This window comes from Hermetia illucens, chromosome 2 (assembly GCF_905115235.1).
Source record: "Hermetia illucens chromosome 2, iHerIll2.2.curated.20191125, whole genome shotgun sequence".
In the NCBI taxonomy this organism is placed as follows: Eukaryota; Metazoa; Arthropoda; class Insecta; order Diptera; family Stratiomyidae; genus Hermetia; species Hermetia illucens.
In genome coordinates, this window is record NC_051850.1 from 140,890,024 (window position 1) to 140,996,061 (window position 106,038).

General features: G+C 41.6%; 1 protein-coding gene across 1 annotated transcript; it reads right to left on the reverse strand.

Moving 5' to 3' along the window:
* Positions 1-9,756: 9,756 nt before the first annotated feature.
* LOC119648757 lies at positions 9,757-104,815 on the reverse strand. The gene is made up of 7 exons (XM_038050583.1): positions 103,796-104,815; positions 20,298-20,538; positions 11,731-11,838; positions 11,504-11,668; positions 11,340-11,440; positions 11,112-11,274; positions 9,757-11,025 (listed from the first exon to the last, which is right to left on the reverse strand). The coding sequence occupies exons 2-7, from the start codon at positions 20,416-20,418 to the stop codon at positions 10,748-10,750; spliced, it is 936 nt and encodes a 311-aa protein (XP_037906511.1). The 5' UTR covers positions 20,419-20,538; positions 103,796-104,815; the 3' UTR covers positions 9,757-10,747.
* Between the last annotated feature and the right edge of the window lie 1,223 nt (positions 104,816-106,038).

A 106,038-nucleotide genomic window follows, 5' to 3' on the forward strand; every position in this document is an offset into this window, starting at 1 on the left:
AAAATCTTAGAAAGACAGCTCTGCTCCAGCTCCATCGCATCAATGCCGGAGGTAGACCGGGCGCGTACAGTATTTGCACCCACTAAAAACACCCCCGGTTTTTCCAGCCCCAGCTCCGCAAGAACACCATGTAGGTATTACTTCGAGGCGTGGGCTTGTCTTTAGGCACTTGTCCTCCTCTTTTCAGCTTTTCTTCTTCTTTCCTCCTTAAGCAACTCCTCCTGTATTCTCACGATTGGGGAGGCCAGTTCTCCTTCGACCTCAGCATCTCCGCAACTAAGTTCTCCGGACTCACGCTTCTACCCAACGCGTAGTTCAGGTTCCTACTCTTCATTGCGAACCTTGGGCAGTGAAACGTAACATGCTCTGGAACCTCCGGTATGCCACCGTATCTAGGATAATTTGGTGAATCATCCCATCCAAAGCGGTGCAGATACCTGTAGCAACCACAGTATTCCGTAAAGAACTGGGCGATGTAGTAGTTCGTCTCACCATGTTTCCGCTCAAGCCACACGCTAATGTTGGGAATAAGCTTGTGCGTCCACCGACCCTCCGAAGACTCGTCCCATCTGCGTTTCCAGAGATCATTCGATTCCGACGTTCTCGCATTCCTACGTTCTAAGTCTTGCATGGTACAGCACGCTCATTTCTTTCGCCAGAATGTCGTGTCGTGCCAGAATGTGTGTGTTAAGCAGAATGGATCGTACTACTCCGGCTAGAAGCGACCTCCGACAGTGTTTTGGCTCCCCAATATTTGGCAACATTTTTTCAAGTGCCGCGGTGGCCCTGGCTGCCTTTTGGCATGCAACTGTTCCTAAAAAATTATCAGAGAGTCCTCTCTGAAAGCTAATTTTCCACCATATTCGTTAAATACCATGCCTGACATACCTATGTCAGTTTCAGTTGGCCGAGTTGAATGCGTTTTAGATATCCAGTGCTAACACGGCACAGCCGATGCCAGGAACCAGTGCGCCTTTTGCCAGATTCACTATCACGATTATTACCGGAAATCAAACAGGCGCTCCGACGTTTCCGGTGATGGGAACGAGTTTGTTTTAGATGACTCTCTCCATTGTATTCAGCAGGCAGATAGGACGATATGGTGCTGGGCCTCCAGGTGTCTTGTTGGGTTTGGGAAGCAACACCAACTTTTACTTTTTCCACTGGACAGGGAATATTCCTTTCTCCTCGAAGGTTTGTTGGGGAAGGTGTGGTAGGGAATGCCATCTAAATCGCCCACCCTACAACATATTTCCCGTAGCTTCTCCACAGTTGCTGGAGGTATTATGCCCTCATTGAGCTGGACAAACGTTTGCCTTCTGCCATTTTCGTGGCAGAAGGCAAAGGATCTCTTTCAGGGGGCACGAACGGGTCACCTGATCACCTTATGACCTCGCCCTAAGGGTTTATGCTGACATGGTCACACAGTTGTTTGAAAGTTCTTTTACTCCATCGAATGGCTTCTTTCAAGCAGCCACGCAGTTACGAGTGTGTCTCTTCTGGCAACCACGCTTTGCCCTGAGCCTCTGGTAAAGCCTCCTTGGTCGGAAACATGCAGCTCGTAAACTTCTGATTTCGTTGTTTCACCAGTAAATGCGCTGCCTACCGGGGGGCTATCGCCTTCTGGGCGAAGTAGCATCGTATGTTTCTATCACCCACTGAGTGATTCCGATGGCTTCTTCTCTAACCGTACCATCCAGGGATATGATGCGTTTGAGCGTCGAGGAAAACGTGTCCCACTCAAAAGCTTTCGCCGTCCAGTCGAGCAAACCACCCGGCATTCTTTGAAAACTCTTTTTCGACCTCGATTCGCATTTGATTTCCATGCAGATTGCCTGATGGTCGGTATAGTCCTAACTTACATGCCAAGCGACACTCACGTAGCTCAGATCCACTATAGACCCTAAAAATGTACGAGGCCCCAGTATTCGCGAGTACCAGGTCTGCTTTCGATATGACTCATTAATTATGGCTACATCGATGTTTCTCGCGGTTGTGATTGGGGTTGACTTGTATCAACCTGGTCTGCAATTTGTTTTAAGAGCCCTTCTGTATTCCGGGCTGCTGCTGCCTGCAATGTGCCGATGTTCCACTCCCTTCCTTCCTTTGCACGGTGAGTAATTTGTGTCAGCTCCGCTTTCCAGTCCACATATCCTGTATTGCTTTGACCTGCCTTTTGGACTGATGCATGCCTTCGCAATGTGACCAAAGCCAAGGCATTTAGAGCATCACTTCAGTGCCACCTGCTCCTACCCCGACACATAACCCAGCCTATTCCTACTCTCCCTGCAGCTAACATATTGTGTTCCCCCGTAGGCTTCCCTCAGCGTTTTCATCGTTGACTTCTGCAGTCTGATAAGATCGAACTCCCTCTCCAATGCATCGTAAACCTCCTCCTTTCTGATCTCAGCTATATCTGCAAAATATAGTGATCTCCGCCTTGCTAGCCCTTATGTCGGCTTCCTTTCCTAACGACTTTCTGATTTGACTAAAAGATTTGTTCGCGGTTATATCTTTGTATTTCTTGATTGGTTCAACCTTTCGCGCAGTACCTTCCGCAGTTTCTCCTCTCTCGCTCACTTTTTCGTTCAACGTCTGTCCCCCTCTTTCTTCCCGCTTCCCACTTCCCACTGAGGATAGTGATCGCGGACTTCCGGTTAATCAGCTTCACTTCTTTCGTGTTGAGGACCCAAGGGCGTGCCCTAAAAATCCACTTGAGGACGATCTCTTCAAATCTCAGCACATTCCACCTTAAAAACTCTCAAAGACCGCTCTTCTCAGAGTAATTCGTACAGTTAAGTGGTCGTTACATTACAACTTACATACCTAGCTGCCTTTCTAGATTTAGTGGAGCATTCGACTATTTAGATACCAAAACCAAGGAAGATCAATCCATGCTAAGAACCTGGATAATTCAACCTGTTTCGAGAGGTAGCCACTTAACCAGACACTTCAGTATGGCATAAGGATGGATGAAATATTAGGGATACCGGACAGGAGCGGAATAAAGTTGGCATTTGTGTTAGAGATATTTCCCTTCGTTGTCAGCGAGATTATGAGAGGTGCGTTGGGAAAAACGTACCTGTACAAGATACGGAATCGGCATAAATCCAATCAAAACGGAGCTCATGCTATTCCACCTTCAGCGTCCAACCAGACGAAGATTTTTACTTTTCTTTAATTTAAAGTATATGGGAATAGTCCTGAATCCTAAATTAAATTGGAGAGTAAGCATACTACTGATGGCTGAGAACACCTATATAGCCTTCTACATCTCCTAGGCGGCCAGAGGTGATCATCATCTTCAAATGAGGCAAAGGTTTATACATCGGAATTCTTAGAAAACTGAAAGCGAACCAGAACCTACCAGCTTGGGGGAAAGTAGGAGGGCCATCGCGGGGAGAACACGTGGAGCAGAGTGGCACGTTACACACAAGGCAAAAATGAGGGAGATGGATGGAGAGAGGGTAGATGAGGCCCCCTGAACCACGGGGTGTGACTCCGGGTTAGTGTCCTAGACGCAATGGGGGGTGTTTTAGCCGGTAGTCTGAGATAGGAGTCGGGCATTTTCTGTTTAAATATATTTTAAAAAAAGGACTATCATCAAATCTTTATCGCTGGTGACGATTTTTGATAAATGCTCACACGGAAAAATATTTCAAATCCTCTGCTCAAGGCCTTCCTCGTGAAGAGTTAAACTATTGATGTTGTAACCTCCCGGTTAATGGATGGTGCTTTCAGTTCAACTGGTGGCCGGGTACATTGTGGGCTCTTTTGGCGTAACTGACAAGCCGAACTGTACGTAGATGGCGAGCTGAAGAGTCACCTCAGATCTGCGATGCGTATAGGTGGTAGGTATATACTGAAGGAAGCAGCTGTTCGCCAGTTTGTGCTTTTTTTCCATTTATAATCTAATCCTTTTCTGTCAAGGAGGGGATCCCTAAAAATTTGAAAAATTCACCGAATTTTAAACCCGTAAGTTAAGGCTCAAGAATATACTGAAAATATTGCTTGTCACAAGAGGTGACTAAAAGGGATAGAAATTTGTGGGCTAGAAACCTGCAAATTTTGAAACTTTATTGCTATGAAACGTCAACAACGCCTTGGATACGGACTCATCACACGTCAACGAACTTTGGCTATCGACAACGGGAGTGAGGGTCCCCAGAATACTCGCTTTTTCCAACTTGAGCGGAAATTCGAACGATATAAGCTGGACATTTTGGGCCTAAGCAAAGTAAGATAGGACTCTGTGGAGTACTCCTTTCTCTCTTGCGGCAATGTACTTTTGTGCTCCGGAAATCTGGCATCGGATTGGGCCACCATTAGGCGGGTTAGTTTTGTTGTGGCCTGCTGGACCGACCAAAAAAAAATTGTCTAAGTTTTTAAGAAGAAGCTCAACGGCTGCCAAACTTGATCCACCTTTTGGTGAAGGGCATCAACAAAAACGGCTAGGGGTGCATCTTGCTGAGGAAATGCCAGAAGTGTAGCATCGGCCAGTTGCTGTCGGGATTTATTGAACGCGCGGACAGCCTCTTCAGACCACACAATCTCTCGTGTGTCTTTTGTTTTGGGGCCAGACAAGTACGCGTTCAAAACGGACTGGTGATGGGCGGCCTTGGGCAGGAAACGACGGTAGAAGTTTAGCATGCCCAAGAACCTCCTCAACTCCCTCATTGTTTTTGGACGCGGGAAGCTTGTGATTGCTTGCACCTTGTCTGGATCGGGCTGTATTCCTTCGGAGGAAATGGAGTGGCCGAGGAATCTCACCTGTTGTTGAAGGAATTTGCATTTCTCAAGGTTTAGGACTAAACCGGCCTCAAGGAGACGTTGAAAAATGCACTCGAGATGGGCTAAGTGCTCAGACTCAGTGGAAGAAGCGACCAAAACATCATCCAAATAGACGAAACAGAAATCGAGGTTTCGCAGGACTGAGTGAAGGAACCTTTGAAAGGTTTGCGCCGCATTGAACAATCCGAAAGTCATTCGGGTGAACTCGAAGAGTCCAAAGGGTGTGCATATTGCCGTCTTTGGAATGTCTTCAGGAGCTACTGGGATTTGGTGGTATGCCTTGGCTAAGTCCAAGGTCGAAAAGATGCGGCAATTCGCGAGGTGATGCGCAAAGTCGTGGATGAGTGGAATCGGATATCGGTCAGGAACAGTCTGTGCGTTTAGCCTTCTATAATCCCCACAGGGACGCCATTCGCCATTTGGCTTAGGGACCATATGTAAAGGGGAAGACCAACAGCTGTTTGATGGCCTGCAGATACCCTGTTGAACAAGTTGCTCGAATTCTTTCCGCGCAATAGCCAGTTTCTGGGGTGGTAGAGGACGCACCTTCGAGAAAATCGGGGAACCAGTAGTATTTATGTGGTGCTGCACATTGTGCTTCACTGGTTTCGAGAGACTACACTCGGTAGTAATCTGGCTGAACTTTTGGAGGAGTGTCCGAACAAGAGAGTCGGTGATGTCTTCCAAAAGAACGGAAAGGTTATTGTCAGCGTGAGATACCATTTGGCCCGACGAATTAAGGTTGGTTGTGGGGTCTATAAGGGACTTATTTTGCAAGTCCACCAGCAACCCATAGTGACACAAGAAGTCTGCGCCTAATATGGGGAAGCTGACATCCGCCAGGATGAAACGCCACGAAAACGTCCTACGCAAGCCAAGACTCACGTCCACTTGCATGTACCCGTATGTATTGATGCGGGAGGAATTTGCTGCCGCCAGTTTGAGGGGTTGTGGATATAATCGATGATGCCGGGGTACGGGAAGAACCGAAACCTCCGCACCCGTGTCGACGAGGTAGTTGCGCCTGCTGAGGGGGTCGAAAATAGTTAGGCGACGTGGCGCTGCGCTCTGGGTGGCCGTCGCTAAGACCCCCCCCGCGGACCTAGTTTTTTGCGGTAGGCGCGAATTTACAAGGTAGCGTACATCTTGTCGCTTTATCACCGAATCTCAGATGGCACCAGCAAATACCTTTGTCCGCAGGCTGTCTTGACGACCTGCTACCCGAACGCCCTTTTCGTGTGGCAGACTGTGAGCGAGCTCGCGATCTGGCACTCAAACGCTGAGCGTCCAACGTCGCCCGCATCTCGGCCACGCTGGCCGTTAAAGCCGCTATCTCGCGCCGTAAGTCGCTCACCTCATCCGACTGTGGTTGAACGGCCGCTATGGTTGGGCGAACGTACACCTCCTGTACCTGGTCGGCCGTCGCTGCCAGTTCCTCCAAGGAACCGGAAACGCAAGCTAGGATCTCCTGGGTGCCCTCCGGAAGCCGTCGCAGCCAGAGCGACTTGATCAGGTCGTCGCCAATCTTGCTCCCACCCAATTGCCTCATTTCGCGAAGCAATTGGCTGGGAGTTCGATCACCCAACGTTAAACCCGCCAGCAAGTGGTCTAATTTTGCCGACTCGCTTGCCGACAGGCGCCTGATCAACTCACTCTTGAGCTGCGTGTATGATGCCGACTTCACTACGTCCGACACCATAAGAATGGACTCTTCGTCCAGACCGACCACCGCGTAGTTGAAGCGGGTCGCGTCCGACGTGATGCCGGACATTTGGAACTGCGCTTCCAAATGCACGAACCACAGCTCCGGGTTCCGCCTCCAAAACGGAGGAACGCGTACGGCGAGGGCGGTCACTTGCGGGTCCGATGGGCCTGCCGCGTCTTTGCTGTCAAACGACATCTTGTTTAACGAAAAGTATGAGTTTGTAATGCACACGCGGTGAGTTTATAATGAAACGCGGTGAATTTTGCTCCAACACGGTAGGCCGCACCCACAAATGCACGCACGAACAGAGAAATGACGACCGAAGCGGACGCTCTCCAGCGCAGACCGAAAACACCACCAAGGAAACGGAGAACCCGCGATGTGAAACACCTAACGCCGTCTCTTGCAGCGATTTTCAATTATTATTATCACAATTTTAACTTTTAATAATATAATTAACAATTAGTGTGAATATTGCAAAACTAATGATAACAATTAAATTTGAAGATTGCTTGCCAGTTGCTATCTTATTGGAATGAAGTTGATGGCCGTCTCCTTTCCTGCGAAACTCCTTGCGAGGGAAGCAATTATATATTTTTTTATCGGATATAACTAGTTTTCCTTGCGTGTGCTACTTTCAAGCCGAGCTGACTGGACCCGTAGACGGACGGAGATTTATGCGCCTTCGACGAAAATTGAAACGAAGAAAGTTTATGCGAAGTGCCTGCCTGTGCCCGTTGTAGAGTACTGATGGGTTGCGATGCGGCGTTGTTTACGTCGTCGGCTCGTAGCACTGATGTTTTCGTAGCACTTCGATGGGATTTTGTATGCTTCCGTATTCACAAATTTTTCAACTTAATGAAACCACACAAAGGCAAAACCACGAGGATGACGATGGCGGAATCACCAGACTTGATGGCCTTGGGGTTCTGCTCGGCGGCGGCGCTGGTGCGAATTCGGGGTCACCACTTTGTACGTTGCCAACTTATGATGTTTCTATCTCCTCGTTGGCAATAAATAAAATTTGTATATTTAAATATTAAGTTTTCATCAAAACAAATGGGCACTCCGTTTCAAACACGAAAAATTAACTAAATAGGAAAAAGTTTTTCAAACCAAACATCAGCAATTCAAAACTCTGTACACATTAGCTTTATTTTTAAAAATTTGACTTTTTTAAAGTAAACTTAGAACAGCTCAACCGGACATTTGCAATTAATGTGAACGCCGCCGCGGTTGGAAACAGAAGAGACCGGCTTATTTCCATGCGGTCCTTACTGTCCCAACCAACGGCATTTTTCCACCGCTAATTCTCCACTCCCTTGGTGCGTTCCAAAATGAGTGAGTGGAGAGTTCCGCGATATCTATCCGTCCGCATCCGCAACATTCGAAATAAATTTCGAATGCTGCAGATCCTGCTGCGCCACAATACTTTACAAAACACAAGAAAGAAAATACAACTTTTTCTATTATTTCCTTAATGAAACTTTATTACAAATGTTCGATCGTTACACGGAAACAGATTCGGCTAAAAGGGGTGGGAATGGACTGCGACGAATCACATATCAGCTGGTAACTTATTCAAAATAAAATGCTGACCTGTCGCCTGCAGTTTACCTACATTATGGAATTTTTAAATGATGCTTATGCTTACTCAGCTGCGTGTGCAAGGTTTGCATTGCGTTTTTTAAATATATAATTCTATAATATTTAGGCCGATATGTGACTTCCTCACTTGATTTGGAAGCCGGTTTCTGACTGCAAGATTCTTGCCCAGGTTATTTGTACAGTGCTATGCACTAACGAAGGTGCCCGATAGAGTGGCGAAGAATGCTTTCTTTGACCAATTACACGCAGTTCGAAAGAGGCTTCCTAAAAGTGAGCGTGATGGGTGACCAATGGCGAATGCCAAAGTGGCCTCTGAAAAGACCTTGCTCGGACATGTAATGAGGAAACGCGGTCTTGGCGAGCGTATTTATAATGGTGGGACGTTTGTGAATTTCTGCAGCTTTCACCGTCTGGTTATTGACGGCACAATGCTCGAGCACAGAGCTTGCCATAAGGTCAGATGGGTTGAAACTGGCCGACACAGTATGAGCAATCAGATCCTTCACTTTGCGATCAGCAGTAGACTTGCGAGTTGTTTCCTGGACGTGCGTAACAAGAGGAGCGTTGACATCGGCCTCGAAAGGGATCACCTTCTGATGGTCGCTTACGTTCGCTTAGATGTTGCGTTCGCCATTTCTTGCAGGATTGGTGAACTTCAATCCTCCAAGTTCAACATTAATCTTTTATATGATTCAGCTGTGGTTCGATAGTGAAAGCTATCTTGCTGATCGGATGGCAAATACACTAAGTAACTCGCCTGAGAACATCGATGAGCATAGGACCTCCATCAAAAATGCACTTTTCTCGGGTGCTGCTCAAGTTGTTGGCGACGGCTCGGCAGGGGCGTCGCAAAATCTTGCTAATTGCGCAAGCGTGGAAGAGTAGGGAAGAGGGATTGAAGGCTGTATTGGTTGCGATAGCGAGCGTGACGCGCCCCAGCTCCGGTAACGTCAACGTCAAAAAGCAAAGAACAAACAACATCGAATCGCACTGGTCAAACGAGAATAATAAAGATAGGAGGCTACAACTTTGAGACCGTTGAAAGTTTCTCCTATCTAGGGTCGAATATCACAACCGATAACAGCTATGACGATGAAATCCGCGCACGGTTGTTGGCAGCCAATAGAGCCTATTTCAGCCTACAAAAACTGTTTCATTCAAAACCTCAAAGCTCTTACTGTACGAGACTATGATCTTTTGCCAGTCCTTATGTATTCCTTGGAGACCTGGGTTCTTAACAAAAAAAAAATGCGAACCCTTGGCCGCGTTCGAGAGGAGAATCCTCCGAAGAATTTTTGGCCCCCACATGAGGATGAACGATTCCGTAGCCTACTTAACGAAGAAATCTATGAGCAATACCACGACCGTCTGGTTGTGGATAAAATTCGACCCAGCAGGTCGTAGTGGGCGGGCCATTTAATCCGTATGGATGAGGATGCCCGGAAAGTCTATAAGGGCAATATCTATGGTAGATATAGAAGGATAAGGAAGATGAGGCAGATCCTACCTGAGACGCTAGACAGTTTTTTGCCGTTGATGATGATGATAGGTTCTTTACTTTAGCCTAACTAAAGCATTCTGTTCTTTAAGTTCTTCGGAATCTAAAATTATTTGCAGCAATAACATATGCTGATATTGAAGAAAAACCAACATTTTCAATAATCAAATTTATTGAAACTTAAAGGACTTGTCCAGTCGAATCTTTTCTAAGAAATATATAACAAAAAGAAAAATTAATGTAAATATTCTCGTCTAATTAACTTTTTCGTTTTTATCAAAACGAAACTTACAAAACTTACGTTACGAATATTGTGCTGATCCGATTTATCTTACTGCATAACATACAAGTATTAAATTAAAAATATATCCATCAAATATGTATAACTGAACAAAATAATTTTCTATTTTTCCGTGATATACAAATATTATGTATGTATAAGGTTCGAGAATTAAAAAAAAAGAAAAAACAATTAAAATAAAAGCTTTCCATGCAAATATTCAAATATAAAATTAAATATGTTTCACTGAAATCACAGTAATTGTAAAAAGTCCAGCTACGTTTCACGTTCAACAACTTTTCACAAGTTCGCGCTTAAAATGGACGGAATCCTTTACTCTCATGCAGCCTGATAGTCCTAGTAAATAGTATTGTGATTGCAGGTTCTCATTACTAGCCTAGCGAATAAGGTTTTCAACTAAATATTGACTTCAGTTCGACTAATTGAAAATTAAAATGTTAATGAAACTCTCTATTAGGTAGTGCTTAAATGCTTGGTCTCGTAAATATTATGTACAGGGTGAAATCTAATTATTCTTCTTTGTACTTCGCGCATCCTAAGGTTAAGCCACTGATTCAAAGGCATCTTCGTTTTTATTTGTTTCTGATCTATCAATGGAAGACAAAACTAAAACGCATTCAACAGACATTACTGAAAATAGACTTAAAGAGAAAACAAATTAATTCGTGACTTTCATTGTCGATTGCGATCATTTGTCAAGATTTCATGCCCAGCAATATTATCCGTAGAGCCATCCAACAATTTCATTCTGTCGCTCCACTTTAGGACTAAAGTAATGTATGTATTTACAGTCTTTTTAGTCAGAAACCCTCCTTACACACTATATTAGGTTTAAATTCGAATACTAAACTTCCGTGCTGTGGGTTTGTATTCGAACTTTCTTCACACTTCCATTGCGATTCATTGGCGGCGAATGTCCCGACCCTGAGAAGCCTGGATTTTGTATGCCGAGTCCTTCCCGTGGTGGCCGTGGCTTTTTCAGACTCGATCTTAGGGGCGATCGCACTACCGTGTCTGCTGAAGATCCGTTGGAAACGCTCGTAAGCGTCGTGCTCATAGAAGCCATACTACCGTTCGTTATTCCACTGTACGGCTTGCCTGATGCGTCTGTTACTGATACCCCTGAAAGGTAAACATTCTGTTAGAATATCGAAATTCTTCTTGGCTACTGAAGTGACGATTTATATAAATATCAATTTTATTCATACCATTCTTTGGTCGTCTCTCCCGGAAACCAGGATTATTATATGTAGTTGCTGTTGAAGGTGATGTGTCCACAGGTACAGTTGGATCCCCACCAGCTCGGCGAGAGAAAAGAACATCGTAACCAGCCATTACGAACAATGCGATAGTCAAAACTACTACTATTATCTGAATATAGAAGTGAATGAAAAATGGTTCATTAAATGTACAAGCAAGAGAATCGACGCTGTTACCTGTATGTAAAATGATACTCCTCGGGATACGCGGAAGCCACTTCTTCCCGTATCATCCATGAAAATTGCGAATAATACAGTCGCAACGATGGCTAGAAGCACTGGAAGAACATTTACAAGATTAGTTCAATCCAAGTCTAGATCAGGTGAACCCAAAAACTTACTTCCTATTAGTGCTAGCACTAGTTTTCCTATCACCAGCGTACTGTAGTTCATCATAAACTTTTCCCGTGATGATATCATGGCGATTTGTATGACGCAGAGAATGCAAAATAATCCTAATGCTGCAGCGCTCGATGCCGCTAGAATACCGCTTATGTAAATACCCACTGCAAGGATACATGAATTGAAAATTAATCTAAATTTTATTGGTTAGGAAAAAAGCTCTTACGTGATGGTCTGAATCGTGAGACATCTTGACCGCATTTCTCGCGATTATAGCTTAATTGTTTGCACACTAACCATGGTCCAAAGTAACCCCTGTCAGCATCCCATCCAGCTGAAATGTTTGAAAAGAGAAAACATGAGTAAAAAAAAGCGTTTTATGGACAGAACTTATATGTTATTATAGATGTTCTTGGTAATATTTGTCAGCAAAATGTGTAGATCGGCACATAACAGGGACTCATCTTACCTACAGGTGTATTTTGGACTCTCACGTTTTCGTTAGTTAACTGTTTTTAGGCGAATCACATGTCTTCCACTTTTGTTAACTCTGATTTAAAAGATTTTTGGTAGAGCACAAATAATTAAAAGATACGTAAGGTCAAACTTTGATCTCCCTCTTTGGTGTCCCCTCAACGCCCGGAGACAGTATTCAATCCCTCAGGGCAAAATAAAGATATCTCTAAGACCCAGAGAGGAAATCATTAGAGGACTCCAATATGGAAACAAATCGGAATACCGGAAGCTGGACGCCTCGGATACCAAAGTTTTGTGTTCATCTTTTGTGAGAAATTTCCTACGCGCGTTTTCCCATTCGTACATAGCTAACTCCGCCATTCATATCAATTCACTTTATATGATGATGACGTCATACACGGCTTAAATTGAAATAAATTCACGTGAAATACAAAATTTTGACCTTCTGTAACTTTGTTAATAATAGTTGACTTTCTCCAAACTTTCAAATAGTGTATTATACTATTGCTTTTAATGGTACCAAATTTTGGATTGCTAGGATGAACAAAATAAACAAGAACAATAAAGATAGGAGACTACAATTTTAACACCGTTTATAATTTCTCCTAGCTGGGTTCGAAAATCACAACCGATAACAAGTACGATGACGAAATCCGCGGACGGTTATTGGTAGCTAATAGAACCTGCTTTAGCTTGCAAAAACTGTTTCGCGCGAAACGTCTCACCATAGGATCAAAGCTCTTATTGTACAAGACAATGATGTTGTCAGATCTTATGTATTCCTCGGAGACTTGAGTTCTTAGCAAGGAAAATCTCGAAGTTTTGGCCACCTCCGAAAAATTTTTGGACCCCTACATGAGAATAGACGATTCCGCAGCCTACATAACGATGAACGATATCATGACCGTCTGGTTGTCGATAAGATCCGGATCAATAGGTTGTGGCGGGCGAGTGACTTAATCCGTATGGATGAGGAGGGCAATATCTATGGTAGAAAAAAAAAAAACGAGGCAAATCGTGCCTGAGATGGAGCGATGGCGTAGACCAGGACGCCAGACACCTTTTACAGATAGCGAATTGGTGGACCTCGGCGCAAAACCGAGATGTCTGGAGTTCCTAGATCGGATACTGACTGTTGCGTGGTTTATTTTGTGGTGTTTGCGGGTCAATTTCTAAAATGTGCTAATATGCTATTATTGACTATTTGAGTAGATATCAGAATAGGATGTATTTTGAGGCCTACATCTCACAATGGTTTATCTACATGAAATGAACCGTTGTGATTTTTTTCAGATTTTTCGATTGGATAGGTTCTGAGAATTAGACTTATTACACTTTTCGGGGCATTCATTTTGGGCCCTTACTCATCTATGTTTCACTCAATGTCAGAAACAAGATCAATTTCGAAGAGTACTAATCAAGCCCTTTCATCCCACATAACCATTATTCTGTGAAACAAAATTACACTCCCCTTTCTGGTGTATGGAAATCTCTCCGTAAACTCAACTTTGCTATATGTAAAGAGATTCACAGACCACATGTTCTCACCAAATTTCCTGACACTAGCCTCAGCCGCTTTCGAGTAAATCCTGTATGGCAGACAAACCGACAAACGCACAAACAGACATTGAATAGATTCTAATAAGGTTTTGTTCCACACAAAACCTTAAAAAGCAATAATTCCGATAGAACGGTCGCGATGTTACTTCCATAATATGTTGTTCCCAAGGCCAGATAAAGGAGGAGGGTTTGAGGCTAAATAGAAATAAAATACTTTGTAGGAGGCGCAGCGATATTTGAGTTCTAACTTAAGAACACGAACGCGGTAAAAATGTCTATAGATTTCTCTTTTTCGATAGTCTATCTATTCAATATAAAGTCGGCACTGCAATGATTTTTCGCAATACCTAATACCGAAGAATTCGGGCGCTTAGTTAACTTGCTCTGCTGAAGAGTAAAGTTTGAAGTATGGAAGATGTATTAAAACCGCTTTGTGTCTCTGTCGATGTTCGTCAGGGAAGCACCCACTAGCCACTCCTCTTTTTTCTTGCTATGGACGCTGTTACACGGACCATCTAACGTCCAGCAACATACACATTATTCGTTTTTCTAGAGTTACATAACAAAGCCAGTCTTAAGCAACTTGTACAAAAGTGGAATGACCGCCTCATACAGCATGAATCTCCAATGAAGCAGGCACTGTCACTGTCAGTGGGAGTGACCTACCGGGAACTGGGTTATTTTCGATCAACGCTATCAACACTGGTAAATTGCGTGAATATTGACCTCGACTGAAAGCGACCAAAAGGCCGAACGGAACAGCGATGGATGAATACAGCAGACGATGACCTGAGAGTCTCTCAACTTCATCCAGATCAACCTATGACCGAGCAAAATGGTACAATTGATCAAGACGAGCCGATCGAGTAGTACAAAGACTAAAGAAAAAGAAGCTCTACCCTTCCCTAAGCGTGTGAATAAACCAAAAATACATTCAACTGACACAGTTAACCCTCCCAAATCATTTAATGCTAGGCGAATCTCTTCTTCTCTATAATCAGAAGCAACGGAAAAAGAACTACGCAATCTTTGTTGATTGCGCCAACTGGTTTAAAGGCATTTAAAATAACATTATGGACCACAGATACAAAAAAGTAGGTTTCGCCAGATTCAAAGTGTTCTTCGATTTAACCCACACGAATGATTTTGTTTTAAATGAAAAGTTCAAAGTATAATAATGCACAATTTCATATACAGATATGGTATTATCAAACGTAATCCCCCTTTTTCACGGAAAAAAATATTAAGCAATACAAAATTACCGGTCAAAATTGTCAGTTACCCTTAACAGAAGTGCTCCAACTGGGCGATAAGAAAAAAAATGAATCGTGATCAAGAATAAAGTTAGAGTCGGAACAAGGATTGTAACAAAAACCCTCAACCATCTAAAGGAAGGAAAAGTCTCCAGAGCTACCGTCAAAGATTACATCAGGAGCCGCTCGTGGAGAAAACATGCCTATGTTCTGCGCTTCTAACCGGAAAGAACATTGAAGGCAGAAGAAGGTTTTGTAAGAGGTTAATCGACGAAGGTTTGACTCTAGGAAATGTGAGAGTCAAGAAATGAAAATTTCGCATACTTTCTATAGATGGATGATGTACGATTTATGGCTTGTACTACGGGAACAAAATGTTGTCGGTCTACGAGAAGTGCCCCAAAAACCGGCAACAATATCCGAAAAAAATATCTCCCACTCTTATGCAAAATGGAGCTCATTGCCACACCGCGAAAGCCAGTATAGCAATGACGAAACCGTACTTCTCAACGGTTTGGACGCAACTTACCCGATCTTAATCCCATCGGAAATTTATTGGCAATATTAAAGCAAGCATGCAAGGTGATCAAAGGTTAGTATAGGTCCCAGGGCGAAACGTGGATTGGTACCCAGCATAAAACTTGGAAAACGCCTCCTAAACCAACATCACCAACTCTACTACCAAACCCTATCTCCACCTCCACGTGGTGACCGTTGGCAGCTCTTTCTTAACGAAAAGCTGCAGACATGCAAGCCTCATTAACGTACACACCTCACCAGAGGAGACTGCAGAGTCGGAGAAGGACACCTTCTACTAGGCGGTAGAACGAACTCTCGAAGCCTGTCCCAGATATGATATCAAAAGAGATTTTAACAGCCAAGTAGGGATGGAGCCCGTAGTCAGGCGATACGTTGTCTTCCATAGCTTATAGAGGATACCAATGATAACGGACTGCGACTTATTCAATTAGCAGTGTCACACGGAATGGTTGTTGAAAACACCTGGTTTACGCGGAAAGCAGTCCACCTTTCAACTAAATTGACCATGTCTTGATCGTACGCCGCCATCTTTTAGCCTTGATAAATGTTAGAATATATAGATTTGGATCACTATCTCGTTCGTATGATGTTCGGGGCTCGAATAACAACACCACGTAGAATCCCCTCTGACAATCAAGTGAAAGTTAACATTGAAGCCATCCACAATACAGCCCTCCGTAATATCTATAAGGAGGAAATGGATGCCACAATAACCGAAGCTAACTGATGTCCTAGAGATGAAGCATCAACAAATGATCTTCACAACCATCTGAAGGGCGTTATGATTGACATGATCACAAACATACTTGACCCCAGCCGCAAGAAAAGGCGGAACGGCTGGTTCAACGATGAATATAAGCTAGCAATGGAACGGAAGAATGTTGCATATCGAGTAATGCTGCATTCTCAAAGAACGCGGGCACGCGCGGAGACTTATCACGAACTCCATCGACCGGAGAAGCGATTTCACAGACGGAAAAAGGAAGCCTCGGAGAACCAACAAGTCTGTGAACTAGAAAAGTACAGTGAGCAACCGCACCAGGCACTGAGGGTGGAAGTTTTACCAACAAGTCAGCAGGATGAAGCCTTATACACCGCGATGCTCATCCTACCGAGACAATGAGGGAAATCTGATTTCCGACAGAATGAGCATATTGGAGCGATCGGTTGAGTATTTTGTGAACTGCTCAACAACCAGAATATCGGCGTGCTGGAGGTCTCGCCAACTGAAGACGACGGACAAATGCTGCCACCACCAAGTATAGAAGGAATCGTTCGTGCAATTTATCGGCTTAAAAATCATAAGTCGCCAGGAACCGATGGAATTACAAACGAATTGGTTAAATATGGAGACGACCAATTACACCAAGCGGTTCATCAATTTATGCTCAAGGTGTGGGACAGCGAGTCGATGCGTGGCGACTGACAACGAAGCATTATTTGTCCCATATATAAAAAGGGAGGTATCACGCAGTACAGCAATTATAGTGGTACAGCGTTGCTGAGTACCATCTAAGATATTTTCTGCTATCTTGTTAGGTCGGATAGCCCCATACGCCCAGAAAAAGCGTTGGAACATGGACATTAGTTGCACCATCTTTTTATGGACTTTGAGGCCGCCAATGATGGCATAGCCAGAGTAAAACTGAATTTAGAATTCAGTATCCCGACGAAATTGATAAGACTGATTAGGCTCACCCTGATAAAAGCAGCAGGATCACTCTCGAGACCATTCAGTATCAACAACGGTCTAAGATAAGGGGATGCCCTATCATCTTTAACCTGGCCCTGGAAAAGTGATACGTGATGCTGAGGCACCATCTTCTTTAAGTCCAGCCAAGTAGTGGCCTATGTTGATAATATCGACATCATAGGAAGAACGGCCTGAGACATGGAAAACAGGCGGCGCGAGATCTTGGGCTGCACATCAATGAAGGCAAGACGAAATATATGGTGGCAACGTCAGCACCGAAAACGAAAGAACCAACAACATTAAATCGTACTGATCAAACGAGAATAATAAAGATAAGAAGCTACAACTTTGAGACCGCTGATAACTTTTCCTATCTAGGGTCGAAAATCACAACCGATAACAGCTACGACGAGTAACGCACACAAAAACTGTACCGCTTGAAACGACGGTCAAAGCTCTTACTGTACAAGACAATGATTTTGCAAGTCCTCATGTATTCCCCAGAGACTTGGGTTCTTAGCAAGAAAAATTGCGAAGTCTTGACGACGTTCGGGAGAACAATCCTCCGAAGAATTCTTAGCGCCCTACATGAGGATGGACGATTCCGTAGCCGACATAACGACGAAATCTGTGACCGATACCATGACCGTCAGGTTGTGGGTAAAATCTACCTCAATAGGTTGCGGTGGGCGGGTCACTTCATCGATATGGAAGAGCATGATCCAGCCCGGAAAGTCTATAAGGACAATATCTATGGTAGAAAAATGAGCCGAGGCAGATCCTGCTTGAGAAGGAGCGATGGCGTATGCCAGGACGCTACACAGCTTTTAAGGATATCGAATTGGAATTCGGTGCAAAACCGGGATGTCAGGAGTTCCTTATTAAAGCAGGCCTAGACCAGATAGTCTCAAAGGAACATAAGCCAACCAATCGTCAATCGTTAGTTGAACGGGTTCGAAGTGAGCGGGACCAAACCGGCAACGATCATAGTTTCAGAATCTGCGATAGTTTCCTAAAGTGAATAAATGAATTCTAAGAAATGAAAGGACATCACGTAAACTTTCTAAATAAATTAAAAATAATACAGTAATTTTTATATTTTTTTGGAATATTTGAAATAATAAGTGATATCACAGTGTATTTAGATTTCCAGCAGATTCTGCTCCCCAAGCAGCATAATAGTTCTCAAACAAAAAAGTTGGCTAGGCACAGACTACTAAAAGGTTTAAACCGATGTTTTCAGTCGATATAATTCATAGACATATTGAGATTTTTAATTAATATATTTGCAACCAATGACAGGAATAAGTTGCCCCTCAAAATTAAGTCCAGGACCACTCTATTCGCAAACAAAAGAGATATTCCAACGGTTAGTCTCCTTTTTTCAGAGTGTGACTTTTCGTAGTACATCTTAGCCCACCGATTTCGTCCTGCTCACAACGATCATCATCGCTAATTCTTATATTTGTCAACCTGCCTCTACGTGTCCGCAGTTTGACAAATTTTAGATTGTCATTTTGAAGTCTAGCCAAAAATTTGGCTTACGGCTGAGATAAAGGCACCTTCGATGCACATCAGTGATCTTGTTCGGGTTGTTCAAATTTCTTGTTGTTCGCGCAGCAAGAAAGGTTTCCCAATGTTGAACGGCAGCCAGATCACGAAAGTGGCACATATTGGATTCAAGGGGAGACGCTCTGTTTTTCTATGAGCAGACGCAGTAGCGGCAGGTTAGCAAAAGTAACTTCCAAATGATGGCCTTTTATTGAATTTTCAATCACCAGCTCAAAGAGGAGGGGACGAAATAGCAAAAGCACATTTCTATCATGCACTCTGTGTTTTATATTGAGGTAATAACTTTATCAGTTACTTTGGTTGGGAGTTTTTCTGTACTATTATTTGGAATTTAGAGCAGACCGTTGGTATGCACGCCAGAGCCTCATTGTTTCTTCTTCGGAGAGCTCAATTTCTCCTCACGGCAATTTCATTGTGGCTTCTTTTCGAGGTTTGTATAAACTTCCTTCATACCGTTTCGTAAATTTCCCACTAGGCCTCAATCGTTAAAAAAATATTTTTAGGCAACAGAAATTTACACGGAAAATTTGGTATAATGCGGCAGACATATGGCGGGCATATAAGGCAGAAACAGAGCAGGTTCACGCCCCATAGTAGAATGCAAGTCCAAGATGAAAAACTCAATCTAGTAATATTCAAGAAATGAGGATGAAAAACTTTCATTTTTTTATTGACAGGTAATGTGAAAGGAATCTAAGTGTGTAATCAGCAGACCAAAAATAGATCTAACGTATAACACTCCTAGAAAAGAATTGTCTTACTTTAGTGGTTTCATTGTGATTTCACTTCCTTTTCCATTACAAAAAACCAACAATGACTGCAATTCTCTTCTTAAAAATGTTACAAAAACACCGCAATCTTTTTCTTAAACAGCAAACCCATTGTTCAAAACACCAATAGATAACAATCAACTACCGTAAAAATACCGTCAAATAATGGTGCGGGAAATCATTAATGATCTCCGAAAAAACTGTCAAATTACAAAGAATCCGTAAGCCAACATGCCTCATTAGTACCTCAAAACCCGAGTTTTCGTATCTTCCGCTAATATCCAGGTCACGAGATCTTCAGATCTATTTTAGTGTTCCACTCGTCAATTTTATCCAAGCGTAGATCTTCTCACTCGAGTGTGGAGAAAAGAAAATTGAAAATTGTTTACAATGCGACTGAATAATTTAGTTAAATATGAAATATTCCGTGCAACAATGGAGGAATATGCGATGTAGTTTGCGAGGAGTGCAAAGTTGATTGAAAGTCTTTTAAAGGCACTCAAAAAAGATACATTTGCATTAAGGTGGCGAAAAATGAATAATGCAAACGAGTAATCATCAAAATTAGTATGTAATTGTTAAAAGCGTAGATTACTGATGACGGCCTGTGCTAGGTACTGCATGGCTCTATACACCGATTTGGCGGTGCTGATTCCTGAGTCGGAGCGAAACTGTTCAGAGTTAATGAACGTATTTTTGGAATACAAAACAGCAATGATAAGCGCAGACAATGCGCATCTTCATTATCATTTCAATCAAACATTTATGAATCTGAACCTTGATAGAACATCTATATACTAATAGCGGTATCCTCTACTTGATTGAAAATCTGACAAACTCCGTAAGGACTTTCCGTTTAGCACTGTCACTCTTATGACGTATTTTGGTCAGATAGAAGATATAAAGAATACACAAAAGAGCAACTTACCTGTAGGATTGTCGTAGTATCCCCATATAGGTACGCCCACAGCCGTTGAAGCTAATGCGAAACATATAAAACCCAGACATGTTAGCCCGGCGGCATAAAGTGCTGTTTTCGGTCCAGCCATCTCAAGATCTGCATAATTAACTCGTCTACATTAAATTCGACTTAATGCAAGAAATCGATGCAAGTCATTCCTTCAGATTGTGAGTTATAAGGTCGTTAGCCAATTCTGGCAAATTATTTTCTGAAAATATAAGGAAGAAACCTTCAGTTATTAAAATAATATTGAAGTAGGTTCAAGAACGTAAAATACTATCTACAAGGCAGAGAAAAAAATGTCACAATTCTGCAGTTTACAAAAGAAGTTGATAACATCAATATTTCGTAGGCATTGGAAATCGTTGAATATGGAATGTGTTTGTTAAAAAATGTCTGAATGAAAATCATTGGATTTTTTTATCGCTCTACCGCATATACGATATTTCAGGAACCACCTACCCTATTTCCTTGGAGAAAAAATCCAGGCCCATAAATATTGTTTCTGCTTTGCAGATAGGAAGAATATGGAGAGAGAGAAGCAGGAAGTCCTCTTACCTCAACCTCAGTGAAAAATTGTTATGCCGCTTCTAAGGGCGGAAGGCATTTTTATATCATCATGGGTAAAATTCCTCGTCGGGGGTAGGGCTGGTAAATCAAGCTTTACCATGATGATATCGAAATGATTGCCTTTAATGCGCCACCACTTTTTAAGGTGAGGTAACCGCCACAATTTTCCAAGGAAAAACCTGCCGCTTCTCTATTCATACCTTCCGGGGTGGGATTCCAAATTTAACTGGAGCATTTTGACCTAAAAACAGTCCCATTTTGAAGCACCATAAGCTTTGGGAGTTTCCCTCTTCTCCTGTAAGCCATTATCATTCCCTCCCCTTCCGGAAGTAGTTTTAAACATTCAAGCCTTACCACGATGATGAAAAAAAACTACTTTGAATCATCATCATTTTTTAAGTGAGGTTGGGGGGTGATTGCTGCGAGTGTTCATCGGGGTTCCCCTACACAAACTGTCCATCCTTCTGTGTATGGGGTTAGAAATTTAATCTTTACCTCGAACTATGACTAATGCTACTTCTGCTGCTATCCACTACCATGGCTTGTTTGTAGTTGGGCACATCGCTTTACATGATAGGGTATACAGAACGCTAGAGGATACCGAGGAGGACAAAAACAAGAACATTGTGGATATTAGTCGTTGCTTGATTCTGCTACATTAACGACCTTCCGCAACAAATTTTGTAGTTGGAGATCTGAAACTAATTTTGTGGCTACAATAGTAAGGCTTTAAGGAAAGTAGACCGCCAATTTGAACACCCATTACTTTCTTCGGTACTTGATAGTGCTTAAAAGATGCTTTGCAAGTTATAAGTTTACAGCAGTAGCATAGCTTTCATTACCCACGAAATTGTAACTTTTGGATAATCAACGTATATGCTCCAAAGAAAACAATCCAGTTAAAGGCGAATTCTATATTCAAGAACTTGTTTGCAGTTGAACGAATCTTATCGACTTGTTTCCTGCATCGCAGGATTCACAAGAGACCATGGGTCTCACCAGATGTAACGACGTTTAACCAGATTGACCATGTTCCTGTGAAGGAACAAGTTGAATCTAGCATCCAGTATGCTCATCCTGTGGGGCGAGTTACGATAATCACCGCTAACCCATCAAAGTAACGTATCGATGATGCCCGCTACTAGGTAGGCTGAAGTTAAGCTTCTGAGCTGTTTCACCGCTAGATAATCCTACATCCTAGAGCAATCAACACAAAGCGACCATGATAGCTTCGGCCATAAACTATCGTTGTCAGGTTCCATATTGAAAAGCTCCAGAATGAAGAAATCGCATTGAAATATTGTATGCCGGAACGTTGGAAGAACAAATCCCGGTTGAAAAACGTAATCAAGATTACTACAGAGAAAACCATCGAACATGAACCTTGATGGAAAAGGAGTGAAGGGTTTATAAAGAACGCCAAGAAGCGTCGATGAAATGACGAAAAAAATGACAGCAGGGTTCCAGCCCAGAACTATATTTTGCAGGGGCGCAGCAAAAAATCTTATTGGAATATCTGCAGCAAATTAAGAAAAAAACATGGTTCAATATTTCGGCATAATGGAGCAAATAGCACTGAAAAAAAAATGTGAGAATGGCGACCAATTTTCATGAGCCCATAAAAACTATTTGATCTGACAAAACAATGTGGGAAGATTGGCGCAAGTGCCATTTACTCTGCTGCGAGAACTACAGAGGAATATCGTTGTTATGTAAATGTTACAAAGTGCTATCAAAAATAATCAAAAAATTGCAGTCCTTCTCAAAAAACATTGTTGGCGAATACCAGGAAGAACTTCGATTTGGAAAGTCAGCGACTGATCAGATATTCACAGTGAAGCAGATATTATAGAAGTATTAGGAATATAAGGATGATGTTCAACCCGTTTGGAAGCGTCGTCCTCACGTAATCGAAGAGGAAGATGAAGGACTCATCTGAAGGATCTTGCCAGGAAGCCTCCGCAGACCGAATCTGCTGCCATGGGAACCGGGAGGCCCCTCTGAGAGTACATGTTCCAGGAGAATTCCTGGAGGATGTGTTCTCGATTGACCTCATGTGGAAGTTTTACGGTGGTTGTAATTGTGTCCATATCAGGGGCAGAGCTCCTTGTAGGCTCAAGCGTGGTGTTGTTTTGTAGAACTCTCGGGCCTCTCAACTGCACAGAATTGTTAAATAAGCCTCGCATCCGCTGACATGAATGCTGAGCATGCAATCAGTATACACTAATACTAGCTGCGCCAGTCGCGGAGGGGCTCTGATCATGGTCCCTTATACAGTAGGTATTCACTTTAAACCCCCAGGACCTTCATAACGTTGATGTCCATCAAATGTTCGTTGACTCCAAACAGGCAGACGACAGCATCGATCGGTTGGTACTTCGCAAAATATTGTCATAATTTGAAAGCGAAACTGATTAGATTCAGCAGAGCTACAATGAGTGAGCCTAGCACTTAAAATATAGAACCAATTAGCAACATGTTGTACGGCATAGACTCCGTATTAAAGCAAAACGATAGGCTGGTCCAAAACATTGTTTACAATCACCCTGGAGTATATAGTCCGAAAGATACCATTGGACCTAAATGGTATGCTTCTGTACAAATCATTCCAGATAGTTACTTATTCATCACTACTTCGTTAGACCTCGCTTTCGATCGGCTTGACGAAGTTGTGATGGTAGTTGGTCTAAAGACAAATGTCCAGCACAACCTCCACAAAGTACAGCAGAGAAGTAGATGATACCTGCCTCATCATGAGTAAAAATCAATACTTTCGAATGTTGAGTTCTTAGAAGAGTTTTAAGCCCAGTAAGACCGATGGCGAGTTAGATACGACAAAAGAATTTCCAGAGGCCTACTAGACAAGGTGGAAGGTAAACGAAAACCTGGAAAGCCACAGCGCCACAGCTAAGCTAGTTCCCTGTCCCACAACTAAACCAGACCCCGTTTTCTTTAACCAGTACCATATCTAACTGCGTAAAACCTTACAATGAAGTTTGCACCTTGGGGTTTCACAAGCCATCACAGGCATCAAAGAATCATGTTTTCGAAGTTTGTAAAAAAGTAAGACCAACTTTCAATTTAAATCGTGCGGGTAAAGAGAACATCAAACTTTTTTTTTATAAGTTGGCAGTTCATAGATGTCTGTTAGAGTCTGCTGTGAAAAATTCCATGTCAAAGCATTCATTACTTTTCGTTTAATGCTTGGTTTTGTACGATAGCTCAAGTAGTTAAGGCTTTGGGCTGTCGTAGCGGAAGGTCACGATTCAAATCTTTGGAATGTCTAATTACATTGAACAAAGAAGTTGCAACAAATCGGACACTGGAGAAGAGAACAAGTTGTCCCCCAAATATTGATATATGTCAAATAAAAATCAATACTAGCGACGGAGACGGTGTTGCGTATAAATCCTTCAATAAATTGTTTCCTGCGGAATGAAGATGGTGCAGAAAGCCTGGTCCCAGAAGCCTTTTTTGGAAAGGAATGGAATAAATAGTTCAAAGAAGTTCGTCGAAGTATGTTCCGAACGACCATCAAACCTCTACCGACGAACAACACGTCAAGAAAAATGGAAAACTTGTGCTTGTCTATACTCGAATGACTGTTAGAAGTCTAGCTGATGATGCAAATATTTTGAAACCATCTGTTAACACTCTTTTGAAAGATAATTTGGACCTGGAACGTGTAAATCCCCCACCTGCTAAAACAACTGAATTTCTTTGTAGAATAGCCCTGGTATTTCGTGACTTTTTTGTAGAAAATTCGATGCATATCGTCCCACAGCCAGCGTATTCGCCTGATTTAGCACCGTGTGACTTTTGGTTATTCCCGAAATCCACAAGAGGATTGCGGAAAATCATTTCGATACGACTTTTTGTATCCTAAAACTGAACTGACTGAAGACAGAACTAAGAAATATTATGGAAACTTTGCTCCTTTGCATTGAATATTACAAAAGTGGTTCAATAAATTTCCTTGTGGTCATACGATTACGAAACGCGTTGAGTCCCCAGGACATCTAAACGACATTACAAAAGAAGAAATTATCAAGAAAACCCACAATATTGTGTTGGTTGATCGTTAGATCAAGGTTAGTGAGCTGAGATGGTAGCTATTTCAAATGATACCGTCTTTCAAATTCTGCATGACTACTTGGTCATGAAAAAATCATTGGCAAGATGGGTGCCGCGTTTCCTGACGATGGACGAAAGACGTATTCGTCCAAAGATTTCAAAAAAAAATTTGGAGTCGTTCAAGCCCAATTCAAGCAAATTTTTATACCATTTCGGGATTTTTACGGGCAAATGTGATCTTAAAAAGGCAAAAATGGTTCCGTCGACCGGAAAAGACAGAATGACGATTTTCAAGGATTCCCACGATGTAATCTTCATTCACTTGTTCAAAACTGCAAAGTAATCACCGGACAGTAGTATGACTCTCTATGAAATAAATTTATTGCAGGATTGGTGGAAAAACGGCCCTAATTGAAGAAGACAAAAGCGATTTATTCATTCGCAGGAGCAACAGCAAAATTAGCTAATTCTTGACATGAACTACTTCCTTATCCACTCTATTCACCAAATTTGACTCCGTGCGATTATTTGTTATTTCTTTCCTGAACCACACATCACTGCAAAATTTTGCTGTATAGTTCTGGAATCCTCGTCAAAATTAGAGGCTCAATAAATTTTATTTTTCCGCTCCAGTTAACACTTATCACGATGCTAGTTATTTTTTTATGCCATCACAAAGTATTCATATATAATATAAGCAAGATCAAAAAAAGAAAATCTGGGTCCAGAGTGAATATGGGCCTTAATATCTAATTTCGTTAAATCTCTATTACGGCCTCGTGGCCAATTACCCACTCCCTCTCTTCAGGGCTGACTTTCTCCCTTCCGCAATAGAAGATCCTATCCCTCAGTCAGAAACAAATGGTTCCCGAAATACTACATGTGCGGTAATCCAATAAAAAGGTTTAGTGAAAAGTGGAAATTTCTACGACTAATTTACTTGCATGGGATACTTATATGCATAACAGCACATATCACCCATCCTATTATGCGCTACGTGCATTCCTGTAGCACAGTTCATGTAAATGCAATATTTATGTTTTGATTCGAAGACATATGTATACTTTGCAATCCACCGATTCGTTCTAGGAGACGTGTTATAGGTTTTAATCAGATGACAATTGTGATATGGAAAGCATTACCATCGGTCCCAACTGAACTTCAAATGCCATTTTAAAAGACAGCCCATCTTCCGCCTGCATTAACTGTTGTTGGCGTTGGTGAGGTAACGTTAAACTTAGGTCTTCGGTTGGCGTTCCTGAAATCTGATCGCCATGACTTTATGACACACTTCTTAGTTCTTCTACATAACGCGACATAACTACCGCATGCATTAGTAAATTCGTTTCCCTACCAACGACCGACAAAGAATCGCGACGTTAACTATAGCAACAGTAGGTGGGAGGCCATGGAAAACAAAGCGTCAAAATGTCGAGTAGGAGAAAGTTGAGGAAAATGGCACATGATTGTGAGAAAATCTTTTCAGTAGTCCAATGAACTATTGAGGAAAATAATTTATCTGTGAGTCTCCATGGGGGATTGAGTTCGTTTCATATAGTCAGGGTGGGTCAATAGATACTTATGCTTGGACAAATAAAATGAGATGAGGCGAAGCATATTTCATTTGACAATTGACAAAATTTTATATAGATATGATTGCTTTCCTTTTGTATTCTGGAACAAATTCAGCGGTAACCGTTGTGGGAAATTTGCTTCTTTATAAAGTTAAAATAAACCTCATAGATCTTAAGAGCACCTCCATTCCCGAGTTTCTAATCCATTTTTAGTGGTGCCTAGGGTAGCACCTCGCCCACTTTAACGCTGAGTTTGAGCATCATTTGCCATTCAGTATTATGCCTCCAATCGTTTTTGTCGTGTTACCTCCTCGAGGGTATTTTGCAGCCTAAAGTTAAAAAGCAACTGACAGTTTCGTCCAAGACAGGCAATTCATCAGATATTGCCCCAACTCTGGAGCAATGCGATCGAAAGTGATATTGTTTGCTCCTTTATATATAATATATTCACAGGCTCGACATAAGTGTTATTTATATTAAGGAGGAACACTGTCTGGTTGATCCGGTTCGTCATCAAGTGGATGCGGTGTCAGAACCCACTCAATAATTAAACTAAAAACTACTAATTCGAATTTCGTACCACAGAAGAGTTACTGTGGCATAGCTTTATCTAACATTCAAACGTATAAGTGGTACAAATCATTCAAGGACGTCATTTGGTCAGTGGTTTCCCCCATTCTGGTCGTTCAGTAACATCTTCATCTGACCGAAACATTGATGAAACGATACTCAAGAATCGATACTATAACTTGAGAGCTCATGCTCTTTTATATCCAAATGGATGTTTCAGTAGAGCTGATTAAGAAATTTCTAGCTTACGTTTAGTCAATCAAGTCCCGTAAGTTTAAGGACGCGGTGCGACTTTCCCTTAACATAATAATAATAAATATCCATCCCATCCTTATACAATTTGTGTCCTCCCTGATTATCATGAGTTTTAATCGCGACTGTCGTTTCGTTACACTACCCACCGCCTCAGCTTGTTCTTCCCGAACACATATCATTCCTATGTGCCTGAAGTTCTAACTGGAGCCTAAATTTCTCGCCCCGAATTTAATTTCTGATTAGCTTTGTTCATTTGATCAGGGCGTTTGAGGTCAGAGGCGTTTGTCTTCTGCCGATTTGCAACTTCATACATAGCTTCTGATTTGATAATTCTTCAAGTGGTTTTCATTCTGCTGCTTTAAAGTTTCCTTTCCCGAATGATTGCATCAATCAATTTGTCACTTCGTCTAGAAATACTACGTGTTTCAATGTTTTTTTTGAGTTTGCTGCAAAGGGAATACTCCCAATGTGCCGTTCCTAACCTACTCCTTGGTACTAATTCGTCTATCACAACCACCGAGTGGAAAACGGAAGAGCGGCGTTAGCAAACATATTGAAGAAGACACAAGTTTTTTCTTTCAGTTTTGAGAAATAGGCCAGCATGAAGGACGTACTATCTATTGTGCAAGCAGATAAACTCAACTAAGGACAAATACCTTGTTTTCTTTTGGTATGTTGCAAGTTGGCCTTAGCTCAATTTACAAAGGACAGCTAGATCATGCGCGGGAAAAAGCAGTAAGAACTTGCAAGAGTAATGACTAGCAAGATCTAGATGCAGATTAACATTGCATTCACGGCTTTTATTTGGGCGGGGCGACTGATAAGCATCAACCAGAGGAGAGTTGTTTCAACATTACTCTTAATTGTGCAGGGAGCATTTAGGATATTTGTTCAGGGTGCATCATCGCAGGGGTTATCCTTGTAGATATTTTAAAGTATGGGGTCAATTATATATTCAAAAAAATAATCCGTTCAACAAGCAGGACTCCGAGAAGCCAGTAAGTAATTGTACAGAAGATTATAACAAAGGCGTCGTTAACTGTTAAAGTACCGAAGGACTCAGACACTCTGTATATCATCTGACAGATCCGGCATCAAGTGGGAAGACTTAGGAACCCCTTAATCCGAAAAGAATATAGTTCTGCTTCGACTGATTTACGCTGAACTTGCAAGGTGGTTTTTCGTTCAATATAACACAACCACTTCGGTCACGGTGCGCCCAGAGCAGAGCTACGCAAACATTTGATGAGTTGCCTCTCCTGGGATGAGACCACAAGTCATCGTTTTTTTGAAAATTGTTTCTCTCCGATTGGCCCGGTTCGCCATCAAGTGGAGCGTCGAGTTTTATAAAGAAGAGGATGTGGAGAGATTATTTGCAACAGATAAGAAAAATAAACCAACTTGACGCCAACGAAAGCTTACTTGTGCTGCTCAGTCGTGTTGAACTTAAGGGAGGTTTTGCAGTCAATTACTAAAAATTGTAGTAATATACTATTATCAACTTTATTTGAATAGATACCGGTATAGAAGCTATTTCGGAGCCTAGGCACCATATAGTGGCAGCTTCCTGTTTTTTCAGGTTTTTCCGTTTGGTCCGTGAAAGAAATAATCACTTCTGAACCCACCTCGCCAACAAACGTCAAAACTAAGACCAGTTTCAGGAAGTACTAACCGAGAGCTTTCACTTGATACCCCACATGATTATATATTTGGTGAACAAAAAAGTACACCCCCCTTTTGCAAACCCCCCTTCTAATTCCATGTAGAATGATGTAATTCACTGTATGGATGAGCGTTCACAGTTCCCAACTTTCCCCCAAATTTGGTGTCAATCACTATAACCGTTTCCAAGAAAAATGCGTGTGACAGACGAACAGACAGACAGTAAACCGATTTTAATAAGCTTTTGTTTTACACAAAACATTGAAAACAATTCGGAGCATACATACTTTGTGATCAAACAAAACGCCTAAAACGGATAGCTCCAAAATTGGAAAGTATTGGATATGGATATGGGAATAAGTTTCATCCTTTTTTAGAAAGTTTTTTCTTTTATTTATTTAAATAATAATAATAAATGATATCATCAGATGTACCAGGTGTACTCTTCTTTTTCTACAGCCTTTGTCCCGTTCACAAGCGGGGTCGGCTCGTCGTGATCGGCTTCGCCATTTGGCACTATCGAATGCCTGATCTGGGTGCAATCTCAAGGCTTTCAAATCCCCATCCAGCGTATCAAGCCACCGTTGTTTAGGTCTGCCTTTTGGTCGTTTACCATCGACTTCGATGTTCAGATCAATCTTTGCAAGTGAATTCTCGTTTGCACGAATTGCGTGACCATACCATCGAAGACGCCTCTCTCGCAACTTTTCCACGATCGATGCAACCCCATAACGATCGCGGATATCCTCATTTCGGATGTGCTCTAAACGTGTCACGCCACTAGTCCAACGTAGCATCTTCGTCTCCATTACCGCAAGACGCCGTTCATTGTCTTTTATGGTCGGCCAACACTCAGAACCATAGAGAGCGACTGGACGGACGACATTGCGGTAAATTTTAGATTTGAGACGTTCGTTGATACGTCGATCACAAAGGACACCAGTTCACGCCACTTTATCCAGGTTGCGTTAATGCGTGAAGCAATTTCATAACGCAGCTCTCCATTGGCTGATAGCGTTGACCCGAGGTATTTAAATCCCTCAGTTCTGGGCAGATCACTGCCGCTGACAGTGATTGTGCCTGTTTCATGGGGATCGGTCGTCAAAAATTCAGTTTTGTTTAAATTCAATCTGAGACCGTGTTGCATGAGGCGATCATTCCATTTTTGAACAAGTTGCTCGAGATCATTTTTGCTATCAGATGCTAGGAAAACATCATCTGCATAAAGCAGTGTGTAGGGCGCTGGACGTTGGATATCCCGTGTGACGGTGTCCATAACAAGGACAAAGAGGAGTGGTGAGAGGGCACTTCCTTGATGAACTCCAACAGAGACACGAAGCGGTTTTGATACACCCGCCATACTTCGAACTTTACTTTTCGGATCATGGTAGAGCAATTGAACCCAGCGCGCGAGTTCTTCTGGCACGAAGTGTTGTCGTAAAGCATACCAGATGAGTTCGTGTGGTACACGGTCAAACGCTTTCTCTAGATCCAGAAAGGCAATGTAAAGAGGGCGATGCTTCTCACGGTGTTTCTCCATGAGTAACCGCGCAGCGTGTATTGCGTCAGTAGTTCCGCAGTTCTTGACAAATCCGGCTTGATTCACGGTTATTTCAACGATTTCGCGAATACGGTTGTCAAGAATGCGTTCAAAAATCTTCATGGTATGGAAAAGTAACCGGATCGGACGGTAATTTGAACATTCTGCTGGGCTACCTTTCTTTTTCCATATTGGAACAGTGGTACTTTCTTGCCAGTCAGATGGTGTTCTTCCTTCCTGAATAACCCGGTTAAAAAATTCACTGAGCCACAGTGTTGGGTCCCAGCTCTTCTCTTTCCAGAGCTCAGATGCGATGTCGTCAGGTCCTGTTGTTTTCCCCGATTTCATTTGTTTTATTGCCTCCTCGACTTCAGTTGCGCTGACTGGTGGAACTGCTCCAAATGTCGGCAATGATTGTGGAAGTGGAGGATGAGCAAATTCTTCAGTTGAAATCTGCTCGAAGTATTCTCGCCATCTATCCGTTGCGGCTCGACGGTTGGTAAGCAAAGTACCGTTCTTGTCATTAACACAACAGAAGTGTTCGATATCCTGTGTGCGTTCATCACGGCTTTTAGCAAGTCGATACAGATCTCTCTCGCCATCCCGAGTGCCCAGTTTATCGTAAAGATTTTTGAAATGTTTCGCTCGGGTGACAGCGGTTTTTTCGATAGATGGCGTTCTATGTTTTGTGTCACTGTTGATCACCTGACCTGTCATTCTGTTTAGTTGTTGTCGAGTGTCTAAACTGCGTTGACGTTTCCCCAAAAAGTTCCTCCAGCAAGTTTTTATTGCGTATCAAAAATTTCGCCGTACATACCGAATTTCGAGCATATACGCCATACGTTTCTTTAATGTTCAATCAAGGAAAAAAGTGTCCGAGAGCCACTGTGCACTTGTGGAAGTTTCTGGCGTTCGTGCATTAACACTTCGAACATGTGAAACGTGGTTTCGATAATTCAAACATGGAGATTTCGACCTGAACGACGCCGGACGCTCCGGCAAGCGGCCCCATCGGATTACCACCTCTGTGCTCGTTGGGCCACGCACTTTCTGAGAAGCGCTTCGACTCGTACGAAAATTTGCGGAAATGGCCCACTGAGTGGTTTATCTCCAAAGACAGTCAATTCTACTGGCATGGTATTCACAAATTACCAGAAAGGTGGAAAAAATGTGTAGAAAGCGATGGAAAATATTTCGAATAAAATAAGTATTACGTTTCTCTTGGAATCATGTGTTTTATTCACAAAAAAAAAAATTAAATTAATTAGGAGTACACCACGATATAATTTTTTAGGCATGAGTATTCTATATTTTATAGATACATATATATATTTTTCGTCGCTAAGGGTTACTGTAATAACCTGAGTCAAATCAGGGTAATAATCCCGGTCGAGCGCAATGCTGACCACATTGCCTCCTACAGTGTACTGAAGTGTACCGTTACGGTCTTGAATGAAGTGTTCTAACACACTTCAAGGTCCTAATCCAACATGAATTGTTGCGGCAATGATTATTATTATTATTAAGGGTTACTGTAATGTATTCATTTTTCATCATCAGTAACAATGTGGTACTAGAAACTTTTACTTTTCTGTCGTTCACTTAATGTTGCATCTGATTCATCGCCTTTTGGGCCATTCCCATCGTGTGCAAACGTTTACCATCGAATGCCAATTACTTCGATCGAAGCCTCACACATGAACCTTTAAATCCGAAGTTTAGTTTGCTAAAAAGGGAGGAAACTAATTCCTATACCTAAAATTTTGGCGGGATAAGGAGTTTTGTTGGCAAATGGGCCAGTAAATGTCAGGATATAGGCCCGACAGGGAAGAACCAAAGAAGAAAATGACAACAAAATATCTGGAGAGACTGATCGTCAAATAATGTTGATGTTAAAGATGATGTGAACGCAGTGAACCAACCGGCAGAATCAACTAGGAGTAAGAACACCCTTTTTTGATAATGCTCAATAATTTGGATTGATATCGAATAGCTGTCCCCCAATTTTTCAGCTTCTCTTTCTACAAAGACCCCTACTTGTTACTTAAAAATGTGTTGATAAGCAAAAGGGACCCCAGGAGAATCAACAATTTACAATGATAACTAAAAACATAAATATATTCAACATATTTCATTAATTTGGTTGGTTATAATATGGTTGATAGGATTCATTCGCCAGTTATTTTATACATGCATTTTGATCTATTTTTGGTTTTAATATTTGGGTATTCTTTTCAGCCTCTATTAGTCTACGTCAATATCTTAATTTTTCGGATGATAAAAGCAAAAGTTTTCATTCACCTTCTAGGCAAAAATATTTTCCCATTAATGATGTCTCATTTATATTACTTAATCGATCATCATACCAAACATCTTCCACAACTTCTACCAAAATGACTTTTCTACCTCATTTTCCCCTATTGCATGCTATCGTGGATTATAACAATCTTGTTGCCTACAATTTTCTGGCCTATTTACAAACGGTAGATGGTTAACAAACCGTGGAAGCTACCATTGGGGATGCGGTTTCGCCAGCATTGGTACTAGCCGCGGTAGTAACAATGAAGAAAACTGAGCAGGTCGCGAGAAATTGGGTCAAATTTAATATTTTATCCTCACACTGGCCGGAAGGGCAGGGTGCGAAAAACACCGGGAGTAACAATAGCAGGGCATGGTAGATGAGACCAGTTAAAATTCCCACAATAACCTATGCTCGTGTCTGCTGTATCGATTAGTAAGTGTTTACTGTCTCCTAGGTATTTGTGGAAAAAGCGCTTCGAAATCCGGTTAGTGGCAGTCTTTTCTATGGATTATGGAATGGCCACGTGACAATGATGAGATAATCTTCAACTCTGGTAGGAGTAATGCTACGCGACAATGGTTTAGGTGTGACAACTATTTTAATGAGTTTTCTCGGCGTAGGTTGGAAAATGTCAACAAATACTTTCTTATCAGTTTGTAAATTGAGCAGTTTTAATTTCCGCAAAATTGAATATTACAAGAAACAGTACAAAAACGTGAAGCAACGAAATGGTCTTGAATATTGAGAAATGTTCACGTTGTTGGAGCAGAAATTATATCGAATTGATGCCAATAAAATAACATCAACTAATTGCTCGATACGCTATTGAAATAACAAGAGCGAACGGAGCCAATGTTTATGTGAATACACGAGTTTACATCAAAATTTTAGTTTCCCAAGGCGACTTCATAGTTTTTATGTCCCAAGTATCTGGTCGTTCCCTACAATCAGTTGGAGTTGATGATACCCACACAATCTTTGTTCTTTGATATCACATTATATCATACTATATACAATGTACTTTTTCAATGAGGCAAATTCACTTGATTTCTTTAAAGCAAGTAATTCAACTTTTTCCCCTGCATGGAGCGATCGCTCAAGTCAACCAGCAGTACCAGCAGAAATTCGCCGAGCAATCATATTCAAATAATTAATTCGAATGCAACATAGGGATACATGGCAGATTCAATCTCCTCGACTGCATTCCATTTTGGGAAAATGACAAATAATTTACAAATGCAAGGATAGAAATTCCTTCAGTAGAAAAATTCATTCGTTTGCCAACCATGATAAACGTATTTTTGCAAAATATTGCTCTCGTTCTATGTAAATTAGGATCCGCCCCTCCAAAAGAAAATGATGATCTATTGTAAAAGGAACTATAAAAATTGACGAATTTTGACCATTCGAATTCCGCCAGCATCTAAGTGTATACCACAACGTTTTTGCTCAGTAGTAGTGTAGTTCCGCTTTGATTAAACAAACTTTTTCTGTTTAAGGATTGAGTGAATCCTGGTTCCGCATTTACTTATTGATACGACATGAAAGTGAATTATATCCAAGATGAAAGCCGCTTTGTTCAGGCTGAAGCAAGTCTTTTGTTTAAGGATTGAGATGAATTTGAAACAGGGACATATTTTGACCAAAAAATGTAAGAGAAATCCCCAATCGATCCGGTCCGTTATCAAGTGACATATCTATCAGCGGTGAAAACAGAGGGGGTAGTTATATCAAAACCGTTGACATCACCTACACATTCCAGAAAACCATCATAGTTATTTAACCGATTTCGAACTCTAGAATTCAAAGTTGGGACCAGCTCAAATTGTTCATCCCTATATATCGACTTCTTTCATGACAGTATACATCAGTTCAGTGCGTGTTTTACATAGAACCACTTAATCCCTACTGTCTTAAAAAAATGCCCTTTTCTGTCCTTTCTAATTAGTCACTGCCTGCTGAAAGCCCACTTTCTCGCGAGCTGGAAGTATATTCAAATCATTCGTACCTCAAAAAAGAATCAAAATCCTCTCCTTCCTGATAGTGCCAAAATCTTCGAGCGAACCATCAAACTCATCATCCATGAGCACTGCTATAGCAACAATACTATCCCAAATTTGCAGTTCGCCAATCGAACAGGTCATTTGGTGGAACACGACATGCTTGTCCTCAAAACCGATATCTTGTCTGGTGTTTACCGCAAGACAACTACAATAGCCTGCCTCCTTGATATAAGGAAAGCTTTTGACTCCGTACGACAATACGTCTATAATATACAAGCTTAATAACATCTTAAATTTCTACCCTCAACTCTGTAAGTTAACCTTTAGCTTTCTAAATTGTCGGCAATTCCAAATGAAAGTTCAACAACAGCTCTTTTCTCCCTATCCCACAAGGATCCGTTTTTTCCCCAACCCTTTTCTCGCTCTTCACAGCAAACAATCCTAAACCTGTTCCTAGTCGCAATCCCATCAGGATCCTCCAATATGCCGATGACCTCATAATTTACACCTCCACGAAGGACATAGTATGCGGGCAAGCTCGTCTGAATTCATATTCGGACGAGCTTTACCGATATCTTACCAGGTGGAAACTAGTCCTTAATCTTCAAAAATGCCAAACGATTGTCTTCCGGGGGAAAAAATTGAGGATGACTTCCGACATCAAGAACCCGTCTCACCTCATTAATTCATCAATCCACATTCCTAATGTTAAACAAGTCGTCTATCTGGGCGTCACCATCACCTTTAACTTACCCAGTATCCCTCATGTTATCAAGGTACTAAACCATGTAAGCTGTGCCTTCAAATTCCTATATCCTATCCGTCGGTTTATTAAACCCACTCCGTCAAGGGTCAAAATTTTCTGCTACAAACAGTTGATTAGACCTTTGGTCATTTCGGATTCATCGTTTGGACGGATACCTCTCCTAGGCAAATAGAAAGGCTACGCCTCAAGGAAATCAAGCAAATCCTCCGCAGGAAAACCGTCAAGGCCGGCGGGTTTATCACGTTTGAGCATGTTAACGGCTTGTTTGAAAGAGAAATACAGATCTGCATATTACGGCGGCCAAATCTTATATGAGTCAGAATCGTGTTGAAGTGCTCCTTCCACTCTATTAGCTGCTCATTATCATGAATGAGAAGCCTATAATTGACGTCCCTCATAACATCGGTACACGCTAACAAATTCGTTGTTATTTACGACAGCTTCTGCTTCCTTCGGGTGATGGTGTCACAAATGAAGTTTGTGACATTCTATATTACGCTGGAATTTTAGTAGTAATGGAGCTCACCCAGCTCGCAGCCAAAAACAGAGCTACAGTTCCTTACATTCATCGATTCATGATCACGCTTCCTCAATTAGGCAAGTTTTATCCTTTTATGACGACGCCAGATATAAAACACTTTTGATTTTGTTTGTCGTTTGTGAAACGAGAACGTTTTCCGACTCCTGGACGGCAGCCTGACACCGCTCCAGCACCTCTTTTGTTATGTACATTCAGAAGACTATTCCTAAATATACTTCTGAGCGCGACATAATTAGATATTCGTTGCTGATCAGTCGAAATCCAACTGGCTTTATAGCAGCTTCTGTGCTAACAGCGTAATGCCGATTACAAAATGGTAAATATTGCAGGAGTCTGTGGACTTCTCGTTGCTATTACCGTCAGCAAGAAGACAAGGCACAATACTACCCCATCATCGAGTGTCGAGTAAGGTATTATCAGAGCCTAACTTGACATTCAGATCACCCATCAAGATCACAACGTCAGCCTTAGTAAATCTCTCCTGAACTGCGTGCAGTTGCTCATAGAAAGCACCCTTTTCCTCTACATTGGAAATCTCCGGTGGTGGCTAGAAATGCACAATTGTGATAATCGTTAATTTGGATTAAAATTTCGCAGTCAAGATTCTGTCAGAAACCGACGCCCAGGTCATGAAAGCGCATCTTGTGGCAGCTGTCAGCAATATTCTGACATCAGATTTGCGTTTCCTCCCACTACACTTTCCAGAGTAGAAAGGAAAAATATCGCAAAAGGAGGGGAGTACTATCCAAAGTCTCAACATTTCACTTCGCTTAGGCCCAGAATGTCCTGGAATTCTTGCTCAAGTTAGAGAATACTGTTGTCGGGGAATTTGTGCATTTTCCAGAAACTAATAATAAGTCAAAGGGTAGTATAGGTCCCGGGGCGAAACGTAGATTGGTACCCACGATGGAGCATAAAACCTGGGAAATGCCTGCTGAACCAACACCAACAGCTCTACTACCAAACCCTATCTCCACCTCCACGTGGTGACCGCTGGGAGCGTTGCAAGAGATGCGATGGACAGGGACCGGTTTCCTGGAGAAGAGCCACTATACCATATATTACAGCGGCCATCCAGTAAACCATGTGCTCGGAGTAGGTTTCTTAGTCAGCCAAAAAATGAAACCTGCTGTTATCGGCTTTGAAAGTATAAGCGAACGGCTATGCACTCTGCGCTTGCGAGGCAAGTTTAGAAATATAAGCCTCATAAACGTTCACGCCCCTACAGAGGAGACTGCAGAGTCGGAGAAGGATACCTTCTACGAGGCAGTAGAAAGAGCCCTCGAAGCCTGTCCCAGATATGATATCAAAATCATACTTGGGGATTTTAACAGCCAAGTAGGGAAGGAGCCCGTATTCAGGCGATACGTTGGCTCCCATAGCTTACACGAAAAAACAAATGATAACGGACTGCGGACTATTCAATTAGCAGGGTCACACGAAATGGTTGTTGGAAGTACCTGGTTTGCTTGGAAAGCGGCCCACAAACATACGTGGGCCTCTCCAGACGGGACCACTTTCAACCAAATTGACCACGGGTTGATCGAACGCCGTCACCTCTCAGCCTTGATGAATGTCAGAACATATAGGGGGGCCAATATAGACTCGGATCACTATCTCGTTGGCATGGTGCTCCGAGCTCGAATAACAATACCACCTAGAATCCCCTCTGACAATCAGGTGAGAGTGAACACTAAAGCCATCCACAACACAACCCTCCGTGACACCTATAAGAGGGAAATGGATGCCGCAATAACCGCAGTCAATAGAGGACCTGGAGATGAAGCATCAACTAATGATCTTCACAACCACCTGAAGAACGTTATCATGGATACGGCCACAAATATACTTGGCCCCAGCCGCAAAAGGAGTCGGAACGGCTGGTTTGACGATGAATGTAAGCTAGCAACGGAACGGAAGAATGCCGCATACCGAGTAATGTTGCATTCTCAAAGAACGCGAGCGGAGAAGCGACTTCACAGACGGAAAAAGGAAGCCTGGGAGAACCAACAAGTCTGTGAACTAGAAAAGTACAGGGAGCAACCGCACCAGGCGCGCAAGTTTTACCAACAAGTCAGCAAGATGAAGCCTTATACACCTCGATGCTCATCCTGCCGAGACAAAGAGGGAAATCTGATTTCCGACAGAATGGGCATATTAGAGCGATGGGTTGAGTACTTTGATGAGCTACTGAACAACCAGAACATCGGCGAGTTGGAGGTCCCGCCAACTGAAGACGACGGACAAATACTGCCACCACCAAGTTTAGGAGAAACAGTCCGTGCAATTCATCGGCTAAAAAATCATAAGTCGCCAGGAGCCGATGGAATTACAGCCGAATTGGTTAAATATGGAGGCGACCAGTTACACCAAGTGGTTCATCAACTTGTGCTCAAGGTATGGGACAGCGAATCAATACCTGACGATTGGCAGCGAGGCATAATCTGTCTCATACATAAAAAGGGAGATATCACACAGTGCAGCAATTATAGAGGCATCACGTTGCTGAGTACCATCTATTAGATATTCTCCACTATCTTGCTAGGCCGGATAGCCCCATACGCCCAGAACATCATTGGCCCATACCAAAGAGGCTTCACTCCAGGCAAATCAGCAACAGATCAGATTTTCTCTCTGCGGCAGGCGATGGAAAAACTGTTGGAATATGGACAACAGTTGCACCATCTGTTCATCGACTTTAAAGCCGCCTATGATAGCATAGCCAGGGTAAAACTGTACACGGCCATGAGAGAATTCGGTATCCCGACGAAATTAATAAGACTGACTAGGCTGACCCTGACCAATGTGCGAGGCCAGATAAAAGCAGCAGGATCACTCTCAAGACCATTCGACATCAACAACGGTCTACGACAAGGGGATGCGCTATCATGCGTCCTCTTTAACCTGGCCCTCGAGAAGGTGATCCGTGATGCTGAGGTGAATGCAAGAGGTACGATCCTCTTCAAGTCCACCCAACTACTGGCCTATGCTGACGATATCGACATCATGGGAAGAACCACCCGAGACGTTCAAACTGCCTTCATCCAGATCGAGCAGGCGGCGCGAGATCTTGGGCTGCACATCAATGAAGGCAAGACAAAATATATGGTGGCAACGTCAGCACCGAAGACGAATCAACGAACAACATCAAACCGCACTGGTCAAACACAAGCACGAACAAGAATAAGGATAGGGGAATACAACTTTGAGACCGTTGACAATTTCTCCTATCTAGGGTCGAAAATCACAACCGATAACAACTACGATGATGAAATCCGCGCACGGTTGTTGTCAGCCAACAGAGCCTACTTCAGCTTACAAAGACTGTTCCGCTCGAAACGTCTCACCATAGGGTCAAAGCTCTTACTGTACAAGACTATGATCTTGCCAGTCCTCATGTATTCCTCGGAAACTTGGGTTCTTAGCAAGAAAAATTGCGAACTCTTGGCCGCGTTCGAGAGAAGAATCCTCCGAAGAATTTTTGGCCCCCTACATGAGGATGGACGATTTCGTAGCCTACACAATGACGAAATCTATGAGTGATACCATGACCCACCCGGAAAGTCTATAAGGGCAATATCTATGGTAGGAAAAGAAGACGAGGCAGACCCTGCCTAAGATGGAGCGATGGCGTGGGTCAGGACGCCAGACAGCTTTTAGGGATATCGAATTGGTGGACCTCGGCGCAAAACCGGGATGTCTGGAGTTCCTTATTAAGGCAGGCCTAGACCGGATACCGGTTGTTGCGCCGTTGATGATGATGAATAATAAGTCGTTTTCGATGGGCAAACGTCGTACCCTTGAGAAAATCCGAGGCGTTGTTGACGTTTCGGTAGCAATATAGCTTTGAAATTTGCAGGGTTTTAGCCCATAAATAATTATCCCTTTTAGTTGATTTTTAAAAGAAGCAGGGAATATTTCGCATTCTTGAGTCTCAGCTCAAATCTTGGACAATTAATTTGATAACTTCTACTTTTATACTATGGAGTAACTATTCACAGACAGAAAATGTTAGCTTCCGCATTGCCTCCTTGGTTTTGCGCTTGCAGTTTTCTAGGATGTTATAAAAGGTCAGGGCGAACCAATTAATACCTCAACTATTAGTCCTAAAGGTTGAATATTGAACTTTCATGAATGAAGTACGAAATGTTTCAGGTGAATCACTGAGTGAATGAGTAATAGAAGATGGACAACTTAGTGTTACTCTATCCAATGTGTTATGATTCTCACAAATACCGTTTAAAGATATAATTGGTATATCTACAAATATTTCACAGGCATGACACTCAACCTTAAAACACATTCTAACGTGAAAATATGGCAAGTTAAATGCTTCGCCTATTCATCATCCCACATTCTGCTCATTAAGGAAACCTTGGAGTGCATCCCACACCGGTCATTTACTTGTATGATCTAATAAAGATGATAGAATTGGAAGTTAATATTGAATTAGTTGATAATTCCCTAATAAGAGAAATCACATGATGACTACGTAAAATCTGAAATTCCCAGACAAAGCGCACCCAAATAGCAAAGTCGTACCCCCGTATTGGTTATACATCCCATGTCGACGTAGACTATTGCCAATAGCAACTCGACAAGTAATTTAGTTCGTCATTGAACATTAATTGAAATCGAAATTAACACATTTTCCTGTGTTTGATCAATGAACTGGAGTAGCTCTCACTCTCTACTAGATGAACAGCAGTTGGAAAACCGTTGGAAACTCGGTGGAAAGTGGTTGCTAAGGAATGCTGTGAATTTTCACCTGTTTGTCCGGTGGAAAAACGAAGATAATTTGTATGATCGATCTAGTCCGTGACCTGCGAATGAAGTCATTAAACTGTTTATTGAATTCCCATCACGTGACTATCTGAACTTCCCGATTTTTCCACTGTATTGAAGGAAATATTAACCACTAATTATCTATGTTTGGTCAAGGGAAATTGATTTCTCATATCATGATTCAGATATTCCTCGTCATATTAGATTAGTCTGGCCAACTTACTGGCGTTCAGTGCTTCAATTGAATGGAATTTCGTGTTTCTATGAACAGTCATAAACTTCACAAACACATTACACGGCCGTAATGAAATAAGCTATAATTGTTTCCGTCACACTTTCTAGATGAAGCCGCACAAAATTGGCAAGGAATCAACACCAACAGCGTCTTAGTAGGCACCTCTACTATACCAGTGAACTAGAAATCAATGTGGTTTTATTCTAATGCGTCATTTACAAAATCCATTGAACTAGTGACGTCCCCATTTCATAAAAAATATTACAGTTCTGCAGTTCGATTCCCCAGAGTCATGGAATCAATCAAAATTTGCAATGCGTTCCAATAGAATTATATTCTATTCACCTCCAACTATTTTTTAAACCAGAGAAGGGGACCTGGATACCCAGATTGGAACCTCAACAGTTACTTGTATCTCTTCAATTGTTGCAATTTCCGCAAATGAAACTATTATGATCGACGGGTTTGCGGTTCTACGAACCTAGATTTGCACGTAATTCAAAATAATCATTCAATTATAATTCGCGCTTACTACATTCCAATGCAAATCGGTAAAATCTATAATGTTTGGTGCATTTGCGTTTCACAATCCATTGGTGCGGCTTCTTCGCCCATTCCTGCTGTATATTCGTAATTATCAAGAAACGTTCAGTCCAACGCTGCAGTAATATGAAATTACATTCGTATGGCTCACATGCTATGAATTATCATATCGATAATTACATATTCCTACTGCATGTCACGCTAAATTTTATAGAAGACCTTGCAGTTGTTGGGAATTTTCTATGGGAATTAACTGGCGAAAAATTCTGTATCGTATCGACGACAGTAATTATTTGAAGTAAACAACGAAACGCAGATATCTTTAAGCTCTGTCATTATAAAAAATATTGCAAATACTGAGGTGTCAAGGAAAAATGTAAACACCTTTGTAAAGTGCGGATGCCCAAAATGGTCTCCCGGGCTGCCTACCGCCAACTAGGAGAGAAGGGCTATACCAAAAAGCCGAAAAAGTGGCCTCCGGATACTTCAACTCTTCAGGCGTTATTCACAAAAACAATATGTCTTTACAATAGTATACACGGTGCCTTTGAGGTTCGCATAAAGATGAATCTAAAACTCATATATTGGGGAAAATAACGACAGAATATAAGGACGGGTGCTGACAACTACCATAAGAAGGGAATTTTCTGTTCGACCGCGAGGAACCAGATACTCGTAAGTCGGAAGCTAGGATTTAGGGAGGAGAATTCATGATGGACTGCATCCTTAATTTCACTCTCCGTCTCGCCTCAGGTGGATAAGGTATGAATAACTGGTCCCCCGTTCTACCTTGATATCTCCTGGTTGAAATTCACTGTCAAGGTTGCGTTCGGTAAGTTGCCGCTGTGAAGGGAATGTGACAGATCGGCTTGTGACCAGGTAATCCGGCTGCCTTTGGTATCTCTGTACCCAACCGTGTAGTTCCCTGACAGCAAATATTGTTACAAGAAACAGGGTCTGCATCAATAGTAGACGTAAATCACTTCGGAGAAATTCCGGGAGTACCATTTCTTGCGAACACTGCTGTAGTCGACAAATCATCTTATCAATCTCTTTGTAATAATCTTCGAATGATCCTTTTTCGTATTCCGTTGACTCCGACTGATAGTGAAAGGTGGCGTTGTGTTAATCCGTCATTGGGCATCGATTGCGCAGCGACGACCATTCGCATCCTCGAAGATTTTTGTAGTACGAGACTCAAAGGAGATATCCACCGAAACGACTCCAGATACGAAACGTGCTGGGAAATTGTTTGTCACGTCATCTGTCCTGGGATAGGACGAGTCTTCCTACCTTCGAGCGTGAAGTCGTCCTTTTGCCTACGCGAACGAGCCGAACACCGGAATCTTGGCGCTTCAAGTATGAAAGGCCTTATGTTTTTATTATCCAAAAATATTCTAGTACACAACTGTTCCACTTGCAATTACCTCGTTGATGTTCACCAACTTAGGCTTGCGATGTGTTTCATCATATAAAGGGTTGTAGAGACAGTCGAAGGAAGACGAGGAATTTAGTAGGTGAGCGTAGTGATGACCCTTGGGGAAGGGTCTGGCAGATATGAAAAGGGAAAGGAAGTCACGACATGGCCGGTATCAAAAAGAACGGAGAACAAATACTGACATGGCGTGATAGTGTTTGCGCTTTGTTGACTACTCCCGAGAAGCGACACCTTGCGTGTCTCCTACCGAGAAATTCCATTTCTGGGGTGTTGGATGCTAATGATACATCTTTGATTTTAGACAAATATAGCAGTGCTAGCAGTGATACGTTTCGTTGCGCTAATACGCGCGTGCTATCTTCCGGCAATTAAGGGAGTTCCGCCACGCCACTTCATTTGCGGTATGATCGACGAATGCCGGTAGCGGCCGTACTATGCTGATGACTATATTACCCTTGTAGGAGACCCTAATTATCATGTGGGTGAAAAGGCAGATGACAACAGGTGACATGGGGGAGGAGGCTTTAGAGCGCGCAATAATGGTGGCGAGCGTATAAATGATTTGTGGATACCCATGACCTTGTCATTGTGAATAAATGTTTCATCAAACAATTGTCCCATCTTCCTGCATCCTAATGATGTCACTTTCGTGATTACCAACTACTGCGAATGTGGAAGAATCGCGGAGCTAAGTTAAAGACACGATCCACAAAGCGAGCTATCCAACCAAACACTAAGCTAGGGAAGCCGGTTACCAACCGAAATAATTGGCTTTGAAATGACGATGTTGAAATAAAGATCCGTGTAAACACACGTTTCTGCCACTAGTTTTTCAATGATAAAACGCTGGCCAATTGGCAAATTTACAAAAATTCCAACCGAGAAGCAGGGAAAGCGATCGCTGTCATCCGAGCGGTCCATTTCAAAGATCTTTACGGCGAGAGAGAGTAGTATCATAAATTTGGAGCAATTCCACTTGCCAGCCCCACTGAAGTCGAGGAAGCAATAAAACGATCGAAATCGGGTAAAGCAACAGGACCTGACGACATCGTATCTGAGCTCTGGAAGCCTTAGGACGAATTATATTGAAGTGAGATCCATCGTATGTTCAGACATAAACGAAGTGATTTTTTTTTGAGTATATAGGGAGTCCTGAACCCGCAATTTAACTTCGTCCTAATTGAGCGTCTGAGGAGTTGCCTCTGCTCTGGATAAAGCCGTCAGGCAACCTTTTTTGTAAAAAAACTTGGATGTTCAACTCAAAACGAGAGGTTTATGGACCACAAGAAAGAAAGTAAGTTGCTTCTCAAGTGGTTGGTTCGGTCCGTCATCAAGTGAATGCGGACTCAGAACTCCCTGGATCCTCAACAAAAAATCTTGAGCAACTTGTCCAAAAATGGAATGATCGCCTCATCGAACGCGGTCTCAGATTGAATCTGAATAAAGCTAAACTAAAACTCATGAAACAGACACAAACACTGTCAGTGGCAATGACCCGCCCAGAACGGAGTGATTTAAATATTTTGGGTCAATTCTATCCGCCAATGGAGAACTGTGTTATGAAATGTCTTCTCGCATTAGTGAAACCTGGATGAAGTGGCGTTCCACAATTGGTATTCTTTCCCACCGATGTATCATCGAACGTCTCAAATTTGACCACAGTGTCATCCGCACTGTCGTCCTTTATGATTCTGGGCGTTGGTCGACTATAAAAGACATTGAAAGGCGTCTCACGGTAATGGAGGCGGAGATGTTGCGTTGGACTAATGGCATAACACGCTTTGATCACATCCGAAATGAGGTGCTCAGAGGTGGCGGGGAGGAAGGCGGTGCGGCAAACCTGCCGGCTGAACCAAAACCAAGTGACCAAGGAGAACGTCTATAGTGGTGGCACCGGGAGGCGTTGTATCACATTGGTTTGCTGGCGGTGATGCAGTAGGCGAATGCCCCAAAGGCCTAATTAGGGCGATCAGACCCGAGTCTGCACAGGGACTGAAGTGGCAATAAGTCACGAAACCTTGCCAGTGGTATACCGGTACGATGCAAACCGGGATAGCTCCTGAATTCACATACTTCAGGAAAATTCCTGTTGTATGTGCGTTCAGCTCGGTTGTTGCGGTTGGCCCCCTAGTGGGGGCTTCATAGATTGGTTACGTTCAAGCGAGCGGAGACCTTCAGGCCTCGACGTGGTGTTGTTTTTCAATACGGGAGCCGTACTCCTTAGCTCGGCAGAGATTTAGTTCCATCCACCAGTATGAATGCTAATCCACGCACTTGGTATAGACTGTTACCGTTGTAGCTTACTGCAGCGAGGCTCTGATTGTGTTCACAAAATCAATCCATGTTCGAAGAAGGCTGTGGAATTAAGTCCCCGAGAAAGATACCCACGTAAAACCATAGAAATGTAACTGTACGTAGACCGATAGGGAAGTGCAGTCCCGATATACTTGCGTAAAGCGGTCAAATCCGAATCTGCAATGGGACTCATCTGAAGCGGCTTCTAAATAAAGTCTTACCGCAAGTTATCTGGTGTCATAGGAGCATAAGTTCCAGGATGATCCCTCGAGGATGTGTTTTCGGTTTGGTTATTTGAGGCTGGCCTCCTTGAGAGAGTTTCGTGGTAGTTGTGCAGAGAGTGGGCTGAGGTGGGAGATAGACCTCGCATTCACTCTACACACACCACCACAACCAGTACCGCTGCGCCTGTCACGGCGGGGCTCTAATAATGGCCGGCCACTTAAAATTGCAACTAACTTAGCTGATAAGTTCTACGCCGTACTTCCATCCACACCAAGCATTGAGGAAGCAACGTCAGGAATACCAACTTTCTCACCCGTTTAATGCAGCTAGTCCAACGGCCTTCAAGCCAACTCGAAAAGCTGCCAACGCATGGATAGTTAAACAGCAGAATAAGATGATTCTGCTTACGAATTTATCCAATTATCAAATATCTTCATTCCCAGGATATTGATACCACTGGAAGTTCACTTCCTAAGCAATCAAATGCACAAAATCCAGTAATTGGACTTGGGAGTACGCAAATGACCCCGTTTCGTCCTCTCCATGCCAGCTGTTCATATCCGACCAAAATCCGAAAGTATGGTTACTCAGGTGCCAATATATGCATTTGTGCGCATTCCAAAAACCAAGAAAAGATATAAAAAGAGACGTTCGAAGTCAGTCACGAAAACGAACACCAGCAGAAACCGCTAACTGCTGTCAATGGCTCAGCAACCGATTCAACAAAAAATAATATCAGAGTGAAATTATGCGGTGTTTCCAACGATTAATTAATTGAAATAATAAAAACTTGTTGTTTCTTTTTCGTTGGTGTGGGTATTTATTCTTGCAAATACCGATATTTCGGGAACCACTTGTGCTAACAAGTTGTTAGCACTGATGAAGGGAACAAGTGGTTCCCGAAATATCGGTATTTGCAAGAATAAATACCCACACCAACGAAAAAGAAACAACACGTTTTTATTACTTCAAAAAATAATAATAATATTAATCGTTGGCGAGACGATCCAATTGGATCAAGGCCTTGAAGTGTGTTAGAGCACTTCTTTTAAGACCGTAACGATACACTACAGGATTACAGTACCCTGCAGGAGGCAATGTGGCTAGTGCTCTAAACAGTGAGCTATCCAGACAACGATGCAACGAAGCTCGTTACAAAATGTATCCGCTGTGGCGTTACTTTGAGTTTGCAAGAGAGTGCATCCGCAGATACCAACGAGCCTGTTAGTACCACCGATCACCTTAAACCTTCTTACGCAATGGTCAATGACACCAAAGGGAATATGATTTCGTGTGAAAAGCGAGAAACCATGGGGATAATGCCTTCTCTCGGGGGATACATGCTGAAAATCAAACTCCCGTTCATCAACTTGTAGTGGCAAATCCAATGAAACCTAATAGAAGAGTTAAATTTCATGACCTTTATTGGGCAGGATTTCAGTACAACAAATCAACAATAGTAAAGCTGGCATCTCGATAGGGCCAGCCGATTCACCTTCAGACACTTACTTATCGCAAGAAAGTCGAGACCGACAGGTTAGTTTCCACTGCCACATTACCTATAGCAAATAAAGAAATCCGCCGGCGCATCGGCCAGATACTCGAGGATATGTTGATTAGAAGGTAAAAGTTGCAGTGAAAAGGCAATAACTCCACTGGGGGTAATGTCTTACAATCGGATCCGCCTTATAAATACAAAGCGTAGAACAGAGGAGGAAAAGTGCCAAAAGGAAAAGTTCTCAAAAAATTGTGAGGGGAACTGAACTATATTGCCAGGAACCGAAGGTGATGGCGTGTAGGTGAGATTGACGTCTTATGCCCCATATAGGAGTTAAGGACAACCATATATTAGACCCTAACTTCTATACGGAGTTGCACTGGGAAGGGAAACGAGACTGTATCTAATCTTTGGCAGGAACTGCATAGCGGCCGTACTTCTTGATAGAAGTGATTTGACTAGTACAATTCGCATAAAAAGATTCAGCCTTTTAGATAAACGTGAGGCAATCAATGTCACGACCCAATTAAGTGTCGGTTATCTTTTACAATTCATCCAAGGTCTCATCATTTCAAGAATAATTTGTCATTTGGCGAATCAAATCGAAAATAAATTTTCCAAGTGGGTAGAAAATAAAAACATATTGAGAAAATCACCAGAAAAGATTGCTTGTGTGCATCTTGGACATTTTATATAAAGGCAAGAGAAGCAATATTTATGATAGAAGCAATTTGCAAATATCAGAGAAAACGCGCGGATGTTGGATGTCGTATACAATCATCCCCTTTTGCAGTGCATTCTGAGAGACTGATATACTACAAGATATTTTTACCTAATTAATTCTTTAAGAAATCGGAATGAACTTCAAGAATTTTTTCTTGAGATCGTTAAAAAAATGAAACTTATAACGGCTTTAGCGATTCGGTGTTGTAACAATAAAAGAGCAGGATTAAGCTAAAAGTGTATCGAAATTGCCAAAGAGCATACTAACCAGTAGAGTTGTTAAAATTGTCTAGAAAATTTGCTAAACTTTTACGTATTATCGAGTTAGCTTAGGCGTCATATAAGTTGATACTATATAACTTTTAACTGCAAGAGGGACTGAAGGCACACTTTTCCCCCCGAACAACTTGTAAGAACTCCCAGTAAAGCTCACATTCAAAAAGGGACAGTTTTCTTTACTTAAGCCTGGATGCGCTAAGTAGGGCGAGAACCCCATAGATGGAAATCTTAGGCAAAGCATCTATCAAGGATATAATCCATCGTGCATTTCACCTCCTCTGATGGGGGCATCTTAGTTTCAAGATCAGCTCCACATGCATGGAAAATCGTTTATTTCCCTTTTTTCTATTACGTCTAGACTGATGCATACCTTTCACCACGATACCTCATTTTGTCCTGGGTTATAAAAATTTCCCGAAACAGATGCGTTAGATTTAAGACCAGTTTTTTTTGCAAATGAAGTTCGAAGGAATATCAGTGTTAAAAGACCTCACACTCCATACAGGTGAACTGACAACGATAATCTCCACCTTCTATTCAATTTATCCTCTAAAACTTATCTCTTTAAAAAATCTGCGCTTTCGGGCTTGTCTCAAAAAGAGAAAAATCCAATGCTAAAAACGGACAAGACAAAAATCGAAAGAAAGTCCAAATGGAACCGCAACATCACTCGATTATGCGAAAACGCGAGCCGCACTAGGAAATTTCTCTCTTCTCTGAATGTCTCTTTTTCCCTGCAAACTATTAGGTCGCCCGTCAGAGATAAATCACAGCATCAGTGCAGTTTGTATTCAATTGTTTTGCAACAATACATTAATAAGTAAATGTTTCGCAAATGCCTGGGCAGTTTCGTTGGGTAAAAATTCATTTACTAGCACACCAGGATGGGTACATACATGGCCGGTTGCGGAGAATTCAGAGATGAGAAGGATTTCTGACAGACATTTTGAAGAAGAATGATAATAATCATTTATAAATTAATGTTTAAAATATGTTAATGTTTTTGTGTAACGCGTGATGAAATTTAGGAATTTGCAAAGGGGATAATTTAGGTGCTAAAGGACGCTAGATAGGAGGAAAAGGAAAAATGCTGCATACACGCAAAGGGATCTTTTTGTCAACTCGATGCAGAATAAAAATAAAACAAAATGATTTGCATGCCGCAAAACCATGAATAATACAAAGAGTTGCACGGATAGGGTAAAGATTGTTTTTCGATTCTATTTAGATTATTTTGTTAATAGGAGACCTTAATTGCGGGATTTTTATTTGAAATACTTGTAGGTAGATAATCTTCTAAACATCAGATGCTTCTGAAATGATAATTATATAGTAGTAGCTATTTGCCAAAGAGAAAATACATAGACTCTTAATTCGCAAATAGGGTTGTCCCACATGTGCAAATTAGAATGCAATGCGAATTAGAGGGGAAATTCATGTATGACTAGAAACTGGAAACCAACTTTTATTAAAATTAAAAAATTGGACAAAAAGGAAAAATTACAGGACGAAGATCCGTCCGGATATAATAATTATTTCCAAACTGGAAGCAAACTGAATTGGAGGGCATACGTATCGATTCCAACGACTTATACGAGGTCACTTTTCGAGAAGATATTTGCAGTGCGTTGAAAGAGCAATTCGATCTAAACGATATAGGCCAAAGCCCCGTAAATAGGATCACGAAGGCATCCATATTGCTATTATTAGTTAATCTATGGAAGCAGCGGTTATATAGATTACCGCGGGGAAAATAAGGATATGGTGAGTCATGTGCATGCTCAGGGAGCCTAGAATCTCTAAAGAAATGAGTCTGATAACGCTGCGAAATGGGCGTGCGGAAAACAATCCAAATAAGATAAAAACGAATTCTCGGGAGCCAGTTTCAATCACTTCCATCTCTGTAGCTGTTACGCCTCTCGTAGCGTACAATATTGGGCAATTTGATGTTGGATGCCAGAGGTCACAAGTCTACAATAATTGCTGGCTTTTTCATTTCGGAGTGGGGAAGTCAGGTGACAAACATCAAGGGCAAATTCCTCACCGAAAGTTTTGAAGACCTGGACATTATACTAGCTAATGTTGGATGTACGCTGACCTGCTGGAGTATATGGTTACGCTTGGTCGTCGATCAGGCACACCTCAGTACTTCGTTGGTGAAAGAGGTGATCTGAGGGAGGAGTGAGCATTACACCCAAAATGACCACCAGGCTATTTTTCTCGGCATTGGAGACGGATGAAGTGAACACCAGCGTACTGATAGCAAAATAAGCCAGGATCGTTGCCTGATTTACGAGTGAACGTCAACGAAAAGTTTAGCGGGATGTCTTCTTGATTTGAAAGGTTACTGATTGGTTTTACAGACACCCTAACGGTGGTTGTAGTTACGAAACACTGAGCCTGCCGTTCATGCCATCAAATCATGGTTACGAATAATTAAACCGTACCTGGCGGACAAGAAAACCAGGAAGCGCCCCTTATTATCATTCGCAAAGAAAAAAAATATTGCTAACATTCGGGTTAACCACGAGTTCGTCTCAAAATCGATCATTACCTGGGGATAATGATCGATGTTGAGTTTCAAGGGACCCTTGGACCATGCGTGAGAGAAGGTAGCAAAGGTTTGTTCACATCTGGCAAAGATGATACCATATCGGAAGGCCAAAATATATTCGTCGGCTCCTGTCTGAGCAGGAATGTTGAACTGTGTTGTGAATCGTAGAAGGGTAGGTATGTCTTACTGGCCGATTGCGCTGAGGATATGCAGTGCCATGGGACAGCATTTAGTAAGGCAGTGTACTTCATCGCAGGGATGTTCCACTTGAATATTGAGGCGCATTATCTCTACCAGGGAAGGAGGAAGAATCCGCCCGTAACTGCGGACTTTCAAAAAGCCACTAGTTGTAGGATCCACACAAAGTATTGAGAAATAACTGGAGTGAAACCCTGTGAATTGTATTGCCACTTGACATAGTTTCTTATGGAACACGGTGGTTATAGGAAGTATTTGTATCGTTTCGTATTGGGCGAGTCTCCTGAATGTGCCAAATGCACCAGTACACTCAAGGATGCAATGTTCGAGATTTTTGAAGGAGAGATATCCAAAATAAAATCTAAGAGCTGAAGCGAGCCTGAAAAATGCATCGAGCGCGTGGTGTAAAAGTATTGGTGTAGACCAGAACCTTCTCTGCGAAGTAATACTTCACAGTGATCCCGCGGGAAGATGAGTGTGATTTTAATAGATGCATCTCCAACACACTGCCACAGCTTAGCACAGCAATGCATTTTTAAGATCTACACCTCTAGTCATAAAAAGACCGTTTTTGCGTATGATGATCCCGATTTGTCCGAAAGTTACAAAGCGACTAAGATCTTACTTACAACGCATAACTACAGGTGATTAAAAGTTGCCATAATTTTCCAGGAAGCAAGAACGGTCTTCATTTCATAGCACATGTCCTCTTGGGTGACAAATAATGATATTTATACAATACCGTGAAAGTAATTATAAGCTGTATGTGTTTGTGACGGGCGAAGGATAGCCTCTTAGCACTCAGGCCGTGGTGACCCATTGTACTCGACTCCACCCTCTAACGGAATATCCCGGATTCGTTTATGTATCGCAGGATTTCCGTTTGTGAATGTTTTGATAATCATTGCAACTGGAACACATCAACACCAAAGTTCTGATGTTCGATGGGTCCATAGGCGGGGCATTCACATAGAGAATGATCCGTGGATTCCGCTTCCTCACTACAGGAGAGACACGTGCCATCTTGTACAATTCCTACAATTCTAACATATGTCCAACTAGTGAATTATGGCCAGTCAGAATGCCCACAATACCTGTGCAAGTCTTCTTGCTTTTCAACAGGATAAACTTTGCAGTATGTTTGTTTGGTTCTGACAGGAAAAATTAACAGCATTAAGGCTCTACCCCTAATCATTATGGGAAGCTTCGCATATACTTCCGCCTGAAAAACTTTTGGGTATTGCCCCAAAGGAGAAGCAGCCCACTTCTCGTTTCTATTCGAGAGGTAGACTCCTGCTCCAGAAACCTGTTCTGCTTTTGAGCTATCGGTGTAAAAGATATCCGTATATCCCGCCATGAATATCTCAGGAACTTCCCAGTTTCCTCTATATTTCAGGAGAACTTCATATTTTCTACCAACCAGATGTATGGAGACCCGAGAATCAGAAAGCATTATAAGAACTGGATTCAGTTCTCCCAATAACTTTTCCAATGCTCTGTGCCCCTCACGTCCGTTGCCTCCCCATAGATATAATCGAATTAGTCTATAAGCTGTTCTCATTGCAATGCTTTGAATAAATATATCCACGGGTTGCAAATTAAGTAATGCATTTAGAATTGCACCGGCTCATGGCACCAGTAATACCCAAGCACACAGTTCTTTATAGCAGTGGCTTGTTTACAGTGAAAATTTTAACCCACCACACTACGGATACATAGGCGAAGATCGGCCTAATGATAGCAACGTGTGTCCAGATTACCACATGAGGCCAGAGCCCCTGTCGAGACAGAGCCCATAGGCTGAGAGTGCTCGTTTAATCTTTACCTCTGCATGTTTGTTCCAAAGAACTTTTTTTATCTAGAATGACTTGCAGAGATTTCACTTCTACCGAGAATTGAAGGATTGAACCCCTCATCTTTGGGAGCAAAGTTTGTGTAAACACAAAACCTTATTAAAATCGGTTTGCTGTCTGTCGGTCTGTCCGTCACACGCATTTTTCTCGGAGAGGGATATTGACATAGGGATTAACACCAAATTTGGTACAAAGGTGGGAACTGTGAAGGCTCACACATACAGTGAGTTACACTCTTTTACGTTGAATTTAAGGAGGGTCCCCATACATGCAAAAGGGGGCTGTAAAATTTTTTTCATCAAATATAGTCATGTGGCGTATCAAATTAAAGGCATCGGTTAGTACTTTTCGAAGCCGGTCTTAGTTTTGACATTTGTTGGAAAAGTGGGGAGTGCGGAGGGTTGAAAGTGATCATTTCTTTAAGGGGGCCATTCTAAGAAACTACCCAAGCCAAAAATCTGAAAAAGATCAGGAGGGTGCCACTGTATGGTGCCTGGGCTCCGAAATACTTTCCACACCGATATCTGTGCAAATAAAGTTAATAATAGTATATTATTATATTTTTTTGTAATTGGCTGGAAACCCCCTTAAATTCATCTTAGCACCACGATTTTGTTGTGATGTAGGCTATAATGTAGAGCATGATCTTAACAAGTTTGGTGGAAATCGCATTATTACTAACAAAATTATAATACGTCAAAGTTGTTGCTTCTTTGAAAATTGAAGAATGAATGTCAATATTACCCGAAAGTGGATACTCTCACATAATATATGGATACATTACGTGCTACGTACTAAGAAATACACAAAACCTTTCGCACCTGAAGCGTCCAGCTTCCGGTTTCCCGACTTGTTACAAATAATACCAGCGTGGTTTTACTTGGATATACTGAAAGTCCATGTGTGAAGCACCAACTGTCAATCGAATCATGTCATGTCATGTCAATCAGCACGTTGTATATTTCTACGAACCTTTCCGAGATACAGATCAACAGCTAGCACAGCCACGTGATCAGCACTGGGCCTGCATTGATTTTGCAGTTCACATAGTAGTGAATCGATCAACATACTCCACAGATGTGACGATAGCACACCTTCTTAAGGGCAGCCTTTCGTCGCTTCCGTTTTTAGGTAGCAATCAACACCCACTTCAGCACACAGCAATCTCTGCATTAGCATAGCATAGATCCACTCAATCAAAGCTTCGTCAAAACCATGCTCTTTGGCGGCATCACAGAGTTTTTGGAAGGGCGTATAGTGAAACGCGCCTTCAATGTCCACGAACACCACCATCGCGTACTCGTCTTTCAGAGCAGCATCCTCTATCTTTAAAACCAAAAAGTGAAGGGCAGACTCACAGGACTTTCCACGTTGGTAAGCATGTTGGTTTTCATTTAATGGGTGCGACCTTAGCGCCTTCTCCCGAATGTGACGCTCAACCAATTTGTCCAGATATTTCAGCAAAAATTACGTTAAGCTGAAATGTCTGAAATTCTTTGGATTTGAATAGTCATCTTTCTCATGCTTAGGTATGAAGACAACTTTAACCTTCTACCAAGAGGTAGGTACCAAGCCCAAAGTAGGACACACTAGAAAAATATTGCTTAGCAGTCGCTCCATACACTCTTTTAGCATTGCTAGATAGATGCCACCCATACCAGGTGCTTTGAAGGACCATATGGGGACTTACACTTTTTCATCGGTAATAACCACTCTCGCAGTGATTCATCTTGCAACCCTCTTCTCCTTCCACATTTCTCACCAGTTCTGCCGGAAGGTATACTTCTAGGACGTTCTGTACTGATTCCAGTTTCAAAGTACCACCTAGTCTTCTAAGAGAGTCAAGCTTGGTCAACTCATTCTTTTTAAGGACTCTGTATAACCCTAAAGTCTTTTGCAGGCACGATTCGGAAGGCGTCTGGTTTATTTTTTTTGCAGTTCGAAATAGGGCAAGGTTCTTCATAGCACCCATCACTCTCAAACTGTGCGATTCAGAGTTTCCAATCCAATTTGGTTTTGACACTTCAATCGTCAACAAGCATTCAATAAAGTTAAGTATCCCTAGCGACGAATACTTCTTCTGTTTTCTAAAGGCTCCAACATATCATAAATGGATTAGTGCGATAACATATTGTATTAGTCAGTAAAATCTCCACAAAACTGGGCATTCCTACAATATTTAAAATTTCACATAAACTACGCCTATCAGAAAATCTACTAATGGATTTTATAAAAAAAAAGATTAACACTGTCCACAGCCAAAACATTCAGTACAAAAAAATCGCGACCTCGTTCGCCAAAAATAAAACAACATTCTAGCAATCAAACAAATTGTATAAAAGATTATAAATAATGCACAAATAAATATTCGAAATCTCAATGATATCAAGACAACAGACGTTAAGTGTTTTTTGTCAGAAGGATCGCGCCATCTCATGATAGCAATGAGTGAGAGCTCTCACAAGGTTTAAATATCAAAAAGTTATAAGGAAACTCTCGGCGAAGAACTGAAATTAATTTAATTCGACAGTTATCATATTTGATCTGCTTCATGCAGATTTCGTTTGGCAAAAATTCAAAGATAATCTGTCAGTGAAGTTTCAAATCGCTGGACTGGAGAGAACATATCTTACAAACATATTCTGTTAATAACAATTTATCACACATAATATTTCGTTCTGTCGACGAAATGCGAATTTTGAAATAAGAAGGAAACGTGCGACATGTGATTTTATTTATAGATATCAATGAAAATTGTTGCAGATCGTATGCGATGTGCGGGTTATTGGAAAAATGGATTTCCATTTTTTTGGGATAGTCATTTCTCTACGTTGAAATTTTTCTGAGAAAAATTCTATTTGTTTAGCTTTTCGACGTATTTTTTGTTTGTGGTGCTGAAAGTTATACATTTTTGTTTAATTGTTTGATGTCCAGTTTCGTATCATTGAAGTTTCACATTGCACTCTTCCGATCTCCTTTAAACTCAACTGATCATATCCGTTGAGCTGTGAATTATTCAGTTCCTCCTTAATTGGCCAGAGCTTCGTTTCCTTTCACTCAACGGAGCTAAAAATATCAAATTTCATTTGACATTGCAACACATTCGCCAAATGGCACATTAATTCACAGCATGATAGGTGCTACCCTATCCAATGAACGCTTCACGAGGAACTGTGAGTTCATATGTCTCTTCGCCACCAAATTCAAATTGCATTAATTGTTTTATTGATTTTAGAAAGACCAAATGTTTCGTCTAATTCAATTCCGACGATGACCTGACACCATTTCTCAATGGTGCAAGCGAAGCTCCGAATTTCCATGCTTAACATAAGTGAATGTGATGAAAGTTGGTAGTAATCGATTAAAAATTACGTCACCGTATTCTGAATGTTTCGTCAGCACGTCACCAAATGTTACCGTGCAAACAATGCGAACAAAAAGGTCACGACCCTACGTGGCACGCAAATCTGACCCGATCTTATTTTTACTGACTGTGTTACGTAAGAAATTGTTTTGTTTACGTGGGAGAACTCCCCAGCCGGGGAAAGGGTGTAAATCGACCGGGGAGTACCACTTTGAAGATTTGCAGTTTGTTTGGGAATTTGGTAACTATGGTTGCGATAATGGGGTGTGGGCAGTTATAGGCAACATCTAATTCCATTTGCTCATCCTGGAAACCAGAAATCGCAGACTGGTTACATATCACAATATGACCTCAATCTTGGTGCAGTTGTTACCTCTAGATTATACTGACATTTTTAAAGAATTCAATCGGGATTGAGGCATTCTATATTTGCTGTGTATTATGCATATTCTATGAAGGTTGGATAATTCAATCTAAATTAAATGATCTCTCGTTGAACAATTCACCATTGACGTTATGTCAATATAATAGTGACTAAGGCCCCTTCTCAGTCTTCCTCTATGAACTATCTAGACCATATCTTGCTGAGCTGTTTCTACATAGTAAAAACAATTCATTGTGAAACTCAATTAATATTAGGTGACATCTTGTGCACGATGATCTTAGTCAGCTTGGTATCAACATATTGTGTGATGTACCTTCCATACGCCCAACTGTTCATTGTCTGGTCTTTTTTCAAGATAGTGCTCAGTTTTAATACTGGTAGTTTTTTTCTACCTTGACCTTGGTTGCTAATACTCTTGTAATTATACAATTAGCGTCGCTACTAACTGAATATGACAATAGAATAATTAACCATCTACGCCCAATTAGTGTCAGAATAGATGTTTTATTATGGAAACATATTCTATACTTTTGTGTTCTTTGGAATATAAAGATGAGCAATATTCCTAATGGAATTTATGTTGGGTTGTCACTAAGCCTGACAAGAAAGGAGAGAAAGGGGATGGTTCGCCCCTGCTCAAGGTTTTTTTTTTGGGGAGCCAGCGTAGAAATTTAAACAAAATAAAGGGATAACAAGGGCTTTCACCCCGGACATGAATTTTCTCTCTACCCTGGTGGTATGACGTTTAATACTATTATGACGTATTTTAAGGTTTTGTGTGAAACATACAAGCAAAGGGGGTTTGCAATTTTTTTTCAATCGAATATTGTCATGTAGGGTATCAAATGCAAAGTTTACTTTCCCAAGCTGGTTCGTTTTTTGTGTGAAGAAAAAACCTTATTTAAATCAGTTTGATGTCTGTTACACCCGATTTACTCGGAAATGGTCGAACTAATTGTTACAAAATTTGGTCAGAACATGTGGTCTGTGTGTGCCTTTACATACAGCGAGTGGCGCCAATTTGTGTTGAGATTTAAGAGGGTTCTCCATACAGGCAAAAGGAGGGTGTATCTTTTTTTTCACAGAACGTGGCGACTCAATTAGTACTTTTCGAAACTGATCTTATTTCTGATGTTGGCTGAAACATAGGGGAGATAAGGCACAAAACGTGTGCCCCAAAAAGTGGAACAGGTCTCGTTCTCAAAACCTACCCAACCGAAAAATTTGCAAATATCACAGTGATACAACTATATGAAATCTATGCCTCAAAATAAATTTCATTCTGATATCTGCACAAATAAAGTTAACACTAATAATGGTGAAATTCGAACTATTACAAAGAAAGTTATATATATAGATGGAAGTTATCTCTTTTGTGCAAATTCATTGTAATCTAAAACAGTAAATATCGATTCACACTAGAGTGAGTAATCTGACGTGGTAAATACATATATGTACATTACAAGCTGCAAATGCAACATTTCTATACTCAAATGTTCTTATACCAGAAATACACAAAACCTTTCATACTTGAAGCGTTTATATGTACGGAAAAGCCAGAAATCAAGGGGAGCTAAATCTGGCCGATAGGGTGGATGTTACAGCAATTTGTACTTTAATTCCGTGATTTTAGCTATGGTTTTTTGAGCTGCGTGAAGAAGTGCATTGTTTGATGCAAAATTACTTTTTTCTTCCTTTTCTAATGAATTTTGATGCTCAGGTGGCCCAAAAGGTTACAGTAATAATTTTGGTTTATTGTTTTACCAGCTTGGACGCTAACAACTTTTTAGCTGATTTCTGCACACGAACTCGCTTCGGTGCCGAAGATTCGGATGGACACCACTCTAGTCTCTTGTTTAGATTCAGGATCATGGTTATGACTCAACGCACAAAATCTTTATTTTTCCTAAATACTTCAAATGTTGCTGAGAAAGTTGCATTTCGATGTTCCATTATTTAAGAATGCGGCATACATTGTGCGCACAGCTCTCTGAAACCTAAAATTTCACTTGAGATATGGCTTTTTTCCGCCACCCACTTGTAAACCATTGTTTTCGAAGGAGCCGACACACATAATTCACTTGCTATTTCGGTATAGATCATGTGGGGTATCACATGAAGGCTCTCGGTTTAGTACTTTCCGATGGTGATTTTAGTTTTGATATTTGTTGGAAAGGTGGGGGGTGATGGTCGAAAGTGATCATTTCTCTCACGGACCAATTCTTAGAAACTACCCAACTAAAAAATTTGAAAAAATCAAGAGGCTGCCACCATATGGTGCCTAGGCTCCGAAATACCCTCCGTATCGATATTTGTTCAAAAAAACTTGATAATAGTATCTTACTATCATTTTTAAGTAATTGACTGTAAAACCCCCCTTAAGTTCATCCTAAAATCATGAAATTGCAACAATGTAAGCTATAATGTAGAGCATGATCCTACGAAGTTTGGTGGATATGGCGGTATTATTAACAAAGATGTAATAGCTCAAGGTTTTCGGTACTATGCAAATTCTTTGACTTTGAATGTCAGTGTCATGCGAACGTGAGTATTCTCCCTTAATATATGCATATATTACGTACTAGATATTAATGAGACACATGTCCACAACAATGCTTTTATTAAAGGGATACACAAAACCTTTCATACCTGAACCGTCCAGCTTCCGGTTTCCCGACTTGTTTTATAAGAAATTCAATAACTGTAAGATGTTCGATGTTTTCCATTGTTGCAAGATACACTGAAAAAGTCAACTTGGAAAGAAATTCTGCGCCTACTAACTACACAGTCCTCTGGAAAAACGTTTTAACGGACAAACAAGACAAGCTTAGGCGAATATTCTTGAGATCCGTCAGATGATTGAAGAACCACCACCTTACAATATGGGAAAATACCGCATAAATCGGAATCATTTCAAATGACTTAGGTTACTGAAAAATGTTGGCAAGGGAAGTTCTTCGCCTCTTGACGGAAAATCAGAAAGCAAATCGCTATACCTTGTATGAAAGACCTTTGGCACGATATTGAACAGAGAGGGACGATTTCTTGAGACAAATTTTTACTTACGATAAAACGTGAGTGCATCATTACACCTTGGATTTTAAGCAGACAAAACATGGACTGGCGAAAAGCTGGAGAAGCAGCATCGCGGAAAGCCAAGATCCATCTTTCTGTTGGGAACATTTTTACAAAGATTTATTACAATTATATAGGTAAAAGCATATTGCTTATCAATTTTCTTCATGAACGGCCGGCTATCGAAAAAAACTAGGAGTGGATGACATATTCCCAGTACTACTCCAGAGCGTTATCGAAAATAGCTACAAGGGCTTTAATGATTTGCAGGTCCATAGCATATATACTGCAACAGTAACAGCATATATACTGCAATAGTAAGGTCAGGGTGGTAATCTGGTCAAACAGAACATGGCTGGGTGAACTATACTGCACGAACTTACCAGAAAAGGAATAGTTCATAGTGCTCATGGGGAGATATGAACGAAAGTGCTCGCCCAAAAAGAAGGTTAAGATCATAGTGGGAATACTCACGGTAACTGCAGCCTAAACTAGCACCTAGAGGTATCTGTGGCCACAATCTACAGATTCTGAGAAGAGAGAGACATGCCACGTTTGTTGCAATGTTTTTTAACACGGACCTGATCCTCTATGATCATTTCAAACATCATCTACCAGAACCCTATGCCTATCCCACAAAACAGATTAAGCTGTTTCACCAAGCGTGTGTGTGCTGAAAACTATGCCACCTCTTTTCGGCCTAGTTTCAGTCAAATCTCTATTCCGCTCCTGCCATCTCTCTAGATGTGTTTGCTTCTAAACAATTTTTTTTTTCGATTTTTAATTTTTACTTTTCGGAGAGTCGCTCGATTTTCTTCCCAGAGGACACCCGAGCATCAAACTTCATTTTCTTAAGTTAGCAATGCTGTCAGCTAATGGTGAATTAATTGCGTCATGAAATTGGTTCACGCATCAGTGCAACTTGGATGAAGTGACATTTCACAACTGAAGTTCTTTGTGATCGACGTATCAACAAACGTCTGAAATTCAAAATTTACCGTAGTGTCGTTCGCCTCGTCGCTCTCTACGGTTCTGAGTGTGTGCCGACTATAAAAGTATAATATGAATGATGCTTCACAATAACGGACACGAAGGTGTTGCGTTGGACCAGTGGCGCAACAGAGACCATGATCACATCCGAAATGAAGACATCCACGATCAATATGGACATATAATTTCCGCTAACGAAAACTTACTCAAGCTTAGTGTGAACATCGTCGACAGAATTCGATGGCTTGTTGCACTGGATGACGATTTCAGGCTTCGCAAATATGTCAGGTAATTGACCGAGTTAAAAGGCGAAACCAATCATGAGTTCGTTTCTGAACGGACAAAGGCTGAAGAAGAAGTGTGGGACACATATCCTAACGTTAGTCTTACCTAGAAACTTAATACATGCTCTACATAGAACTTTATTGAAATAAGGTAATAATAAGGGCCTCTTATAATTTTCTCCCCGAGCCCGTATTTTCTCTCTGCAGCTCTGGTTGTCACATTTCTAGGGAAGTGTGGTTTGTTGGGAATGCGCCCTCACCAGCTCTAAAATTTTTAAACCCGTCGTTTATTTTTCCTTTTAATTTCACAACTGATTGAGTTCCACAAACAAAAAAGTTTGTCGAGGTCTAGGCCAGTTAAGGTTTGAACCGACGTTGCTAGATTTTTGAATCAATCAATAATTGTGTTCAACCGCACCAATAGCCGCTTTCGACCATGCCACTCCGCAGAACAGAAGTGAGGCAGCCTGTGAAGAGTTGTATTTTCCCTGACGACAAAATCTTCCGTACTTTTCGAACAAGAAAGTGAACTCTCTCTCTTAATATCGTAGGGCTAAATTCGAACACCTACGTGTCATCGCTATCGGTTCCTGGCGCATTTGCGAAAAGTTGCACCGGTTCTCCACTCTTCTACAGCAGGTTAATTTTAAGATAGTTCACTCGTCGGCCATTCTGAGTAGTGGGTTCTATAGTATGGATTTGTCGCTTTTTCTCAATATGTGACTATCCACTGCCACCGCCACCTCCTCATCAATACGTGAACGTATCTGGACAGTACGTCGATGAAGAATTCGTGTGTTACTGTCTCAGTTGATGAAAGCTTGGAGCTTCCATGTATTACCCCCATATAACAGCAGAGAGGGAGCATTAGCACGGAACAGACTAATGTTGGTGTTGAGATAGAAGCGTTTCCAAATCTGGGACAAAACAATGAAGGCGGACTCAGCGTTGTTAATACGTTAAGCGACGCCGAGTTTGGTGTACAATGTTAATAGAAAGAATGCTACCTAGATATACAAATAGCTCGACACGACCAGTCAGACTGAGAACCTTGGTTTTGTTAGCATTTATCAGTAGTCCGATCCTGTTCACTTCATTTTCTAAATCCAGAGCTACTTGACCAAGGTTCATAACTCGATGAGAAAGGGAGCAGATGCTATTATATGGAGCAGTGGTCTAAACTCTCCATACTATTCCACAATGTTCAGAAGTATGTTAATGTAGTCGATGCGGGAGTATCCAAAGCGAAAACCAGAGAAAAGCATGTTTTCTGCTTATTAGGGTTTCGAAGTGTTTCCCGATGTTTCACGGTTATTTAAAGCAATATATTTGCGATGGTAGAAAGCAAATACTCCTCCAGTCGTCGCACTGAGGATGGATACCCCCCTTTGGAATGTAAATGATCATCCGCTTCTTCCACTTACTGGGAAAGATCTCAGACTCCCAGGATTTTCGAATGAGTGGAAGAAGCAACTGTAGAGACTTTAGGAACTGCAAAGAACAGTTCCGCAGGGAAATCGCCAAGTCCAGCGGCTACTCCAATTGAATGTTTATAGCATAATTTGGCTCCCATTTGGAGGACCATTCCGTATTCATATCGTGACTTGAAATAATAATAAGCGTAACTTTACCGGATGTTACATGATCCAGAATCGTGATGAAGTACTCCTTGGACACGTAAAGAAACCATCAGACCATCATCTGTTAATTTCGAGACCGATGTCAGGATTTTGATACAAAAATATGTTTCCAAATTCAACCGCATAGAATGCTAAGAGATGACAAAAAATATTGCTGGAAAAAATCGCATGAAAGAGTTTTTTGGAGTAAACCACATCTTGGACCTTGCTCTTTAATATTGGGTCGATCTTCTTGTATGTACGCCTAAGTACCAGGGAGGTTCAACGTCCCTACAAAACCTGCATAGCTTCAACGACATATTACCAATTTTTGTGGATATCAAAAAAGAAAAATAGTGATTTTGACATTTAAATATGTTACCGTGTGTTGATAATAATTGATATTTGAATGCGCATTTGTCCCATTAGAACCTAGAATTTCGTAGTACTAAGCTGAACTTTAGGGTGGTTTTTCAACCAATTACTAAAAAATATAGTAATACATTATTATTAACTTTATTTCAACAGATATCAGTATGCAGGGTATTTCGGAGCCTAGGCACCATGTGCTGATCCTACACCTCTTGATTTTTTCGGAATTTTCGATTGGGTAGTTTTAGAGAATGGGTCTGAAATGATCAATTTCGACCCCCCGTACTCTCCATCTTTCCAACAAATGTTAAAACTAAGACCGGCGTCGGAAAATACTAACCGAGCCCTCTCATTTGATATCCCACATGACTATATTTGATGAACAAAAAAACTTACACCCCCCTTTTGCATGTATGAGGACCCCCTTAAATTCGACGTAGAATGATGTAACTCATTGTATGCGTGAGCGTTCACAGTTCCCACCTTTCCACCAAATTTGGTATCAAACGTTCTCCGTTTTACACAAAACTTTAGAAATGAAAAAAATTATATTGCTCGTTTCGGACAGAGGACCAACCTTAGCAAACCTTAGGATCGAAGTAGTGCAAACTAAGATAGGATAGGGTGATACTTTGAGGACTGTAATAAATGAGGTATCTACCTAGTTTGAGTTTTATAGTACGATAAATTTTCAACTCAAAACTTGCATCCTAGATCGAAGGGTATGGGAGATATTCGTGCCGAATCATACGTAAGGATTAGCCGTACAGTGATTTATGCATCAGAATTTGAAAGACACAGCGTTTGTTATGTTTCGATACCTGTAATTTCGGGAAAGAGGTCTCCTCATCTCATATTGCTCTCTATATCAAGGGGGAGAATTCCCACAATATTTAGCTACAGGGTTCCGAAAAAAATTAATCCGGGGGACAATTTTACATTTTATTCATTCAGAATTAACTTTCATAATCCGTAATGATGACAGAGTCGCCCAGAAGGCAAGATTTCAAAGTGAGCAGAAATTTGCAAGATACGGTCAGAGTTTGCAGTGTATCTGAATTCAATTATTCTCAAATTGAGAAAGATAACGTACATATGTAGTAACAAACCAGAATTTTTCCCTGCATCGTGGAGAGGTATTTTCACCAATTGTAATCACTAAACAGTATAAAAATTTAATGAACTTACGTATTTTTATATGATATGCTGTTTACAAAATTCACTAAATTATATGATATAAAGCCAATACAATACCGTAATTCGACACCTGTAGATAGTATCTCACTCTGCTTCCCAACACTTTTTCCATACGATTTACAAGAAACCATATACGTAAGGTGTTCAGGTAACAATTGCTAAGTGTTTATTCAATTGCACCACGAAACCATTATATACATATATAGAGGCAAGTGTATAAATATTATTGTACACATATGGATTGTATTATGTTCCTCTGTACATAAATTCCAGCAGATACTGAGAAAGTGTTGGAATCGGTTAAATATTTTAATTAGCGATTCTCTGTTTGGTAGGTACATATTTCAGTTATTAACAACTGGACGGAATAGTAAATGGTCTGCAAACTGCCTATTAAAGAAAGAAAAATCTCCAAACAAGCCTGGACAGTGTAAAGTGCACCTTTAAGAACGAGTCAGACTAGTTTTGCAAGAACGAAAGCACTTGCAGTTTCACACTGAGCTCGTAGTTGAGCCAGGTGAGGTGAACCATAGCTTGAAGCTAGGAATCGCCTGTGATGTTGCCCAATGACCATATTTGTACATTAAATCTGCATACTTGCCTTTACCCTCAGTCAATCCTATTACGTATCTCATGCATGAACATGCATATACTTCCCAGTGTAAAGTTTCAGTCGGGAAGTAATGATGATGATTCGGATCATCAACCATGGATTGAAAAATTTACTTGGGAAATTTGTTTAAGATCCGTTGTAAGAAACAGGAAAATTCCTGGTTCTATAGCTCATATATTGATAATATACTTCTTATTTTCTTATATCTGTCAAGGCGATCTTCAAGTGTGATCAGTCCTTAAACTCACCGACTTTTTCTTGGAGAAACTATCGTTCAACACTCAAATACCTTACAATTTACATGAAAATTTTCTCAATCTTAATTATAATCTTCATCGAAAATATTAATCAAAAACCTGTTTAATAATAAATAGTCAGTGAACAACTTGTTCTGCATAATACCCCTATGAATTCCAAGTATCATATGGAAAACATCTCAGTTTATACTTTATGACAGGCGAGGAAAATCGATTTTGTTCAATTAATAGAATTTTCTCCTGCATCTGGATTTCATGGGATATTTTATGCTTTTGAAAATTACTAATCGCTTTTTTGATATAAGATATAATTTAGTATGCATCTTGTAATAGATTTTGCAAAGAAATGAGCAGCGTATCTGAAGCAGTACGTCTGACAGACAATGCAACGTTATATAATATGATGACAACATACAGATGGCCAACGACAAACAATCCAAGCTGTAATTTATATGCAAAAGAAATGCCTAACGCGAATCTTGTTCGAATGGAAAGCCAAAAACTATTATTCCAGTGAATAATAAAATAATAAAATTTTAATCTGTATCTTTTCAAGACTTAGGCTTGTTTCTAGACATTTGCGTGACAATCGAGTTATATAAATTTTGTATTTATTTTAAAGTCATCCACATGAAAAAATTATTATATTTTATTAAGAAATTCGTTTATTGAAATATAAAAGAATAATGAAAAATATAAAATTGACGTGTTTTTTAAATGTTCCATTTATTGAAATTTTTTGTCAACGAACTTTGGCTTTCTGAAATCCGTTAGGCGCTTTCGTTAGAATATTTCTAATTTTAGAAAGACTGTATGTCTCATAGGAGTCACAAGACGGTCGCAACTGGCGAATATTTTGAAAACATACCAATTCATCAAGTTTTTGCTTTTCAAGCGAAGCAGCCAGCATTCTTAACTGAAGAAATAATACCATCGACTTTTCAGTTCGACAGGAAGACTTCAAAAATAAATATGCATGCATAGAGAGAGCTTCTTCTAAAAATAACAAGCACGCGTCCATAGGCGAGCATTCACATAGGAAATGCTCCGTGGATTCCGCTTCCTCATTGCAGGAGGGACACATATCATTTTGAGTAATTCCTATTCTGAACATATGCCCAGCTCACAATGCCCACAATACACCTACAACTCCTCCTGCTTTTCGATAGGATGAACTTTGCGGTACGTATGTTCGGTTCTGGCAGGAAAAGTTTGGTGTGTCGAGCAGCATTTAGGCTCTGCCACCTATCATTGTGGGAAGCTTGTTCCCAGTTTTTGAAAACAGACTTGGCCAATGCTATTGATACTCCAATTGCTGGTTCCGGTCTCGGCATAGGGGAGATTGACCCCTCATACGCTAAGGCATCCGAGATTTCATTTCCCTCTACGAAACAGTGATCAGGTACCCAGAGTAGTTCCATCGTATTGAATCTAGCGATAGAGTTCAAACGGCTTCTGCATGGCTGAACGATTTTCGAGGTGATCAAAGGACTACTCAACGCCCTCAATGCAGCTTGGCTATCACTGCAGATTGCGACACGCCTGCCCTTCAACCGCTTGTTAATCACTCAGTTTGCCGCCCTTAAGATCGCATAAACTTCGGCTTGAAAAACCGTTGCATATTGTCCCAAAGGAAAAGCCCCCTTCTCGATTTTATTCGAGAGGTTCTCTTCTGTTTTTGAGCCACCGATATAGAATACTTCTGTATAACGCGCCATGCATTCCTCTGGGACTTCCCAGTTCTCTCTACGCTTCAGGGTAGCTTCATATCTTCTACCAAACAGATGTATGGGGACACGAGCATGGGGAGGCATTGTAAGAACTGGAATCAGTCCTCCTAGCAACTCTTCCAATGCTCTGTGCCCCCCATTTCCGTGGTTGCCCCATAGATCTAATCGAATTAGTCTATGAGATGCTCTCATTGCAGTGCTTTGAATAAATATATCCAGGGGCTGTAAATTGAGTAGTGCATTCAGAGCTGCGCCGGATGTCGTGCTCATGGCACCAGTGATACCCAGACACACAGTTCTTTGCAGTGCGGCTAGTTTACGGTGAAAACCTTTTCGTCTCACCTTGACCTACCACACTGCGGATGCATATACGAACATCGGGCTAATGATGGCAGCATGTATCCACATTACCACATGAGGCCTGAGTTCCCATGTCGAGGCAAAGGTCCGTCGGCACAGCCCATAAGCTGGGAGAGCTCGTTTCATCTTTACCTCTACATTTTTGTTTCAAAGAAGTTTTTTATCTAGAGTGACTCCCAAATATTTCAGTTCTTCGGAAGCGAGCATCTCAGGGAGGCAAAGTCCATCTAGTTCTTTCCTTTTTGTAAATAATACCATTGTGGTTTTATTTGTCTATCAAATCAACGGCACGTTGTATATTCCTACACACCGTTCCAAAATCTCGATCAACAGCAAGCACAGCCACGTCATCAGCATAAATTTGAGCGTGTATTGGCAAATTTTGCAGTTCGTATAGTAGTGAGTCGATCAGCGTCCTCCACAGAAGTTGCGAAAGCACACCTTCTTGGGAGCAGCCCTTCGTTGCTTTTGCAGTCAGATAGCGATCGACACTCACCTCAGCACACAGGAATCTCTGCGTAAACATAGGATGGATCCACTTAATTAAAGCATCATCAACACCATGCGCTTGAAAAGTTTTTGAAAAGGCGTACGGTCAAAAGCCCCTCCAATGTCCACGAACACCCCCATCGCGTACTCACCATTCAAAGTTGCATCCTCTATCTTTGTAACCAAAAAATGAAGAGGAGACTCACAGGACTTTCCACGTTGGTAAGCATATTGGTTTTCACTAAGTGGGTGCGACCTAAGTGCGTTTTCACGAATATGACGCTCCACCAGTCTCTTCAAATCTTTCAGCAAGAATTAAATCAAGCTGATCTGTCTGAAGTTCTTTGGATTAGAATAGTCATCTTTCCCAGGTTTCGGTATGAAGACTATCTTAATCTTTTGCCAAGAGGAGGACATTTAGCCCAGAGCAAGACATCCTCGAAAAATATTTCTTAGAGGCTGCTCCAAGTGCTGCATACCCTCCTTTAGCATTGCCGGATAGATGCCATCCATGCCAGGTGCTTTGAAATGTTCAAAGGACAGTATGGTATCTCTCACCTTTTCATGGGTAACAACCGATTTCGTAGTGTTCCAATTCCTCTTACCGCACTTGCGCTCTACTACCAAACCCTATCTCCACCTCCACGCGGTGACCGCTGGGAGCTCTTTCGTAACGAAAAGCTGCAGACGGAGAAGGAAGAAAGCGAGTCTCCCACGCCTAAAAACGGGACAAATTGTACCAACTGGTCCTCCAGGTTGGGGGTTGGATAGGGCTGACAACCCTACACGAAAAACCGAAGTTACGAAGCCACAACAGGAGCCTCGGACTGGGCGGATTACATAAAGACGAACCCGACAACGACAAAGGAATAACGATTTACGCATTTTCTCATGAAACGTACGCTCTCTGTACAGAAATGAAGCTGCTGAGCAGCTAGCCGATACCCTGTCCCAATATAGGGCTGATGTAACAGCGTTACGAAATCTATGAGCGATACCATGACCATCAAGTTGTGTATTAAATCCGGCTCAATAGGTTACGATGGGCGGGTCACTTAATCCGTATGGATAAGGATGATCCAGCCGGTAAAGTCTATAAGGGCAATATCTATGGTAAAAACAGAAGACAAGGAAGACCCTGCTTAAGATGGAGCGATGGCGTAGGCCAGGACGCCAGACAGCTTTTAGCGATATCGAATTGGTGGACCTCGGCGCAAAACCGGGATGTCTGGAGTTCCTTACTAAGGCAGGCCTAGACCGAATACCGGTTGTTGCGCCGTTGATGATGATGATAATATCCACGCCTGTAATATGTACGTATTTCTTGTATTTTAAAAAAATATGAAGGAATATATTGGGTGTTTAGCCATGCACGAATGTGCGTAGAAAGTTTCACACATACGATGAACACAAAGCCTTTATACCCGATGCGCCGCCTTCCGGTATTCCAACTTGTTATAGAATAGATATGGTAGCTACGGTCGGTTATTTATTCCCGTCTGCAGTAAGTGAGACAAGAATATCTTTTACATCCAATATAAGGAAGAACTTAACTTCGGCCATCAATATCCAACGCTTGCAAACCTGCACTAACTCTATTCAAATTGATGAAAAAAAAACAAACGTACTACTAATGAGAACAAAGGTAGGGGATAAGTCACACAATATTTGGTACCAAATATAACCTCGTCAAAGTCTTTAATATATAAGTCTGTATATTTCTCAAGGTACCGCTAAAAATTAACAAAGCATAGGACTACGAACATGAAAAGCGATTGATGGTACGCAGCCAATGATAACCACTGTTTGTGTCCTTAAGCTCTACTCATACGATCGAGTAGCTAGCTTGTCCAGCACCGTATAGCATAGACGAAAATATTCATACAATCCAGCGGCTAGCTTGTCCAGCACTGCACATTTCAGACACAAGAACTGTTTCATAGATTTTCTACGATCTACGATCCAAGAACAGGCGTTCCAGATCCAGCCGAAGCGTGTCAGGCAAGGCGACGAAGAAGCTAAGAACACTCGTCTCACGCTTGAATCTTATGATGAAAGAAAGTTCTTGCATTAATGATTTCATCAATGCAAGCTAATGGAAAATTAATGCATGTAAAATTAGTTTCGACAAATGCAACAACATTCTCTCTACATGACATTGTAATCATTCGTTAATTTATCTAAGCTCGATGTTGTTGGATCTCATGGTAAATGTATGGAACAAATCTTCTGTGTATGACACATACAGTGCTGGATTGTATGAATAAAGCCTTAATAAACAAGAGCTTCTTCTTTGCTGAGGATTAGTCCGCAATAGTGAAATGCTTCCAAAAAACCCAAACCCAAATTTGAGATGAGGTAAATTCCGGGGAAGTCAGGGACAGGAAATAATTGAGGTCGGTCCTCATCGTCATGAAGATGAGGTCTTATACTGGTAGACTACGCTACGGAGAATACAGCGAACTGGCATAGCAGGAAATTGCCAGGATGGAAGGGAATAGAACTGTCGACATATGCTAAGGATGATATACCAAGGGCACACATGGTAGCGATCTACCTTCCCAAAGCCGCAGGGATTGACATGAAAACAATTTTTACTCATCATTCAAAACATAGATTTCTACATATGGTTAAGGAGATATTTTAGAAGCAAGGAGGGGAGAAAGCCAAACTCATTGCGATTGGGGTAGATGACCAATCCTTGGAGGTAATTAAAAGTCAAAACTGCCTCATCAATTAGAGCACGAACGGAGCCGATGGCTAGCACTAAAATAACCTAGGCAAACCTCCACCACGCAAAAGCTGCATCTGCAATAATTGCAAGGGCAAGTTACAAGGATAACATTGAAATAGTCTTGGCTCAAAAGCCCTGGGTGTACCGAGGGCAGATTTGCGGTCAACAAAGAGGACGTACTTGCTTGCTGGAATTCCTCTTGTGAAAAACCAAAAGCTTGCATCAAACCGGGAGAAGAACTCAAGAGGCAGTCGTGGTATCAGGATACTTCTCTCATCTCACCTTATGGGCGCGAGGGGTGTAGTTTATAATGTTATTTATGCCTCTGGCGGAAGCTATTTTTATAGTGGTTTTCTATGTGGTTAAATTTGAATTACTGTCGACAGGAGAAAATCTTTGGAATACAGCCCGAAAATTCCTGAGCGGTTTTTTTTATTGTGCTTTCAGAAGAGTGATGTGAAAACTCTACAGCAGGGCTTTAAACGGGCTACTGCTTGCTATATGGAGAGGACATTAGGGTGCTTACCATAATTGATATACGAGTAGCATTGTGGAATCCGCATTACCTGAAACAAGGAAAATAAACTCATTAGCTTTTTTTATATTTATATTTTATGAAAAATACTGTAATATTGTACATACAAATGAATTAGATGCGAAAAAAATTCTAATTCCGAAAAGGAACGTAAGCTTCTTTTCTCTTCATGCTGGATCTAAATTGTAAATACTTGTCAGATATGGTAGGGTGGCTAAAAAGTCAACGATAATACTTAAAAGGGTGATAGAGAAACTCACAAGGATTCAGAAAAACAGTAAATGCCTTGAGTGAAAAGTTGATGGTTTTCAAGATATTGGCAATTCAATAGATTCGTTAAAATCGTTCTCTTGATTTTCGAGTGTCAGTTCTAAAAAAATTCATATTCTTAGATTGAGATTAATTAGCCATTTTATTAATCAAATGGCAAGATTTGATTAAAAATTCAAAAGTTTTGATATTTTTTTACTTTTCATCCCCAAAGTTTGGACTTTCATACTGTAAAAAAAATACTGAGCTAACTTAAGCAGTGACTTAAAAAATCTGCACGTTTATTGTAGTTTTTAAAATTTTCAACACCTGCCAAATATTTATTAACGAGAAGACGGCACCACCATTTTACTGAACAAAGAATTCATTGTTCTAATAAATAATTTGGTAGTAATGATAATGATAAGTAGATAAACTTATGAAATTATTTTAAAAAATAAAATAAATTAAATCATGTCTAAAGTAGAGTTTTTATTTGATCTAACTAAAATTAAACTATATGTTCGAATTGCCTACCACGAACGCAAATGCAAGCGCTGCAGCTTCTTATGAACGACCTTTTCATCTTGGATTTTTTGCAACATTCAGCTCTTGGATATTATTTACTGGTTTTGCATAAACCTTTTTCTATTATGCAATCCCGGTAAAGAAATTTAGGGGGTTCAAATCTGGAGACCAGGGAGGCCACAAAATTGGACCAAGTTGGCCTGTCTATCTCTGGGGGCATCTTTGGTCTAAATAATGGCAGATTTCCCGAGTATAATGAGAACCACATGATTCGAAGTCTGGTCAAAGGAACGACTTCTAAAAGATCTGGAAAAAATGTAAGTAAGCTTTCCAGATCCGATTTTCTGGTAATTCGATCGGGTCAATGACATGACCATTCAAGCCATCGGACCAAATGTCAACTTTGAATCGGTATTGGCACCTTTCTTCTCGAATGGAGTGGGGATTTTTCAATGCTTAACTATGAAAATTGTGTATGTTCATAAAGCCTTCCTTTTTAAATGTACTTTCATCCCGAGGCAGCAGGGCTCGCCTAGTGATCATATTTACGGCCGACTCCGGTATCTCTGTTCATCTTGAAATAGTTGGCTGGTTCTCAGTTTCTCTTAGAACTTGGTCATCATAATCCATACGGGGTCTTCCTCCTCGTACGAGAGCGTAACTATTTTTCTCAATCTAACTAATGCCGGTATCTCTGTCATGTAAATAGTCTTACAAAAAGCAGACAGATTATTCCACAATTGTTTACTATTAAATGTTCGCGCTACGATCATAATAATTTGATTTATTACTTTAAGGGGGTCATCCCGTGTGATAAAGATACAAATACGAATTTTTCACCATATATTTATTAATATCTTGAGCATGCGTGATAATTTTTCCACCCCGATGCACAGTTCATTATTGCAATGCAGAGCAATTTTTATACACCCATCTCCAAAAAAGGTGGTTTTCTGCTGCCACGCTAGAGGGCACTGTGATCATCTTATAGAAAAAGTAAACGGCATTTTAACGTGCAGAGTTAACCACTGTCCGCAAACTAGGATTATTAGAAAATATTGGAATATGTTCTGAATAAGTCGTGAAAATTTCAGTATTTCGTTCGATAGATTTGCGGCTATGGTGGCAGCAGGTTTTCAATATGCGGTTTCGAGAAAAACGCATTTAAAAGTAAAGTGTGATTTTTGGCCATAAAATTTTAGCTGACCATTAATCTGGTATACCTAGTCCATAAACCTTAGGTTTCTTGAAGAAACACATGGACAACCTTGGCTTCAATTCCTGTCCTTTTAGCGAAGTCATTCGAACGTCATTCGGATCGATAAATACGCGCTTTATTACGGTGATCGACATAAATCTGGAATGTGACTTATCACGATCCGACACACGGGATGACCCCCTTAACAAGTCGGGAAACCGGAAGCTGGACGCTTCAGATATGAAAGATTTTGTGTGTTTCTCTTATAATAATAATATATCATTTGAGCGTGTATTTGTCCCATTAGTACGCAGCACCTTATATATATGCATAAATTATGTGAGAAAATCCTATGCAACGCACTTGAGCAACACATTGCCCACCTTCAAGGGGGCAGTGACATCAGGAGCAAACTGGAACTAGAAACAGTGATGGAAAACCTCAACACAGTAGTCATTGACGCTTATGAGGCTGTCTTAGCCGGACAGGTAAGTCATTAAGGGATGTACCATGGTGGAACATTTCATTTCATTTCTCGGGTTCCTATCCCACGGTGGCGGGCGACAACATTCTGCCTGACACACCAACAACGAATAAAAGGAGAACTGGAAACTAGCAAAAGAGGTAAAAGAAGCTGCGCTAAGGTGGGCAGTGGGAACTTTTAAAGCACTGAAATCACCCTAGAAATTATCTTACGAGTCTGGATGATAAGGGGGAGCAGAGTACTGGAATACATACCAAGGGCGAGGAGACGGGCAAAAGTGATCTTTATTCCAAAAACGGCTAACAAGGATCCTTTTCACCCTAAATCTTTCAGACAAATTTGCCTAACATCGTTCATACTCAAAATGGTGGAGGTCATAGACAACTATATTAGAACTAACGTTCTAAAGCGTAATCCCCTACATCAGTGTCAACACGCTGTATCAGCTAACAGATATATTACGGGATGCCATAGAAATAAGAAAAATAGCACTGTGTGTGTTTTTGGATATCGAAAGAGCATTCGACAACACATTACACACAGAGATACAAGATGCCCTGACCCTCAAGCGAGTGGGAAACACCCTGGCATTCTGGATGGGCCAAATGCTAGAAAACAGACAAATAGAAGTACCGACAGAACACTACTCAAGGCTGTCCACAGGGCGGGGTACTATCGCCGCTGTTGTGGAGTATGGTATTAGACGAAATACTGGACGTGCTAACAAATACTGGAATACAAGTCCAGGGTTACGCGGACGACATTGTTTTAATCTTTACGGGCATATACAGGGTGCGGCAGCATAACTTCCTTTTTTCAAAACTCAATAAAAACTATTGTATGCATCGGACAATATTTATTTATTTTTTATAATGTAGGTACATGTCTAAAGTTTTTATTTACATTGTTTTGAAGATCAAATCTGTTAGGTGACGTCCCCCATTCTCCATACATTGCGTAAACCGATTTCTGGCGTTTGTCATGACTCTTGTTAGCATAGCAGGTGTTATGTTGGCAATTTCTTCTTGGATGTTGGTCTTCAAATCTTGTAGGGTTCTTGGACGGTTCACATAAACACGGGATTTCAAAAAACCCCATAGAAAAAAATCACAAGGGGACAGATCGGGAGAGCGTGCCGGCCATTCCAAATCGCCTCTAATTGAGATAAGGCGCTCTGGAAAGTGTTCCCTCAAAACAGCCATCGATGCTCTTGAAGTGTGTGCTGTTGCACTGTCTTGTTGGAACCAAGTGACCCCAAATCCAAATTTTCTAGCCGTGGGAAAAAAAATTCTGTAGCATGTTTACATACCGGTCCGAATTCACTGTCACTGTAACCTCATTTTCCTCAAAAAACCAGGGACCAATAATTCCAGCTGAGGAACACCACACTGTGACTTTGGGTGAATGCAAAGGCTTTTGATGCAATTCTCGAGGGTTGGTGTCAGCCCAGTAGCGCATGTTTTGTTTGTTAACCGACCCACACAAATGAAAATGGGCTTCATCGCTAAAAAAAACAATAGCACCCTCCGGAACGACATCAAGAATAAGCTCACACGCGTTCATCCGAGAATTGAAGTCACGTTCTGAAAGTTCCTGCACTATCGCCATCTTATAGGGATGAAAATGAAGATCATCACGAAGAATTCTTCTCACAGAACGACCGAATAGTGCAAGGGCAGATGCGTGCTTGCGCGCAGAACGCCGTGGCGATCGCAACATTGACGCTCTCACTGCTTCAATGTTCTCAGGTGATCTAACGGGCCGAGGGACTCCAGTTCTTCCTTTTGTCGCACTTGCAGTTTGTCTGAATGTAGTGACCCATGTAACAATTGATTTGCGGTCTGGGACGGGAGCCAACGGGGCTAAACTCCGACTCCGAAATGCACGCTGTGTTGCAATAACCGAACATCCGCTTGAAAAGTAAACCTCAACGGCAAAGGCACGCTCCTCACTATTCCAACGCATGATGGCGACTGAACCGTGTCGCGACAAAACTTTACAGTATCCCCTCTTGAACGAGACCACTAGCGCTCCGCTATGACATCAACTAACTGAGTGGCGCGTATTTTAAAAGTTATGCTGCCGCACCCTGTATAAAGATACCCTATGTGATATAATAGAATCCAAACTGGACTAATGTTTACTAGTGCCTCGAGCAGGAAGGTGGGACTGCGAATCAATCCAGCCAAAACCACCATAGTACCATTCACTAGGAGGTGTAAGCTTGATCACCTGAGAGCCATAAGTTTACATGATATGGAGGTGAAACGAGAAGCAGAGGTCAAATATTTGGGAATTACACTAGACCAAAAACTACTCTGAAAGGCATATGTCGGAAACACTTATCGGAAAGCTACGAGGGCTATGATGAATTGTAGGTCAATAGCAGGAAAAAATGGGGTTGCAGCCCGAAGATACTACTTTGAATATATACTGCAATAGTAAGGTCAATGATTACCTAGGGAGTGATAATCTGGACAGAAAGAACCGAACTCAGCACACAAGTCAGGGAATCACACAAGCTCGAAAGACTGGCTTGCGTGTGTATCAGTAGGTTAACGAGGACATGCCCAACGGCATCCCTAGAGGTCCTTCTGGGATTAACACTTCTCCATCTGCACATACAGATGCAAACTAGGAGGGCAATATTCAAGATGGCCGGGAGTATCAGTGAGGCGAGGAGCTGCCTAAACCGAAGGAAGATTGATATTCTTTCTAGGTGGTATCCCGAATTATTGACAACGAGGTGTCACTTAGATAAGAAGGTTGAAACACATTGGAGAAACAAAGCAAACTGGGAGAGCGTGGCTTGGACATACGGCTTAAACCACCAACTGATTACTTGGTACACAGACGGAGCGGGTGTCGGTATCATTAGTCCAAGGAAAATGTACTTCGGGCCAATGGACTGGTACACTAGCATATTCCAGGCGGAAATATACGCCATAGAAAGATGTGCCTCTTTTAATCACCAAAGGAACTACAGGGGGAGCAGAACATTGCTATTCTCACTGATAGCCAAGCAGCGATCAAGGAACTTAGGTCCAACCAGATGAATTCTAGACTAGTATGGGAATGCCTTGAGAGACTGAATACACTCGGTTCGTCCAACAAGGTCTGGATACTCTGGGTTCCAGGCCATGTTGGGTTGGGAGGCAACGGGGTAGCGGATGAATTAGCCAAGAAGGGAGCAGGGACGCGTTTACACGGGCCAGAACCCTTCTGTGGAATCGGAAAGGGTTTCATGGCTATGACACTAACAAATGCAGAGGAACGGTTGAGGGAACTATACTGGGCGGGCCTACAAGGGATGGAGGAAGAAGATTGCTTAAACTTCACCAAAAAGAACCTCCGAAACCTAGTGGGAATTCTCACTGGTCACTGTCGGCTAAACTATCACCTAGGGAAGCTAGGGATATCTATGGAGACTGCCTGCTGGTTTTGTGCGGGGTGTGAAGAAATCTCTATACACATCCCGGGACAGTGTCCGGCACTTGCGCAAAGTAGGTCGAGGCATCTGGGAGGATACTTAATACCAGATGCAAAATTTAAAGATCTGGAAGTAGGGAACATACTAAACTTCCTGACGGTTATAGGCTTGCTTGAGATATGATTAATAGGTACACTATAACCAGTAAAAGAGGCACAATAGTTTTTAAGGACGCGGTGCGACTTTCCCTTAACAGAATAATAACTCCATACCGATATTTGTTCAAATAAAGTTAATAATAGTATATTACTATAATTTTTAGTGATTAACTGCAAATCCCTTTAAGTTCATCCTAGAATCACGAATTTGCAGCAATGTACGCTACATCATAGAGCATGATCCTGCCAAGTATGGTGGAAATCGTACTATTACTAACAAAGTCATAATAGGTCAAAGTTGCCGTTTCTGTGCAAACTTAAGATTTTGAATGTCAATATCAAGCGAAAGTGGAGATTCTCACATAATATATGCATATATTACATGCTGGATTCAACAGGACAAATGCACACTCAAATGGTTTTATAAAAGAAATACACAAAAACTTTCATGCCTGAAGCGTCCACCTTCCGGTTTCCCGACTTATTTTTTACAGTATGAGGGTTCAAACTTTGGGGATGAAAAATAAAAAAAATGTCACACTTTAATTTTGAATTGTTAATCAAAGGTTGCTATTTGATTAATACAATGGCTAATTAGTATAGAAAATCTGAAATCTGAATCTAAAAACATGAATTATTTTATGAGTGACTCTCGAAAATATAATCCAAGAGAACGATTTTAACAAATTTTATTGAACTGTCAAATATCTCGAAAACCATCAATTTAATGTTCTTCTGGATCCATGTGAGTTGCTCTATCACCCCTTTAAGTATTATCGTTGACTTTTTGGATACCTTGTATATGCAAAAATTCCATGAGATAGTAGTTATGAAATCCCCAAATAGAGTAGAAAACTCTTAAAAACGCAAGGAAACTTAATTTCGAAGCAACTACACAAATAAGCAAATTAAATGTCAATTTGAAAACCATAACTCTTACAACACTATCAGTTTCAACAAATTATACTTTATCTTTACTATGTGACACTTCTGCCCATAATACGGTCAGTGACATGGTCATGCATTATTGACCCAGGTTGGTTTCGTGTAAAAACTTCCAAGAAACAAAGACACATTATGTACAAAAATTCTACCAGCAAACAGTATGTTATCGTCACTTGTTATGCAACATATACGTTAATGTGTTTCTACAAGTATCTGAGGTGTGCAGCTTATTTTTATCTACGTGAGTATATTTAGCTGCTATTTTTGTGGGTAGAAGAAGCGAAGAACTAGACAGAGCCTTGTAAAAGCCATAGTCCTGGCTAATTCAATTTCTGGAAAATGAGGCTGAAAATCTTGGTAATTTCATTTATATTGGGATCATAATTTCATTTAAAAGGAAGGAGATTAGTTTTAACCTCCCAAATCGTTGTCATTTCATAGGTTGACATACTGAAAAATGCCAAATATTTCGAGGGATAGAATGAAATGTTTCTAGTTAAATCTAAGTCAGTAATGAATGAGTTGCCTCCCACAACATCTAAAATGTCACCGGAAAGACTATAGGAAAATTTTGTTGCATTGCATACAATGTCCAACAGTTGACATGCATCCATGGGTTTAATACCAGTTTTAAAGGCAACACACCCAAAAATATTTCCATCAAATCAAAATCATGTGGGAAGGTGGAACAAGTTTTACATATGGACACGTACGTGCCTACACGCGAGGCATGAAGGTATGAAAACTTTGATCTTACCTTCGTACACAATAGGTACGACGGGAGAGAAAAGGGCTTAAAAGAGGTCAACGATCGTATGTCCAGCAGCGTATTAAATATTTGAACAGATGCTGTGCTATTATCGACATGTTTATCTTCCTCGTTGTGGAACAGACAACAGTTTGGTTTGGAAATGGAAAAATTGAATCTATTCACGTTGCATTCGGTTCCATCTCATTAACTATGCATAAATTTGAACATATTTTAAAAGTACATGTATCTCCATCTTCTAATTGCAATCTTAACCAGTTGCCTTTCCATTACATGATATCTATTTAAGCTTCCAATTAGATAGGTGCATCTAAGCACTAAACCATTTCCTAGCACGAAGCGACCTAATTCAAGTCTTTTTCGTGTGAAGATGTTGTTTCCACCAATTCTAGCTTCTTTTGACGAATGCATTCTTACACAAAGAAGGTAGTAAGTAAAACATTATAACGGTGATTTGAGAAGAACGAGTGATCATCATCAACATTAGAAAGTCGAGATTTGAGTTAAGATTTTTCTTTATAATTACGTTGCTTGCTTTGATCACGAGTTATACGAATCATTACCCAAGTGTCGTTATTTCAGGCGGAAGGAATTTCACAATCTAACTGGCACTAAGTAATGTAAAGTAAATTTAAGTGACGGAAACGTCTTCTTCTAAAACGCCCGTGGAAAACTACTTGAATCTCTGTTTTTCCTCTAACCAATTATCTTAATATCTGGAAGATGATGCATATTCTTAAATTCATTCTGATCAGGCGGGCGTAACACTGCAAGTAATCTTGAATTGACTTCCTGCATATTTAAATAATATACGTTTATTCACGATAATTCGTCCTTCATAAAAATGCAACTTAAATAAATACAATAGGAATTTCAGAGACTTTTTTTGGCATTCTTAAAATTTCCCATTTACACTGAAATTAGGCTTTATATTGAAATTGGACAAGAAAAAAATTTCCGCGATCATAATGACCAGGAAGTTACATTAAAAAATTCGCAATTTTGACCTCCTATAACTTTGTTAATAATAGTCGGATTGCCTTCAAACTATTCAGGATTATGTCCTATATTATCGTAAATTTCCAAAACATGGTAATGTACTATTATTAATTTTATTTGTGCAGATATCGGAATGGGATGTATTTTGAGGCCTAGATTTCATATAGTTGCATCACTGTGATTTTTTTTCAGATTTTTCGGTTGGGTAAGTTCTGGGCCACACATTTTGTGCCCTAGCTCCCCAAGGTTTCATCCAATATCAAAAGAAGGATCAGTTAATGAAAGTACTAATTGAGCTCTTTCCTTTGATACCTCATATGGTTATGTCCTGTGGAAAAAAATGTACCCCCTCCTTTCGCATATGTGGAAAGCCCCCCTTAAAATTCAATACAAAATTACGCCACTCACTACATGTAAAGGGATACATAGACCATATGTTCTCCTCTCATTTCATAACAATCAGTTCAGGCGGTTCTGAGTAATTCAGGTGCGATAGACGGACATTAAATCGATTTTATTAAGGTTTTGTGTTTACAAAACAAGAAAGAAACATCAGGAACCTTTTCTATGTGATTTGCCAAGGCGGTCAAATAGCAGTGTAGGTCTCAGGCCGAAACAATGAATTGGTACTCACGATGGAATACAATACCTGGGAAACACTAGCTAAATTAACATCACCAATTCATGCTACCAAATCCTCTCTCCTTCCCGATATGGTAACCTTTGGGAATTTTTTATTAACATAGAGAATGATTCATCGCCTAAAAACGGGACAAATTAGGTCAATCGGCCCTCTAGGTTGGGCCTCAGTATAAGGATGGCAACCGGACTTGACAACCTCTCACGAAGCCACTAAAAAAGCCCCTGGCTGTATTGGACACACAACAATACAGCCAGCAAAAAAGTGCAAGTGGAACTGGTTCCTTGGAAGACAGCCGCAATTTATACTGGTTTTTCTAGTGACCTGCTGTGATGGGCTTTGGAAACATAAGCGTACAACTATTTACTCGGCGCCCAGTGAATTGGGGCTTAAAAATATACATCGAGTCTTCCCTGTCCTAAAAGGCGACTCAAAGAGATGGAAATTTGTGGATCAGCAACCTGCAAATTTAGAAACTTTATCGCTACCGAAACCTCAACAACGCCTATCGAAAACGAACTATGATTGGTGTCTGGAATGTGCGCACGCTCTTCAACAACGGTAGGGAGAGTCCTTAGAATGTTTGCTTTTTTCAACTTGAGTGGCAATTTCCTAAGCGAAGCAAGATGGTGGGACTCTGGAGAGTACTCCTCTCCCTCTTGGAGCACTGATACCAATGTGCTTTTGTACTATGAAAATCCAGGTGGCAGCAGACGGGAATCCAGTGTCGAGTGGCTTCTGACGGGTACCGCAAGGCGCACTGTTGACTTCGGAGCCAGTTTCCGACAGATTTCCAGGATTCCGGTCCATGTTAAGGAGCACCACAATTGTACAATTAAACGCAGTTCAGGGGAGGCTTCCTAAAGGTGACATTGTGATCGTCATAGGTGATCTGAATTCAAGGGTAGGGTCTGACAACACCTCGCTCCGACATGTGATGGGGAAACGCGGACTTGGCGACCACAACAGTAGTGATGGGAGGTTTATGGATTGCTGCTTGTATGACCCAGCTGTCGTTCAACAGTGGGCCGCCACGAAAAATGGTCTTTCTCGGGTACTACACAGTGCGGCGTCATAAGATCTGGCTGACTGCCGAATTGTGGAAGCGGATCGATGAACGTAAGGGGTTAATGTGTCTACTGACCGGTGTGAGTGATGGTGGGCGTGACGCGCTTGAACTTCGATACCGAGCGAAATTCCGAAAAATTCAGCGTAGTATGACAAAAAAAAATTGCTGTTGCGCTGGTCAGGAAGATGGCGTAGACCGTAATCATTTCAGGAATGTATACCGCATCCCGAAATAGCTTGATGTAGCAGCAAACCTTTCGATGATACTATGAAAGACGTCAACGGTCGACTTCTCATCCTCGATGATGAACAACTGAAGGTGTAAGTTCCTCCAACTTGTGGACGAAATGACTAGTCACCGTAACAAGCGAATACGGACTGTTCCTCCAAGCAGAAGAGAAATAATTTCCACCATCAATGCCCTCAAACGGAGTACGCTAGGTTTGACAGTCTCCTCGCAGAGTTATTTATCGTTGCACCTGCAGTTACTGCTGATCTGGAGAATGCATTCAGTGCAACTGCACTTGAGTGTTGTCGGATCTGAACATTCAACTTCCGCAGCTTTTTTGGCTTTGGAGATAGCTCTGCTATCGTGACTAACCATAGTCAATCCGAATAGTAATTTTTGTCATCCCCGGGAATCTACGCTCATTACATTCTTTTTGATAAGCTTACCCGGTATAGATACTTTTTGGGTAGAGAGGGCGAATGCGTTTTCACACTGCGTATTGGACACTCGCAACGGTAAGCGGTTAGATTACCAGCTAAATGCCTCTCCATCGTTAGAAAACTAGCCTAGAAAGAAGCAAATATCTTAATTCAAAGAGCCCCTGCCATTTAATCCCTCAACCGATCGAGCTCAATCTTCTTCGCAAGAAGAACTCAAGCATAAAGTTGTTTCCACAGGGGATTGTACCTTCCCAATCTTGTCCAGATAAAGCCCGCCATCCACGTATAATTTGGCCTGTCAGTTACGCCGGAAGAGCTTTCAATCCACCCGCCCAGCAGCTGAACTGGATGCGCCATCCACGTACCGGCAAGCCGCAACTCTGGTCTTGGAAGGCTTCGAGACAGTGTGAACCCTATTCACTGCGATGATACGCCGCAGACAGGTATTGACGAAAGTTTGGAGTTTTTGGATAACAGTGGCGTACACTTTCCATGTGCTACTCCCATATAGCGACACAGAGAAAACACTAGCACAGAACGTGTCTCAAACGAAGAACTTAGTCGGGGCACAGGCCTGCCACTCGTACGCACTGTAATCAGAAGACGGAAATGGCAGTGAATAAGTCTCACATTACCGAGCGGTGGCATTTGCATTGCGGGCTACGCCATCCAGTCGAATCCACTCTCCCAAGACCGACCAGTGGGTCGCATCAAGGGCACTTGGCGCAGGACAATAGAGTAGAAGTGCGAGCGTCTCGGGCGGTTGTGGGGGTGCTGCAAGGCATTTCAGGTAACCGCGAACGATAGCGCGTAGGTGTGGTTGACACGCTATATTCCATCATAGAATGAATAATAATAATTGTTGGCGCAACAATCCAACTGGATCAGGGCCTTGAAATGTATTAGAGCACTGCATTCAAGACCGTAACGGTACACTACAGTACACTGTAGGAGGCAATGTGGTCAGCATTGCGCTCGTCCTAGGTTATTATTCTGATTAGACTCAGTTGATAGTTCACAGCTTAGTCGACTGGTGTCGGATTTCCAGTCACAAACCGCGACCCTCCGCTACGGCAGCTCAGTGCTCTAATCACTGGAGCTATCCGGACACATCGCAGAAATTAGCCAACCAAAAATTTGCAAAAGAATTATGATGATATGCGCATATGATATCTAGACCTCAAAATACCGTACGCTACGATATCTGCTCAAATAAAGTTAATAATGCTCTATCCATCCTAGATCCGTAAAATATTGAAAATTTACCAAGGACCAATCGGACTGAAAAATTCATAAGCTAACATAGAATTTTTTTTTTTTTAATTACAGTTACCTTCGAGGCCGGTATAACGATTATAGCAGTCATACAATTTTTCGATACCATTTCTTTAGCAGGATTTGTCTCAAAATGGGCCTCAGTTTCGGCGATTTCTTCTTCATCGGCACTAAATTTCTGTTCAGCGAGCATTATCTTCAGGTTTGATAACAGCAAAAAGTCGCTGGGGCCAACTCTGGGGAATGTAGTGGATGCTGAAGCAATTGGAAGTGCAATTCATGCAATTTTGACATCGTGTTCTTGATTTGCGACAAGGTGAATTGACTTGATGGAACAGCACTTTCTTTTTCTTCAAATGGGACGGCGATTTCAACTTTCATACGCTCCAATAACGCTATATAATAGTCGCTGTTGATAGGTTTTACCTTCTCAACATAGTCGATGAATATTTTACTATGCGCATCCCAAAACCCTAATGCCACAGCCTTACCAGCCGACTGTTGCGTCTTTGCACGCCTTAGAGTCGCGTCTTTGCACGCCTTTGAGTCGCGTCTTTCCACGCCTTGGAGTCGCGTCTTTGCAACCTTTCATATAGTCCACTCAGATGACAATCGTGTTGATTGTAGTGTGAAATAATGGAGCCATGTTTCGTCCATTGTCACACATCGATGCAGAAGTTCAGGTTTTTTTATGGAGGAAGAACTTCAAACACTGCTGATAATCGTCAACTCATTGTTTTTGGTCGATTATGAGCTCGCGCGGGACCCACTTTGAACAGAGCTTTCACATACCCAAACATTCATGCACGATATATCAACACGTTCCTTTGATATCTTTAGAGCCCTAGCTATCTCGATCAACTTCACTTTGCTCATCCAAAATTCCTTTGTGGACTTTTTTTGACATTTTCGTCGATAGCAGCTTCTGTGGGGCGTCTCCTGCGTGCATCGTCCTCGACGAACCGCCTAAACGGACAGATCAAATGCATACCATCCACGTTGTGGCCGCCGGTCAAACGCGGTCTATTCAAGCGTAACTGTCAGGCTGAACTGTACGTGGATGGCTTAAGACTAAAAACCTTCACGCCCCCTTAGAAGTTGGGTAAGGGAATAATTGATTTCACCATGCTTTCGATTTAACCACGGACCTGTGTTAGTTGCCAATGAGCCGCACAGTCCATTTGCTGTTAATTTGATTTCCCAAGCGGTTTGTCACGCTTTCATTGCACGCTTTCAGTGCACAAGCAACCGCCTCCCTTGGGCCTATATCTTGCGCTTGTGGAAGGTTTTGTATTCCTTAGCAAGGAGGATAACGGGGATTACTTTTGCAATCACCATCACAACCGGTTCTGAGACTGCGGTAGACAGACGCCATTTGTAATACTGTATTTGCTTAAGGCACTTATGCATCTTCTTGTCAAAGCATAACAAACTGCGTGGCACTCACGAGAATACGTCTCTCGCCAAAGGTAGCGCCCTCAAAGTGTGCCATTAGGAACTTGGCCGAAACTTCTGCTGCAGCCCTTCATCTTCGAGTCAAGTATCAATCTAAGATACTTATTCATTGGTTTTGACTAATCTTACAAGATTGTAAGTATTTCTGACATCGACATCGACGGCTGTAATAGTTAGGCTTACAGCCGTTTGACAAACTCGCAGCACCAAAAGAATTTTAGTGATTCAACACTATTGGAATTTGCATGAACACTTTTAAGAACTCGCACTGATTTTGCGTGCAGCCACAAAAAATTTGCTTCTGCCAGTAAATGGAATAATTGAGGTTTGACTAGCAATAGTTGTGCACACAATGCACGTTACGGTGTGGTTTAGCTGCATCATTTTTCCTCTCTGCGCCGATGACACGATTGGGTACTTTGTGTTAACATATTCCCCACATGCATACACTAGTACTTTTGCTGATTACAAATGCATTCATTTATCCGCAGCCGATTTCAAACCTATTCCCATCCATCTGCGTAAGCAGCGTTAACAATTAGGTGTAGCAAAAAACGGGGTTTATGTTTATCGGAGGCTATTAATGGCTTATTCATTTCCATGTAGTGGATGCAAACTATTGTGGAATATTCGCATTGTGGGCAAACTGACACAATTACAACTATCCAGTGAACTAAATTCACCGGTCATTCAGGGTATCCTCCAGCGGTTTGAAGGCGTTATTAATGTTTGTGAAGAGTGTAATTTGCTGCGTTCTAATAGAAAGAGCGATTGTTTTCAAAAAGCAATGAAATATATTAACACAATAATGGCGTATTATAGCCCCAAATGAAGGAGTACCAGCTAGAACAATGGAAAGTGAAATTCCACTGCACGATTCAATATTTCGTGACTTAAAAATATTATTTCCCACTTTGTATTGTAATCTTGAGCTTTAGCGTGGGTATTCCCGTGATTACTGCCCCATTACATGGCATTACTCTCACAACAAGTAATCACTGAATTCATTCAACGAAGACAGAATTGGAAAATGTCTCGAAAGATGATGACAAAGGTTTTCTGTTTAAACGCAGTAAAATACCAGAGGGTTATGGTCTCTACCTATCAAAAGGAATGCGAAACCAAATTTTCCAAATTGAATTCGTTAAATCTATAAATAAATTAGCCACTTACGACTACATTTTCCAGCAAAACAAATTGAACGGTCAAATGTTTTCTCACATTGACCAAAAAATTTATCAACGGCCATTCAACTGCTAACGAATCCAGATTAGGTAACACACCAACACATGGAGGCTCTTTTTATTCCTACGCTTGCTTTTATTCGGTTTCACCTTCATAACAATACATTTTTTTTTATCCACTGGATCACATATTGAATTGATGAATAGTAGTTGGGGTATGAAGCTCAACGTTCAATCCGCGCTCTGGTTTTGCAGGTCGTTAACCAGGTCTACTGAACACGTTAAGCATCCGGTGAAATACATCAATTGCAAAAATACGAATTTAGCCATTGCAAGATTGCAGATACAGATATTTGGTACAATAGAATACGTGAGACAAGAACATTTGCTTTCGGTGAAGGTAAGCATGAATGAGGAAGGAAAGTAAAGGAAGAAAGGGAATGGAAGTAAAAGTATTGATGAAAGTTCGAATTGCAACGTTTTGACTTTGAAGAATGATATTGCAAAATTTGTGAAGTGAAGTAAAGATCTCGTCCAGGAAATAAAAACGATAGTAAAATTGATGTCATAAAATTCAATCCATTCTCGCATTCCAGGGTATGAGCAAGCTCCTAAGAAGTTTGCGCTTTAAGGCATAAACATATGGACTTGCAGGTAAAGGAGGAGGGTTTGAGGCAACGTATTTTGTACTATCCTCCGTAAAACAAAGATAAAATGCTGAGAGAGAAAGAGATAAATAAAATTGGAGTTTTTCCACTATGCTAAATCCTACCTGACCTCTCTTGCTGACAGGTCCCGCCACAGGCCGACCAATAAAATGCATCCATTGTCTTTAGAAACAACATGATCGAATCGAGTAACAAGCCTCGGAAAATGCTAGGGCATCCACGTCAGCCGACGCGGCAGAACGGGCCCGGTTCTGTCGAGAAATAGGCAAGGGTTCTTGATGCATGCACAGCACCAAGATGTAAGTTAGTCCGAACAAAACAAAAAAACACCTGTATGCTAAATATTAGCACCCTAACTGGAAAGACAGGAACTCTTTAGAGGCCTTCGAAAAGGCGCATTGCTATCTGCGCTTTGCAAGAAACCCGATGCTCTGGTACTAAAGGCTGCGACATTGAACGCGAACGCGGTAAAAATGGCTATAAACTTCTCACACTCAATACGGTGTTGGCATTGCCATCTCAGAGGGTTTCCGTGATGTCATTAAAGAAGTCGAACGATTTGATGATCGGCTGATAAAGCTCATCATTATATCAGCTGATTGCACTATTCACTTCTCCACCGCAATGAAATCGGGGAAAGCAACAGGATCTGACGACATCGCATCTGAGCTCTAAAAATAATATAATCTCAGTGAATTCTTTAATCGGTTTATTGAGGAAGGTAAAAGACCATCTGACTGGCCAGAAAGTATTACAGTTCCAATATGGAAAAAAAATGTAGTTTACCAAAATGTTCAAATTCCCGTCCAATCCGGTTACTTTCCCATATCATGAAGTTTTAGCCCTCTTTACATTACATTTCTGGATCTAGAGAAAGCCTTTAACCGTGTGCCACACGAACTCATCTGGTATGATGTACGACAACACTTAGTGCCAGAAGAACTCGTGCGCTGAGTTCAATTGCTCTACCACGATCCGAAAAGCAAAGTTCGAAGTGTGGCGGGTGTATCAAAACCGCTTCCTGTCTCTGCTGGTGTTTATCAGTGCCCTCTCACCATTCCTCTTTGTTCTTGTTATGGACATCGTCACACGGGATATCCAACGTTCGCCGCCCTACACACTGCTTTATGCAAATGATATTTTCCGAGCGTCCAATGGCAAAAATGATGTCGAGCAACTTGCCCAAAAATGGAATGATCGCCCCATGCAACACGATCTCAGATTGAATTTGAATAAAACTGAGTTTTTGATGACCAATCGCCATGAAACAGGCACAATCACTGTCAGCGGCAGTAACCTGCCCAGAACTGAGCGACTTAAATATCTCGGGTCAGCAATGGAGAACTACGTTATGAAATTGCTTCACGCATTAACGCAACCTGGAGTGGCGTTCCACAACTGATGTTCTTTGTGACCGATATATCAACGAACGTCTCAAATCTAAAATTTATCGCAATATAGTCCGTCCTGACGCTCTCTATGGTTCTGAATGTTGGCAGACTATAAAAGACAATCAACGGCGTCTTGCGGTAATGGGAACGAAGATGTTGCGTTGGAAGCACAATAAATGATGACGACACGTTTTGATAATGATGAGGATATCCGCGATCGATATGGAGTTACACCGATCGTGGAAAAACTGCGAGAGAGGCGTTTTCGATGGTATGGTGACATAATTCGCGCTAACGTGAATTCTTAACATCGAAATCGATGGTAAGCAACCAAAAGGACAGCCAAAACCACGATGGCCTAATACGCTGAATGGGGATTTAAAATGGCGAAAAATACGAGAAGAACGCTTGCAGGGACGAGCTTCCGGACAACGATGATTTTTTGCTGACGCTCGGAAACTTGCTAACCTTACTAAACGTTTTCCACGAATTACCAACAGAAAACTCGCGCGATTGCGGCTTGACGGCACCAGGACACAAAAACGTATAGAGAAGTCTGGTGAAAAATAATGCAGAATGAAGTGCACGTGTATCCACTTTCTGACATACTTGCATCAAGTCAATTGAACCATTCCACAGTACCTCGGCCTAAAGTGCCGATTCTTATGGCTATGATGGAGTCCGAAATAGTTATAAACGGAAAAGGAAAACGTTTACCCAGTGCGAACGCTCTTCTTCATTTCAGTTGCTACAGAGACAGTTAGAATCCAGCACGGATAAAACCGTCTCACACGCGTTCGAAATCGAACACGTTCCAAAAAACAACACAATATTCTCTACCCGTCTAGCTCTTACTGCTCGAAAACCGGGATCGATTGATTTCGCTGATTCCAAGATTTCTTGTGTTTTATTTCACAACGTGAATCCAGAATTTATAATGAAAATAGAAGACGATGGAGAACTCCTATTTCTAGATTAAACGATCATTAGAGGGGGGAAGGCCGATCTCTTTTGACTTGCAACGAACGATTACGGATAATTTGAATTGTTTCCAATGATCCAATGATCCATAGATTTATGAAAAAAAGGGAATATATCAACGACATTGGAATGAAGAACGCCCTCCAACCATCAATTATTCAAAGTATCATGAAGAAAAACGTGTAACTACAAAAAATACGCGTACCGACATCCCTCGTCAACAACTTGGAAGGGAAAAGAGAAAGGGTTACACATTCTGCGGCTTCGCCGACGCTTAAAAGGACAGTGAAAGGGTTGAACATCGACATGGTGCCATCGTGTAGAATTACCCAGCTCAAAAGCAGGCTAGGATCCACCAAGGATTCCAGCGAATTATACAAAATAAAGTGTTCAGATTGCGAGAAGAGCTATATGGGACTAACGAACGATTGATTTCGGTATGGTGGGGAGAGCAGGAGAGAAAACGGAAACGGCCAGGAAAAAAAAGAACGAGCGTGACTGGAAATCCATGTTGTTTATCCCACCGCAAAATCATTCGGCTTCCAGGAACTAAACATGCGGGCATCTTTGATGAAACGAACGAACCTCTGAAGCAGGTGTATTCTTCTTGGAACACTGGTTCCCCAACCCTCCCGCTTTACTAAATAATTCTGAAAGAACGGCTAGAACTTGTATATTCGCTCACATCCGATGATTTTACACCATTATCCGTATAAATGTTTCTATATTGTTCGAGTGTCTAAAAAAAGTATGTAATTGTACGTTAGCATGGGTATATGCATAGCACTACGATGCAAATTATAAAAAAAAGTAAAATATCAATGACTACTTTTTTTCCAAGTCTATACCAGCTTGTGAGGGTTGAATATAGGCGAAACTAATATTCACACCACTTTACACAGGAAACTTGGTGAAAAAAGATCCGCGCGAGATTCATTCCCCGTTCATCCATCTCAGAACAAATAGAGCAGCGGCTGGATGTTCACGCATATTTTTTTGTGGCATTATCCTTTCCTGATTGCCAAACATTGTATACTTTTATGATGCTGCTGTTTAACGTGCATTTTGGCCCAGACACGCTCAGATGCCTTGGCCTTGGCTTATAGACACCATCCCAGCAGCCACGGCATAGTCTCCAAATCCTATTCTCTAGCTCTAGTTAGGTTAAGGCTCTGGGCGCAAGGTAAACAATTGTTTTCAGAGTGGAGGAGCGGCCAGTGAAACTTACCTACCCTAGACTCTTACTGGCTGGTTTGCTTGATTTTCATTGGCTAATTTAATCATTTTCATGTTTTTTCAACGACCTTCCTTGATATATCCCTTGCGATGGTGCTACCTTTTTTCAGCACTATCGTCTTGGCACTCTCTAATAATTTTTAAATACTGGATTGACAAAATGTTTTTTTTTTACTTTTTATACATATATGTATGAATGATATTGACAATTTTAAAGCGAATTGTAAAATCGTAGTCGTAGTAGGTGCTTATTTCGTGTGAGTTTACTGTAACACACAGCAGTTAGCTACCTTGTACCTAAGCCGCGTTATGCAATGGAATTCCGTGCCGCCTTGAGGCCAACATATGAAAAATGAAAGAATTTGGGGGTTACAAGAAAAATCTGAAGTACAGAAAACACCTCATTAACAGTAAAAAGAGAAACAAACATGAAGTACTGAGGAACTTAGTAGAGGCTTCCTAGTATATTCGAAATGAGGGTCTGTATAAGTACCTGCGAATAGAGATGGTTAGTGAAGTTATTAAAGAACATGCAATTAGGCATAGTCATCGGCTAAGTTTCCATAAGAATAACGAAATCTAGAAATTGACAGATATTACACGTTTGTTAATACGGCTGAAAAGAGTAGACTTACTCTCATAAAGGACAAGCTACCATTGGACTTAAGCTTTTGAGAAACAGCCAGTTCTACTGCAATGTCAACTAAGGTGCTGGAGTTGACCAGTCTTTCTCCTACAAATACGAAACTAGCGAATTCTAGCAAAACTTATAAGCCTTACCAAAATGATAATGTCCCCAAAAGCGCAGGTTAGAGTCGCAATTATTGACTGACAGATGCTTTTTAGATAAACGTCGAGTTAAAGCAAGGGGATGAACTGGCACCTCTACTGCTCGATCTGGAGCAGGTTATATGAGAGTTGCCTGTGGGCATAGAAGGCTGCCCTAAAGTCCTGCCAGGTCGTCGCAAGAAAGAGGACAAATAAATATCATGGCACGATCTTTCACATCAGAAAAGAAGAAATAGGAAATGAAGTTGGTCTACGAATTGACGAAAATGGGAGGAAAGTTATGTCGCCCACTGCACAAAATAAACAAAACGCTGAATTCAGCTTGCGAACAGAGCCTGAAACTCAATCGCGCCGATTTTAAAAGCCAGCTGCATATACAGGAAAGCACAACTCCGAGTGTACAAAACAATATCAGGATTTATACTATCCATGGATAGCCTACCTTAACACAAGCTTCCGAAAACTGGTGAATACTTTCGAGAGGAGGATCCTGAGGAGAATTATAGGAGCTAAACGGAAGGATCATTAACGGAGAATCAGATACAACTCTGAATTTTATCGAATATTTGACGACCCTGACTTCTCCAAATTAATCGAACTTCGGAAGCTGCCTACGTTCAACATATGAATGACACTTGGAAACTTAGAAGGATATTCAAAGGGAGCGCAGAGGGAGGGGGGAAAAACACTGAAAGCGCTGTGCAGCTTCTGTTGACGAAGACAATGCATCACTGAAAGCTCAAAATGGGCTGTAGAATCTCGATAACGACCATGAACGAGCTTCCAGTTTCCACTTTATGTAAGGTTCATATGCTAAGCTATAATAAATCTACGAATTGACTCGAACCTGAGTCAAATTCTCGTCCTGTTGTGTATCGTTAAGTGTTAAATGAATACGTTTTTTAAAACGTAGAATAAATTGGATTGTTTCGTCAACGATTATTATTATAATAAATTTGATTATTCTGTCTACGCAAACTTTCGGCTTTTCCCGAAATCTGGCGCGCAGACCAAGTCTCTATCGCAACGACTTGTATGGAAGTAACTTCTTTGCACATGGAGAGTATGTTCAGGCATATTTTGGAAAGAGAATCAAATATTCCCATAATACTTCAATAGTCACACTTTGTCAAATATTTGGCTTCTTCAAGACAGTAAAAGACGCACTTCGGTTTAGCGAACTTAACTAACAATAGTCATTTCTAAGAATAGCAGCAGAGCTACCAGTCAAAGTAGTCAGTGTCACAACATAGAGACACAATTATATGAAATTATGCTCAACACCGCTACGTTCCCATTGCATCAAGAATCCGATTTCCAAAGATTATCATATTATTCTGAAACTCGATTGTAGAAAAAATTGATTTAAGCAAATTCCATTGATATCATTTTCTACACCATCAGCATTCCCCATAGTATTCTCAACCCGGCGAAATCCACTTGATTTTTTTGTAAGAGCAACTCATTTGTTGGCCTCCGATCTCTGTTCTCAACGAGCTAGTCATCGATGACTACATTTTGTAACGATCGATTTGAAAAGCCCCAAACTTGTTTTCCTTAACGATAAACAAGTTACCTGTTAACTGTGGAGAGTCTGCGTTCTCGAGTTTCATGCCATGATTTCTACATTGAATTCACCAAGCATGGCATCATGTGTAGCGTCTTACTATCACCTAAGACGCGGTAGACAAGACAACGTTGCCTCAGAGCAAAGAAATTGCAAAACTCTTAACCCACACTCAGTCGGCTGGCTCCCCAGATCTGGGCTCCCCTATTGTGGGATTTATGCAACGCACGGGAAGCAACAATAGTCTGTCACGCTCTGACTAGAATTAGCTGCAAAATATCATCTTCTCGAGCCGGCACAAGTGAGTCTTCGCAATCTAATCGAATACCTTTTCTGAAGAAACGGATTGTTTCCCACCTGAGGTCAATGTATCTTGAATTTCTTGCCTCCGTTAGTTCTTTCGAGAGGGTCTTCTTTCCCCCGAGTTGTAGATGCCAAGACCATGGCTCGCTGTTTTCAATATTTTCGTTGTTAGGGAGATGCTTGCGCCTACATATTTCGCCGTGGTCTTCTTGAAGGCAACTAGCCGAGGAGCACCGGTGAGTGCATCAATGCGCGGTCATTCAGCCATTTCACGAGCGTACATAGGGTTCTCGGGACGATCAGTTAGTCAACTTTACAATTGTTATATTAAGCCAACGAGGAAAGGGTCAATTGTTCCGTGAAAGTTATTCTTTGTTGGCTCCATGGGGTTTCCGTCAATAGAACCGACACACTGCATATTTTCTATGCTTGATTAGGAATCACGACTAGGGATGGAATGGGAGACTGATTCAGAGTTGTCATTTCTCTAGCACTGGGGTATGAACTTTGAAGCATTAAACGTTAATATCAATATATCATGCTCCTCTTCCCAAACAAATTTGAAATCCTTCGGTTAAACATAACAAATATGGGGCATATGGGCATGGTCCTGAATCCCGAAATATCGGGCCTTGAAAAAAGAATAATCAACCCACAATGATCTATTTGGGGAACAATCGCAATATGGACGTTTTGTGAGGCGTTTTAATGGTGTGCCTGCAAATTATTTGTCTAAGGCTAACGATTGTAAAAATAACAATCAAAGCAACCATGAAGCGGGATGGGGTGCCCCACAACAAAGTGAACTGAGACGTGAACACAGAACCGTCGTTGATGAGTGATTGTTCCAAGGGACTGATAGTGATTATTTGCTGAGAATGCAATTAAACTGTGTTTTGGCGTGCCTGCATGATACCTTTTTAATTACTAATCACTCACTCTTCAAAGCAAACCTTGACTGTTCTTGAAAAAATATACGATACAATATTTAAATGAATCTGTTCAGCAGAGCGCCTCTGGGATTACCAGTTTGCACGCAATTTCTATGAAGGAAACGCTAAGATTTGGAATTGGTGCATGCTTAGAAGCTTCGTTTCTTTATGCATGAACTCAAGATTTATGCAGATGTTAGTGAAGATCGTTTCAGGTAGACTTTTCGCATTAAATTGATTTATATCATTTACCATTTTATGGCCACTCAAAGATTGAGTAAACTAACAAAAACCGCATATAACGTGGACGTGGAACAGGTTTCCAATGACGAACATCTTGAGTTCAAGCGGAAATTGGAAGTGATGACTTTATTAGAGATGAATCTCAAAAATTTTGAATTTATAATTTTAGAGAAAGTATGATTAATTAAATAACTTAAAGTTGTCGTATTTCACTGAAGCAGGAAACCGACATGCCATCGCTTTAGAATATTAAAATTATGTCGAATGTAGCCCGCTAACGAGTGTATTCAAGAAAAGGTGAAACATTTGCTCCCAATTGGAGATGGATATCAAAGGCATCGCTTTAAATTCGCCCATCCATTTCAAAGAATTGAGTGGACAGCTTTTTGGTATAAGATGGTAACAAGGTCAACTTGATAATTGCTACAAACTCAGTTCAACAAAGAATAAAGTCAAAAGTGTTCACCCTTTCTCCTCACCGTCTAATAAATAAAAATATTTTTAGATTCCATTGTGATTAATGGCTGCAAATGGGACAAGGCGATATGGCAAATATACTCCGAAGACTAGGGTTCTAGAAAACAGTGAAACTATCTCTCACATTTTATCTTTTATATAAAATTAGCAATTGCTTAGACAATTAAGTTCAAAGGTCATTGGATGTTTGGTTCAAGATATTGAACTCACTGAAAAGGGATTAACTTTAACAAAGCAAATTCATCCGATAGTTCCTGCAGTTTAATTTCTCACAAATCAGTATCCCTGGAACCATTTCCATGCAAGGAAACAAATCTAGAGGTTGCACTGGTTGGTTTTTCGAAAGAAATGCGTAAGGATTGAGAGGTGCCCAGTTTGCAACCGCTGGATGTAGGCTCGTACCAATTAGAGAGAAATTTTTTCCCACCTTCTTGGGTCCCTGGACCTCGTTTTGGCTGAGAATCATACTTAAGATGCACATAAAAGTATGTCATTCCCCCCACGGTTTTTCAAGCCGAAGTTTATGCGATCCTAAGGGTGGCAAACTGGGTGATTGACGAGCGGTTGAAGGGCAGGCGCATCGTAATCTGCAGTGACAGTCAAGCTGCACTGAGGGCATTAAGCAGTCCTTTGATCACGTCGAAAATCGTTCAAGAATGCAGAAACCGTTTGAACTCTATGTCTTAATTCAATACGGTGGAACTACCCTGGGTACCTGGTCACTGCGGCATAGAGGGAAATGAAATCTCGGACGCTTTAGCGAAAGAGGGGTCAATCTCCCCTATGCCGGGACCGGAGCCAGCAATTGGGGTATCAGTAGCATTTCAAAAACTGGGAACAAGTTTCCCATAATGACAGGTGGCAGAGCTTAAATGCTGCTCGGCACACCAAACTTTTCCTGCCAGAACCCAACATACGTACCGCAAAGTTTATCCTGTGGAAAAGCAGGAGGACTTGCAGGTGTATTGTGAGCATTCTGACAGGCCATAATTCACTAGCTGGGCATATGTTCAGAATAGGAATTACCGAAGATGATGATACGTGTCCCTCCTGTAATGAGGAAGCGGGATCCACGGAGCATTTCCTATGTGAGTGCTCCGCCTATGGACGCATCAGGCATCAGATCTTTGGTGCCGATGTCCTCCAATTGCGACGGGTAGGATCACATCCACTAACGGAAATCCTACGATACGTTAACGAATCCGGAATATTCCGTTAGACGGGGGAGGCGAGTACAATGGGCCAACACGGCCTGAGTGCTCAGAAGCTGTAGCTTCTCCCCCACCATACACACACACACACATGTCATTCCCTGCTTCACCTCGGACACTACATTGTCACATGAGGATGGAACCAAAGAAGTGTAACTCTCCAAGTGGTAAGAAGTCACAGACTTCGAATCCACCCGCGGCTTTGAAAAATCAGGTCGAGGCACCGATTTTGGAGGCCACACCAAATTCATGTTCCTCCACGGAGAAATCTGTGGAAGACAGGTTCTCCACTTCAGTGGAAAATCTACACCCGGTGTCTACGGCACGGTCAGCCAGAAATTATAGTACAGCAACGCCCTTAATGAGAGAAACTGAAAACCTGACTACGGCCGGCCTGCCGGTGACACTGTCACCTAACTGTTCCAAAAAAACGAGGGAGGAAGGCTCCGCAGGCAGAAAAAGTGGGAGGAAGGGAAGTTAGTGATGTGGACGCAACTGATCTAAATGCATATATGGAAACAGATCCATGCAGCCCGGACACCGTGAAACTGGGAAGGCCCCCAACCGACGACAACAAAAAGCACTGCGAAAGAAGGCGAAGTTTCTTGGGAATGAAGACACGGACGTTGCTACACCACCAAGTTTGGCGATTTCAAGAGAACAGCTGATAACAACGATGAGAACACAACACGCAGCAGACTTTTCAATTAGCGGCGGTTTTCATATTAGACTACAGTTATGTCTACATACATAAGAGTTAGTCAAATTATCCTGCAGCATGTCAAAGCCTCTTCCTATCTACTGGCTGCAAGGCTGGCAAAGTTGTAGGACTGTCCTTATATATTTCTGGTTCAAGAGCCATGGGTTCGTTTTAACAATTGATTCTTGGATCCCCATACATCTGTTTGGTAGAAGATATGAAGTTATCTTGAAACGAAGAGAAAACTGGAATGAACTAGAAGATTCATTTCAGGATATACTGCTCTTCTACACTGATGGCTCAAAAACAGAATAGGGTTATGAAGCAGGAGTCTACCTCTCGAATAAAATCGAAAAGAGAGCTAAGATTCGAGGAAAAAAGGAAGAACCTAGAGGAAACCCTGGTACCAGAAAGTGTGATGCGGTAATGTTAGCATGTCAGCAGCATTTAGATAAACTCCATGATCAAATTTGTCCGGAACAAACTGCGAAAGGGAGAATACAATGCGGTTACGGACGCTGCTTATAGAGAAAGGAGACCTAGCTAAAATAAACTGACTCCACTCCGTAAGGTAATCCCATACAGTGATTCCACGGAGGGAATTCAAGGGTGGTTTTATGGGGTAAGTATTTTCAAGGTTTCCACCTCAGACAGTGGACTGTGATTTGTTTTCCACAAAATTCTTAAAAAACAAATTTCACTTTTGAGCAAATAAAGTTAATTTAGGATAGCTATTTCTGCCGCGGATGTTCCCATCATTTCAACAATTCTTAAGCAACCAAACCAAAGTTTGGTCTTGGATTCTACTGTAGGAAAAAAGAGTATTTCCAAATAACTACAAGACTGCTAAGACTGTTGGACTCCTGCCTAACATTTTTAGCGGGCAAACTAATTCACTTTCCTCTTTTTCGCGTTCAATGTGGGGTGGTTTCCGCGTTATCAACTAGGAATTACTTTGTTAAATTGTATTCATGCTCCAACAATCATAATAAGATAGCCATGAAAACATCTGTGACAACGGTGTGGAACTTCCATTATTCCTGCATATGAAGAATCCAATGTTGCCAATTCACAAATAACTGCAAAGGAGGTGTAGCTGAAGGCCCCTTCTGCTCCTGTAGTAAATTTCTATCCTAGAGACCAATGCCGCAAGCTGTTATTTGTAATTTTCGAATAGTCTTCAAACAAAACAACTGCTCAGTATTCTTACAACAGCAACTGAAGTTAATGGGTACTACTATTGAAGTAATTCCGATCCAGAAGTCAGCAAAGCAATCAAAAAATTATTTACATTAAAAGCTAACGACCCTGAGTTACAGTCTGGCATTATGAAACGTTGTTTTAGAACAGTTAAAATGCAAAGAGCCAGAGAGAACGAATAGGCATTGTTGAACCCAAAAATCAAGCCGAAATTGGTCACATTATTCTTAGTCCTGTGACAAAAGATGGACTTTGAAAATTTAAAGCAAAAAGAATCAAACGTTTTGGGATATCGTAAGAAGAAAAGCATAAACTTATGGAATGAGAGGGCATAGGAAACATGCTAAGCCAATTGCTTTCCCTTAACGGACTTTGTGTGACAGATGGCATTTTGTCTGATGAATGAGTTGCGCAAACATACATACTAACCTTACTACGAAGAAGTCAGCCCCGCTAGACAACGGCGTTGATCTTGCCGATGCTATTGTAAGCTATACAAAACCAGAACTCAACCAAATCGCTGAAAGCCCAGGGCTTAAACTTGCGTAGCCTTGAATGTAAAATTTGAACAAATGGCCGTCTGCTTTAGCGACGAAGTAATGTCAGGTATGGTGACTGGTCCTGTAGAAAAGTATTTAGGATCGCACGCTCAAAGAGTCGATCAATCCAGTTTTCTCCTCCACAACGATCCCAATCAAGACGAAGCCACGAATGCCGATCAAAGCGATCAAAAGACCAATGCTCGAATGCGATCCGTTTTTTAAGATGTCTATGGCATAATCTTCATCAATTATTTGCAGAAGGGAACAGCAGTCCCTGGAGGGTATTATGTGAAATAAGGAAAAAATGGATCTATATGACGAAGAAAAAAGTTCTACACCATCATCATAAAGCAAGTGCCAAATTGGACCAATTGCAATTCAAATTGCTTGTTCTCCAGAATTAGCCCCCAGCGACTACTACCTGTTCTCAAATATGAAGCGGTAGTTCCAGAGAGGTTCACACCGGAGGCGTATTTCGAAGGCTTGGAATCGGTATACCAAGTGTATTACCCACGAGGGGACCAATTTAAGTAATAAAACAACATTGCTCAAAAAGCTTGTTTTCATTATAAGTCCTGGAATTTTTCAGCTCATGAAGTACGACACAATTTCAACTAGGCTAGGTAGTAAAACGGACAGAAATAGACTTGTTAAGCCATTATGGTTTGTTAATCGATGCATGTAATCAACGTCACTTAGGCAGACTTACACAATTGACAGCACCTGGGAAAATGGCATGTTCCATCCATGAGACTAATCAGTGGAAATATGAAATTCCATACACTGCTGTAGGATAGGCCGATCGAATGGAAAAACCACAAAGGTAACTAAGCATCATATTCAAGCTGCTCCTGGAGGTACGAGAACGTTCATCGACGATGGTATTGAGGTTCCCCAAAATACTCGCGTGCTCCAATATGCAGGGGCTGGATATTATGAGGTAAGATGGCCCTAGAGAATACTGTTCTCCCTCTTGCGATACTTTTATATTACACTTTGGCAAACCTAACGGACGTAAGTTCTAGAATATCAATCCGTTACAAAAAAAATGAGAGCTCCCATAGGCAGCCCCTTTTAAGAGGAAAAGGGGGAAGATGCTTTTATCGTAGCAAATTCGTTGTCGAAATAATGTTTACTGTGTCGGTGTCGGATTATTGCTTAATGCATTCTAATGGGAACCGATATAAAACAGAATATATAACTGTAAGAGTCCGGTCCAGAATGAAGAAAATGTCAATGGTAGTCATCAGTTTCAAGCTTTCGTGGATGAAAAACGCCTTAACAAATAAAAAATAAAAACAATACAATACAATATCGGGTACCATTTGTTCAGGAGAAGCTTTCTAAAGCTGACATTGAGATCATAATGGAGGATCGGAATAATACATAGTTGCTTATCTTCATTTGCATATTGCGTCTCCAAATCTTAGTAGGGGTGGAGAACTTCGACCCCTTCAATCCAACACGGTTCGACATTTTGCACAACGTGCCAGATAATATCAATGAGCATCAGAGATCTGGCTGACGACGAAAATGACAAGCGTAAGGAACTAAGGGCTCTTATTGGCATTATGAGTTGCATTTTAGCCATGCTAGTGTAGCAAATTTACTGAAGTTTATTATTCCGCTGACCAAGAAGGCAGAAGCTAATAATTTCAAGAACTTTCAGGTGGTTCCAAAACTTTCGATGGCCCGATCATCTCTTTATCTACGATGACGAGCTGTTAAAGAGGCAAAAGGAGCATTTCATCAGGGGTCTCAATCGTATGACAACTTCTCGTGAATGAAATGCAGATACAAACTGCTCCCCTAAATGCGGTATCTACTTAGCCATCAATGCGCTCAAGCGAGGCAAGGCCTCCCCTGGAGCGCTGCTAGTTAAAGGTATTCCCAAAACCTTTTCCCTTAAAATTTTGAAAAAGACAACATGTTTTGAAGAAGTGTTTACATTCTCCTTACTTTCGCAAAAATAATGCTGAAATGCTTCGAATGACACCTCGAAAGCTTGATCAACAGAACAGGTTAGTTTCCGCTCTAGATACCCCGTCATGGACCTTATCAAAACCCCTCCACAATGTATGAAGTTTATATCCCCGCTTCACCTACCCTTCATCGATTTCCAGAGTGGCATGAAGAACTCAATACGAGAGGGATATTCCACAGAAACTAATAGAATTTATCAGAACGACATATAACTGCACGAAATGTTGCGTTGTATCTAGGTTAAATTTCTGCCTAATTTGAGGTTCAAAACGGAATTCGTCGGTGATGACCTTCACGCCGCCTTGCCCGGAAGAGTTAAGATTTTCAATGGGCGATATCATCTTCTCCTTAAATCGAGTAATGGATCTTAACCAAGTGTCTCCGGCGAAGAAGCAAGGCGACCAAAAATAAAACAAAGGGCCTCAGTCGGATTCCTATCTTCAGTAGGACATTGAAGTCATCAAAATTTTATCTATTTCGATAGCGTTACTTCTGCTTACGGTGGCATCGAACTCAATTTTACCCAATACATTAACAGCATTAGATTCATGTTCGCTGATACCTCAACCCAATCATCAAGTTGGGGTGTTTCCGCGCCAATATTCTCTGTATTCCGTATGGAAGCGGTACATGGAAAGTGACCACTACTGTTACTCGGGAGCTCCAAAATTTCCGTTTCATCCCGAGAGCTTTGCCAGTGTACGGACTAAGTGCCAGTCTATTATCACGAAGGGGAACACAAGCTTGTCGAGAAAACTTGAAGGAAGCCGAAGCACATTTCAACGAACAGGCGAGGATGGCGCAAAAGTGTAGTTGACGTGCTATGCATCATTTGCCACAGTGGTAATCTGTTTGACTTATGTGTTGAATACGCTACTATAGCTTCAGTATTACTCTAAGACTTGGAACATTTCGTAAATTTCGTAAAGTGCAAAATGCAGAAAATAAAAATCTTGGTTATTTCTTATAGACCAGAAAGCCTTCTTCCTACTCTATTTAAGAAAATGCTTTTAGCAGGAATATTGCTGTTCGTATCTGAAAATATAATAACTTCGTTCCCTACCGTCAGTTCAGATTTCGAAAAGCATGATGCTATTGGTGAAATCCACTGAAATTAAATCCGACAAGGTGTGGCCCGTGGCCTAGTATCATAATCATCGTAACAACCGGTATCCGGTTTTGCGCCGAGGTCCATCAATTCGATATTCCTAAAAGCTGTCTGGCGTCCTGGTCTACGCCATCGCTCCATCTTAGGCAGGGTCTGCCTCGTCTTCTTTTTCTACCATAGATATTGCCCTTATAGACTTTTCGGGTGGGATCATCCTCATCCATACGGATTAAGTGACCCGCCCACCGTAACCTAATGAGCCGGATTTTATCCACAACCGGACGGTCATGGTATCGCTCATAGATTTCGTCATTGTGTAGGCTACGGAATCGTCCATCCTCATGTAGGGGGCCAAAAATTCTACGGAGGATTTTTCTCTCGAACGCGGCCAAGAGTTCGCAATTTTTCTTGCTAAAATAAAAATCTTCTCTTCTGAGTAAAGTGCAAGATCATTCCGCTTTGGGACCATTACACATAGGCACAGATCTCTTAGTCGACAAAACTACGTGGAAGCCCATAATGTGCTTTTACAAAGTTCAATTAAATGTACTCCATAATATGCGAAGAACCTGCCACAATGAGCCGAAAATTCGCTTATTACTGGTAGATAGGTATAAAATAAGGCTGATGAATCACTCAAATATACTATGGGTTAAGTATTAACGGCCGCTCAGAGGAGATCAATTAACGTTGTGGTACACCGTTTTGAAGCCATAAACTCCTAAGACCACGACTGCTGTGGTAAGAGCAGAGGGGCAGAGTTGACTCGGCTCAGATCTTCAGAGCTAACCCGTACCATTTAGGAATAATAGCAGCTCTCCCACCCTGGGATTAGAGATCTCTTTAAGGTCAACAAAGAATGGTTTACCTGGTGTCTGCAGCCTGGCTCTGGCTCGAGCTTGGCAATGGTATAGAAATGTTTAAGGGTTTCACTCCCCTCTCCGGAATTTTGGTAGTGCGAATTGCAGACCTCCAGAATCCTCCGAAGAATTTTTGGCCCCCTACATGAGAATAGACGATTCCGTAGCCTACGTAACGATGAAATCTATGAGCGATACCATGACCGTCCGGTTGTGGATTAAATCCGGTTCAATAGGTTACGGTAGTATGGATGAGGATGATCCAGCCCGAAAAGTCTATCAATATCTATGGTAGCAAAAGAAGACGAGGTAGGTCAGGACGCCAGACAGCTTTTAGAGATTTCGAATTGGCGGACCTCGGCCCAAAACCGGGGTGTCTGGAGTTCCTTATTAAGGCAGGCCTAGACCGGATACCGGTTGTTGCGCCGTTGATGATGATGAATTACAGACCACCGTAATTTTCTATGCATCAACTGGCGCCTGTTACAAGAGCTCGTCCGTCGGATCTTGTTATAGACCGCCAAATCCTCCTTGACTTAGCACAGGTGGTGCGCCTTCGCCATCTGAAGTCAGCGGCTCCTAAGAGTAGATTCCGGTCTTGACAGTCGCCAGCGGAATATAAACTGTATCCACCAAGGGCCTGCTAAGAGCAGAACCCTCTACGTTCCTATGACCGGGAATCCAAGGCCTTTGAGCGTGCCTCCCAGGCTGTCCAGCGTATCCTTGCCCCCACCCCTCAGCCTGGAGGATGTAGCCACTGAGCACAAAACCTTAATGACGGCTCGGCTGTCGGTCATTCATCAGCAGGTTTCCAGTACGGCAGTGCTTCTTAGAATACACTAGCGAGTGTTGGGAGACCGTACTACTCGGTTACTGTACCGACTCCACAGACTATCTTTGATCATTCAGTGAAGAATACTGTGTAATAATCTTGCAGCATGTCCCCGGTTTTCCACCCTAGCTTTTGTATAAAAGAAGTTTACTTGTTCATCCTAAAATCCATAGCGTCAAGCAGTTAATGCGAATCAATTCTTAGGCTTTTTCTATGTTAAATTAATGAAATAGCGTCCTTTGAGGAAAGCAGCATTCAACTACATTGATAAGGCCTAGTTTGTAAAATCTGAGGGGCCATTGCAGTGTCTATGCAAAAAAAGATACAATGATAAAGACGCTTGTTACAAAAAAAGCTATGGGCAAAACAAATGCAATGGCTAGCGGGAAGTGATAAGCCGCTGGTTTCAATCTAATAGTCCTAAAATGAGGCTTCCTACTCTCTCCCAGTAGAAAATGCACCATCGTGACAATTTCATTACAGACAATGAATGTATTGCTTCGGTATCCCTAACCAATTTTCTGGCAATTACTAAAGTTCCACTGATGGTTCTCCGCTCATAGTAAATTGTTTTTACATTCCACGATACCATGACCGTTGTAAACATTTTTGCTCAATGCAAATTTGACGCTCCGCACCTCCGCCCGAAGTTGTTCCCATGTTTACTGGCAAAAACAGGTATGAGTGCCGCCACACCTTCGGAATGTGTTGGTAGCTTTCGGCGTCTTCGTCATCTTTCTATCTTTTACCTCAGCAGAACCGGGTCTAGATCAAGATGATGGCGCAAGAACGGAGACAACCCCAGAGAACCTGGGATAATGGCACGGCTCCGAGGCGACCACATGTTAAGTTAATTACGCAAGTACACCTGAGGGGTCAGAAAGTAAATCAAATGAAACCTTACCTGAAATCTCGCTCGCTGGAGGCTAACCGACCATCAAACCGCACCGTTCTGAGAAATTCTTGGGCTGAGCTGCGGATGCGTTCAGCAGTAATTGTTTCGTGTGATTCACCGTTGAATTTGTATATGCGGTTTGCAGAGCCTGCACAGAGCGTGGTGCTGGGGAGAACTCGAGGCACCTGGATTCGCAGTACCGCGACACAGTAGGCGATTGGGTGGATCACTTGCAACAGACAAAAGGCACTTTCGTTAAAATTCACGTCACATCCGCACGTGCGTCTATGCAGAGATTGTGTACACCTGAACGGATGGAGCCCGGGCTCCAAAACAACCAAACCCCGTCCGGCCGCGGTCCGGTTGCACCGCGCAAGATGGGGCGAATTTGACGAGGGACACACCTGAGAATTCGAAATCAGCAAACCCGCGCGGGGCTGCAGCGGCGGTCGATTCGCAATTCGTTGGCAAACCCCAGGTCCGGCTTGTTGACTCGACGCAGAAAACAGGACCGACTACAAAAGGCACAAACGAAGCTGAACCCGAACCGAACTCACCGTGCCTCGATCAAGGTGTGTTCCGCGCGAGCTTGGATTTCTCGCGGACTTTTTTTAAATTCCTCCGCTCTCCAGAGCCCTGCAGTACGTCCGCACACTTAACTATAATTAATAAACAAACATCCAGCAACTGCCCGTCGGGTCTAATTGAATTTATTAATCCAAGTATTCGCGAAATGCAGCGCGACAAGTGCACTTTGCAGTTGACCTTCCAGAGGCCTCGCACGTGATTCACTCGCTTCCAATCGCTCGCGACTTGGACCGGATAATGCGCAGCGAGTGCGTGCGTATATCCTGGCCGATGCAAGGAAAATTACGCGCCAAATGCGTTCACTACAGTTACTTGGCCTTCGACTTCCCAACGTCCGTCTTAACACCCCACACAGAACAACGCCAATGTCACGTCGAAACTTTTCAAATTCTCGCCTCGAACTGGCGCAGCCACGGTCGATAGCAACACGAAAAAGCCCATGAGTCGCTTGCCGTGTACCGGTCCAGTCGGCATTCATTCAAATCGCGCCCGCCACCCCGTGGGGCAGCCAAGAAAACGCTCTTCCACCGGTGAGGCTTCGTTCCCCACCGCCGGCGTGGGACCGGTTTTCATGGAAACACGATCAACGCAAACGGCAATACCCGCGAAAGCTGCCGTTGCGTCCGCCGCCATGGTTACTCCAACGGCCCCATTTCGCGCCCGGGAGCGGAAAACAGATGGAGTCGGGCGGCCCCCATGGTTCTGGTTTCTGATAGATAAAAACGAGAAGCCAGGCTGGCAAGTTTGTTTAACTTTCTCCAAGTCAAGATGGCGCACTAGAGAGAATTGCCGTTTAGTTTCAAACTTGCAGTGTCTAAGGGAAATCCCCGGAAAGATGTGGGGAATCCTGTGCGTTTTACTTTTCAAATTTATAAGGTTTAAGTAAATCGCCGGATTAAAGCGATCATAGTATCACTATCACTATGGTATTTTTTATTTATAGAAGCTAACAGATTATGTTAATATTTAATGAGTGAAAACCTACAGTGACCGTCAAAAATAAACAAACCCATTTTTTTTTTAATTCAAACAGACATTTCTCAAGCTTTATTTTTAGAAATACAAAAGTAACAATCGTTTTTGAAAATACAATCTTTCAGTAACTAGATTAATAACATAAACCTCAATTCAAAATATACGATTCCCTTAGGAGAGGATTTACAATAAGGAAGAGGCAAATTTTTGAGTCATAAACAATACTTTTAAATCCAGAATGTTCACCATCATGTATTTTGCAGCCGACTTGGTAGGGACAGCTTGTACTTTTCACACATTTATAAATTAAAAGCAAGCTAAAATTTCAAAATGAAATTCTTCAGTTCAGTCAAATTCCAGGTCTCTTTCTCATTCATTTTCATTTTTTGGCATGCCCAAGCATTTTCGATAGACGATAAATCAGGGCTACTCCAAAATGATGATATTCTCCTCAGACACATATTTTCAAACAATTTTGGCTTTGTGAATTAGTGTCCTGTTCTGTTGTAGAATAAAATTTCCACCTATTAAACGCTCACCTTCCGACACTATGACAATTGTTATCAAACTAAAATGAAGTTGAGGATTTGCCGTGCCTTCCAGTACGATTATTTTGCTCACTCCATTGGTAGGAAAACATCCTCAAACCAGCAAGCCCTTGCCACCGGACTTAAGAATTGGTTTTGTAC

Coding starts and splice junctions, on each gene's coding strand:
- LOC119648757 (XM_038050583.1), bottom strand. CDS start 20,418: ATGGCTGGACCGAAAACAGCACTTTATGCCGCCGGGCTAACATGTCTG. Junction 11,669..11,730: donor CTCACGATTCAGACCATCAC/GTAAGAGCTTTT, acceptor GTATCCTTGCAG/TGGGTATTTACATAAGCGGT. Junction 11,275..11,339: donor GAGTATCATTTTACATACAG/GTAACAGCGTCG, acceptor TTCTATATTCAG/ATAATAGTAGTAGTTTTGAC.